Genomic DNA, 144,179 nt, shown 5'->3' on the forward strand with positions numbered 1-144,179 from the left:
AATCCCACACTCCCAGACCCTGATATTACTGGGTAATCCCACACTCCCCTAACCTGATATTACTGGGTAATCACACACTCCCACACCCTGATAGTACTGGGTAATCCCACACTCCCAAACCCTGATATTACTGGGTAATACCACACTCCCAGCCCCTGATATTACTGGGTAATCCCAAACTTCCAGACTGGGTAATCCCACACTCCCAGACCCTGATATTACTGGGTAATCCCACACTCCCAGACCCTGATATTACTGGGTAATCCCACACTCTCAGACCCTGATATTACTGGGTAATCCCATACTCCCTGACCCTGATATTACTGGGTAATCCCACACTCCCAGATCCTGATTTTACTGGGCAATCCCACATTGCCAGACCCTGAGCTTACTGGGTAATCCCACACTCCCAGACCCTAATATTACTGGGTAATCCCACACTCCCAGACCCTGATATTACTTGGTAATCCCACACTCCCAGACCCTCATATTACTGTGTAATCGCACACTCCGAGACCCTGATATTACTGGGTAATCCCACACTCCCAGACACTGATATTACTAGGTAATCCCACACTCCCAGCCCCTGATATTACTGGGTAATCCCACACTCTCAGACCCTGATATTACTGGGTAATCACACACTCCCAGACCCTGATATTAGTGGGTAATACCACACTCCCAGAGCCTGATATTACTGGGTAAGACCACACTCCCAGACCCTGATATTACTTGGTAATCTCACACTCCCAGACCCTGATATTACTGGGTAATCCCACACTCCCAGACCCTGATATTACTGGGTAATACCACACTCCCAGACCCTGATATTTCTGGTTAATCCCACACTCCCAGACTCTGATATTACTGGGTAATCCCACACTCCCAGACCCTGAAATTACTGGGTAATCCCACACTCCCTAACCCTGATATTACTGAGTAATCCCACACTCCCAGACCGTGATATTACTGGGTAATCTCACACTCCCAGACCGTGATATTACTGAGTAATCCCACACTCCCAGACCCTGATATTACTGGGTAATCCCACACTCCCAAAACCTGATATTACTGGGTAATCCCACACTCCCAAACCCTGATATTACTGGGTGATCCCACATTCCCAGACCCTGATATTACTGGGTAATCCCACACTCCCAGACCCTGATATTACTGGGTAATCCCACACTCCCAGACCCTGATATTACTGGGTAATCCCACACTCCCACACACTGATATTACTGGGTAATCTCACACTCCCAGAACCTGATATTACTGGGTAATCCCACACTCCCAGACCCTGATATTACTGGGTAATGCCACACTCGCACACCCTGATATTACTGGGTAATCTCACACTCCCAGAACCTGATATTACTGAGTAATCCCACACTCCCAGACCCTGATATTACTGGGTAATCCCACACTCCCAGACACTGATATTACTGGGTAGTCCCACACTCCCAGACCGTGATATTACTGGGTAATCCCACACTCACAGACCGTGATATTACTGGGTAATCCCACACTCCCAGACCCTGATATTACTGGGTAATCCCACACTCCCAGACCCTGATATTACTGGGTAATCCCACACTCCCAGACCCTGATATTACTGGGTAATTCCACACTCCCAGACCCTGATATTCATGGGTAATCCCACACTCCCAGACCCTGATATTACTGGGTACTCCCACACTCCCAGACCCTGATATTACTGGGTAATCCCACACTCCCAGACCCTGAGATTACTGGGTAATCCCACACTCCCAAACCCTGATATTACTGGGTAATCCCACACTCCCAGACCCTGATATTCATGGGTAATCCCACACTCCCAGACCCTGATATTACTGGGTACTCCCACACTCCCAGACCCTGATATTACTGGGTAATCCCACACTCCCAGACCCTGATATTACTGGGTAATGCCACACTCCCAGACACTGATATTACTGGGTAATCCCACACTCACAGACCCTGATATTACTGGGTAATCCCACACTCCCAGACCCTGATATTACTGGTTAATCCCACACTCCCAGACCCTGATATTACTGGGAAATCCCACACTCCCAGACCCTGATATTACTGGGTAATCACACACTCCCAGACCCTGATATTACTGGTTACTCCCACACTCCCAGACCCTGATATTACTGGGTAATCCCACACTCCCAGACCCTGATATTACTGGGTAATCACACACTCCCACACCCTGATAGTATTGGGTAATCCCACACTACCAAACCCTGATATTACTGGGTAATACCACACTCCCAGACCCTGATATTACTGGGTAATCCCAAACTCCCAGACTGGGTAATCCCACACTCCCAGACCGTGATATTACTGGGTAATCCCACACTCCCCGAACCTGATATTACTGGGTAATCAGACACTCCCACACCCTGATAGTACTGGGTAATCCCACACTCCCAAACCCTGATATTACTGGGTAATACCACACTCCCAGACCCTGATATTACTGGGTAATCCCAAACTCCCAGACTGGGTAATCCCACACTCCCAGATCCTGATTTTACTGGGCAATCCCACATTGCCAGACCCTGAGCTTACTGGGTAATCCCACACTCCCAGACCCTGATATTACTGGGTAATCCCACACTCCCAGACCCTGATATTACTGTGTAATCCCTCACTCCCAGACCCTGATATTACTGACTAATCCCACACTCCCAGACCCTGATATTACTGGGTAATCCCACACTCACAGACCCTGATATTACTGGGTATTCCCACACTCCCAGACCCTGATATTACTGGGTAATCCGACATTCCCAGACCCTGATATTACTGGGTAATCCCACACCCTGATATTACTGGGTAATCCCACACTCCCAGACACTGATATTACTGGGTAATCCCACACTCACAGACCCTGATATTACTGGGTAATCCCACACTCCCAGACCCTGATATTACTGGGTAATCACACACTCCCACACCCTGATATTACTGGGTAATCCCACACTCCCAAACCCTGATATTACTGGGTAATTCCACACTCCCAGACCCTGATATTCATGGGTAATCCCACACTCCCAGACCCTGATATTACTGGGTACTCCCACACTCCCAGACCCTGATATTACTGGGTAATCCCACACTCCCAGACCCTGATATTACTGGGTAATCACATACTCCCACACCCTGATATTACTGGGTAATCCCACACTCCCAAACCCTGATATTACTGGGTAATCCCACACTCCCAGACCCTGATATTCATGGGTAATCCCACACTCCCAGACCCTGATATTACTGGGTAATGCCACACTCCCAGACACTGATATTACTGGGTAATCCCACACTCACAGACCCTGATATTACTGGGTAATCCCACACTCCCAGACCCTGATATTACTGGTTAATCCCACACTCCCAGACCCTGATATTACTGGGAAATCCCACACTCCCAGACCCTGATATTACTGGGTAATCACACACTCCCAGACCCTGATATTACTGGTTACTCCCACACTCCCAGACCCTGATATTACTGGGTAATCCCACACTCCCAGACCCTGATATTACTGGGTAATCACACACTCCCACACCCTGATAGTATTGGGTAATCCCACACTACCAAACCCTGATATTACTGGGTAATACCACACTCCCAGACCCTGATATTACTGGGTAATCCCAAACTCCCAGACTGGGTAATCCCACACTCCCAGACCGTGATATTACTGGGTAATCCCACACTCCCCGAACCTGATATTACTGGGTAATCAGACACTCCCACACCCTGATAGTACTGGGTAATCCCACACTCCCAAACCCTGATATTACTGGGTAATACCACACTCCCAGACCCTGATATTACTGGGTAATCCCAAACTCCCAGACTGGGTAATCCCACACTCCCAGATCCTGATTTTACTGGGCAATCCCACATTGCCAGACCCTGAGCTTACTGGGTAATCCCACACTCCCAGACCCTGATATTACTGGGTAATCCCACACTCCCAGACCCTGATATTACTGTGTAATCCCTCACTCCCAGACCCTGATATTACTGACTAATCCCACACTCCCAGACCCTGATATTACTGGGTAATCCCACACTCACAGACCCTGATATTACTGGGTATTCCCACACTCCCAGACCCTGATATTACTGGGTAATCCGACATTCCCAGACCCTGATATTACTGGGTAATCCCACACCCTGATATTACTGGGTAATCCCACACTCCCAGACACTGATATTACTGGGTAATCCCACACTCACAGACCCTGATATTACTGGGTAATCCCACACTCCCAGACCCTGATATTACTGGGTAATCACACACTCCCACACCCTGATATTACTGGGTAATCCCACACTCCCAAACCCTGATATTACTGGGTAATTCCACACTCCCAGACCCTGATATTCATGGGTAATCCCACACTCCCAGACCCTGATATTACTGGGTACTCCCACACTCCCAGACCCTGATATTACTGGGTAATCCCACACTCCCAGACCCTGATATTACTGGGTAATCACATACTCCCACACCCTGATATTACTGGGTAATCCCACACTCCCAAACCCTGATATTACTGGGTAATCCCACACTCCCAGACCCTGATATTCATGGGTAATCCCACACTCCCAGACCCTGATATTACTGGGTAATGCCACACTCCCAGACACTGATATTACTGGGTAATCCCACACTCACAGACCCTGATATTACTGGGTAATCCCACACTCCCAGACCCTGATATTACTGGTTAATCCCACACTCCCAGACCCTGATATTACTGGGAAATCCCACACTCCCAGACCCTGATATTACTGGGTAATCACACACTTCCAGACCCTGATATTACTGGTTACTCCCACACTCCCAGACCCTGATATTACTGGGTAATCCCACACTCCCAGACCCTGATATTACTGGGTAATCACACACTCCCACACCCTGATAGTATTGGGTAATCCCACACTACCAAACCCTGATATTACTGGGTAATACCACACTCCCAGACCCTGATATTACTGGGTAATCCCAAACTCCCAGACTGGGTAATCCCACACTCCCAGACCGTGATATTACTGGGTAATCCCACACTCCCCGAACCTGATATTACTGGGTAATCAGACACTCCCACACCCTGATAGTACTGGGTAATCCCACACTCCCAAACCCTGATATTACTGGGTAATACCACACTCCCAGACCCTGATATTACTGGGTAATCCCAAACTCCCAGACTGGGTAATCCCACACTCCCAGATCCTGATTTTACTGGGCAATCCCACATTGCCAGACCCTGAGCTTACTGGGTAATCCCACACTCCCAGACCCTGATATTACTGGGTAATCCCACACTCCCAGACCCTGATATTACTGTGTAATCCCTCACTCCCAGACCCTGATATTACTGACTAATCCCACACTCCCAGACCCTGATATTACTGGGTAATCCCACACTCACAGACCCTGATATTACTGGGTATTCCCACACTCCCAGACCCTGATATTACTGGGTAATCCGACATTCCCAGACCCTGATATTACTGGGTAATCCCACACCCTGATATTACTGGGTAATCCCACACTCCCAGACACTGATATTACTGGGTAATCCCACACTCACAGACCCTGATATTACTGGGTAATCCCACACTCCCAGACCCTGATATTACTGGGTAATCACACACTCCCACACCCTGATATTACTGGGTAATCCCACACTCCCAAACCCTGATATTACTGGGTAATTCCACACTCCCAGACCCTGATATTCATGGGTAATCCCACACTCCCAGACCCTGATATTACTGGGTACTCCCACACTCCCAGACCCTGATATTACTGGGTAATCCCACACTCCCAGACCCTGATATTACTGGGTAATCACATACTCCCACACCCTGATATTACTGGGTAATCCCACACTCCCAAACCCTGATATTACTGGGTAATCCCACACTCCCAGACCCTGATATTCATGGGTAATCCCACACTCCCAGACCCTGATATTACTGGGTACTCCCACACTCCCAGACCCTGATATTACTGGGTAATCCCACACTCCCAGACCCTGATATTACTGGGTAAACACACACTCCCAGACCCTGATATTACTGGTTAATCCCACACTCCCAGACCCTGATATTACTGGGTAATCCCACACTCCCAGACCCTGATATTACTGGGTAATCACACACTCCCAGACCCTGATATTACTGGTTAATCCCACACTCCCAGACCCTGATATTACTGGGTAATCCCACACTCCCAGACCCTGATATTACTGGGTAATCACACACTCCCACACCCTGATAGTACTGGGTAATCCCACACTCCCAGACCCTGATATTACTGGGTAATCCCACACTCCCAGACCCTGATATTACTGGGTAATCCCACACTCCCAAACCCTGATATTACTGGGTAATTCCACACTCCCAGACCCTGATATTCATGGGTAATCCCACACTCCCAGACCCTGATATTACTGGGTACTCCCACACTCCCAGACCCTGATATTACTGGGTAATCCCACACTCACAGACCCTGATATTACTGGGTAATCCCACACTCCCAGACCCTGATATTACTGGTTAATCCCACACTCCCAGACCCTGATATTACTGGGTAATCCCACACTCCCAGACCCTGATATTACTGGGTAATCACACACTCCCAGACCCTGATATTACTGGTTAATCCCACACTCCCAGACCCTGATATTACTGGGTAATCCCACACTCCCAGACCCTGATATTACTGGGTAATCACACACTCCCACACCCTGATAGTACTGGGTAATCCCACACTCCCAGACCCTGATATTACTGGGTAATCCCACACTCCCAAACCCTGATATTACTGGGTAATTCCACACTCCCAGACCCTGATATTCATGGGTAATCCCACACTCCCAGACCCTGATATTACTGGGTACTCCCACACTCCCAGACCCTGATATTACTGGGTAATCCCACACTCCCAGACCCTGATATTACTGGGTAATCCCACACTCCCAAACCCTGATATTACTGGGTAATCCCACACTCCCAGACCCTGATATTCATGGGTAATCCCACACTCCCAGACCCTGATATTACTGGGTACTCCCACACTCCCAGACCCTGATATTACTGGGTAATCCCACACTCCCAGACCCTGATATTACTGGGTAATGCCACACTCCCAGACACTGATATTACTGGGTAATCCCACACTCACAGACCCTGATATTACTGGGTAATCCCACACTCCCAGACCCTGATATTACTGGTTAATCCCACACTCCCAGACCCTGATATTACTGGGTAATCCCACACTCCCAGACCCTGATATTACTGGGTAATCACACACTCCCAGACCCTGATATTACTGGTTACTCCCACACTCACAGACCCTGATATTACTGGGTAATCCCACACTCTCAGACCCTGATATTACTGGGTAATCACACACTCCCACACCCTGATAGTATTGGGTAATCCCACACTACCAAACCCTGATATTACTGGGTAATACCACACTCCCAGACCCTGATATTACTGGGTAATCCCAAACTCCCAGACTGGGTAATCCCACACTCCCAGACCCTGATATTACTGGGTAATCCCACACTCCCCTAACCTGATATTACTGGGTAATCACACACTCCCACACCCTGATAGTAATGGGTAATCCCACACTCCCAAACCCTGATATTACTGGGTAATACCACACTCCCAGCCCCTGATATTACTGGGTAATCCCAAACTTCCAGACTGGGTAATCCCACACTCCCAGACCCTGATATTACTGGGTAATCCCACACTCCCAGACCCTGATTTTACTGGGTAATCCCACACTCTCAGACCCTGATATTACTGGGTAATCCCATACTCCCTGACCCTGATATTACTGGGTAATCCCACACTCCCAGATCCTGATTTTACTGGGCAATCCCACATTGCCAGACCCTGAGCTTACTGGGTAATCCCACACTCCCAGACCCTAATATTACTGGGTAATCCCACACTCCCAGACCCTGATATTACTGGGTAATCCCACACTCCCAGACCCTCATATTACTGTGTAATCGCACACTCCGAGACCCTGATATTACTGGGTAATCCCACACTCCCAGACACTGATATTACTAGGTAATCCCACACTCCCAGCCCCTGATATTACTGGGTAATCCCACACTCTCAGACCCTGATATTACTGGGTAATCACACACTCCCAGACCCTGATATTAGTGGGTAATACCACACTCCCAGAGCCTGATATTACTGGGTAAGACCACACTCCCAGACCCTGATATTACTTGGTAATCTCACACTCCCAGACCCTGATATTACTGGGTAATCCCACACTCCCAGACCCTGATATTACTGGGTAATACCACACTCCCAGACCCTGATATTTCTGGGTAATCCCACACTCCCAGACTCTGATATTACTGGGTAATCCCACACTCCCAGACCCTGAAATTACTGGGTAATCCCACACTCCCTAACCCTGATATTACTGAGTAATCCCACACTCCCAGACCGTGATATTACTGGGTAATCTCACACTCCCAGACCGTGATATTACTGAGTAATCCCACACTCCCAGACCCTGATATTACTGGGTAATCCCACACTCCCAAAACCTGATATTACTGGGTAATCCCACACTCCCAAACCCTGATATTACTGGGTGATCCCACATTCCCAGACCCTGATATTACTGGGTAATCCCACACTCCCAGACCCTGATATTACTGGGTAATCCCACACTCCCAGACCCTGATATTACTGGGTAATCCCACACTCCCACACACTGATATTACTGGGTAATCTCACACTCCCAGAACCTGATATTACTGGGTAATCCCACACTCCCAGACCCTGATATTACTGGGTAATGCCACACTCGCACACCCTGATATTACTGGGTAATCTCACACTCCCAGAACCTGATATTACTGAGTAATCCCACACTCCCAGACCCTGATATTACTGGGTAATCCCACACTCCCAGACACTGATATTACTGGGTAGTCCCACACTCCCAAACCGTGATATTACTGGGTAATCCCACACTCACAGACCGTGATATTACTGGGTAATCCCACACTCCCAGACCCTGATATTACTGGGTAATCCCACACTCCCAGACCCTGATATTACTGGGTAATCCCACACTCCCAGACCCTGATATTACTGGGTAATCCCACACTCACAGACCGTGATATTACTGGGTAATCCCACACTCCCAGATCCTGTTATTACTGGGTAATCCCACACTCCCAGACCCTGATATTACTGGTTAATCCCACACTCCCAGACCCTGATATTACTGGGTAATCCCACACTCCCAGACCCTAATATTACTGTGTAATCCCACACTCCCAGACCCTGATATTACTGGGTAATCCCACACTCCCAGACCCTGATATTACTCGGTAATCCCACACTCCCAGACACTGATATTACTGGGTAATCACACACTCACAGACTCTGATATTACTGGATAATCCCACTCTCCCACAACCTGATATTACTGGGTAATCCCACACTCCCAGACCCTGATATTACTGGGTAATCCCACACTCCCAGACCCTGATATTACTGGGTAATCCCACACTGCCAGACCCTGATATTACTGGATAATCCCACACTCCCACACCCTGATTTTACTGGGTAATCCCATACTCACAGACCCTGATATTACTGGGTAATCCCACACTCCCAGACCCTGATATTACTGGGTAATCCCACACTCCCAGACCCTGATATTTCTGGATAATCCCACACTCCCGGACCCTGATATTACTGGGTAATCCCACACTCCCTGACCCTGATATTACTGGGTAATCCCACACTCCTAGACCCTGATATTACTGGGTAATCCCACACTCCCAGACCCTGATATTGCTGGGTGATCCCACACTCCCAGACCCTGATATTAGTGGGTAATCCCTCACTCCCAGACCCTGATATTACTGGGTAATCCCACACTCCCAGACCCTGATATTACTGGGTAATCCCACACTCCCACACCCTGATATTGCTGGGTAATCTCAAACTCCCAGACCCTGATATTACTGGGTAATCACACACTCCCAGACCCTGATATTACTGGGTAATCTCACACTCCCAGACCCTGATATTACTGGGTAATCCCACACTCCCAGACCCTGATATTACTGGGTAATCCCACACTCCCACACCCTGATATTGCTGGGTAATCTCAAACTCCCAGACCCTGATATTACTGGGTAATCACACACTCCCAGACCCTGATATTACTGGGTAATCCCACACTCACCCACCCTGATATTACTGGGTAATCCCACACTCCCAGACCCTGATATTACTCGTCAATCCCACACTCCCAGACCCTGATATTACTGGGAAATCCCACACTCCCAGACCGTGATATTACTGGGTAATCCCATACTCCCAGACCCTGATATTACTGTGTAATCCCACACTCCCAGACCCTGATATTACTGGGTAATCCCACAGTCCCAGACCCTGATATTACTGGGTAATCCCACACTCCCAGACCCGGATATTACTGGGTAATCCCACACTCACAGACCGTGATATTAGTGGGTAATCCCACACTCCCAGACCCTGACATTACTGGGTAATCCCACACTCCCTGACCCTGATATTACTGGGTAATCCCACACTCACAGACCCTGATATTACTGGGTAATCCCACACTCCCAGACCCTAATATTACTGGGTAATCCCACACTCCCAGACCCTGATATTACTGGGTAATCCCACACTCCCAGACCCTGATATTACTGGGTACTCCCACACTCCCAGACCCTGATATTACTGGGTAATCCCACACACCCAGACCCTGATATTACTGGGTAATCCCACACTCCCAGACACTGAAATTACTGGGTAATCCCACACTCACAGACCCTGATATTACTGGGTAATCCCACACTCCCAGACCCTGATATTACTAGGTAATCCCACACTCCCAGACACTGATATTACTGGGTAATCACACACTCACAGACTCTGATATTACTGGATAATCCCACTCTCCCACAACCTGATATTACTGGGTAATCCCACACTCCCAGACCCTGATATTACTGGGTAATCCCACACTCCCAGACCCTGATATTACTGGGTAATCCCACACTGCCAGACCCTGATATTACTGGATAATCCCACACTCCCACACCCTGATTTTACTGGGTAATCCCATACTCCCAGACCCTGATATTACTGGGTAATCCCACACTCCCAGACCCTGATATTACTGGGTAATCCCACACTCCCAGACCCTGATATTTCTGGATAATCCCACACTCCCGGACCCTGATATTACTGGGTAATCCCACACTCCCTGACCCTGATATTACTGGGTAATCCCACACTCCTAGACCCTGATATTACTGGGTAATCTCACACTCCCAGACCCTGATATTGCTGGGTGATCCCACACTCCCAGACCCTGATATTAGTGGGTAATCCCTCACTCCCAGACCCTGATATTACTGGGTAATCCCACACTCCCAGATCCTGATATTACTGGGTAATCCCACACTCCCACACCCTGATATTGCTGGGTAATCTCAAACTCCCAGACCCTGATATTACTGGGTAATCCCACACTCCCTGACCCTGATATTACTGGGTAATCTCACCCTCCCAGACCCTGATATTACTGGGTAATCCCACACTCCCAGACCCTGATATTACTGGGTAATCACACACTCCCAGACCCTGATATTACTGGGTAATCCCACACTCACCCACCCTGATATTACTGGGTAATCCCACACTCCCAGACCCTGATATTACTCGTCAATCCCACACTCCCAAACCCTGATATTACTGGGAAATCCCACACTCCCAGACCGTGATATTACTGGGTAATCCCATACTCCCAGACCCTGATATTACTGGGTAATCCCACACTCCCAGACCCTGATATTACTGGGTAATCCCACAGTTCCAGACCCTGATATTAATGGGTAATCCCACACTCCCAGACCCGGATATTACTGGGTAATCCCACACTCACAGACCGTGATATTAGTGGGTAATCCCACACTCCCAGACCCTGACATTACTGGGTAATCCCACACTCCCTGACCCTGATATTACTGGGTAATCCCACACTCACAGACCCTGATATTACTGTGTAATCCCTCACTCCCAGACCCTGATATTACTGACTTATCCCACACTCCCAGACCCTGATATTACTGGGTAATCCCACACTCCCAGACACTGATATTACTGGGTAATCCCACACTCCCAGACCCTGATATTACTGGGTAATCCCACATTCCCAGACCCTGATATTACTGGGTAATCTCACACTCCCAGACCCTGATATTACTGAGTAATCCCACACCCTGATATTGCTGGGTAATCTCACACTCCCAGACCCTGATATTACTAGGTAATCCCACACTCCCAGACCCTGAAATTACTGGGTAATCCAACACTCCCAGACCCTGATATTACTGAGTTATCCCACACTCCCAGACCCTGATATTACTGGGTAATCTCACACTCCCTGACCCTGATATTACTGGGTAATCCCACACTCCCAGACTGATATTGCTGGGTGATCCCACACTCCCAGACCCTGATATTACTGGGTAATCCCACACTCCCAGACCCTGATATTACTGGGTAATCCTACTCTCCCAGACCCTGATATTACTGGGTAATCCCACACTCCCACACCCTGATATTACTGGGTAATCCCACACTCCCAGAACCTGACATTACTGGGTAATCCCACACTCCCAGACCCTGATATTACTGGGTAATCCCACACTCCCAGACCCTGATATTACTGGATAATCCCACACTCCCAGACCCTGATATTACTGGGTAATCCCACACTCCCTGACCCTGATATTACTGGGTAATACCACACTCCCAGACCCTGATATTACTGGGTAATCCCAAACTCCCAGACTGGGTAATCCCACACTCCCAGACCCTTATACTACTGGGTAATCCCACACTCCCCTAACCTGATATTACTGGGTAATCACACACTCCCACACCCTGATAGTACTGGGTAATCCCACACTCCCAAACCCTGATATTACTGGGTAATACCACACTCCCAGACCCTGATATTACTGGGTAATCCCAAACTCCCAGACTGGGTAATCCCACACTCCCAGACCCTGATATTACTGGGTAATCCCACACTCCCAGACCCTGATATTACTGGGTAATGCCACACTCTCAGACCCTGATATTACTGGGTAATCCCATACTCCCTGACCCTGATATTACTTGATAATCCCACACTCCCAGATCCTGATATTACTGGGTAATCCCACATTGCCAGACCCTGAGCTTACTGGGTAATCCCACACTCCCAGACCCTGATATTACTGGGTAATCCCACACTCCCAGACCCTGATATTACTGGGTAATCCCACACTCCCAGACCCTGATATTACTGTGTAATCCCTCACTCCCAGACCCTGATATTACTGGGTAATCCCACACTCCCAGACACTGATATTACTGGGTAATCCCACACTCCCAGACCCTGATATTACTGGGTAATCCCACATTCCCAGACCCTGATATTACTGGGTAATCTCACACTCCCAGACCCTGATATTACTGGGTAATCCCACACCCTGATATTGCTGGGTAATCTCACACTCCCAGACCCTGATATTACTAGGTAATCCCACACTCCCAGACCCTGAAATTACTGGGTAATCCAACACTCCCAGACCCTGATATTACTGAGTTATCCCACACTCCCAGACCCTGATATTACTGGGTAATCTCACACTCCCTGACCCTGATATTACTGGGTAATCCCACACTCCCAGACTGATATTGCTGGGTGATCCCACACTCCCAGACCCTGATATTACTGGGTAATCCCACACTCCCAGACCCTGATATTACTGGGTAATCCTACTCTCCCAGACCCTGATATTACTGGGTAATCCCACACTCCCACACCCTGATATTACTGGGTAATCCCACACTCCCAGAACCTGACATTACTGGGTAATCCCACACTCCCAGACCCTGATATTACTGGGTAATCCCACACTCCCAGACCCTGATATTACTGGATAATCCCACACTCCCAGACCCTGATATTACTGGGTAATCCCACACTCCCTGACCCTGATATTACTGGGTAATCCCACACTCCTAGACCCTGATATTACTGGGTAATCCCACACTCCCAGACTGATATTGCTGGGTGATCCCACACTCCCAGACCCTGATATTACTGGGTAATCCCACACTCCCAGACCCTGATATTACTGAATAATCCCACCCTCCCAGAACTGATATTACTGGGTAATCCCACACTCCCATGCCCTGATATTACTGGGTAAACCCACACTCCCAGACCCTGATATTACGGGGTAATCCCACACCCTGATATTGCTGGGTAATCTCACACTCCCAGACCCTGATATTACTGGGTAATCCCACACTCCCAGACCCTGAAATTACTGGGTAATCCAACACTCCCAGACCCTGATATTACTGAGTAATCCCACACTCCCAGACCCTGATATTACTGGGTAATCACACACTCCCAGACAATGATATTACTGGGTAATCCCACACTCCCCTACCCTGATATTACTGGTTAATCCCACAATCCCAGACCCTGATATTACTGGGTAATCCCACACTCCCAGACCCTGATATTACTGGGTAATCCCACACTCACAGACCGTGATATTACTGGGTAATCCCACACTCCCAGACCCTGATATTACTGGGTAATCCCACACTCCCAGACCCTGATATTACTGGGTAATCCCACACTCCCAAACCCCGATATTACTGGGTAATCCCACACTCCCAGACCCTGATATTACTGGGTAATCCCACACTCACAGACCGTGATATTACTGGATAATCCCACACTCCCAGACCCTGACATTACTGGGTAATCCCACACTCCCAGACCCTGATATTACTGGGTAATCCCACACTCCCAGACCCTGATATTACTGGGTAATCCCACACTCCCAGACCCTGACATTACTGGGTAATCCCACACTCCCAGACCCTGATATTACTGGGTAATCCCACACTCCCAGAGCCTGATATTACTGACAGTCCCACACTCGCTGACCCTGAAATTACTGGGTAATCTCACACTCACCAACCCTGATATTATTGGCCAATCCCACACTCCCCGACCCTGAAAGCAAAATTCAGTGGAACAGATTCAGCATGGGTTTATGAAAGGGAAATCATGTTTGACAAATTTGCTGGAGTTCTTTGAGAATGTAATGAGCAGGGATAAGGTTCGGGTTACTATCTCAGTAAAACCATAACGGTAGCCCAGGCATTTATATCCACCAGCGACACCAAGCAGATTTCGCAGAATAAAGGTGTTTTGACCAGTACTATACATAAAGTAACGTTGGTTTTGAGCAGAAATGTGCATGGCAGAACGTACATGCCAGCTGCCGTGGCCCGGCCTTAATTGACCCAGAGTCTGCCATCAATCGTTAATGCGAGGCAGTTAACACCCTGTTGGTTCTGCAGAGGGGATCATCGGCCCCATCAATGCCGCTTTCAGCTCTATGCATGCAATAGTTGCAGAACAATGCAACATCTCCAACGAATGTGCAGGTGAGCTGCAAACCACCACGTTGCAGAGGAAGATCGATCTGCAGTGGATCAGACGGAATTGGAGACTACATTCACAATATAGAGCATCCTGGGATGTGAATAATGGGTCATGCCCAGTGGAAGAACCTATCCAGGAAGGTGTTTGCGTACCACTCGAGCTTGAAACAATGCGATAGATTAACAACTCCCAGAGAGGACATAATATGTTGGGATGGTCTTATTCATGAGGTTAGTGAAGCTCATAATTCAGCTGGATTGATTGATATCTCAGCTGGCCAGAGACCCGAGGGTGGGTCAGAGGGTTTGGCTTCATGTCCCACCCAGTAAGGACACACGATCGTCCGAGATCTGGGAAGGAATCGGCCAGAGGGACAGCTCTGTCTTTCACTGGAGCACCAGTTAGATTCAGGGAGAGGATACGTCATAAAAGTGTGTTTAGCCTACTGATAGCGTGCTGTGTTAGTTTCTGCTATGAGGACTCTGTCTGCCCTCTCACGTGGACATAAAAGTTCTCACGGGAGTATTTCAGAGATGAGTAGGGGACTTATTGGCCCCGGTGTCCTGGCCAATATTTATCCCTCAGTCAACATAACAAAAACAGATTATCTGGTGATTATCACAGCTAATGTTTGTGGGAGCTTGATGTGTGCAAAGTGGTTGCCATGTTTCCCACATTACAACAGTGACTGTACTCCTTGGCTGCAAAGTGCTTTGAGACGTCCGGTGGCCATGAAAGGCACTATATAAATGCAAGTCTTACTTTCTCTGAGGAGTTTTACAATGTAAGCAGACTCGCTAGAATAGTTGCTCTATTTGTTCACAGTTATATAAAAATAAACAAGCTTGTTGATACATAACTGTGTCACTGGAGTGTCAGTCTGTCTGCCTGTCAGACCACAGAAGATGGAGCATGTGCAAGGTGGCAGCGTCCAGCTCACACAACAAGAATTCATTGTTACACCCCCTGGGTCAGGCTGTGGCATGACCAGGAAAAGGTAAACTCATAATCATAGGGACACGGGCTGTGAAATACAATTGTTCCCAGGGTCACTACACCTCCTTCTCCCCACTCTCCCCGGAGTTACATCCCTCACCCACACGTGACACCTGACACACTGCATACATAGAAACACAGAAATTTACAGCACAGAAGGAGGCCATTCCGGCCCATCGTGTCCGTGCTGGCCGACAAAGAGCCGCACGGCCCTCGGTCAGCAGCTCCGAAGGTTACATATAAACCATGAACAATGACGGAAAGGCAAAGAGCACCCAGCCCAACCAGTCCGCCTCACACAACTGTGACACCCCTTACACTGAAACATTCTACACTCCACCCCAACCGGAGCCATGTGATCTCCTGGGAGAGGCAAAAAACAGATAAAAACTCAGGCCAATTTAGGAAGAGAAAATCTGGGAAAATTCCTCTCCGACCCATCCAGGCGATCGACACTAGTCCAGGAGATCACCCTGGCCGTATTCTATTCCCTGCAGTACTGACCATTATATCTGTTCCGTCCAGCAAAAGGTCATCCAGTCTAATCCCAATTACTAGCTCTAGGTCCGTAACCCTGCAGGTTACTGCACTTTAAGTGCTCATCCAACCATCTCTTAAAAGTGGTGAGGGTTTCTGCATCCACCACTCTTCCAGGCAGCGAGTTCCAGATCCCCACAACCCTCTGCCTAAAGAAGCCCCCCCCCTCAAATCCCCTCTAAACCTTCCACCAACCACCTTAAAACTATGCCCCCTTGTAATAGACTCCTCCACCAATGGAAATAGGCCCTTACTATCCACTGTGTTCAGGCCCCTCAATATTTTGTACACCTCAATGAGGTCTCCTCTCAGCCTCCTCTGTTCCAATGAGAACAAACCCAGCCTATCCACCATGACTGATGCTGCAATGTGGACGTGCCTCTTCCACCTTGGCAAGAGGAAGCCAGGCTCCCTGAAGGTGTCCCGTCCCTCTCCCACCCTCCCAAGCACCAGCTCAAAGACTGCCACCACGAGAGCTGCCCACCTCCCAACCTGCAGCCGCTGGAAACCTTGGGCTCGATTTTCCGCAAGGCCCCCGCCCGCCCGGTGGTCGCCGAGGTCCTTTGGGCGGGGTTTTCATCGCCGAGGTCCCTCGAAGGTCGGCAGGCGGTAAATGGACGACGTACACCGCCAACCTGGGTGGCAGCCGGCAGGAGGTCGCATTCTCGGCGGCAGAGGCGCTTGCCGCCCGAGTCTCGCCGAGGATGGATCGGGCCCACGGAGGGTCGAAGACCTGGAAATAGCAAATCAACACTGAAAAATAAAAGAAGCTATCGGAAGACCACCAGGGGACCCCATCCAGGTAAGTCGCTGTGGAAAATGTTTTTTTTTTTCAAATGTTCACTGAGCTTTTTTTTCAGGATGTTCAGACCCACCGTCGGGGACAGACTCCCGCCCGCAGGAATCTGGGAGCTCAGCGGGCGGGAGCTCACTTGTACCACTCGGCCGCCCTCTGACGTCAGTGGGTGGGTCCTGGCCACTCTCCCCCCCCCCCCCCCCCCACTCCAGGCCACGTCGGAAGTAGCACTGGACGGGTCTTGCAGAGGGATGTGGGCGGCAGTGGGCAGTGAGGTGATCAAATTCCGGCCCCTCAATGTCAGAGCACCGGGACAGGGGAAGGAGCATCCAGACATGTACTAATGGGCTTGCACCAGGCTGATTCATAATTATTGCAGTTAGCAAATTGATACGAATTGAACTGAGTCGCTGGATAAATGAGTTTCTTTGTCTGGGATTTCATATACGACACGTGAGAAACAAACTGAATTGCTGTGTCTAAACTCGAAACATGACTAGAATTGGAACTTTGTGTGGGATTTAACTCAAGTTGTTGCCCTTGAAGCAGAGGCCTTTACTCAGGGAAGTTTTGTAGTTTGTTGTGATGGGATGTACATGTACATTTGGGGCTGGCTCTCGTCCGCTCACTCATGGAATCCGACCTGAGCTTATTCCCCATCTTCAGAAGGCTGGGCTTTGGGGGGTCTCAGTGATGGAGGCAGGATGGGTGGGTGGGAGGGAGAGGGGGGGCGTTTGCATGTGTACCTCGAGGAGCAGGCTTGCTGCGACTAGGTATGTAGGTGATGGAGGTATCTGGTATCACAGGTCCACTGTCAGTCCTAGGCTGTGTGCCTGAACTACACTCTACCATGTGTGAGCTGTTAACTCCCAGTAAACCTGTAGCAGAGGAACTTGTTGGTATCTATTGAGGAGCTGAGCGATGAGGGGAAACTGTTTCACCATGTGCAGTTCCATACTGGCCTGTAGTTCCCACTTACATTTACCAGTACAGGAAAGGGAATGCCTTTTTATAGCAAGTCCCACTGTAAAATGCTGATCACTGCTTCCTATTTAACCACTGAGTTCAGTCAATGACCTGAAACTCAAAGGACAAGTTTAATTACTGGTTCAAAACCCAGTAATAGCTGCAATAGTACATTAGTCGCATTACCAGCTGGCCTGCTTTTATAGAAACATAGAAATTTACAGCGCAGAAGGAGGACATTCCGGCCCATCGTGTCCCACCAGCCGACAAAGAGCCACACGGCCCTCGGTCAGCAGCCCTGAAGGTTACATATAAACCTATGAACAATGACGGAAAGGCAAAGAGCACCCAGCCCCAACCAGTCCGCCTCACACAACTGCGACACCCCTTACACTGAAACATTCTACACTCCACCCCAACCGGAGCCATGTGATCTCCTGGGAGAGGCAAAAACCAGATAAAAACCCAGGCCAATTTCGGGAGAAAAAATCTGGGAAAATTCCTCTCCAACCCATCCAGGTGATTGAAACTAATCCAGGAGATCACCCTGGCTGTATTTGATTCCCTGCAGTACTTACCATTGTATCTGCGCCGGCCAACAAAAGGTCATCCAGTCTAATCCCAATTACCAGCTCTAGGTCCGTAACCCTGCAGGTTACGGTATTTTAAGTGTCCATCCAACCATCTCTTAAAAATGGCGAGGGTTTCTGCATCCACCACTCTTCCAGGCAGCGAGTTCCAGATCCCCACAACCCAGATCCCCGTACTTCAAAGCGTGACCTGGTTATCGAGTGCGGTCCCTCAGGGTCGGTGTTAACCCCCAGTGGGTTTCAGGCAGGTGCAGGTTGAGTGCAAAACACACCTGTTGGCTTAGATATGTATATTTTAACATCTAGCCTCCCTTTAAATGCACCTGCACTGTTCCTCGGCTACTCCTCGAGGTAGTGAGTTCCACATTCTCACCACTCTCTGGGTGATATAGGAATTACAGCAGCCCCTTGAGTGTGTCCGCCATTCAATGAGACCATGGCTGATCTACACCTTAACCCCATTTACGAGCCTTTGCTCCGTATCCCTTGATACCCTTGCCCAACAAAAATCTATCGATCTCCGTCTTGGAAGCTCCAATTGACCCTCAGGATCAACGGCCTTTTGGGGGAGAGAGTTATACCATTGCACTACCCATTGTGTGATATATTGCTTCCTGATTTCATTCCCTAACTAGCTCTCATTTTAAGTATCTGCCCTGTTGGTCTGGACTTTCCCAGTTAGAGGAAATAGTCTCTCTCTCTCTCTATCCTATCAGCCCCTTTAATTATCTTAAACACCTCGCTCAGATCACCCGAAACTTCTAAACTCGAGGTAATACAAACCCAGTCTGTGCAACCTCATAATTTAACCCTTTTAGCCCCCAGTGTCATTGTGGTGAATCCGCACTGCTCCCCGTCCGAGACCAATATATCCTTCCTGGGGTGGGGGGCCCAGAACTGAGCGCTGTGCACAGCTGGGGTCTGACCAGAGCTTTATATAACTGAACTTCCTGCTGAGTTCAATGTGGACCAGTGGAAAGTTATCCACTTTGTATCTGAGAAAGACAATTCACAATCTTGTCTTACCGGTAGAGAGACTTGTCCATCTCCAGAGTGGAGGAAAAGGACAAAAGAGCAACGGCTCATGAGACACTGAAAATAAATCAGGAACAGCAACTTACTCGGTTTAATAAGTATATAAAAATGAGACAAGAGCTCGCAGCAAGCTCAACAGAAAGGCTTACACACATGGAAGGAAGAGTGGGAATGTAGCGGACTGGGAGAGCGATAAATAGCAACAGAGGGATAGCAAGAAGCTGGTCAGAGGTGCAAAAAGAGATTGTGAAAAAGAATTTGCAACAGATATCAAAGCTCACAGCAAAAGTTTTTACAAATATATTGGCGGGGAATTTACGGCCAGCAGCGAAGCGAGGATGTTTTCCACAAACCCCCGAAGTACACTCCGCACTAGGGTCTCGCAATCCCTGTGTCGGGAACGTTGCGATTTCCGAAATTCAATTCAAATCAGCCGAGTATAGCGGGGATTCCTTTGTGTGAACTGCTCTGACGTCAACACACTGTCTCAGCGGCCAATCAACACGCAGTATTCTCACAAACAGCGAACAAGGTCTTAAAATTCTAACTTTTAAAAAACGTTAATGTGAGCAAAACAAAGATTCGGGCTCTCCATTGGGAAAAAGGGAAGGCTGAACTCAAGATGGACAAACTATCAAAGTTTCTTAAAAGTTATTAAAATGGACAAGTTTCACACTGCACAACATTAAAATGTTGTTTTCCGTGCCTGTAACCGTTGTTTAGCAGTAATAACGCTGTCAATGCCCCAGTTACACCTGGCCCCTTTGGGTCGAGCTTTGAGTGAGGAATTTACCGGAGTGCTTACTGCGGAAGACTTGGAGATTTTGTCAGTTCCCCTGATTACACAGATTGCCGGCAATGGGACAGGGGCACAGCGTAGCCTGTGTCAGAGCTGCCAATCACATCGCAACTTCTTTTTTCAAAAATATACTCATATAAAATGTTCACAATACATTGGAAAATAGCTCTGTACCTTGCGGTCAGCAATTCCAGACAATTGGTTTGGATGCTGACAGCAGTTCCAGACAATGCACTAGCGTGCATTTCATTTCAAGGTACAGTTTAAACAATCCGTAAATCACATTACATGTAGTGCTGTGCAAATGAGGGTGTTACATGGAGCAGATGGGAACAGGTTTACATTACGTTCCAGGATACATTTCAATACCGATCACCAATCACGTTACATGTAGCACTGTGCAGATGAAAGCAGTACACGGAACGGATGGGGATACATTTACATTTCTTTACAAGTTACTAAACAGTGCAGAGACTTTCATTATACATGGCACAAGACGGGTGTTTTTCAGTACATGGTGCTCGATGTATACAAGCAGATTAACAAGTGCAGGCCGAGGGGGGTCTGATTCCAGCCCCTGGGTTTCCCGTGGCGGAAGGGCCTTAAACTCTGGCCCTTACCCACCGTGCCTTTGGGGCAACTGCACCGACCTTTAGTGCGCCCCTCAGCACCTACCCCTGGACCGTGGATTGTGTCAGTCTGCAACACTCGGCCGTGGACATCTCCTTGCTCTGGAAGACCAGCAAGTTTCGGGAAGACCAAAGAGCGTCTTTGACCAAGTTGATGGCTCTCTAGCAGCAGGTGATGTCTGTCTGGGTGTGTGTCCCTGGGAACAGCCCGCAGAGCACAGGGTCCTGTGTTACGGAGCTGCTCGGGATGAACCGCAACAGCAACCACTGCATCACAGTGCAACTTCAGGAATTCCTGCGCCAAATCCCGAAGATGCGGTCAGTTTCGGAGGCAGAATGATGGCAAACCGCTGACACTTCACCATCAGCCCAACCCCCGATTCCTGGTCATTAAACGAAAGGGAGTGGCAAATGGGCATGGGGCACAGTAAAGTTAGATCCTGACGATACTTGTTACAAATGATTTATCCTTTAACCAGTAAGGCATCAGATATGCACAATGTAATTCGCACGGTACGTTTAACACAAATGCAGCGACAGTGTGCTGGCGTGTGTGGGCAGCGCCTTGCCCCCCCGCTCCCACCCCACCGGAGCAAGATCTGCGTCATTCCTTCCCATTTCCGAGCTGCACGTTCCCAGTGTCGCAAGGACAAAGAGGGAGGTGTGTGTGTTCAGTGAGCTGTCACAGTCCCACGTCTGGGAAAGCAGTGCGGGAGGCAGCAGTACTTAACGGGGAGGGGGCTGCCATCTGGCTGAAATAGTGGGGTACAGTGTGAAAGTGTGGGGTACCATGTGAAATGGTGGGGTACTGTGTGAAATAGTGGGGTACTGTGTGAAATGGGGGGGTACGGCGGGAAATGGTGGGGATCCGTGTGAAATGGGGGTACAGTGTGAAATGGTGGGATGCAACGTGAAATGGGGATACAGCGTGAAATGGGGGTACAGTGTGAAATGGGGGTAGAGTTGAAATGTTGGGGTTCAGTGTGAAATGGCAGGGTACAGTGTGAAATGCTGGGGTGTAGTGTACAATGGGGTACAGTGTGAAATGTTGGGGTTCAGTGTGGAACGGGGTGCATCGCGAATTTGGGGAACAGTGTGAAATGGTGGGGTTCGGTATGAAATGGGGGGTACAGTGTGAAATGGGGTACAGTGTGAAATGGGGGTTCAGTGTGAAATGGTGGGATTCAGTGTGAAATGGGATGCAACGTTAAATGGGGTACAGTGGGAAATGGTGAGGCTCAGTTCGAAATGATGGGGTACAGTGTGCAATGGGGTGCAGTGTGAAATGGCGGGGTTCAGTGTGAAATGGGGGATCAGTGTGAAATGGCGGGGTTCAGTGTGAAATGGTGGGGTTCAGTGTGAAATGGGGGATACAGTGTGAAATTGGGATACCGTGCGAAATGGCAGGGTTCAGTGTGAAATGGAGTAGAGTGTGAAATAGTGGGGTTCAGTGTGAAATGGGGGCACCGTGTGAAATGGTGGGGTTCAGATTGAAATGGCGGGGTTCGGTGTGAAATGGGGTACAGTGTGAAATGGTGGGGTTCAGTGCGAAATGGGGTACAGTGTGAAATGGGGGTACAGTGAGAAATTTCGGGGTTCAGTGTGAAATGGGGATCAGTGTGAAATGGGGGGTTCAGTGTGAAATTGTGGGGTTCAGTGTGAAATGGGGATACCGTATGAAATGGTGGGGTTCAGTGTGAAATGGTTGGGTTCAGTGTGAAATAGTGGGGATCAGTGTGAAATGGGGGCACAGTGTGAAATGATGGGGTTCAGCGTGAAATGGGGGGTTCATGATGAAATGGGGTACAATGTGAAACGGGACACCTAGTGATATGGTGGGGTTCAGTGTGAAATGGGGTACAGTGTGAAATGGGGGTACAGTGTGAAATGGTGGGGTACAGTGTGAAATGGGGGCACCTGGTGAAATGGTGGGGTACAGTGTAAAATGGTGGGGTGCAATGTGAAATGGTGGGGGACAGTGTGGAATGTTGGGTTCAGTGTAAAATGGGGGGTACAGTGTGAAATAGTGGGTACAGTGTGAAATGCTAGTGTTCAATATAAAATGGCAGCTACAGTGTGAAATGATGGGGTACAGTGTGAAACATAGAATCATAGCAAATAGGTGCAGGAGTAGGCCATTTGGCCCTTCGAGCCTGCACCACCGTTGAATAAGATCATGGCTGATCATTCCCTCAGTACCCCTTTCCTGCTTTCTCTCCATACCCTTGATCCCTTTAGCCGTAAGGGCCATATCTAACACCCTCTTGAATATATCCAACGAACTGGCATCAACAACTCTCTGTGGCAGGGAATTCCACAGGTTAACAACTCTCTGAGTGAAGAAGTTTCTCCTCATCTCAGTCCTCAATGGCCTACCCCTTATCCTAAGACTGTGTCCCCTGATTCTGGACCTCCCCAACATCGGGAACATTCTTCCCGCATCTAACCTGTCCAGTCCCGTCAGAATTTTATATGTTTCTATGAGATCCCTCTCATTCTTCTAAACTCCAGTGAATATAGGCCCACTCGATCCAATCTCTCCTCATATGTCAGACCAGCCATCCCGGGAAGCAGTCTGGTGAACCTTCGCTGCACTCCCTCAATAGCAAGAATGCCCTTCCTCAGATTAGGAGACCAAAACTGAACACAACACTCCAGGTGAGGCCTCACCAAGGCCCTGTACAACTGCAGTAAGACCTCCCTGCTCCTATACTCAAAACCCCTAGCTATGAAGGCCAAGATATCATTTGCCTTCTTCACCGCCTGCTGTACCTGCATGCCAACTTTCAGTGACTGATGAACCATGACATCCAGGTCTCGTTGCACATCCCCTTTTCCTAATCTGTTGCCATTCAGATAATATTCTGCCTTCATGTTTTTGCCTCCAAAGTGGATAACCTCACATTTATCCACATTACACTGCATCTGCCATGCATTTACCCACTCACCTAACCTGTCCAAGTCACCCTGCAGCCTCTTAGCATCCTCCTCACAGCTCACACCGCCACCCAGTTTAGTGTCATCCGCAAACTTGGAGATATTATACTCAATTCCTTCATCCAAATCATTAATATATATATTGTAAAGAGCCCTGCAGCACTCCAGTAGTCACTGCCTGCCATTCTGAAAAGGACCCGTTTATCCCGACTCTCTGTCCCAGTCTGCCAACCAGTTCTCTATCCACGTCAGTACATTACCCCCAATACCATGTGCTTTAATTTTGCACACCAATCTCTTGTGTGGGACCTTGTCAAAAGCCCTTGTCCACTCCATTAGTTACATCCTCAAAAGATTCCAGAAGATTTGTCAAGCATGATTTCCCTTTCATAAATCCATGCTGACTTGGACCGATCCTGTCACTGCTTTCCAAATGCGCTGTTATTTCATCTTTAATAATTGATTCCAACAGTTTCCCCACTACTGATGTCAGGCTAACCGGTCTATAATTAGTTGCCTTCTCTCTCTGTCCTTTTTTAAAAAGTGGTGTTACATTAGCCACCCTCCAGTCCATAGGAACTGATCCAGAGTCGATAGACTGTTGGAAAATGATCACCAATGCATCCACTATTTCTTGCGCCACTTCTTTAAATACTCTGGGATGCAGACTATGAGGCCCTGGGGATTTATCGGTCTTCAATCCCATCAATTTCCCGAACACAATTTCCCGCCTAATAAGGATATCCTTCAGTTCCTCCTTCTCACTAAACCCTCGGTCCCCTAGTATTTCAGGAAGGTTATTTGTATCTTCCTTTGTGAAGACAGAACCAAAGTATTTGTTCAATTGGTCTGACATTTCTTTGTTCCCCATTATAAATTCACCTGAATCTGACTGCAAGGGACCTAAGTTTGTCTTCACTAATCTTTTTCTCTTCACATATCTCTGGAAGCTTTTGCAGTCAGTGCCTCAATGCGAGGAGTATTTGGAATAAGGTGGATGAATTAACTGCACAGGCAGCAATTAAGGAATATGATGTAATTGGCATCACGGAGACAAGGTTCCAGGGTGACCAAAGCTGGGAACTCAACATCCAGGGGTATTCAACATTTAGGAAGGATAGACAGAAAGGAAAAGGAGGTGGGGTAGCGATGCTGGTTCAAGAGCAAAATAACGCAATTGTCAGGTAGGACATTAGCCTGGATGATGTGGAATCTGTATGGGTGGAGCTGCGGAATACCAAAGGGCAGAAAACGCTAGTGGGAGTTGTGTACAGACCACCACACAGTAGAAGTGAGGTTGGGGACAGCATCAAACAAGAAATTAAGGATGTGTGCAATAAAGGTACTGCAGTTATCATGGGCGTCTTTAATCTACATATTGATTGGACTAACCAAACTGGGAGCAATACGGTGGAGGAGGATTTCCTGGAGTGTATTAGGAATGGTGGGTTACAGTGTGAAATGGTGGAGTACAGTTTTGAATTGTGGGGTACAGTGTGAAATGGGGAGTACAGTGTGAAATGGTGGGGTACAGTGTGAAATGGAGGGGGGGTACAGTGTGAAATGGGGATGTACAATGTGAAATGGAGGGGGGAGTACAGTGTGAAATGGGGGGTACAGTGTGAAATAGGGGAGTACAGTGTGAAATGCTGGGGTACAGGCCAGCCCTCCATTTCTGCGACGGTCTAGCTGACCCCAAATGTTGCGTCTGAGCACAGCTAAGCTGGAAGAATGCAGGAGTCAAGTACCCAACGGGATCAGTATTGCAATCTGTCATTATCCGCCTCTCTGGTTATCCTGTTCCCCGGTGTATTTACAGGTGACCCTCTTCCCCGGGGTATCTACAGGGTGACCCTGTTCCCCAGGGTATTTACAGGTGACCCTGTTCCGTGGGGTATTTACAGGTGACCCTGTTCCCTGGGGTATTTACAGGTGACCCTCTTCCCCGGGGTATCGACAGGGTGACACTGTTCCCCAGGGTATTTACAAGTGACCCTGTTCCGTAAGGTATTTACAGATGGCCCTGTTCCCCGGGGTATTTACAGGTTGATCCTGTTGCCCGGGGCATTTACAGGTGATCCTGTTCCCCGGGGTATTTACAGGTGTCCCTGTTCCCCAGGGTATTTACAGGTGATCCTGTTCCACGGGGTATTTACAGGTGATCATGTTTCCCGGGGTATTTACAGGTGATCATGTTCGCGGGGGTATTTACAAGTGTCCCTTTTCCCCGGGGTATTTATAGGTTGACCCTGTTCCCCGGGGTATTTACAGGGTGATCCTGTTGCCCGGGGTATTTACAGGTGACCATGTTCCCCGGGGTATTTACAGGTAAGCCTGTTCCCCAGGGTATTTACAGGTGATCCTGTTCCCTGGGATATTTACAGGTGATCCTGTTCCCCGGGGTATTTACATGTAATCCTGTTCCCCGGGGTATTTAAAGGTGATCCTGTTCCCAAGGTTATTTACAGGTGATCCTTTTCCATGGGGTATTTACAGGTGATCATGTTCCTCGGGGTATTTACATGTAATCCTGTTCCCCGGGGTATTTACAGGTGATCCTGTTCCCCGGGGTATTTACAGGTGATCCTGATCCCCGGGGTATCTACAGGTGATCCTGTTCCCCGGGGTATTTACAGGTGATCCTATTACCCGGGGTATTTACAGGTGATCCTGTTCCCCGGGGTATTTACAGGTAATCCTGTTCCCCAGGGTATTTACAGGTGATCCTGTTCCCTGGGGTATTTACAGGTGATCCTGTTCCCCGGGGTATTTACATGTAATCCTGTTCCCCGGGGTATTTACAGGTGATCCTGTTCCCCGTGGTATTTACAGGTGACTCTGTTCCCCGGGGTATTTAAAGGTGACCCTGTTCCCTGGGGTATTTACAGGTGACGCTGTTCCCCGGGGTATTTACAGTTGACCCTGTTCCCCGGGGTATTTACAGGTTGATCCTGTTGCCCGGGGCATTTACAGGTGATCCTGTTCCCCGGGGTATTTACAGGTGTCCCTGTTCCCCAGGGTATTTACAGGTGATCCTGTTCCCCGGGGTATTTACAGGTGTCCCTGTTCCCCGGGGTATTTAAAGGTGATCCTGTTCCCCGGGGTATTTACATGTAATCCTGTTCCCCGGGGTATTTAAAGGTGATCCTGTTCCCAAGAGTATTTACAGGTGATCCTTTTCCATGGGGTATTTACAGGTGATCATGTTCCTCGGGGTATTTACATGTAATCCTGTTCCCCGGGGTATTTACAGGTGATCCTGTTCCCCGGGGTATTTACAGGTGATCCTGTTCCCCGGGGTATTTACAGGTGATCCTGTTCCCCGGGGTATTTACAGGTGATCCTGCTCCCCGGGGTATCTACAGGTGATCCTGTTCCCCGGGGTATTTACAGGTGATCCTATTACCCGGGGTATTTACAGGTGATCCTGTTCCCCGGGGTATTTACAGGTAATCCTGTTCCCCAGGGTATTTACAGGTGATCCTGTTCCCTGGGGTATTTACAGGTGATCCAGTTCCCCGGGGTATTTACATGTAATCCTGTTCCCCGGGGTATTTACAGGTGATCCTGTTCCCTGGGGTATTTACAGGTGATCCTGTTCCCCGGGGTATTTACATGCGATCTTGTTCCCCGGGGTATTTACAGGTGATTCTGTTCCCTGGGGTATTTACAGATAACCCTGTTCCCCGGGGTATTTACAGGTGACGCTGTTCCCTGGGGTATTTACAGGTGTCCCTGTTCCCCGGGGTATTTACAGGTGACCCTGTTCCCTGGGGTATTTACAGGTGACCCTGTTCCCTGGGGTATTTACAGGTGACGCTGTTCCCCGGGGTATTTACATGCGATCTTGTTCCCCGGGGTATTTACAGGTAACCCTGTTCCCCGGGGTATTTACAGGTGTCCCTGTTCCCTGGGGTATTTACAGGTGTCCCTGTTCCCCGGGGTATTTACAGGTGATCCTGTTCCCCGGGGTATTTACAGGTGTCCCTGTTCCCCGGGGTATTTACAGGTGACGCTGTTCCCCGGGGTATTTACAGTTGACCCTGTTCCCCGGGGTATTTACAGGTTGATCCTGTTGCCCGGGGCATTTATAGGTGATCCTGTTCCCCAGGGTATTTACAGGTGACCCTGTTCCGTGGGGTATTTACAGGTGATCCTGTTCCCCGGGGTATTTACAGGTTGATCCTGTTGCCCGGGGCATTTACAGGTGATCCTGTTCCCCGGGGTATTTACAGGTGTCCCTGTTCCCCAGGGTATTTACAGGTGATCCTGTTCCCCGTGGTATTTACAGTTGATCATGTTTCCCGAGGTATTTACAGGTGATCATGTTCGCGGGGGTATTTACAAGTGTCCCTTTTCCCCGGGGTATTTATAGGTGACCCTGTTCCCCGGGGTATTTACAGGGTGATCCTGTTGCCCGGGGTATTTACACGTGACCATGTTCCCCGGGGTATTTACAGGTAAGCCTGTTCCCCAGGGTATTTACATGTGATCCTGTTCCCTGGGGTATTTACAGGTGATCCTGTTCCCCGGGGTATTTACATGTAATCCTGTTCCCCGGGGTATTTACAGGGTGATCCTGTTCCCCAAGGTATTTACAGGTGATCCTTTTCCCTGGGGTATTCACAGGTGATCCTGTTCCTCGGGGTATTTACATGTAATCCTGTTCCACAGGGTATTTACAGGTGATCCTGTTCCCTGGGGTATTTACAGGTGATCCTGTTCCCCGGGGTATTTACAGGTGATCCTGTTCCCCGGGGTTTTTACAGGTGATCCTGCTCCCCGGGGTATTTACAGGTGATCCTGTTCCCCGGGGTATTTACAGGTGATCCTATTACCCGGGGTATTTACAGGTGATCCTGTTCCCCGGGGTATTTACAGGTAATCCTGTTCCCCAGGGTATTTACAGGTGATCCTGTTCCCTGAGGTATTTACAGGTGATCCTGTTCCCCGGGGTATTTACATGTAATCCTGTTCCCCGGGGTATTTACAGGTGATCCTGTTCCCTGGGGTATTTACAGGTGATCCTGTTCCCCGGGGTATTTACATGCGATCTTGTTCCCCGGGGTATTTACAGGTGACCCTGTTCCCCGCGGTATTTACAGGTGACGCTGTTCCCCGGGGTATTTACGGGTGTCCCTGTTCCATGGGGTATTTACAGGTGACGCTGTTCCCCGGGGTATTTACAGGTGACCCTGTTCCCCAGGGTATTTACAGTTGACCCTGTTCCGTGGGGTATTTACAGGTGACCCTGTTCCCCAGGGTATTTACAGGTGATCCTGTTCCCCGGGGTATTTACATGCGATCTTGTTCCCCGGGGTATTTACAGGTGATCCTGTTCCCCGGGGTATTTACAGGTGACCCTGTTCCCCGGGGTATTTACAGGTGACGCTGTTCCCCGGGGTATTTACAGGTGTCCCTGTTCCCCGGGGTATTTACAGGTGACGCTGTTTCCCGGGGTATTTACAGTTGACCCTGTTCCCCTGGGTATTTACAGGTGACCCTGTTCCGTGGGGTATTTACAGGTGGCCATGTTCCCCGGGGTATTTACAGGTTGATCCTGTTGCCCGGGGCATTTACAGGTGATCCTGTTCCCCGGGGTATTTACAGGTGTCCCTGTTCCCCAGGGTATTTACAGGTGATCCTGTTCCCCGGGGTATTTACAGGTTGATCCTGTTGCCCGGGGTATTTACAGGTGTCCCTGTTCCCCAGGGTATTTACAGGTGATCCTGTTCCCCGGGGTATTTACAGGTGATCATGTTTCCCGGGGTATTTACAGGTGATCATGTTCGCGGGGGTATTTACATGTAATCCTGTTCCCCCGGGTATTTACAAGTGATCCTGTTCCCTGGGGTATTTACAGGTGATCCTGTTCCCCGGGGTATTTACATGCGATCTTGTTACCCGGGGTATTTACAGGTGACCCTGTTCCCCGGGGTATTTACAGGTGACGCTGTTCCCCGGGGTATTTACAGGTGACCCTGTTCCGTGGGGTATTTACAGGTGACCCTGTTCCCTGGGGTATTTACAGGTGACCCTCTTCCCCGGGGTATCGACAGGGTGACCCTGTTCCCCAGGGTACTTACAGGTGACCCTGTTCCGTGGGGTATTTACAGGTGGCCCTGTTCCCTGGGGTATTTACAGGTGTCCCTGTTCCCCGGGGTATTTACAGGTGATCCTGTTCCCCGGGGTATTTACAGGTGTCCCTGTTCCCCGGGGTATTTACAGGTGACGCTGTTCCCCGGGGTATTTACAGTTGACCCTGTTCCCCGGGGTATTTACAGGTTGATCCTGTTGCCCGGGGCATTTATAGGTGATCCTGTTCCCCAGGGTATTTACAGGTGACCCTGTTCCGTGGGGTATTTACAGGTGATCCTGTTCCCCGGGGTATTTACAGGTTGATCCTGTTGCCCGGGGCATTTACAGGTGATCCTGTTCCCCGGGGTATTTACAGGTGTCCCTGTTCCCCAGGGTATTTACAGGTGATCCTGTTCCCCGTGGTATTTACAGTTGATCATGTTTCCCGAGGTATTTACAGGTGATCATGTTCGCGGGGGTATTTACAAGTGTCCCTTTTCCCCGGGGTATTTATAGGTGACCCTGTTCCCCGGGGTATTTACAGGGTGATCCTGTTGCCCGGGGTATTTACACGTGACCATGTTCCCCGGGGTATTTACAGGTAAGCCTGTTCCCCAGGGTATTTACATGTGATCCTGTTCCCTGGGGTATTTACAGGTGATCCTGTTCCCCGGGGTATTTACATGTAATCCTGTTCCCCGGGGTATTTACAGGGTGATCCTGTTCCCCAAGGTATTTACAGGTGATCCTTTTCCCTGGGGTATTCACAGGTGATCCTGTTCCTCGGGGTATTTACATGTAATCCTGTTCCACAGGGTATTTACAGGTGATCCTGTTCCCTGGGGTATTTACAGGTGATCCTGTTCCCCGGGGTATTTAGAGGTGATCCTGTTCCCCGGGGTTTTTACAGGTGATCCTGCTCCCCGGGGTATTTACAGGTGATCCTGTTCCCCGGGGTATTTACAGGTGATCCTATTACCCGGGGTATTTACAGGTGATCCTGTTCCCCGGGGTATTTACAGGTAATCCTGTTCCCCAGGGTATTTACAGGTGATCCTGTTCCCTGAGGTATTTACAGGTGATCCTGTTCCCCGGGGTATTTACATGTAATCCTGTTCCCCGGGGTATTTACAGGTGATCCTGTTCCCTGGGGTATTTACAGGTGATCCTGTTCCCCGGGGTATTTACATGCGATCTTGTTCCCCGGGGTATTTACAGGTGACCCTGTTCCCCGCGGTATTTACAGGTGACGCTGTTCCCCGGGGTATTTACGGGTGTCCCTGTTCCATGGGGTATTTACAGGTGACGCTGTTCCCCGGGGTATTTACAGGTGACCCTGTTCCCCAGGGTATTTACAGTTGACCCTGTTCCGTGGGGTATTTACAGGTGACCCTGTTCCCCAGGGTATTTACATGCGATCTTGTTCCCCGGGGTATTTACATGCGATCTTGTTCCCCGGGGTATTTACAGGTGATCCTGTTCCCCGGGGTATTTACAGGTGACCCTGTTCCCCGGGGTATTTACAGGTGACGCTGTTCCCCGGGGTATTTACAGGTGTCCCTGTTCCCCGGGGTATTTACAGGTGACGCTGTTTCCCGGGGTATTTACAGTTGACCCTGTTCCCCTGGGTATTTACAGGTGACCCTGTTCCGTGGGGTATTTACAGGTGGCCATGTTCCCCGGGGTATTTACAGGTTGATCCTGTTGCCCGGGGCATTTACAGGTGATCCTGTTCCCCGGGGTATTTACAGGTGTCCCTGTTCCCCAGGGTATTTACAGGTGATCCTGTTCCCCGGGGTATTTACAGGTTGATCCTGTTGCCCGGGGTATTTACAGGTGTCCCTGTTCCCCAGGGTATTTACAGGTGATCCTGTTCCCCGGGGTATTTACAGGTGATCATGTTTCCCGGGGTATTTACAGGTGATCATGTTCGCGGGGGTATTTACATGTAATCCTGTTCCCCCGGGTATTTACAAGTGATCCTGTTCCCTGGGGTATTTACAGGTGATCCTGTTCCCCGGGGTATTTACATGCGATCTTGTTACCCGGGGTATTTACAGGTGACCCTGTTCCCCGGGGTATTTACAGGTGACGCTGTTCCCCGGGGTATTTACAGGTGACCCTGTTCCGTGGGGTATTTACAGGTGACCCTGTTCCCTGGGGTATTTACAGGTGACCCTCTTCCCCGGGGTATCGACAGGGTGACCCTGTTCCCCAGGGTATTTACAGGTGACCCTGTTCCGTGGGGTATTTACAGGTGGCCCTGTTCCCCGGGGTATTTACAGGTTGATCCTGTTGCCCGGGGCATTTACAGGTGATCCTGTTCCCCGGGGTATTTACAGGTGTCCCTGTTCCCCAGGGAATTTACAGGTGATCCTGTTCCCCGGGGTATTTACAGGTGATCATCTTTCCCGGGGTATTTACAGGTGATCATGTTCGCAGGGGTATTTACAAGTGTCCCTTTTCCCCGGGGTATTTATAGTTTGACCCTGTTCCCCGGGGTATTTACAGGGTGATCCTGTTGCCCGGGGTATTCACAGGTGACCATGTTCCCCGGGGTATTTACAGGTAAGCCTGTTCCCCAGGGTATTTACAGGTGATCCTGTTCCCCAGGGTATTTACAGGTGATCCTTTTCCCTGGGGTATTTACAGGTGATCCTGTTCCTCAGGGTATTTACATGTAATCCTGTTCCCCAGGATATTTACAGGTGATCCTGTTCCCTGGGGTATTTACAGGTGATCCTGTTCCCCGGGGTATTTACAGGTGATCCTGTTCCCCGGGGTATTTACAGGTGATCCTGCTCCCCGGGGTATTTACAGGTGATCCTGTTCCCCGGAGTATTTACAGGTGATCCTATTACCCGGGGTATTTACAGGTGATCCTGTTCCCCGGGGTATTTACAGGTAATCCTGTTCCCCAGGGTATTTATAGGTGATCCTGTTCCCTGGGGTATTTACAGGTGATCCTGCTCCCCGGGGTATTTACATGTAATCCTGTTCCCCGGGGTATTTACAGGTGATCCTGTTCCCTGGGGTATTTACAGGTGATCCTGTTCCCCGGGGTATTTACATGCGATCTTGTTCCCCGGGGTACTTACAGGTGATCCTGTTCCCTGGGGTATTTACAGGTGACCCTGTTCCCCGGGGTATTTACAGGTGACGCTGTTCCCCGGTGTATTTACAGGTGTCCCTGTGCCCCGGGGTATTTACAGGGTGTTCCTGTTCCCCGGGGTATTTACAGTTGTCCCTGTTCCCCGGGGTATTTACAGGTGACCTTGTCCCCGGGGTATTTACAGGTGACCCTGTTCCACGTGTTATTTACAGGTGATCCTGTTCCCCGGGTTTTTACAGGGTGATCCTGTTTTCAGGGGTATTTACAATGTGTCCCTTTTCCCCGGGGTATTTACAGGTGATCCTGTTCCCCGGGGTATTTACAGGGTGACACTGTTCCCTGGGGTATTTACAGGGTTTCCCTCTTCCCCGGGGTATTTACAGGGTGACCCTGTTCCCCGGGGTATTTACAGGTGGTCCTGTTCCCCGGGGTATTTACAGGTGTCCCTTTTCCCTGGGGTATTTACATGTAATCCTGTTCCCCGGGGTATTTACAGGTGATCCTGTTCCCTGGGGTATTTACAGGTGATCCTGTTCCCCGGGGTATTTACATGCGATCTTGTTCCCCGGGGTACTTACAGGTGATCCTGTTCCCTGGGGTATTTACAGGTGACATTGTTCCCCGGGGTATTTACAGGTGACGCTGTTCCCCGGGGTATTTACAGGTGTCCCTGTTCCCCAGGGTATTTACAGGTGACGCTGATCCCCGGGGTTTTTACAGGTGACCCTGTTCCCTGGGGTATTTACAGGTGATGCTATTACCCGGGGTAATTACAGGTGATCATGTTCCCCGGGGTATTTACAGGTAATCCTGTTCCCCGGGGTATTAACAGGTGATCCTGTTCCCCGGGGTATTTACAGGTGATCCTGCTCCCCGGGGTATTTACAGGTGACCATGTTCCCCGGGGTATTTACAGGTGATCCTATTACCCGGGGTATTTACAGGTGATCCTGTTCCCCGGGGTATTTACAGGTAATCCAGTTCCCCAGGGTATTTACAGGTGATCCTGTTCCCTGGGGTATTTACAGGTGATCCTGTTCCCCGGGTTATTTACATGTAATCCTGTTCCCCGGGGTATTTACAGGTGGTTCTGTTCCCTGGGGTATTTACAGGTGATCCTGTTCCCCGGGGTATTTACATGCGATCTTGTTCCCCGGGGTATTTACAGGTGACCCTGTTCCCCGTGGTATTTACAGGTGATGCTGTTCCCCGGGGTATTTACAGGTGTCCCTGTTCCCCGGGGTATTTACAGGTGACGCTGTTCCCCGGGGTATTTACAGGTGACCATGTTCCGTGGGGTATTTACAGGTGGCCCTGTTCCCCGCGGTATTTACAGGCTGATCCTGTTGCCCGGGGCATTTACAGGTGATCCTGCTCCCCGGGGTATTTACAGGTGTCCCTGTACCCCAGGGTATTTACAGGTGATCCTGTTCCCCGGGGTATTTACAGGTGTCCCTGTTCCCCAGGTCATTTACAGGTAATCCTGTTCCCCGGCGTATTTACAGGTGATCATGTTTCCCGGGGTATTTACAGGTGATCATTTTCGCGGGGGTATTTACAAGTGTCCCTTTTCCCCGGGGTATTTATAGGTTGACCCTGTTCCCTGGGGTATTTACAGGATGATCCTGTTGCCCAGGGTATTTACAGGTGACCATGTTCCCCGGGGTATTTACAGTTAAGCCTGTTCCCCAGGGTATTTACATGTGATCCTGTTCCCTGGGGTATTTACAGGTGATCCTGTTCCCCGGGGTATTTACATGTAATCCTGTTCCCCGGGGTATTTACAGGTGATCCTGTTCCCTGGGGTATTTACTGGTGATCCTGTTCCCCGGGGTATTTACATGCGATCTTGTTCCCCGGTGTATTTACAGGTGATCCTGTTCCCCGGGGTATTTACAGGTGACTCTGTTCCACGGGGTATTTACAGGTGACGCTGTTCCCCGGGGTATTTACAGGTGTCCCTGTTCCCCGGGGTATTTACAGGTGATGCTGTTCCCCGGGGTATTTACAGGTGTCCCTGTGCCCCGGGGTATTTACAGGGTGTTCCTGTTCCCCGGGGTATTTACAGTTGTCCCTGTTCCCCGGGGTATTTACAGGTGACCTTGTCCCCGGGGTATTTACAGGTGACCCTGTTCCACGTGTTATTTACAGGTGATCCTGTTCCCCGGGTTTTTACAGGGTGATCCTGTTTTCAGGGGTATTTACAGGGTGTCCCTTTTCCCCGGGGTATTTACAGGTGATCCTGTTCCCCGGGGTATTTACAGGGTGACACTGTTCCCTGGGGTATTTACAGGGTGTCCCTCTTCCCAGGGGTATTTACAGGGTGACCCTGTTCCCCGGGGTATTTACAGGTGGTCCTGTTCCCCGGGGTATTTACAGGTGTCCCTTTTCCCCGGGGTATTTACAGGTGACCCTGTTCCCCGTGGTATTAACAGGTGACCCTTTTCCCTGGGGTATTTACAGGTGATCCTGTTCCCCGGAGTATTTACAGGTGATCCTGCTCCCCGGGGTATTTACAGGTGATCCTGTTCCCCGGGGTATTTACAGGTGATCCTATTACCCAGGGTATTTACAGGTGATCCTGTTCCCCGGGGTATTTACAGGTAATCCTGTTCCCCGGGTTATTTGCAGGTGCTCCTGTTCCCTGGGGTATTTACAGGTGATCCTGTTCCCCGGGGTATTTACAGGTAATCCTGTTCCCCGGGTTATTTGCAGGTGATCCTGTTCCCCGGGGTATTTACAGGTGATCCTGCTCCCCGGGATATTTATATGTAATCCTGTTCCCCGGGGTATTTACAGGTGATCCTGTTCCCTGGGGTATTTACAGGTGATCCTGTTCCCCGGGGTATTTACAGGTGTCCCTGTTCCCCAGGGTATATACAGGTGGACCTGTTCCCCGGGGTATTTACAGGTTGATCCTGTTGCCCGGGGCATTTACAGGTGATCCTGTTCCCCGGGGTATTTACAGGTGTCCCTGTTAACCAGGGTATTTACAGGTGATCCTGTTCCCCGGGGTATTTACAGGTGATCCTGTTCCCCGGGGTATTTACAGGTAATCCTGTTCCCCGGGTTATTTGCAGGTGCTCCTGTTCCCTGGGGTATTTACAGGTGATCCTGTTCCCCGGGGTATTTACATGTAATCCTGTTCCCCGGGGCATTTACAGGTGATCCTGTTCCCTGGGGTATTTACAGGTGATCCTGTTCCCCGGGGTAATTACATGCAATCTTGTTCCCCGGGGTATTTACAGGTGATCCTGTTCCCCGGGGTATTTACAGGTGACCCTGTTCCCCGGGGCATTTACAGGTGATCCTGTTCCCCGGGGTATTTACAGGTGTCCCTGTTCCCCAGGGAATTTACAGGTGATCCTGTTCCCCGGGGTATTTACAGGTGATCATGTTTCCCGGGGTATTTACAGGTGATCATGTTCGCGGGGGTATTTACTAGTGTCCCTTTTCCCCGAGGTATTTATAGGTTGACCCTGTTCCCCGGGGTATTTACAGGTGACCATGTTCCCCGGGGTATTGACAGGTAAGCCTGTTCCCCAGGGTATTTACAGGTGATCCTGTTCCCTGGGGTATTTACAGGTGATCCTGTTCCCCTGGGTATTTACATGTAATCCTGTTCCCCGGGATATTTACAGGTGATCCTGTTCCCCAGGGTATTTACAGGTGATCCTTTTCCCTGGGGTATTTACAGGTGATCCTGTTCCTCGTGGTATTTACATGTAATCCTGTTCCCCAGGGTATTTACAGGTGATCCTGTTCCCTGGGGTATTTACAGGTGATCCTGTTCCCCGGGGTATTTACAGGTGATTCTGTTCCCCGGGGTATTTACAGGTGAATCTGCTCCCCGGGGTATTTACAGGTGATCCTGTTCCCCGGGGTATTTACAGGTGATCCTATTACCCGGGGTATTTACAGGTGATCCTGTTCCCCGGGGTATTTACAGGTGATCCTGTTCCCCAGGGTATTTACAGGTGAACCTGTTCCCTGGGGTATTTACAGGTGATCCTGTTCCCCGGGGTATTTACATGTAATCCTGTTCCCCGGGGTATTTACAGGTGATCCTGTTCCCTGGGGTATTTACAGGTGATCCTGTTCCCCGGGGTATTTACATGCGATCTTGTTCCCCGGGGTATTTACAGGTGATCCTGTTCCCCGGGGTATTTACAGGTGACCCTGTTCCCCGGGGTATTTACAGGTGATGCTGTTCCCCGGGGTATTTACAGGTGTCCCTGTTCCCCGGGGTATTTACAGGTGACGCTGTTCCCCGGGGTATTTACAGGTGACCCTGTTCCCCGGGGTATTTACAGGTGATACTATTACCCGGGGTATTTACAGGTGATCCTGTTCCCCGGGGTATTTACAGGTAATCCTGTTCCCCGGGGTATTTACAGGTGATCCTTTTCCCCGGGGTATTTACAGGTGATCCTGCTCCCCGGGGTATTTACAGGTGACCATGTTCCCCGGGGTATTTACAGGTGATCCTATTACCCGGGGTATTTACAGGTGATCCTGTTCCCCGGGGTATTTACATGTGATCCTGTTCCCCGGGGTATTTACAGGTAATCCAGTTCCCCAGGGTATTTACAGGTGATCCTGTTCCCTGGGGTATTTACAGGTGATCCTGTTCCCCGGGGTATTTACATGCGATCTTGTTCCCCAGGGTATTTACAGGTGATCCTGTTCCCCGGGGTATTTACAGGTGACCCTGTTCCCCGGGGTATTTACAGGTGACGCTGTTCCCCGGGGTATTCACAGGTGTCCCTGTTCCCCGGGGTATTTACAGGTGACGCTGTTCCCCGGGGTATTTACAGGTGACCCTGTTCCGTGGGGTATTTACAGGTGGCCCTGTTCCCCGGGGTATTTACAGGTTGATCCTGTTGCCCAGGGCATTTACAGGTGGTCCTGTTCCCCGGGGTATTTACAGGTGTCCCTGTTCCCCGGGGTATTTACAGGTGACCCTGTTCCCCGTGGTATTAACAGGTGACCCTTTTCCCCGGGGTATTTACAGGTGATCCTGTTCCCCGATGTATTTACTGGTGATCCTGTTCCCCGGGGTATTTACAGGTGATCCTATTACCCGGGGTATTTACAAGAAATCCTGTTCCCCGGGGTATTTACAGGTGATGCTGTTCCGCAGGGTATTTACATGTAATCCTGTTCCCCGGGGTATTTACAGGTGATTCTGTTCCCCGGGGTATTTACAGGTGATCCTGCTCCCCGGGGTATTTACAGGTGATCCTGTTCCCCGGGGTATTTACAGGTGATCCTATTACCCAGGGTATTTACAGGTGATCCTGTTCCCCGGGGTATTTACAGGTAATCCTGTTCCCCGGGTTATTTGCAGGTGATCCTGTTCCCCGGGGTATTTACAGGTGATCCTGCTCCCCGGGATATTTATATGTAATCCTGTTCCCCGGGGTATTTACAGGTGATCCTGTTCCCTGGGGTATTTACAGGTGATCCTGTTCCCCGGGGTATTTACAGGTGTCCCTGTTCCCCAGGGTATATACAGGTGATCCTGTTCCCCGGGGTATTTACAGGGTGATCCTGTTGCCCAGGATATTTACAGGTGACCATGTTCCCCGGGGTATTTACAGTTAAGCCTGTTCCCCAGGGTATTTACATGTGATCCTGTTCCCTGGGGTATTTACAGGTGATCCTGTTCCCCGTGGTATTTACATGTAATCCTGTTCCCCGGCGTATTTACAGGTGATCCTGTTCCCTGGGTATTTACTGGTGATCCTGTTCCCGGGGGTATTTACATGCGATCTTGTTCCCCGGGGTATTTACAGGTGATCCTGTTCCCCGGGGTATTTACAGGTGACCCTGTTCCCCGGGGTATTTACAGGTGACGCTGTTCCCCGGGGTATTTACATGTGTCCCTGTTCCCCAGGGGTATTTACAGGTGACGCTGTTCCCCGGGGTATTTACAGGTGTCCCTGTGCCCCGGGGTATTTACAGGGTGTTCCTGTTCCCCGGGGTATTTACAGTTGTCCCTGTTCCCCGGGGTATTTACAGGTGACCTTGTTCCCCGGGGTATTTACAGGTGACCCTGTTCCACGTGTTATTTACAGATGATCCTGTTCCCCGTGTTTTTACAGGGTGATCCTGTTTTCAGGGGTATTTACAGGGTGTCCCTTTTCCCCGGGGTATTTACAGGTGATCCTGTTCCCCGGGGTATTTACAGGGTGACACTGTTCCCTGGGGTATTTACAGGGTGTCCCTCTTCCCCGGGGTATTTACAGGGTGACCCTGTTCCCCGGGGTATTTACAGGTGGTCCTGTTCCCCGGGGTATTTACAGGTGTCCCTGTTCCCCGGGGTATTTACAGGTGACCCTGTTCCCCGTGGTATTAACAGGTGACCCTTTTCCCCGGGGTATTTACAGGTGATCCTGTTCCCCGATGTATTTACTGGTGATCCTGTTCCCCGGGGTATTTACAGGTGATCCTATTACCCGGGGTATTTACAAGAAATCCTGTTCCCCGGGGTAATTACAGGTGATGCTGTTCCGCAGGGTATTTACATGTAATCCTGTTCCCCGGGGTATTTACAGGTGATTCTGTTCCCTTTGGTATTTACAGGTGATCCTGTTCCCCGGGGTATTTACAGGTGATCCTGCTCCCCGGGGTATTTACAGGTGATCCTGTTCCCCGGGGTATTTACAGGTGATCCTATTACCCAGGGTATTTACAGGTGTTCCTGTTCCCCGGGGTATTTACAGGTAATCCTGTTCCCCGGGTTATTTGCAGGTGATCCTGTTCCCTGGGGTATTTACAGGTGATCCTGTTCCCCGGGGTATTTACATGTAATCCTGTTCCCCGTGGTATTTACAGGTGATCCTGTTCCCTGGGGTATTTACAGGTGATCCTGTTCCCCGGGGTGATTACATGCAATCTTGTTCCCCGGGGTATTTACAGGTGATCCTGTTCCCCGGGGTATTTACAGGTGACCCTGTTCCCCGGGGCATTTACAGGTGATCCTGTTCCCCGGGGTATTTACAGGTGTCCCTGTTCCCCAGGGAATTTACAGGTGATCCTGTTCCCCGGGGTATTTACAGGTGATCATGTTTCCCAGGGTATTTACAGGTGATCATGTTCGCGGGGGTATTTACAAGTGTCCCTTTTCCCCGAGGTATTTATAGGTTGACCCTGTTCCCCGGGGTATTTACAGGGTGATCCTGTTGCCCGGGGTATTTACAGGTGACCATGTTCCCCGGGGTATTTACAGGTAAGCCTGTTCCCCAGGGTATTTACAGGTGATCCTGTTCCCCGGGGTATTTACAGGTGATCCTGTTCCCCAGGGTATTTACAGGTGATCCTTTTCCCTGGGGTATTTACAGGTGATCCTGTTCCTCGGGGTATTTACATGTAATCCTGTTCCCCAGGGTATTTACAGGTGATCCTGTTCCATGGGGTATTTACAGGTGATCCTGTTCCCCGGGGTATTTACAGGTGATCCTGTTCCCCGGGGTATTTACAGGTGATCCTGCTCCCCGGGGTATTTACAGGTGATCCTGTTCCCCGGGGTATTTACAGGTGATCCTGTTCCCTGGGGTATTTACAGGTGGTCCTATTCCCCGGGGTATTTACAGGTGTCCCTGTTCCCCGGGGTATTTACAGGTGACCCTGTTCCCCGTGGTATTAACAGGTGACCCTTTTCCCCGGGGTATTTACAGGTGATCCTGTTCCCCGATGTATTTACTGGTGATCCTGTTCCCCGGGGTATTTACAGGTGATCCTATTACTCGGGGTATTTACAAGAAATCCTGTTCCCTGGGGTATTTACAGGTGATGCTGTTCCGCAGGGTATTTACATGTAATCCTGTTCCCCGGGGTATTTACAGGTGATTCTGTTCCCTGGGGTATTTACCGGTGATCCTGTTCCCCGGGGTATTTACAGGTGATCCTGCTCCCCGGGGTATTTACAGGTGATCCTGTTCCCCAGGGTATTTACAGGTGATCCTATTACCCAGGGTATTTACAGGTGATCCTGTTCCCCGGGGTATTTACAGGTAATCCTGTTCCCCGGGTTATTTGCAGGTGATCCTGTTCCCTGGGGTATTTACAGGTGATCCTGTTCCCCGGGGTATTTACATGTAATCCTGTTCCCCGGGGTATTTACAGGTGATCCTGTTCCCTGGGGTATTTACAGGTGACCCTGCTCCCCGGGGTAATTACATGCAATCTTGTTCCCCGGGGTATTTACAGGTGATCCTGTTCCCCGGGGTATTTACAGGTGACCCTGTTCCCCGGGGCATTTACAGGTGATCCTGTTCCCCGGGGTATTTACAGGTGTCCCTGTTTCCCAGGGAATTTACAGGTGATCCTGTTCCCCGGGGTATTTACAGGTGATCATGTTTCCCGGGGTATTTACAGGTGATCATGTTCGCGGGTGTATTAACAAGTGTCCCTTTTCCCCGAGGTATTTATAGGTTGACCCTGTTCCCCGGGGTATTTACAGGGTGATCCTGTTGCCCGGGGTATTTACAGGTGACCATGTTCCCCGGGGTATTTACAGGTAAGCCTGTTCCCCAGGGTATTTACAGGTGATCCTGTTCCCCGGGGTATTTACAGGTGATCCTGTTCCCCAGGGTATTTACAGGTGATCCTTTTCCCTGGGGTATTTACAGGTGATCCTGTTCCTCGGGGTATTTACATGTAATCCTGTTCCCCAGGGTATTTACAGGTGATCCTGTTCCATGGGGTATTTACAGGTGATCCTGTTCCCCGGGGTATTTACAGGTGATCCTGTTCCCCGGGGTATTTACAGGTGATCCTGCTCCCCGGGGTATTTACAGGTGATCCTGTTCCCCGGGGTATTTACAGGTGATCCTGTTCCCTGGGGTATTTACAGGTGGTCCTATTCCCCGGGGTATTTACAGGTGTCCCTGTTCCCCGGGGTATTTACAGGTGACCCTGTTCCCCGTGGTATTAACAGGTGACCCTTTTCCCCGGGGTATTTACAGGTGATCCTGTTCCCCGATGTATTTACTGGTGATCCTGTTCCCCGGGGTATTTACAGGTGATCCTATTACTCGGGGTATTTACAAGAAATCCTGTTCCCTGGGGTATTTACAGGTGATGCTGTTCCGCAGGGTATTTACATGTAATCCTGTTCCCCGGGGTATTTACAGGTGATTCTGTTCCCTGGGGTATTTACCGGTGATCCTGTTCCCCGGGGTATTTACAGGTGATCCTGCTCCCCGGGGTATTTACAGGTGATCCTGTTCCCCAGGGTATTTACAGGTGATCCTATTACCCAGGGTATTTACAGGTGATCCTGTTCCCCGGGGTATTTACAGGTAATCCTGTTCCCCGGGTTATTTGCAGGTGATCCTGTTCCCTGGGGTATTTACAGGTGATCCTGTTCCCCGGGGTATTTACATGTAATCCTGTTCCCCGGGGTATTTACAGGTGATCCTGTTCCCTGGGGTATTTACAGGTGACCCTGCTCCCCGGGGTAATTACATGCAATCTTGTTCCCCGGGGTATTTACAGGTGATCCTGTTCCCCGGGGTATTTACAGGTGACCCTGTTCCCCGGGGCATTTACAGGTGATCCTGTTCCCCGGGGTATTTACAGGTGTCCCTGTTTCCCAGGGAATTTACAGGTGATCCTGTTCCCCGGGGTATTTACAGGTGATCATGTTTCCCGGGGTATTTACAGGTGATCATGTTCGCGGGTGTATTAACAAGTGTCCCTTTTCCCCGAGGTATTTATAGGTTGACCCTGTTCCCCGGGGTATTTACAGGGTGATCCTGTTGCCCGGGGTATTTACAGGTGACCATGTTCCCCGGGGTATTTACAGGTAAGCCTGTTCCCCAGGGTATTTACAGGTGATCCTGTTCCCTGGGGTATTTACAGGTGATCCTGTTCCCCGGGGTATTTACATGTAATCCTGTTCCCCGGGGTATTTACAGGTGATCCTGTTCCCCAGGGTATTTACAGGTGATCCTTTTCCCTGGGGTATTTACAGGTGATCCTGTTCCTCGTGGTATTTACATGTAATCCTGTTCCCCAGGGTATTTACAGGTGATCCTGTTCCCTGGGGTATTTACAGGTGATCCTGTTCCCCGGGGTATTTACAGGTGATCCTGTTCCCCGGGTTATTTACAGGTGATCCTGCTCCCCGGGGTATTTACAGGTGACGCTGTTCCCCGGGGTATTTACAGGTGTCCCTGTTCCCCGGGGTATTTACAGGTGACCCTGTTCCCCGGGGTATTTACAGGTGACGCTGTTCCCCGGGGTATTTACAGGTGACCCTGTTCCCCGGGGTATTTACAGGTGACCCTGTTCGATGGGGTATTTACAGGTGGTCCTGTTCCCCGGGGTATTTACAGGTGTCCCTGTTCCCCGGGGTATTTACAGGTGACCCTGTTACACGTGGTATTAACAGGTGACTCTTTTCCCCGGGGTATTTGCAGGTGATCCTGTTCCCCGATGTATTTACTGGTGATCCTGTTCCCCGGGGTATTTACAGGTGATCCTATTACCCGGGGTATTTACAAGAAATCCTGTTCCCCGGGGTATTTACAGGTGATGCTGTTCCGCAGGGTATTTACATGTAATCCTGTTCCCCGGGGTATTTACAGGTGATTCTCTTCCCTGGGGTATTTACAGGTGATCCCGTTTCCCGGGGTATTTACAGGTGATCCTGTTCCCCGGGGTATTTACAGGTGATCCTGTTCCCCGGGGTATTTACAGGTAATCCTGTTCCCCGGGGTATTTACAGGTGATCCTGTTCCCCGGGGCATTTACAGGTGAACCTGCTCCCCGGGGTATTTACAGGTGATCCTGCTCCCCGGGGTATTTACAGGTGATCCTGTTCCCCGGGGTATTTACAGGTGATCCTATTACCCGGGGTATTTACAGGTGATCCTGTTCCCCGGGGTATTTACAGGTAATCCTGTTCCCCAGGGTATTTACAGGTGATCCTGTTCCCTGTTGTATTTACAGGTGATCCTGTTCACCAGGGTATTTACATGTAATCCTGTTCCCCGGGGTATTTACAGGTGATCCTGTTCCCTGGGGTATTTACAGGTGACGCTGTTCCCCGGGGTATTTACAGGTGTCCCTGTTCCCCGGGGTATTTACAGGTGACGCTGTTCCCCGGGGTATTTACAGGTGACCCTGTTCCCCAGGGTATTTACAGGTGACCCTGTTCGGTGGGGTATTTACAGGTGGTCCTGTTCCCCGGGGTATTTACAGGTGTCCCTGTTCCCCGGGGTAATTACAGGTGACCCTGTTCCCCGTGGTATTAACAGGTGACCCTTTTCCCCGGGGTATTTGCAGGTGATCCTGTTCCCCGATGTATTTACTGGTGATCCTGTTCCCAGGGGTATTTACAGGTGATCCTAATACCCGGGGTATTTACAAGAAATCCTGTTCCCCGGGGTATTTACAGGTGATGCTGTTCCGCAGGGTATTTACATGTAATCCTGTTCCCCGGGGTATTTACAGGTGATTCTGTTCCCTGGGGTATTTACAGGTGATCCCGTTTCCCGGGGTATTTACAGGTGATCCTATTACCCGGGGTATTTACAGGTGATCCTGTTCCCCGGGGTATTTACAGGTAATCCTGTTCCCCGGGGTATTTACAGGTGATCCTGTTCCCCGGGGCATTTACATGTGATCCTGCTCCCCGGGGTATTTACAGGTGTCCATGTTCCCCGGGGTATTTACAGGTGATCCTATTACCCGGGGTATTTACAGGTGATCCTGTTCCCCAGGGTATTTACAGGTGATCCTGTTCCCTGGGGTATTTACAGGTGATCCTGTTCCCCGGGGTATTTACAGGTGATCCTGTTCCCCGGGGTATTTACATGTAATCCTGTTCCCCGGGATATTTACAGGTGATCCTGTTCCCCGCGGTATTTACAGGTGACCCTGTTCCCCGGGGTATTTACAGGTGACGCTGGTCCCCGGGGTATTTACAGGTGTCCCTGTTCCCCGGGGTATTTACAGGTGACGCTGTTCCCCGGGGTATTTACAGGTGACCCTGTTCCCCAGGATATTTACAGGTGACCCTGTTCCGTGGGGTATTTACAGGTGGCCCTGTTCCCCGGGGTATTTACAGGTTGATCCTGTTGCCCGGGGCATTTACAGGTGATCCTCTTCCCCGGGGTATTTACAGGTGTCCCTGTTCCCCAGGTTATTTACAGGTGATCCTGTTCCCCGGGGTATTTACAGGTTGATTCTGTTGCCCGGGGCATTTACAGGTGATCTTGTTCCCCGGGGTATTTACAGGTGTCCCTGTTCCCCGGGGTATTTACAGGTAATCCAGTTCCCCAGGGTATTTACAGGTGATCCTGTTCCCTGGGGTATTTACAGGTGATCCTGTTCCCCGGGGTATTTACATGTAATCCTGTTCCCCGGGGTATTTACAGGTGATCCTGTTCCCCGCGGTATTTACAGGTGACCCTGTTCCCCGGGGTATTTACAGGTGACGCTGGTCCCCGGGGTATTTACAGGTGTCCCTGTTCCCCGGGGTATTTACAGGTGACGCTGTTCCCCGGGGTATTTACAGGTGACCCTGTTCCCCAGGATATTTACAGGTGACCCTGTTCCGTGGGGTATTTACAGGTGGCCCTGTTCCCCGGGGTATTTACAGGTTGATCCTGTTGCCCGGGGCATTTACAGGTGATCCTCTTCCCCGGGGTATTTACAGGTGTCCCTGTTCCCCAGGTTATTTACAGGTGATCCTGTTCCCCGGGGTATTTACAGGTTGATCCTGTTGCCCGGGGCATTTACAGGTGATCTTGTTCCCCGGGGTATTTACAGGTGTCCCTGTTCCCCGGGGTATTTACAGGTAATCCAGTTCCCCAGGGTATTTACAGGTGATCCTGTTCCCTGGGGTATTTACAGGTGATCCTGTTCCCCGGGGTATTTACATGTAATCCTGTTCCCCGGGGTATTTACAGGTGATCCTGTTCCCCGCGGTATTTACAGGTGACCCTGTTCCCCGGGGTATTTACAGGTGACGCTGGTCCCCGGGGTATTTACAGGTGTCCCTGTTCCCCGGGGTATTTACAGGTGACGCTGTTCCCCGGGGTATTTACAGGTGACCCTGTTCCCCAGGATATTTACAGGTGACCCTGTTCCGTGGGGTATTTACAGGTGGCCCTGTTCCCCGGGGTATTTACAGGTTGATCCTGTTGCCCGGGGCATTTACAGGTGATCCTCTTCCCCGGGGTATTTACAGGTGTCCCTGTTCCCCGTGGTATTAACAGGTGACTCTTTTCCCCGGGGTATTTGCAGGTGATCCTGTTCCCCGATGTATTTACTGGTGATCCTGTTCCCGGGGTATTTACAGGTGATCCTATTACCCGGGGTATTTACAAGAAATCCTGTTCCCCGGGGTATTTACAGGTGATGCTGTTCCGCAGGGTATTTACATGTAATCCTGTTCCCCGGGGTATTTACAGGTGATTCTGTTCCCTGGGGTATTTACAGGTGATCCCGTTCCCCGGGGTATTTACAGGTAATCCAGTTCCCCAGGGTATTTACAGGTGATCCTGTTCCCTGGGGTATTTACAGGTGATCCTGTTCCCCGGGGTATTTACATGTAATCCTGTTCCCCGGGGTATTTACAGGTGATCCTGTTCCCCGCGGTATTTACAGGTGACCCTGTTCCCCGGGGTATTTACAGGTGACGCTGGTCCCCGGGGTATTTACAGGTGTCCCTGTTCCCCGGGGTATTTACAGGTGACGCTGTTCCCCGGGGTATTTACAGGTGACCCTGTTCCCCAGGATATTTACAGGTGACCCTGTTCCGTGGGGTATTTACAGGTGGCCCTGTTCCCCGGGGTATTTACAGGTTGATCCTGTTGCCCGGGGCATTTACAGGTGATCCTCTTCCCCGGGGTATTTACAGGTGTCCCTGTTCCCCAGGTTATTTACAGGTGATCCTGTTCCCCGGGGTATTTACAGGTTGATCCTGTTGCCCGGGGCATTTACAGGTGATCTTGTTCCCCGGGGTATTTACAGGTGACGCTGTTCCCCGGGGTATTTACAGGTAATCCTGTTCCCCGGGGTATTTACAGGTGACGCTGTTCCCCGGGGTATTTACAGGTGATGCTGCTCCCCGGGGTATTTACAGGTGTCACTGTTCCCCGGGGTATTTACAGGTGACGCTGTTCCCCGGGGTATTTACAGGTGATCATGTTTCCCGGGGTATTTACAGGTGATCATGTTCGCGGGTGTATTAACAAGTGTCCCTTTTCCCCGAGGTATTTATAGGTTGACCCTGTTCCCCGGGGTATTTACAGGGTGATCCTGTTGCCCGGGGTATTTACAGGTGACCATGTTCCCCGGGGTATTTACAGGTAAGCCTGTTCCCCAGGGTATTTACAGGTGATCCTGTTCCCTGGGGTATTTACAGGTGATCCTGTTCCCCGGGGTATTTACATGTAATCCTGTTCCGCGGGGTATTTACAGGTGATCCTGTTCCCCAGGGTATTTACAGGTGATCCTTTTCCCTGGGGTATTTACAGGTGATCCTGTTCCTCGTGGTATTTACATGTAATCCTGTTCCCCAGGGTATTTACAGGTGATCCTGTTCCCTGGGGTATTTACAGGTGATCCTGTTCCCCGGGGTATTTACAGGTGATCCTGTTCCCCGGGGTATTTACAGGTGATCCTGTTCCCCGGGGTATTTACAGGTGATCCTGCTCCCCGGGGTATTTACAGGTGACGCTGTTCCCCGGGGTATTTACAGGTGTCCCTGTTCCCCGGGGTATTTACAGGTGACCCTGTTCCCCGGGGTATTTACAGGTGACGCTGTTCCCCGGGGTATTTACAGGTGACCCTGTTCCCCAGGGTATTTACAGGTGACGCTGTTCGGTGGGGTATTTACAGGTGGTCCTGTTCCCCGGGGTATTTACAGGTGTCCCTGTTCCCCGGGGTATTTACAGGTGACCCTGTTCCCCGTGGTATTAACAGGTGACTCTTTTCCCCGGGGTATTTGCAGGTGATCCTGTTCCCCGATGTATTTACTGGTGATCCTGTTCCCCGGGGTATTTACAGGTGATCCTATTACCCGGGGTATTTACAAGAAATCCTGTTCCCCGGGGTATTTACAGGTGATGCTGTTCCGCAGGGTATTTACATGTAATCCTGTTCCCCGGGGTATTTACAGGTGATTCTGTTCCCTGGGGTATTTACAGGTGATCCCGTTCCCCGGGGTATTTACAGGTAATCCAGTTCCCCAGGGTATTTACAGGTGATCCTGTTCCCTGGGGTATTTACAGGTGATCCTGTTCCCCGGGGTATTTACATGTAATCCTGTTCCCCGGGGTATTTACAGGTGATCCTGTTCCCCGCGGTATTTACAGGTGACCCTGTTCCCCGGGGTATTTACAGGTGACGCTGGTCCCCGGGGTATTTACAGGTGTCCCTGTTCCCCGGGGTATTTACAGATGACGCTGTTCCCCGGGGTATTTACAGGTGACCCTGTTCCCCAGGATATTTACAGGTGACCCTGTTCCGTGGGGTATTTACAGGTGGCCCTGTTCCCCGGGGTATTTACAGGTTGATCCTGTTGCCCGGGGCATTTACAGGTGATCCTCTTCCCCGGAGTATTTACAGGTGTCCCTGTTCCCCAGGTTATTTACAGGTGATCCTGTTCCCCGGGGTATTTACAGGTTGATCCTGTTGCCCGGGGCATTTACAGGTGATCTTGTTCCCCGGGGTATTTACAGGTGACGCTGTTCCCCGGGGTATTTACAGGTAATCCTGTTCCCCGGGGTATTTACAGGTGACGCTGTTCCCCGGGGTATTTACAGGTGATGCTGCTCCCCGGGGTATTTACAGGTGTCACTGTTCCCCGGGGTATTTACAGGTGACGCTGTTCCCCGGGGTATTTACAGGTGATCATGTTTCCCGGGGTATTTACAGGTGATCATGTTCGCGGGTGTATTAACAAGTGTCCCTTTTCCCCGAGGTATTTATAGGTTGACCCTGTTCCCCGGGGTATTTACAGGGTGATCCTGTTGCCCGGGGTATTTACAGGTGACCATGTTCCCCGGGGTATTTACAGGTAAGCCTGTTCCCCAGGGTATTTACAGGTGATCCTGTTCCCTGGGGTATTTACAGGTGATCCTGTTCCCCGGGGTATTTACATGTAATCCTGTTCCCCGGGGTATTTACAGGTGATCCTGTTCCCCAGGGTATTTACAGGTGATCCTTTTCCCTGGGGTATTTACAGGTGATCCTGTTCCTCGTGGTATTTACATGTAATCCTGTTCCCCAGGGTATTTACAGGTGATCCTGTTCCCTGGGGTATTTACAGGTGATCCTGTTCCCCGGGGTATTTACAGGTGATCCTGTTCCCCGGGGTATTTACAGGTGATCCTGTTCCCCGGGGTATTTACAGGTGATCCTGCTCCCCGGGGTATTTACAGGTGACGCTGTTCCCCGGGGTATTTACAGGTGTCCCTGTTCCCCGGGGTATTTACAGGTGACCCTGTTCCCCGGGGTATTTACAGGTGACGCTGTTCCCCGGGGTATTTACAGGTGACCCTGTTCCCCGGGGTATTTACAGGTGACGCTGTTCGGTGGGGTATTTACAGGTGGTCCTGTTCCCCGGGGTATTTACAGGTGTCCCTGTTCCCCGGGGTATTTACAGGTGACCCTGTTCCCCGTGGTATTAACAGGTGACCCTTTTCCCCGGGGTATTTGCAGGTGATCCTGTTCCCCGATGTATTTACTGGTGATCCTGTTCCCCGGGGTATTTACAGGTGATCCTATTACCCGGGGTATTTACAAGAAATCCTGTTCCCCGGGGTATTTACAGGTGATGCTGTTCCGCAGGGTATTTACATGTAATCCTGTTCCCCGGGGTATTTACAGGTGATTCTGTTCCCTGGGGTATTTACAGGTGATCCCGTTTCCCGGGGTATTTACAGGTGATCCTGTTCCCCGGGGTATTTACAGGTGATCCTGTTCCCCGGGGTATTTACAGGTAATCCTGTTCCCCGGGGTATTTACAGGTGATCCTGTTCCCCGGGGCATTTACAGGTGAATCTGCTCCCCGGGGTATTTACAGGTGATCCTGCTCCCCGGGGTATTTACAGGTGATCCTGTTCCCCGGGGTATTTACAGGTGATCCTATTACCCGGGGTATTTACAGGTGATCCTGTTCCCCGGGGTATTTACAGGTAATCCTGTTCCCCAGGGTATTTACAGGTGATCCTGTTCTCTGTGGTATTTACAGGTGATCCTGTTCACCAGGGTATTTACATGTAATCCTGTTCCCCGGGGTATTTACAGGTGATCCTGTTCCCTGGGGTATTTACAGGTGACGCTGTTCCCCGGGGTATTTACAGGTGTCCCTGTTCCCCGGGGTATTTACAGGTGACGCTGTTCCCCGGGGTATTTACAGGTGACCCTGTTCCCCAGGGTATTTACAGGTGACCCTGTTCGGTGGGGTATTTACAGGTGGTCCTGTTCCCCGGGGTATTTACAGGTGTCCCTGTTCCCCGGGGTAATTACAGGTGACCCTGTTCCCCGTGGTATTAACAGGTGACCCTTTTCCCCGGGGTATTTGCAGGTGATCCTGTTCCCCGATGTATTTACTGGTGATCCTGTTCCCAGGGGTATTTACAGGTGATCCTAATACCCGGGGTATTTACAAGAAATCCTGTTCCCCGGGGTATTTACAGGTGATGCTGTTCCGCAGGGTATTTACATGTAATCCTGTTCCCCGGGGTATTTACAGGTGATTCTGTTCCCTGGGGTATTTACAGGTGATCCCGTTTCCCGGGGTATTTACAGGTGATCCTATTACCCGGGGTATATACAGGTGATCCTGTTCCCCGGGGTATTTACAGGTAATCCTGTTCCCCGGGGTATTTACAGGTGATCCTGTTCCCCGGGGCATTTACATGTGATCCTGCTCCCCGGGGTATTTACAGGTGTCCATGTTCCCCGGGGTATTTACAGGTGATCCTATTACCCGGGGTATTTACAGGTGATCCTGTTCCCCGGGGTATTTACAGGTAATCCAGTTCCCCAGGGTATTTACAGGTGATCCTGTTCCCTGGGGTATTTACAGGTGATCCTGTTCCCCGGGGTATTTACATGTAATCCTGTTCCCCGGGGTATTTACAGGTGATCCTGTTCCCCGCGGTATTTACAGGTGACCCTGTTCCCCGGGGTATTTACAGGTGACGCTGGTCCCCGGGGTATTTACAGGTGTCCCTGTTCCCCGGGGTATTTACAGGTGACGCTGTTCCCCGGGGTATTTACAGGTGACCCTGTTCCCCAGGATATTTACAGGTGACCCTGTTCCGTGGGGTATTTACAGGTGGCCCTGTTCCCCGGGGTATTTACAGGTTGATCCTGTTGCCCGGGGCATTTACAGGTGATCCTCTTCCCCGGTGTATTTACAGGTGTCCCTGTTCCCCAGGGTATTTACAGGTGATCCTGTTCCCCGGGGTATTTACAGGTTGATCCTGTTGCCCGGGGCATTTACAGGTGATCTTGTTCCCCGGGGTATTTACAGGTGACGCTGTTCCCCGGGGTATTTACAGGTAATCCTGTTCCCCGGGGTATTTACAGGTGACGCTGTTCCCCGGGGTATTTACAGGTGATCCTGCTCCCCGGGGTATTTACAGGTGTCACTGTTCCCCGGGGTATTTACAGGTGACGCTGTTCCCCGGGGTATTTACAGGTGATCCTGCTCCCCGAGGTATTTACAGGTGATCCTGTTCCCGGGGTATTTACAGGTGATCCTGTTCCCCAGGGTATTTACATGTAATCCTGTTCCCCGGGGTATTTACAGGTGATCCTTTTCCCTGGGGTATTTACAGGTGATCCTGTTCCCCGAGGTATTTACATGCGATCTTGTTCCCCGGGGTATTTACAGGTGATCCTGTTCCCCGGGGTATTTACAGGTGACCCTGTTCCCCGGGGTATTTACAGGTGACGCTGTTCCCCGGGGTATTTACAGGTGTCCCTGTTCCCTGGGGTAATTACAGGTGACGCTGTTCCCCGGGGTATTTACAGGTGACCCTGTTCCCCAGGGTATTTACAGGTGACCCTGTTCCGTGGGGTATTTACAGGTGGCCCTGTTCCCCAAGGTATTTACAGGTGATCCTGTTCCCCGGGGTATTTACAGGTTGATCCTGTTGCCCGGGGCAATTACAGGTGATCCTGTTCCCCGGGGTATTTACAGGTGATCCTGTTCCCCGGGGTATTTACAGGTGATCCTGTTCCCCGGGGTATTTACAGGTGATCCTGCTCCCCGGGGTATTTACAGGTGATACTGTTCCCCGGGGTATTTACAGGTGTCCCTGTTCCCCGGGGTATTTACAGGTGACCCTGTTCCCCGTGGTATTAACAGGTGACCCTTTTCCCCGGGGTATTTACAGGTGATCCTGTTCCCCGATGTATTTGCTGGTGATCCTGTTCCCCGGGGTATTTACAGGTGATCCTATTACCCGGGGTATTTACAAGAAATCCTGTTCCCCGGGGTATTTACAGGTGATTCTGTTCCCTGGGGTATTGACAGGTGATCCTGTTCTCCGGGGTATTTACAGGTGATCCTGCTCCCCGGGGTATTTACAGGTGATCCTGTTCCCCGGGGTATTTACAGGTGATCCTATTACCCGGGGTGTTTACAGGTGATCCTGTTCCCCGGGGTATTTACAGTTAATCCAGTTCCCCAGGGTATTTACAAGTGATCCTGTTCCCTGGGGTATTTACAGGTGATCCTGTTCCCCGGGGTATTTACATGTAATCCTGTTCCCCGGGGTATTTACAGGTGATCCTGTTCCCTGGGGTATTTACAGGTGATCCTGTTCCCCGGGGTATTTACATGTGATCTTGTTCCCCGGGGTATTTACAGGTGATCCTGTTCCCCGGGGTATTTACAGGTGACCCTGTTCCCCAGTGTATTTACAGGTGACGCTGTTCCCCGGGGTATTTACAGGTGACGCTGTTCCCCGGGGTATTGACAGGTGTCCCTGTTCCCCGGGGTATTTACAGGTGATCCTGTTCCCCGGGGTATTTACAGGGTGATCCTGTTCCCCGGGGTATTTACAGGTGACCCTTTTCCACGTGTTATTTACAGGTGATCCTGTTCCCCGGGGTATTTACAGGGTGACCCTGTTCCCTGGGGTATTTACAGGGTGTCCCACTTCCCCGGGGTATTTACAGGGTGACCCTGTTCCCCGGGTTATTTACAGGTGTCCCTGTTCCCCGAGGTATTTACAGGTGTCCCTGTTCACCGCGGTATTTACAGGTGACCCTCTATCCGGGGTATTTACAGGTGTCCCTGTTCCCCGTGGTATTTACAGGTGATCCTGTTCCCCAATGTATTTACAGGTGTCCATATTCCCCGGGGTATTTACAGGTGACCCTGTTCCCCGTGGTATTAACAGGTGATCCTGTTCCCCGGGGTATTTACAGGTAATCCTGTTCCTCGGGGTATTTACAGGTGATTCTGTTCCCTGGGGTATTTGCAGGTGATCCTGTTCCCCGGGGTATTTACATGTAATCCTGTTCCCCGGGGTATTTACAAGTGATCCTGTTCCCTGGGGTATTTACAGGTGATCCTGTTCCCCGGGGTATTTACATGCGATCTTGTTCCCCGGGGTATTTACAGGTGATCCTGTTCCCCGGGTTATTTACAGGTGACCCTGTTCCCCGGGGTATTTACAGGTTACGCTGTTCCCCGGGGTATTTATAGGTGTCCCTGTTCCCCGGGGTATTTACAGGTGACGCTGTTCCCCGGGGTATTTACAGGTAATCCTGTTCCCCGGGTTATTTGCAGGTGATCCTGTTCCCTGGGGTATTTACAGGTGATCCTGTTCCCCGGGGTATTTACATGTAATCCTGTTCCCCGGGGTATTTACAGGTGATCCTGTTCCCTGGGGTATTTACATGCAATCTTGTTCCCCGGGGTATTTACAGGTGACCCTGTTCCCCGGGGTATTTACAGGTGACGCTGTTCCCCGGGGTATTTACAGGTGTCCCTGTACGCTGGGGTATTTACAGGTGATCCAGTTCCCCGGGGTATTTACAGGGTGATTCTGTTCCCCGGGGTATTTACAGGTGACCCTTTTCCACGTGTTATTTACAGGTGATCCTGTTCCCCGGGGTATTTACAGTGTGACCCTGTTCCCCTGGGTATTTACAGGGTGTCCCTCTTCCCCGGGTATTTACAGGGTGACCCTGTTCCCCGGGTTATTTACAGGTGTCCCTGTTCCCCGAGGTATTTACAGGTGTCCCGGTTCCCCGGGGTATTTACAGGTGACCCTCTATCCGGTGTATTTACAGGTGTCCCTGTTCCCCGTTGTATTTACAGGTGATCCTGTTCCCCAATGTATTTAGAGGTGTCCATATTCCCCGGGGTATTTACATGTAATCCTGTTCCCCGGGGTATTTACAGGTGATCCTGTTCCCTGGGGTATTTACATGCAATCTTGTTCCCCGGGGTATTTACAGGTGACCCTGTTCCCCGGGGTATTTACAGGTGACGCTGTTCCCCGGGGTATTTACAGGTGTCCCTGTACGCTTGGGTATTTACAGGTGATCCAGTTCCCCAGGGTATTTACAGGGTGATTCTGTTCCCCGGGGTATTTACAGGTGACCCTTTTCCACGTGTTATTTACAGGTGATCCTGTTCCCCGGGGTATTTACAGGGTGACCCTGTTCCCCTGGGTATTTACAGGGTGTCCCTCTTCCCCGGGTATTTACAGGGTGACCCTGTTCCCCGGGTTATTTACAGGTGTCCCTGTTCCCCGAGGTATTTACAGGTGTCCCTGTTCCCCGGGGTATTTACAGGTGACCCTCTATCCGGGGTATTTACAGGTGTCCCTGTTCCCCGTTGTATTTACAGGTGATCCTGTTCCCCAATGTATTTAGAGGTGTCCATATTCCCCGGGGTATTTACAGGTGACCCTGTTCCCCGTGGTATTAACAGGTGATCCTGTTCACCGGGGTATTTACAGGTAATCCTGTTCCTCGGGGTATTTACAAGTGATCCTGTTCCCTGGGGTATTTACAGGTGATCCTGTTCCCCGGGGTATTTACATGCGATCTTGATCCCTGGGGTATTTACAGGTGATCCTGTTCCCCGGGGTATTTACATGTAATCCTGTTCCCCGGGGTATTTACAAGTGATCCTGTTCCCTGGGGTATTTACAGGTGATCCTGTTCCCCAGGGTATTTACATGTAATCCTGTTCCCCGGGGTATTTACAGGTGATCCTGTTCCCCGGGGTATTTACAGGTAATCCTGTTCCCCGGGGTATTTACAGGTGATCCTGTTCCCCGGGGCATTTACAGGTGAACCTGCTCCCCGGGGTATTTACAGGTGATCCTGCTCCCCGGGGTATTTACAGGTGATCCTGTTCCCCGGGGCATTTACAGGTGAACCTGCTCCCCGGGGTATTTACAGGTGATCCTGCTCCCCGGGGTATTTACAGGTGATCCTGTTCCCCGGGGTATTTACAGGTGATCCTATTACCCGGGGTATTTACAGGTGATCCTGTTCCCCGGGGTATTTACAGGTAATCCTGTTCCCCAGGGTATTTACAGGTGATCCTGTTCCCTGTGGTATTTACAGGTGATCCTGTTCACCAGGGTATTTACATGTAATCCTGTTCCCCGGGGTATTTACAGGTGATCCTGTTCCCTGGGGTATTTACAGGTGACGCTGTTCCCCGGGGTATTTACAGGTGTCCCTGTTCCCCGGGGTATTTACAGGTGACGCTGTTCCCCGGGGTATTTACAGGTGACCCTGTTCCCCAGGGTATTTACAGGTGACCCTGTTCGGTGGGGTATTTACAGGTGGTCCTGTTCCCCGGGGTATTTACAGGTGTCCCTGTTCCCCGGGGTAATTACAGGTGACCCTGTTCCCCGTGGTATTAACAGGTGACCCTTTTCCCCGGGGTATTTGCAGGTGATCCTGTTCCCCGATGTATTTACTGGTGATCCTGTTCCCAGGGGTATTTACAGGTGATCCTAATACCCGGGGTATTTACAAGAAATCCTGTTCCCCGGGGTATTTACAGGTGATGCTGTTCCGCAGGGTATTTACATGTAATCCTGTTCCCCGGGGTATTTACAGGTGATTCTGTTCCCTGGGGTATTTACAGGTGATCCCGTTTCCCGGGGTATTTACAGGTGATCCTATTACCCGGGGTATTTACAGGTGATCCTGTTCCCCGGGGTATTTACAGGTAATCCTGTTCCCCGGGGTATTTACAGGTGATCCTGTTCCCCGGGGCATTTACATGTGATCCTGCTCCCCGGGGTATTTACAGGTGTCCATGTTCCCCGGGGTATTTACAGGTGATCCTATTACCCGGGGTATTTACAGGTGATCCTGTTCCCCGGGGTATTTACAGGTAATCCAGTTCCCCAGGGTATTTACAGGTGATCCTGTTCCCTGGGGTATTTACAGGTGATCCTGTTCCCCGGGGTATTTACATGTAATCCTGTTCCCCGGGGTATTTACAGGTGATCCTGTTCCCCGCGGTATTTACAGGTGACCCTGTTCCCCGGGGTATTTACAGGTGACGCTGGTCCCCGGGGTATTTACAGGTGTCCCTGTTCCCCGGGGTATTTACAGGTGACGCTGTTCCCCGGGGTATTTACAGGTGACCCTGTTCCCCAGGATATTTACAGGTGACCCTGTTCCGTGGGGTATTTACAGGTGGCCCTGTTCCCCGGGGTATTTACAGGTTGATCCTGTTGCCCGGGGCATTTACAGGTGATCCTCTTCCCCGGGGTATTTACAGGTGTCCCTGTTCCCCAGGGTATTTACAGGTGATCCTGTTCCCCGGGGTATTTACAGGTTGATCCTGTTGCCCGGGGCATTTACAGGTGATCTTGTTCCCCGGGGTATTTACAGGTGACGCTGTTCCCCGGGGTATTTACAGGTAATCCTGTTCCCCGGGGTATTTACAGGTGACGCTGTTCCCCGGGGTATTTACAGGTGATCCTGCTCCCCGGGGTATTTACAGGTGTCACTGTTCCCCGGGGTATTTACAGGTGACGCTGTTCCCCGGGGTATTTACAGGTGATCCTGCTCCCCGAGGTATTTACAGGTGATCCTGTTCCCGGGGTATTTACAGGTGATCCTGTTCCCCAGGGTATTTACATGTAATCCTGTTCCCCGGGGTATTTACAGGTGATCCTTTTCCCTGAGGTATTTACAGGTGATCCTGTTCCCCGAGGTATTTACATGCGATCTTGTTCCCCGGGGTATTTACAGGTGATCCTGTTCCCCGGGGTATTTACAGGTGACCCTGTTCCCCGGGGTATTTACAGGTGACGCTGTTCCCCGGGGTATTTACAGGTGTCCCTGTTCCCTGGGGTAATTACAGGTGACGCTGTTCCCCGGGGTATTTACAGGTGACCCTGTTCCCCAGGGTATTTACAGGTGACCCTGTTCCGTGGGGTATTTACAGGTGGCCCTGTTCCCCTGGGTATTTACAGGTGATCCTGTTCCCCGGGGTATTTACAGTTTGATCCTGTTCCGTGGGGTATTTACAGGTGACCCTGTTCCGTGGGGTATTTACAGGTGGCCCTGTTCCCCTGGGTATTTACAGGTTGATCCTGTTGCCCGGGGCAATTACAGGTGATCCTGTTCCCCGGGGTATTTACAGGTGATCCTGTTCCCCGGGGTATTTACAGGTGATCCTGTTCCCCGGGGTATTTACAGGTGATCCTGCTCCCCGGGGTATTTACAGGTGATACTGTTCCCCGGGGTATTTACAGGTGTCCCTGTTCCCCGGGGTATTTACAGGTGACCCTGTTCCCCGTGGTATTAACAGGTGACCCTTTTCCCCGGGGTATTTACAGGTGATCCTGTTCCCCGATGTATTTGCTGGTGATCCTGTTCCCCGGGGTATTTACAGGTGATCCTATTACCCGGGGTATTTACAAGAAATCCTGTTCCCCGGGGTATTTACAGGTGATTCTGTTCCCTGGGGTATTGACAGGTGATCCTGTTCTCCGGGGTATTTACAGGTGATCCTGCTCCCCGGGGTATTTACAGGTGATCCTGTTCCCCGGGGTATTTACAGGTGATCCTATTACCCGGGGTGTTTACAGGTGATCCTGTTCCCCGGGGTATTTACAGTTAATCCAGTTCCCCAGGGTATTTACAGGTGATCCTGTTCCCTGGGGTATTTACAGGTGATCCTGTTCCCCGGGGTATTTACATGTAATCCTGTTCCCCGGGGTATTTACAGGTGATCCTGTTCCCTGGGGTATTTACAGGTGATCCTGTTCACCGGGGTATTTACATGTGATCTTGTTCCCCGGGGTATTTACAGGTGATCCTGTTCCCCGGGGTATTTACAGGTGACCCTGTTCCCCAGTGTATTTACAGGTGACGCTGTTCCCCGGGGTATTTACAGGTGACGCTGTTCCCCGGGGTATTGACAGGTGTCCCTGTTCCCCGGGGTATTTACAGGTGATCCTGTTCCCCGGGGTATTTACAGGGTGATCCTGTTCCCCGGGGTATTTACAGGTGACCCTTTTCCACGTGTTATTTACAGGTGATCCTGTTCCCCGGGGTATTTACAGGGTGACCCTGTTCCCTGGGGTATTTACAGGGTGTCCCTCTTCCCCGGGGTATTTACAGGGTGACCCTGTTCCCCGGGTTATTTACAGGTGTCCCTGTTCCCCGAGGTATTTACAGGTGTCCCTGTTCACCGCGGTATTTACAGGTGACCCTCTATCCGGGGTATTTACAGGTGTCCCTGTTCCCCGTGGTATTTACAGGTGATCCTGTTCCCCAATGTATTTACAGGTGTCCATATTCCCCGGGGTATTTACAGGTGACCCTGTTCCCCGTGGTATTAACAGGTGATCCTGTTCCCCGGGGTATTTACAGGTAATCCTGTTCCTCGGGGTATTTACAGGTGATTCTGTTCCCTGGGGTATTTGCAGGTGATCCTGTTCCCCGGGGTATTTACATGTAATCCTGTTCCCCGGGGTATTTACAAGTGATCCTGTTCCCTGGGGTATTTACAGGTGATCCTGTTCCCCGGGGTATTTACATGCGATCTTGTTCCCCGGGGTATTTACAGGTGATCCTGTTCCCCGGGTTATTTACAGGTGACCCTGTTCCCCGGGGTATTTACAGGTTACGCTGTTCCCCGGGGTATTTATAGGTGTCCCTGTTCCCCGGGGTATTTACAGGTGACGCTGTTCCCCGGGGTATTTACAGGTAATCCTGTTCCCCGGGTTATTTGCAGGTGATCCTGTTCCCTGGGGTATTTACAGGTGATCCTGTTCCCCGGGGTATTTACATGTAATCCTGTTCCCCGGGGTATTTACAGGTGATCCTGTTCCCTGGGGTATTTACATGCAATCTTGTTCCCCGGGGTATTTACAGGTGACCCTGTTCCCCGGGGTATTTACAGGTGACGCTGTTCCCCGGGGTATTTACAGGTGTCCCTGTACGCTGGGGTATTTACAGGTGATCCAGTTCCCCGGGGTATTTACAGGGTGATTCTGTTCCCCGTGGTATTTACAGGTGACCCTTTTCCACGTGTTATTTACAGGTGATCCTGTTCCCCGGGGTATTTACAGTGTGACCCTGTTCCCCTGGGTATTTACAGGGTGTCCCTCTTCCCCGGGTATTTACAGGGTGACCCTGTTCCCCGGGTTATTTACAGGTGTCCCTGTTCCCCGAGGTATTTACAGGTGTCCCGGTTCCCCGGGGTATTTACAGGTGACCCTCTATCCGGTGTATTTACAGGTGTCCCTGTTCCCCGTTGTATTTACAGGTGATCCTGTTCCCCAATGTATTTAGAGGTGTCCATATTCCCCGGGGTATTTACATGTAATCCTGTTCCCCGGGGTATTTACAGGTGATCCTGTTCCCTGGGGTATTTACATGCAATCTTGTTCCCCGGGGTATTTACAGGTGACCCTGTTCCCCGGGGTATTTACAGGTGACGCTGTTCCCCGGGGTATTTACAGGTGTCCCTGTACGCTTGGGTATTTACAGGTGATCCAGTTCCCCAGGGTATTTACAGGGTGATTCTGTTCCCCGGGGTATTTACAGGTGACCCTTTTCCACGTGTTATTTACAGGTGATCCTGTTCCCCGGGGTATTTACAGGGTGACCCTGTTCCCCTGGGTATTTACAGGGTGTCCCTCTTCCCCGGGTATTTACAGGGTGACCCTGTTCCCCGGGTTATTTACAGGTGTCCCTGTTCCCCGAGGTATTTACAGGTGTCCCTGTTCCCCGGGGTATTTACAGGTGACCCTCTATCCGGGGTATTTACAGGTGTCCCTGTTCCCCGTTGTATTTACAGGTGATCCTGTTCCCCAATGTATTTAGAGGTGTCCATATTCCCCGGGGTATTTACAGGTGACCCTGTTCCCCGTGGTATTAACAGGTGATCCTGTTCACCGGGGTATTTACAGGTAATCCTGTTCCTCGGGGTATTTACAAGTGATCCTGTTCCCTGGGGTATTTACAGGTGATCCTGTTCCCCGGGGTATTTACATGCGATCTTGATCCCTGGGGTATTTACAGGTGATCCTGTTCCCCGGGGTATTTACATGTAATCCTGTTCCCCGGGGTATTTACAAGTGATCCTGTTCCCTGGGGTATTTACAGGTGATCCTGTTCCCCGGGGTATTTACATGCGATCTTGATCCCTGGGGTATTTACAGGTGATCCTGTTCCCCGGGGTATTTACAGGTGATCCTGTTCCCCGGGGTATTTACAGGTGACCCTGTTCCCCGGGGTATTTACAGGTGACGCTGTTCCCCGGGGTATTTACAGGTGTCCCTGTTCCCCGGGGTATTTACAGGTGACGCTGTTCCCCGGGGTATTTACAGTTGTCCCTGTTCCCCGGGGTATTTACAGGTGACCTTGTTCCCCGGGGTATTTACAGGTGATCCTGTTCCCCGGGGTATTTACAGGTGATCCTTTTCCCTGGGGTATTTACAGTTGATCCTGTTCCTCGGGGTATTTACATGTAATCCTGTTCCCCGGGGTATTTACAGGTGATCCTGTTCCCCAGGGTATTTACAGGTGATCCTTTTCCCTGGGGTATTTACAGGTGATCCTGTTCCTCGGAGTATTTACATGTAATCCTGTTCCGCAGGGTATATACAGGTGATCCTGTTCCCTGGGGTATTTACAGGTGATCCTGTTCCCCGGGGTATTTACAGGTGATCCTGTTCCTCGGGGTATTTACATGTAATCCTGTTCCCCGGGGTATTTACAGGTGATCCTGTTCCCCAGGGTATTTACAGGTGATCCTTTTCCCAGGGGTATTTACAGGTGATCCTGTTCCTCGGGGTATTTACATGTAATCCTGTTCCCCAGGGTATTTACAGGTGATCCTGTTCCCTGGGGTATTTACAGGTGATCCTGTTCCCCGGGGTATTTGCAGGTGATCCTGATCCCCGGGGTATTTACAGGTGATCCTGCTCCCCGGGGTATTTACAGGTGATCCTGTTCCCCGGGGTATTTACAGGTGATCCTATTACCCGGGGTATTTACAGGTGATCCTGTTCCCCGGGGTATTTACAGGTAATCCTGTTCCCCAGGGTATTTACAGGTGATCCTGTTCCCTGGGGTATTTAAAGGAGATCCTGTTCCCCGGGGTATTTACATGTAATCCCGTTCCCCGGGGTATTTACAGGTGATCCTGTTCCCTGGGGTATTTACAGGTGATCCTTTTCCCCGGGGTATTTGCATGCGATCTTGTTCCCCGGGTTATTTACAGGTGATCCTGTTCCCCGAGGTATTTACAGGTGACCATGTTCCCCGGGGTATTTACAGGTGACGCTGTTCCCCGGGGAATTTACAGGTGACGCTGTACCCGGGGTATTTACAGGTGACCCTGTTCCCCGGGGTATTTACAGGTGACCATGTTCCCCGGGCTATTTACAGGTGACCCTGTTCCCCAGGGTATTTACAGGTGACCCTGTTCGGTGTGGTATTTACAGGTGGTCCTGTTCCCCAGAGTATTTACAGGTGTCCCTGTTCCCCGGGGTATTTACAGGTGACCCTGTACCCCGTGGTATTAACAGGTGACCCTTTTCCCCGGGGTATTTACAGGTGATCCTGTTCCCCGATGTATTTACTGGTGATCCTGTTCCCCGGGGTATTTACAGGTGATCCTATTACCCGGGGTATTTACAAGAAATCCTGTTCCCCGGGGTATTTACTGGTGATTCTGTTCCCTGGGGTATTTACAGGTGATCCTGTTCCCCGGGGTATTTAGAGGTGATCCTGCTCCCCGGGGTATTTACAGGTGATCCTGTTCCCCGGGGTATTTAAAGGTGATCCTATTACCCGGGGTATTTACAGGTGATCCTGTTCCCCGGGGTATTTACAGGTAATCCTGTTCCCCGGGGTATTTACAGGTGATCCTGTTCCCCGGGGTATTTACAGGTGATCCTGCTCCCCGGGGTATTTACAGGTGACCATGTTCCCCGGGGTATTTACAGGTGATCCTATTACCCGGGGTATTTACAGGTGATCCTGTTCCCCGGGGAATTTACAGGTAATCCAGTTCCCCAGGGCATTTACAGGTGATCCTGTTCCCTGGGGTATTTACAGGTGATCCTGTTCTCCGGGTTATTTACATGTAATCCTGTTCCCCGGGGTATTTACAGGTGATCCTGTTCCCTGGAGTATTTACAGGTGATCCTGTTCCCCGGGGTATTTACATGCGATCTTGTTCCCCGGGGTATTTACAGGTGATCCTGTTCCCCGGGGTATTTACAGGTGACCCTGTTCCCCGGGGTATTTACAGGTGATCCTGTTCCCCGGGGTATTTACAGGTGACCCTGTTCCCCGGGGTATTTACAGGTGATGCTGTTCCCCGGGGTATTTACAGTTGTCCCTGTTCCCCGGGGTATTTACAGGTGACGCTGTTCCCCGGGGTATTTACAGGTGACCCTGTTCCCCAGGGTATTTACAGGTGACCCTGTTCCGTGGGGTATTTACAGGTGGCCCTGTTCCCCGGGGTAATTACAGGTTGATGCTGTTCCCCGGGGCATTTACAGGTGATCCTGTTCCCGGGGTATTTACAGGTGTCCCTGTTCCCCAGGGTATTTACAGGTGATCCTGTTCCCCGGGGTATTTACGGGTGTCCCTGTTCCCCGGGGTATTTACAGGTGGCCCTGTTCCCCGGGGTATTTACAGGTTGATCCTGTTGCCCGGGGCATTTACAGGTGATCCTGTTCCCCGGGGTATTTACAGGTGTCCCTGTTCCCCAGGGTATTTACAGGTGATCCTGTTCCCCGGGGTATTTACAGGTGCTCATGTTTCCCGGGGTATTTACAGGTGATCATGTTTGCGGGGGTATTTACAAGTGTCCCTTTTCCCCGGGGTATTTATAGGTTGACCCTGTTCCCCGGGGTATTTACAGGGTGATCCTGTTGCCCAGGGTATTTACAAGAAATCCTGTTCCCCGGGGTATTTACAGGTGATTCTGTTCCCTGGGGTATTTACAGGTGATCCTGTTCCCCGGGGTATTTACAGGTGATCCTGCTCCCCGGGGTATTTACAGGTGATCCTGTTCCCCGGGGTATTTAAAGGTGATCCTATTACCCGGGGTATTTACAGTTAAGCCTGTTCCCCAGGGTATTTACATGTAATCCTGTTCCCCGGGGTATTTACAGGTGATCCTGTTCCCCGGGGTATTTACAGGTGACGCTGTTCCCCGGGGTGTTTACAGGTGACCCTGTTCCCCAGGGTATTTACAGGTGACCCTGTTCCCCAGGGTATTTACAGGTGGTTCTGTTCCCCGGGGTATTTACAGGTGTCCCTGTTCCCCGGGGTATTTACAGGTGACCCTGTTCCCCGTGGTATTAACAGGTGACCCTTTTCCCCGTGGTATTTACAGGTGACCCTGTACCCCGTGGTATTAACAGGTGACCATTTTCCCCGGGGTATTTACAGGTGATCCTGTTCCCCGATGTATTTACTGGTGATCCTGTTCCCCGGGGTATTTACAGGTGATCCTATTACCCGGGGTATTTACAAGAAATCCTTTTGCCCGGGGTATTTACAGGTGATTCTGTTCCCTGGGGTATTTACAGGTGATCCTGTTCCCCGGGGTATTTACAGGTGATCCTGCTCCCCGGGGTATTTACAGGTGATCCTGTTCCCCGGGGTATTTAAAGGTGATCCTATTACCCGGGGTATTTACAGGTGATCCTGTTCCCCGGGGTATTTACAGGTAATCCTGTTCCCCGGGGTATTTACAGGTGATCCTGTTCCCCGGGGTATTTACAGGTGATCCTGCTCCCCGGGGTATTTACAGGTGACCATGTTCCCCGGGGTATTTACAGGTGATCATATTACCCGGGGTATTTACAGGTGATCCTGTTCCCCGGGGTATTTACAGGTAATCCAGTTCCCCAGGGTATTTACAGGTGATCCTGTTCCCTGGGGTATTTACAGGTGATCCTGTTCCCCGGGATATTTACATGTAATCCTGTTCCCCGGGGTATTTACAGCCGATCCTGTTCCCTGGGATATTTACAGGTGATCCTGTTCCCCGGGGTATTTACATGCGATCTTGTTGCCCGGGGTATTTACAGGTGATCCTGTTCCCCGGGGTATTTACAGGTGACCCTGTTCCCCGGGGTATTTACAGGTGACGCTGTTCCCCGGGGTATTTACAGGTGACCCTGTTCCCCGGGGTATTTACAGGTGACGCTGTTCCCCGGGGTATTTACAGGTGTCCCTGTTCCGTGGGGTATTTACAGGTGGCCCTGTTCCCCGGGGTATTTACAGGTGATCCTGTTCCCCGGGGTATTTACAGGTTGATCCTGTTCCCCGGGGCATTTACAGGTGATCCTGTTCCCCGGGGTATTTACAGGTGTCCCTGTTCCCCAGGGTATTTACAGGTGATCCTGTTCCCCGGGGTATTTACAGGTGTCCCTGTTCCCCGGGGTATTTACAGGTGGCCCTGTTCCCCGGGGTATTTACAGGTTGATCCTGTTGCCCGGTGTATTTACAGGTGATCATGTTCGCGGGGGTATTTACAAGTTTCCCTTTTCCCCGGGGTATTTATAGGTTGACCCTGTTCCCCGGGGTAATTACAGGGTGATCCTGTTGCCCAGGGTATTTACAGGTGATCCTGTTCCCCGGGGTATTTACATGCGATCTTGTTCCCCGGGGTATTTACAGGTGATCCTGTTCCCCGGGGTATTTACAGGTGACGCTGTTCCCCGGGGTATTTACAGGTGTCCCTGTTCCCCGGGGTATTTACAGGTGACGCTGTTCCCCGGGGTATTTACAGGTGTCCCTGTGCCCCGGGGTATTTACAGGGTGTTCCTGTTCCCCGGGGTATTTACAGTTGTCCCTGTTCCCCGGGGTATTTACAGGTGACCTTGTTCCCCGGGGTATTTACAGGTGACCCTGTTCCACGTGTTATTTACAGGTGATCCTGTTCCCCGGGTTTTTACAGGGTGATCCTGTTTTCAGGGGTATTTACAGGGTGTCCCTTTTCCCCGGGGTATTTACAGGTGATCCTGTTCCCCGGGGTATTTACAGGGTGACACTGTTCCCTGGGGTATTTACACGGTTTCCCTCTTCCCCGGGGTATTTACAGGGTGACCCTGTTCCCCGGGGTATTTACAGGTGACCTTGTTCCCCGGGGTATTTACAGATGACCCTGTTCCCCGGGGTATTTACAGGTGATTCTGTTCCCTGGGGTATTTACAGGTGATCCTGTTCCCCGGGGTATTTACAGGTGATCCTGCTCCCCGGGGTATTTACAGGTGACCTTGTTCCCCGGGGTATTTACAGGTGACCCTGTTCCCGGGGTATTTACAGGTGATGCTGTTCCCCGGGGTATTTACAGTTGTCCCTGTTCCCCGGGGTATTTACAGGTGATCCTGTTCCCCGGGGTATTTACAGGTGATCCTGTTCCCCGGGGTATTTACAGGTGATCCTTTTCCCTGGGGTATTTACAGGTGATCCTGTTCCTCGGGGTATTTATATGTAATCATGTTCCCCGGGGTATTTACAGGTGATCCTGTTCCCCAGGGTATTTACAGGTGATCCTTTTCCCTGGGGTATTTACAGATGATCCTATTACCCGGGGTATTTACAGGTGATCCTGTTCCCCGGGGTATTTACAGGTAATCCTGTTCCCCGGGGTATTTACAGGTGATCCTGTTCCCCGGGGTATTTACAGGTGATCCTGCTCCCCTGGGTATTTACAGGTGACCATGTTCCCCGGGGTATTTACAGGTGATCCTATTACCCGGGGTATTTACAGGTGATCCTGTTCCCCGGGGTATTTACAGGTAATCCAGTTCCCCAGGGTATTTACAGGTGATCCTGTTCCCTGGGGTATTTACAGGTGATCCTGTTCCCCGGGTTATTTACATGTAATCCTGTTCCCTGGGGTATTTACAGGTGATCCTGTTCCCTGGGGTATTTACAGGTGATCCTGCTCCCCGGGGTATTTACATGCGATCTTGTTCCCCGGGGTATTTACAGGTGATCCTGTTCCCCGGGGTATTTACAGGTGACCCTGTTCCCCGGGGTATTTACAGGTGATCCTGTTCCCCGGGGTATTTACAGGTGACCCTGTTCCCCGGGGTATTTACAGGTGACGCTGTTCCCCGGGGTATTTACAGGTGTCCCTGTTCCGTGGGGTATTTACAGGTGGCCCTGTTCCCCGGGGTATTTACAGGTGATCCTGTTCCCCGGGGTATTTACAGGTTGATCCTGTTCCCCGGGGCATTTACAGGTGATCCTGTTCCCCGGGGTATTTACAGGTGTCCCTGTTCCCCAGGGTATTTACAGGTGATCCTGTTCCCCGGGGTATTTACAGGTGTCCCTGTTCCCCGGGGTATTTACAGGTGGCCCTGTTCCCCGGGGTATTTACAGGTTGATCCTGTTGCCCGGTGTATTTACAGGTGATCATGTTCGCGGGGGTATTTACAAGTTTCCCTTTTCCCCGGGGTATTTATAGGTTGACCCTGTTCCCCGGGGTAATTACAGGGTGATCCTGTTGCCCAGGGTATTTACAGGTGACCATGTTCCCCGGGGTATTTACAGTTAATCCTTTTCCACAGGGTATTTACATGTGATCCTGTTCCCTGGGGTATTTACAGGTGATTCTGTTCCCCGGGGTATTTACATGTAATCCTGTTCCCCGGGGTATTTACAGGTGATCCTGTTCCCTGGGGTATTTACTGGTGATCCTGTTCCCCGGGGTATTTACATGCGATCTTGTTCCCCGGGGTATTTACAGGTGATCCTGTTCCCCGGGGTATTTACAGGTGACGCTGTTCCCCGGGGTATTTACAGGTGTCCCTGTTCCCCGGGGTATTTACAGGTGACGCTGTTCCCCGGGGTATTTACAGGTGTCCCTGTGCCCCGGGGTATTTACAGGGTGTTCCTGTTCCCCGGGGTATTTACAGTTGTCCCTGTTCCCCGGGGTATTTACAGGTGACCTTGTTCCCCGGGGTATTTACAGGTGACCCTGTTCCACGTGTTATTTACAGGTGATCCTGTTCCCCGGGTTTTTACAGGGTGATCCTGTTTTCAGGGGTATTTACAGGGTGTCCCTTTTCCCCGGGGTATTTACAGGTGATCCTGTTCCCCGGGGTATTTACAGGGTGACACTGTTCCCTGGGGTATTTACACGGTTTCCCTCTTCCCCGGGGTATTTTCAGGGTGACCCTGTTCCCCGGGGTATTTACAGGTGACCTTGTTCCCCGGGGTATTTACAGATGACCCTGTTCCCCGGGGTATTTACAGGTGATTCTGTTCCCTGGGGTATTTACAGGTGATCCTGTTCCCCGGGGTATTTACAGGTGATCCTGCTCCCCGGGGTATTTACAGGTGACCTTGTTCCCCGGGGTATTTACAGGTGACCCTGTTCCCCGGGGTATTTACAGGTGATGCTGTTCCCCGGGGTATTTACAGTTGTCCCTGTTCCCCGGGGTATTTACAGGTGATCCTGTTCCCCGGGGTATTTACAGGTGATCCTGTTCCCCGGGGTATTTACAGGTGATCCTTTTCCCTGGGGTATTTACAGGTGATCCTGTTCCTCGGGGTATCTATATGTAATCATGTTCCCCGGGGTATTTACAGGTGATCCTGTTCCCCAGGGTATTTACAGGTGATCCTTTTCCCTGGGGTATTTACAGGTGATCCTATTACCCGGGGTATTTACAGGTGATCCTGTTCCCCGGGGTATTTACAGGTAATCCTGTTCCCCGGGGTATTTACAGGTGATCCTGTTCCCCGGGGTATTTACAGGTGATCCTGCTCCCCTGGGTATTTACAGGTGACCATGTTCCCCGGGGTATTTACAGGTGATCCTATTACCCGGGGTATTTACAGGTGATCCTGTTCCCCGGGGTATTTACAGGTAATCCAGTTCCCCAGGGTATTTACAGGTGATCCTGTTCCCTGGGGTATTTACAGGTGATCCTGTTCCCCGGGTTATTTACATGTAATCCTGTTCCCCGGGGTATTTACAGGTGATCCTGTTCCCTGGGGTATTTACAGGTGATCCTGTTCCCCGGGGTATTTACATGCGATCTTGTTCCCCGGGGTATTTACAGGTGATCCTGTTCCCCGGGGTATTTACAGGTGACCCTGTTCCCCGGGGTATTTACAGGTGATCCTGTTCCCCGGGGTATTTACAGGTGACCCTGTTCCCCGGGGTATTTACAGGTGACGCTGTTCCCCGGGGTATTTACAGGTGTCCCTGTTCCGTGGGGTATTTACAGGTGGCCCTGTTCCCCGGGGTATTTACATGTAATCCTGTTCCCCGGGGTATTTACAGGTGATCCTGTTCCCTGGGGTATTTACTGGTGATCCTGTTCCCCGGGGTATTTACATGCGATCTTGTTCCCCGGGATATTTACAGGTGATCCTGTTCCCCGGGGTATTTACAGGTGACGCTGTTCCCCGGGGTATTTACAGGTGTCCCTGTTCCCCGGGGTATTTACATGTGACGCTGTTCCCCGGGGTATTTACAGGTGTCCCTGTGCCCCGGGGTATTTACAGGGTGTTCCTGTTCCCCGGGGTATTTACAGTTGTCCCTGTTCCCCGGGGTATTTACAGGTGACCTTGTTCCCCGGGGTATTTACAGGTGACCCTGTTCCACGTGTTATTTACAGGTGGTCCTGTTCCCCGGGTTTTTACAGGGTGATCCTGTTTTCAGGGGTATTTACAGGGTGTCCCTTTTCCCCGGGGTATTTACAGGTGATCCTGTTCCCCGGGGTATTTACAGGGTGACACTGTTCCCTGGGGTATTTACACGGTTTCCCTCTTCCCCGGGGTATTTACAGGGTGACCCTGTTCCCCGGGGTATTTACAGGTGACCTTGTTCCCCGGGGTATTTACAGATGACCCTGTTCCCCGGGGTATTTACAGGTGATTCTGTTCCCTGGGGTATTTACAGGTGATCCTGTTCCCCGGGGTATTTACAGGTGATCCTGCTCCCCGGGGTATTTACAGGTGACCTTGTTCCCCGGGGTATTTACAGGTGACCCTGTTCCCCGGGGTATTTACAGGTGATGCTGTTCCCCGGGGTATTTACAGTTGTCCCTGTTCCCCGGGGTATTTACAGGTGATCCTGTTCCCCGGGGTATTTACAGGTGATCCTGTTCCCCGGGGTATTTACAGGTGATCCTTTTCCCTGGGGTATTTACAGGTGATCCTGTTCCTCGGGGTATTTATATGTAATCATGTTCCCCGGGGTATTTACAGGTGATCCTGTTCCCCAGGGTATTTACAGGTGATCCTTTTCCCTGGGGTATTTACAGGTGATCCTATTACCCGGGGTATTTACAGGTGATCCTGTTCCCCGGGGTATTTACAGGTAATCCTGTTCCCCGGGGTATTTACAGGTGATCCTGTTCCCCGGGGTATTTACAGGTGATCCTGCTCCCCTGGGTATTTACAGGTGACCATGTTCCCCGGGGTATTTACAGGTGATCCTATTACCCGGGGTATTTACAGGTGATCCTGTTCCCCGGGGTATTTACAGGTAATCCAGTTCCCCAGGGTATTTACAGGTGATCCTGTTCCCTGGGGTATTTACAGGTGATCCTGTTCCCCGGGTTATTTACATGTAATCCTGTTCCCCGGGGTATTTACAGGTGATCCTGTTCCCTGGGGTATTTACAGGTGATCCTGTTCCCCGGGGTATTTACATGCGATCTTGTTCCCCGGGGTATTTACAGGTGATCCTGTTCCCCGGGGTATTTACAGGTGACCCTGTTCCCCGGGGTATTTACAGGTGATCCTGTTCCCCGGGGTATTTACAGGTGACCCTGTTCCCCGGGGTATTTACAGGTGACGCTGTTCCCCGGGGTATTTACAGGTGTCCCTGTTCCGTGGGGTATTTACAGGTGGCCCTGTTCCCCGGGGTATTTACAGGTGATCCTGTTCCCCGGGGTATTTACAGGTTGATCCTGTTCCCCGGGGCATTTACAGGTGATCCTGTTCCCCGGGGTATTTACAGGTGTCCCTGTTCCACAGGGTATTTACAGGTGATCCTGTTCCCCGGGGTATTTACAGGTGTCCCTGTTCCCCGGGGTATTTAAAGGTGGCCCTGTTCCCCGGGGTATTTACAGGTTGATCCTGTTGCCCGGTGTATTTACAGGTGATCATGTTCGCGGGGGTATTTACAAGTTTCCCTTTTCCCCGGGGTATTTATAGGTTGACCCTGTTCCCCGGGGTAATTACAGGGTGATCCTGTTGCCCAGGGTATTTACAGGTGACCATGTTCCCCGGGGTATTTACAGTTAATCCTTTTCCACAGGGTATTTACATGTGATCCTGTTCCCTGGGGTATTTACAGGTGATTCTGTTCCCCGGGGTATTTACATGTAATCCTGTTCCCCGGGGTATTTACAGGTGATCCTGTTCCCTGGGGTATTTACTGGTGATCCTGTTCCCCGGGGTATTTACATGCGATCTTGTTCCCCGGGTATTTACAGGTGATCCTGTTCCCCGGGGTATTTACAGGTGACGCTGTTCCCCGGGGTATTTACAGGTGTCCCTGTTCCCCGGGGTATTTACAGGTGACGCTGTTCCCCGGGGTATTTACAGGTGTCCCTGTGCCCCGGGGTATTTACAGGGTGTTCCTGTTCCCCGGGGTATTTACAGTTGTCCCTGTTCCCCGGGGTATTTACAGCTGACCTTGTTCCCCGGGGTATTTACAGGTGACCCTGTTCCACGTGTTATTTACAGGTGATCCTGTTCCCCGGGTTTTTACAGGGTGATCCTGTTTTCAGGGGTATTTACAGGGTGTCCCTTTTCCCCGGGGTATTTACAGGTGATCCTGTTCCCCGGGGTATTTACAGGGTGACACTGTTCCCTGGGGTATTTACACGGTTTCCCTCTTCCCCGGGGTATTTACAGGGTGACCCTGTTCCCCGGGGTATTTACAGGTGACCTTGTTCCCCGGGGTATTTACAGGTGATCCTATTACCCGGGGTAATTACAGGTGATCCTGTTCCCCGGGGTATTTACAGGTGATCCTGTTCCCCGGGGTATTTACAGGTGATCCTGCTCCCCGGGGTATTTACAGGTGACCTTGTTCCCCGGGGTATTTACAGGTGACCCTGTTCCCCGGGGTATTTACAGGTGATGCTGTTCCCCGGGGTATTTACAGTTGTCCCTGTTCCCCGGGGTATTTACAGGTGATCCTGTTCCCCGGGGTATTTACAGGTGATCCTGTTCCCCGGGGTATTTACAGGTGATCCTTTTCCCTGGGGTATTTACAGGTGATCCTGTTCCTCGGGGTATTTATATGTAATCATGTTCCCCGGGGTATTTACAGGTGATCCTGTTCCCCAGGGTATTTACAGGTGATCCTTTTCCCTGGGGTATTTACAGGTGATCCTATTACCCGGGGTATTTACAGGTGATCCTGTTCCCCGGGGTATTTACAGGTAATCCTGTTCCCCGGGGTATTTACAGGTGATCCTGTTCCCCGGGGTATTTACAGGTGATCCTGCTCCCCTGGGTATTTACAGGTGACCATGTTCCCCGGGGTATTTACAGGTGATCCTATTACCCGGGGTATTTACAGGTGATCCTGTCCCCCGGGGTATTTACAGGTAATCCTGTTCCCCAGGGTATTTACAGGTGATCCTTTTCCCTGGGGTATTTACAGGTGATCCTATTACCCGGGGTATTTACAGGTGATCCTGTTCCCCGGGGTATTTACAGGTGATCCTGCTCCCCTGGGTATTTACAGGTGGCCCTGTTCCCCGGGGTATTTACAGGTTGATCCTGTTGCCCGGTGTATTTACAGGTGATCATGTTCGCGGGGGTATTTACAAGTTTCCCTTTTCCCCGGGGTATTTATAGGTTGACCCTGTTCCCCGGGGTAATTACAGGGTGATCCTGTTGCCCAGGGTATTTACAGGTGACCATGTTCCCTGGGGTATTTACTGGTGATCCTGTTCCCCGGGGTATTTACATGCGATCTTGTTCCCCGGGTATTTACAGGTGATCCTGTTCCCCGGGGTATTTACAGGTGACGCTGTTCCCCGGGGTATTTACATGTAATCCTGTTCCCCGGGGTATTTACAGGTGATCCTGTTCCCTGGGGTATTTACTGGTGATCCTGTTCCCCGGGGTATTTACATGCGATCTTGTTCCCCGGGTATTTACAGGTGATCCTGTTCCCCGGGGTATTTACAGGTGACGCTGTTCCCCGGGGTATTTACAGGTGTCCCTGTTCCCCGGGGTATTTACAGGTGACGCTGTTCCCCGGGGTATTTACAGGTGTCCCTGTGCCCCGGGGTATTTACAGGGTGTTCCTGTTCCCCGGGGTATTTACAGTTGTCCCTGTTCCCCGGGGTATTTACAGGTGACCTTGTTCCCCGGGGTATTTACAGGTGACCCTGTTCCACGTGTTATTTACAGGTGGTCCTGTTCCCCGGGTTTTTACAGGGTGATCCTGTTTTCAGGGGTATTTACAGGGTGTCCCTTTTCCCCGGGGTATTTACAGGTGATCCTGTTCCCCGGGGTATTTACAGGGTGACACTGTTCCCTGGGGTATTTACACGGTTTCCCTCTTCCCCGGGGTATTTACAGGGTGACCCTGTTCCCCGGGGTATTTACAGGTGACCTTGTTCCCCGGGGTATTTACAGGTGATCCTATTACCCGGGGTAATTACAGGTGATCCTGTTCCCCGGGGTATTTACAGGTGATCCTGTTCCCCGGGGTATTTACAGGTGATCCTGCTCCCCGGGGTATTTACAGGTGACCTTGTTCCCCGGGGTATTTACAGGTGACCCTGTTCCCCGGGGTATTTACAGGTGATGCTGTTCCCCGGGGTATTTACAGTTGTCCCTGTTCCCCGGGGTATTTACAGGTGATCCTGTTCCCCGGGGTATTTACAGGTGATCCTGTTCCCCGGGGTATTTACAGGTGATCCTTTTCCCTGGGGTATTTACAGGTGATCCTGTTCCTCGGGGTATTTATATGTAATCATGTTCCCCGGGGTATTTACAGGTGATCCTGTTCCCCAGGGTATTTACAGGTGATCCTTTTCCCTGGGGTATTTACAGGTGATCCTATTACCCGGGGTATTTACAGGTGATCCTGTTCCCCGGGGTATTTACAGGTAATCCTGTTCCCCGGGGTATTTACAGGTGATCCTGTTCCCCGGGGTATTTACAGGTGATCCTGCTCCCCTGGGTATTTACAGGTGACCATGTTCCCCGGGGTATTTACAGGTGATCCTATTACCCGGGGTATTTACAGGTGATCCTGTCCCCCGGGGTATTTACAGGTAATCCAGTTCCCCAGGGTATTTACAGGTGATCCTGTTCCCTGGGGTATTTACAGGTGATCCTGTTCCCCGGGTTATTTACATGTAATCCTGTTCCCCGGGGTATTTACAGGTGATCCTGTCCCCTGGGGTATTTACAGGTGATCCTGTTCCCCGGGGTATTTACATGCGATCTTGTTCCCCGGGGTATTTACAGGTGATCCTGTTCCCCGGGGTATTTACAGGTAATCCAGTTCCCCAGGGTATTTACAGGTGATCCTGTTCCCTGGGGTATTTACAGGTGATCCTGTTCCCCGGGTTATTTACATGTAATCCTGTTCCCCGGGGTATTTACAGCCGATCCTGTTCCCTGGGGTATTTACAGGTGATCCTGTTCCCCGGGGTATTTACATGCGATCTTGTTCCCCGGGGCATTTACAGGTGATCCTGTTCCCTGGGGTATTTACAGGTGACCCTGTTCCCCGGGGTATTTACAGATGACGCTGTTCCCCGGGGTATTTACAGGTGACCCTGTTCCCCGGGGTATTTACAGGTGACGCTGTTCCCCGGGGTATTTACAGGTGTCCCTGTTCCGTGGGGTATTTACAGGTGGCCCTGTTCCCCGGGGTATTTACAGGTGATCCTGTTCCCCGGGGTATTTACAGGTTGATCCTGTTCCCCGGGGCATTTACAGGTGATCCTGTTCCCCGGGGTATTTACAGGTGTCCCTGTTCCCCAGGGTATTTACAGGTGATCCTGTTCCCCGGGGTATTTACAGGTGTCCCTGTTCCCCGGGGTATTTACAGGTGGCCCTGTTCCCCGGGGTATTTACAGGTTGATCCTGTTGCCCGGTGTATTTACAGGTGATCATGTTCGCGGGGGTATTTACAAGTTTCCCTTTTCCCCGGGGTATTTATAGGTTGACCCTGTTCCCCGGGGTAATTACAGGGTGATCCTGTTGCCCAGGGTATTTACAGGTGACCATGTTCCCCGGGGTATTTACAGTTAATCCTTTTCCACAGGGTATTTACATGTGATCCTGTTCCCTGGGGTATTTACAGGTGATTCTGTTCCCCGGGGTATTTACATGTAATCCTGTTCCCCGGGGTATTTACAGGTGATCCTGTTCCCTGGGGTATTTACTGGTGATCCTGTTCCCCGGGGTATTTACATGCGATCTTGTTCCCCGGGGTATTTACAGGTGATCCTGTTCCCCGGGGTATTTACAGGTGACGCTGTTCCCCGGGGTATTTACAGGTGTCCCTGTTCCCCGGGGTATTTACAGGTGACGCTGTTCCCCGGGGTATTTACAGGTGTCCCTGTGCCCCGGGGTATTTACAGGGTGTTCCTGTTCCCCGGGGTATTTACAGTTGTCCCTGTTCCCCGGGGTATTTACAGGTGACCTTGTTCCCCGGGGTATTTACAGGTGACCCTGTTCCACGTGTTATTTACAGGTGATCCTGTTCCCCGGGTTTTTACAGGGTGATCCTGTTTTCAGGGGTATTTACAGGGTGTCCCTTTTCCCCGGGGTATTTACAGGTGATCCTGTTCCCCGGGGTATTTACAGGGTGACACTGTTCCCTGGGGTATTTACACGGTTTCCCTCTTCCCCGGGGTATTTACAGGGTGACCCTGTTCCCCGGGGTATTTTCAGGTGACCTTGTTCCCCGGGGTATTTACAGATGACCCTGTTCCCCGGGGTATTTACAGGAGATTCTGTTCCCTGGGGTATTTACAGGTGATCCTGTTCCCCGGGGTATTTACAGGTGATCCTGCTCCCCGGGGTATTTACAGGTGACCTTGTTCCCCGGGGTATTTACAGGTGACCCTGTTCCCCGGGGTATTTACAGGTGATGCTGTTCCCCGGGGTATTTACAGTTGTCCCTGTTCCCCGGGGTATTTACAGGTGATCCTGTTCCCCGGGGTATTTACAGGTGATCCTGTTCCCCGGGGTATTTACAGGTGATCCTTTTCCCTGGGGTATTTACAGGTGATCCTGTTCCTCGGGGTATTTATATGTAATCATGTTCCCCGGGGTATTTACAGGTGATCCTGTTCCCCAGGGTATTTACAGGTGATCCTTTTCCCTGGGGTATTTACAGGTGATCCTATTACCCGGGGTATTTACAGGTGATCCTGTTCCCCGGGGTATTTACAGGTAATCCTGTTCCCCGGGGTATTTACAGGTGATCCTGTTCCCCGGGGTATTTACAGGTGATCCTGCTCCCCTGGGTATTTACAGGTGACCATGTTCCCCGGGGTATTTACAGGTGATCCTATTACCCGGGGTATTTAAAGGTGATCCTGTTCCCCGGGGTATTTACAGGTAATCCAGTTCCCCAGGGTATTTACAGGTGATCCTGTTCCCTGGGGTATTTACAGGTGATCCTGTTCCCCGGGTTATTTACATGTAATCCTGTTCCCCGGGGTATTTACAGGTGATCCTGTTCCCTGGGGTATTTACAGGTGATCCTGTTCCCCGGGGTATTTACATGCGATCTTGTTCCCCGGGGTATTTACAGGTGATCCTGTTCCCCGGGGTATTTACAGGTGACCCTCTTCCCCGGGGTATTTACAGGTGATCCTGTTCCCCGGGGTATTTACAGGTGACCCTGTTCCCCGGGGTATTTACAGGTGATGCTGTTCCCCGGGGTATTTACAGGTGTCCCTGTTCCGTGGGGTATTTACAGGTGGCCCTGTTCCCCGGGGTATTTACAGGTGATCCTGTTCCCCGGGGTATTTACAGGTTGATCCTGTTCCCCGGGGCATTTACAGGTGATCCTGTTCCCCGGGGTATTTACAGGTGTCCCTGTTCCCCAGGTTATTTACAGGTGATCCTGTTCCCCGGGGTATTTACAGGTGTCCCTGTTCCCCGGGGTATTTACAGGTGGCCCTGTTCCCCGGGGTATTTACAGGTTGATCCTGTTGCCCGGTGTATTTACAGGTGATCATGTTCGCGGGGGTATTTACAAGTTTCCCTTTTCCCTGGGGTATTTATAGGTTGACCCTGTTCCCCAGGGTATTTACAGGTGATCCTGTTCCCCGGGGTATTTACAGGTGATCCTGTTCCCCGGGGTATTTACAGGTGTCCCTGTTCCCCAGGGTATTTACAGGTGATCCTGTTCCCCGGGGTATTTACAGGTGACGCTGTTCCCCGGGGTATTTACAGGTGTCCCTGTTCCCCGGGGTATTTACAGGTGACGCTGTTCCCCGGGGTATTTACAGGTGTCCCTGTGCCCCGGGGTATTTACAGGGTGTTCCTGTTCCCCGGGGTATTTACAGTTGTCCCTGTTCCCCGGGGTATTTACAGGTGACCTTGTTCCCCGGGGTATTTACAGGTGACCCTGTTCCACGTGTTATTTACAGGTGATCCTGTTCCCCGGGTTTTTACAGGGTGATCCTGTTTTCAGGGGTATTTACAGGGTGTCCCTTTTCCCCGGGGTATTTACAGGTGATCCTGTTCCCCGGGGTATTTACAGGGTGACACTGTTCCCTGGGGTATTTACACGGTTTCCCTCTTCCCCGGGGTATTTACAGGGTGACCCTGTTCCCCGGGGTATTTACAGGTGACCTTGTTCCCCGGGGTATTTACAGATGACCCTGTTCCCCGGGGTATTTACAGGTGATTCTGTTCCCTGGGGTATTTACAGGTGATCCTGTTCCCCGGGGTATTTACAGGTGATCCTGCTCCCCGGGGTAATTACAGGTGACCTTGTTCCCCGGGGTATTTACAGGTGACCCTGTTCCCCGGGGTATTTACAGGTGATGCTGTTCCCCGGGGTATTTACAGTTGTCCCTGTTCCCCGGGGTATTTACAGGTGATCCTGTTCCCCGGGGTATTTACAGGTGATCCTGTTCCCCGGGGTATTTACAGGTGATCCTTTTCCCTGGGGTATTTACAGGTGATCCTGTTCCTCGGGGTATTTATATGTAATCATGTTCCCCGGGGTATTTACAGGTGATCCTGTTCCCCAGGGTATTTACAGGTGATCCTTTTCCCTGGGGTATTTACAGGTGATCCTATTACCCGGGGTATTTACAGGTGATCCTGTTCCCCAGGGTATTTACAGGTAATCCTGTTCCCCGGGGTATTTACAGGTGATCCTGTTCCCCGGGGTATTTACAGGTGATCCTGCTCCCCTGGGTATTTACAGGTGACCATGTTCCCCGGGGTATTTACAGGTGATCCTATTACCCGGGGTATTTACAGGTGATCCTGTTCCCCGGGGTATTTACAGGTAATCCAGTTCCCCAGGGTATTTACAGGTGATCCTGTTCCCTGGGGTATTTACAGGTGATCCTGTTCCCCGGGTTATTTACATGTAATCCTGTTCCCCGGGGTATTTACAGGTGATCCTGTTCCATGGGGTATTTACAGGTGATCCTGTTCCCCGGGGTATTTACATGCGATCTTGTTCCCCGGGGTATTTACAGGTGATCCTGTTCCCCGGGGTATTTACAGGTGACCCTGTTCCCCGTGGTATTTACAGGTGATCCTGTTCCCCGGGGTATTTACAGGTGACCCTGTTCCCCGGGGTATTTACAGGTGACGCTGTTCCCCGGGGTATTTACAGTTGTCCCTGTTCCCCTGGGTATTTACAGGTGACGCTGTTCCCCGGGGTATTTACAGGTGATCATGTTTCCCGGGGTATTTACAGGTGATCATGTTCCCGGGGTATTTACAGGTGTCCCTGTTCCCCAGGGTATTTACAGGTGATCCTGTTCCCCGGGGTATTTACAGGTGTCCCTGTTCCCCGGGGTATTTACAGGTGGCCCTGTTCCCCGGGGTATTTACAGGTTGATCCTGTTGCCCGGGGCATTTACAGGTGATCCTGTTCCCCGGGGTATTTACAGGTGTCCCTGTTCCCCAGGGTATTTACAGGTGATCCTGTTCCCCGGGGTATTTACAGGTGATCATGTTTCCCGGGGTATTTACAGGTGATCATGTTCGCGGGGGTATTTACAAGTGTCCCTTTTCCCCGGGGTATTTATAGGTTGACCCTGTTCCCCGGGGTATTTACAGGGTGATCCTGTTGCCCAGGGTATTTACAGGTGACCGTGTTCCCCGGGGTATTTACAGTTAAGCCTGTTCCCCAGGGTATTTACATGTAATCCTGTTCCCCGGGGTATTTACAGGTGATCCTGTTCCCCGGGGTATTTACAGGTGACGCTGTTCCCCGGGGTATTTACTGGTGACCCTGTTCCCCAGGGTATTTACAGGTGACCCTGTTCGGTGGGGTATTTACAGGTGGTCCTGTTCCCCGGGGTATTTACAGGTGTCCCTATTCCCCGGGGTATTTACAGGTGACCCTGTTCCCCGTGGTATTAACAGGTGACCCTTTTCCCCGGGGTATTTACAGGTGACCCTGTACCCCGTGGTATTAACAGGTGACCATTTTCCCCGGGGTATTTACTGGTGATCCTGTTTCCCGATGTATTTACTGGTGATCCTGTTCCCCGGGGTATTTACAGGTGATCCTATTACCCGGGGTATTTACAAGAAATCCTGTTCCCCGGGGTATTTACAGGTGATTCTGTTCCCTGGGGTATTTACAGGTGATCTTGTTCCCCGGGGTATTTACAGGTGATCCTGCTCCCCGGGGTATTTACAGGTGATCCTGTTCCCCGGGGTATTTAAAGGTGATCCTATTACCCGGGGTATTTACAGGTGATCCTGTTCCCCGGGGTATTTACAGGTAATCCTGTTCCCCGGGGTATTTACAGGTGATCCTGTTCCCCGGGGTATTTACAGGTGATCCTGCTCCCCGGGGTATTTACAGGTGACCATGTTCCCCGGGGTATTTACAGGTGTCCCTGTTCCCCAGGGTATTTACAGGTGATCCTGTTCCCCGGGGTATTTACAGGTGTCCCTGTTCCCCGGGGTATTTACAGGTGGCCCTGTTCCCCGGGGTATTTACAGGTGATTCTGTTCCCTGGGGTATTTACAGGTGATCCTGTTCCCCGGGTTATTTACATGTAATCCTGTTCCCCGGGGTATTTACAGGTGATCCTGTTCCCTGGGGTATTTACAGGTGATCCTGTTCCCCGGGGTATTTACATGCGATCTTGTTCCCCGGGGTATTTACAGGTGATCCTGTTCCCCGGGGTATTTACAGGTGACCCTGTTCCCCGGGGTATTTACAGGTGACGCTGTTCCCCGGGGTATTTACAGGTGACCCTGTTCCCCGGGGTATTTACAGGTGATGCTGTTCCCCGGGGTATTTACAGGTGTCCCTGTTCCGTGGGGTATTTACAGGTGGCCCTGTTCCCCGGGGTATTTACAGGTGATCCTGTTCCCCGGGGTATTTACAGGTTGATCCTGTTCCCCGGGGCATTTACAGGTGATCCTGTTCCCCGGGGTATTTACAGGTGTCCCTGTTCCCCAGGGTATTTACAGGTGATCCTGTTCCCCGGGGTATTTACAGGTGTCCCTGTTCCCCGGGGTATTTACAGGTGGCCCTGTTCCCCGGGTTATTTACAGGTTGATCCTGTTGCCCGGGGCATTTACAGGTGATCCTGTTCCCCGGGGTATTTACAGGTGTCCCTGTTCCCCAGGGTATTTAAAGCTGATCCTGTTCCCCGGGGTATTTACAGGTGATCATGTTTCCCGGGGTATTTACAGTTGATCATGTTCGCGGGGGTATTTACAAGTTTCCCTTTTCCCCGGGGTATTTATAGGTTGACCCTGTTCCCCGGGGTAATTACAGGGTGATCCTGTTTCCCAGGGTATTTACAGGTGACCATGTTCCCCGGGGTATTTACAGTTAATCCTTTTCCCCAGGGTATTTACATGTGATCCTGTTCCCTGGGGTATTTACAGGTGATTCTGTTCCCCGGGGTATTTACATGTAATCCTGTTCCCCGGGGTATTTACAGGTGATCCTGTTCCCTGGGGTATTTACTGGTGATCCTGTTCCCCGGGGTATTTACATGCGATCTTGTTCCCCGGGGTATTTACAGGTGATCCTGTTCCCCGGGGTATTTACAGGTGACCCTGTTCCCCGGGGTATTTACAGGTGACGCTGTTCCCCGGGGTATTTACAGGTGTCCCTGTTCCCCGGGGTATTTACAGGTGACGCTGTTCCCCGGGGTATTTACAGGTGTCGCTGTGCCCCGGGGTATTTACAGGGTGTTCCTGTTCCCCGGGGTATTTACAGTTGTCCCTGTTCCCCGGGGTATTTACAGGTGACCTTGTTCCCCGGGGTATTTACAGGTGACCCTGTTCCACGTGTTATTTACAGGTGATCCTGTTCCCCGGGTTTTTACAGGGTGATCCTGTTTTCAGGGGTATTTACAGAGTGTCCCTTTTCCCCGGGGTATTTACAGGTGATCCTGTTCCCCGGGGTATTTACAGGGTGACACTGTTCCCTGGGGTATTTACACGGTTTCCCTCTTCCCCGGGGTATTTACAGGGTGACCCTGTTCCCCGGGGTATTTACAGGTGACCTTGTTCCCTGGGGTATTTACAGATGACCCTGTTCCCCGGGGTATTTACAGGTGATTCTGTTCCCTGGGGTATTTACAGGTGATCCTGTTCCCCGGGGTATTTACAGGTGATCCTGCTCCCCGGGGTATTTACAGGTGATCCTGTTCCCCGGGGTATTTACAGGTGATCCTGTTCCCCGGGGTATTTACAGGTGACGCTGTTCCCCGGGGTATTTACAGTTGTCCCTGTTTTCCGGGGTATTTACAGGTGACCTTGTTCCCCGGGGTATTTACAGGTGATCCTGTTCCCCGGGGTATTTACAGGTGATCCTTTTCCCTGGGGTATTTACAGGTGATCCTATTCCTCGGGGTATTTATATGTAATCATGTTCCCCGGGGTATTTACAGGTGATCCTGTTCCCCAGGGTATTTACAGGTGATCCTTTTCCCTGGGGTATTTACAGGTGATCCTGTTCCTCGGGGTATTTACATGTAATCCTGTTCCGCAGGGTATTTACAGGTGATCCTGTTCCCTGGGGTATTTACAGGTGATCCTGTTCCCCGGGGTATTTACAGGTGATCCTGTTCCTCGGGCTATTTACATGTAATCCTGTTCCCCGGGGTATTTACAGGTGATCCTGTTCCCCGGGGTATTTACAGGTGATCCTTTTCCCAGGGGTATTTACACGTGATCCTGTTCCTCGGGGTATTTACATGTAATCCTGTTCCCCAGGGTATTTACAGGTGATCCTGTTCCCTGGGGTATTTACAGGTGATCCTGTTCCCCGGGGTATTTACAGGAGATCCTGATCCCCGGGGTATTTACAGGTGATCCTGCTCCCCGGGGTATTTACAGGTGATCCTGTTCCCCAGGGTATTTACAGGTGATCCTGTTCCCTGGGGTATTTACAGGTGATCCTGTTCCCCGGGGTATTTACATGTAATCCTGTTCCCCGGGGTATTTACAGGTGATCCTGTTCCCTGGGGTATTTACAGGTGATCCTGTTCCCCGGGGTATTTGCATGCGATCTTGTTCCCCGGGGTATTTACAGGTGATCCTGTTCCCCGGGGTATTTACAGGTGACCCTGTTCCCCGGGGTATTTACAGGTGACGCTGTTCCCCGGGGTATTTACAGGTGTCCCTGTTCCCCGGGGTATTTACAGGTGACGCTGTTCCCCGGGCTATTTACAGGTGACCCTGTTCCCCAGGGTATTTACAGGTGACCCTGTTCCGTGGGGTATTTACAGGTGTCCCTGTTCCCCGGGGTATTTACAGGTGACCCTGTTCGGTGGGGTATTTACAGGTGGTCCTGTTCCCCAGGGTATTTACAGGTGTCCCTGTTCCCCGGGGTATTTACAGGTGACCCTGTACCCCATGGTATTAACAGGTGACCCTTTTCCCCGGGGTATTTACAGGTGATCCTGTTCCCCGATGTATTTACTGGTGATCCTGTTCCCCGGGGTATTTACAGGTGATCCTATTACCCGGGGTATTTACAGGTGATCCTGTTCCCCGGGGTATTTAAAGGTGATCCTATTACCCGGGGTATTTACAGGTGATCCTGTTCCCCGGGGTATTTACAGGTAATCCTGTTCCCCGGGGTATTTACAGGTGATCCTGTTCCCCGGGGTATTTACAGGTGATCCTGCTCCCCGGGGTATTTACAGCTGACCATGTTCCCCGGGGCATTTACAGGTGATTCTATTACCCGGGGTATTTACAGGTGATCCTGTTCCCCGGGGTATTTACAGGTAATCCAGTTCCCCAGGGTATTTACAGGTGATCCTGTTCCCTGGGGTATTTACAGGTGATCCTGTTCCCCGGGTTATTTAAATGTAATCCTGTTCCCCGGGGTATTTACAGGTGATCCTGTTCCCTGGGGTATTTACAGGTGATCCTATTCCCCGGGGTATTTACATGCGATCTTGTTCCCCGGGGTATTTACAGGTGATCCTGTTCCCCGGGGTATTTACAGGTGACCCTGTTCCCCGGGGTATTTACTGGTGACGCTGTTCCCCGGGGTATTTACAGGTGACCCTGTTCCCCAGGGTATTTACAGGTGACCCTGTTCCCCGGGGTATTTACAGGTGTCCCTGTTAACCAGGGTATTTACAGGTGATCCTGTTCCCCGGGGTATTTACAGGTGATCATGTTTCCCGGGGTATTTACAGGTGATCATGTTCGCGGGGGTATTTACAAGTGTCCCTTTTCCCCTGGGTATTTACAGGTGTCCCTGTTCCCCGGGGTATTTACAGGTTGATGCTGTTCCCCGGGCCATTTACAGGTGATCCTGTTCCCGGGGTATTTACAGGTGTCCCTGTTCCACAGGGTATTTACAGGTGATCCTGTTCCCCGGGGTATTTACAGGTGTCCCTGTTCCCCGGGGTATTTACAGGTGGCCCTGTTCCCCGGGGTATTTACAGGTTGATCCTGTTGCCCGGGGCATTTACAGGTGATCCTGTTCCCCGGGGTATTTACAGGTGTCCCTGTTAACCAGGGTATTTACAGGTGATCCTGTTCCCCGGGGTATTTACAGGTGATCATGTTTGCCGGGGTATTTACAGGTGATCATGTTCGCGGGGGTATTTACAAGTGTCCCTTTTCCCCGGGGTATTTATAGGTTGACCCTGTTCCCCGGGGTATTTACAGGGTGATCCTGTTGCCCAGGGTGTTTACAGGTGACCATGTTCCCCGGGGTATTTACAGTTAAGCCTGTTCCCCAGGGTATTTACAGGTGATCCTGTTCCCTGGGGTATTTTCAGGTGATCCTGTTCCCCGGGGTATTTACAGGTGATCCTGTTCCCCAGGGTATTTACAGGTGACCCTGTTTGGTGGGGTATTTACAGGTGGTCCTGTTCCCCGGGGTATTTACAGGTGTCCCTGTTCCCCGGGGTATTTACAGGTGTCCCTGTTCCCCGTGGTATTAACAGGTGACCCTTTTCCCCGGGGTATTTACAGGTGATCCTGTTCCCCGGGGTATTTACAGGTGACGCTGTTCCCCGGGGTATTTACAGGTGACCCTGTTCCCCAGGGTATTTACAGGTGACCCTGTTCGGTGGGGTATTTACAGGTGGTCCTGTTCCCCGGGGTATTTACAGGTGTCCCTGTTCCCCGGGGTATTTACAGGTGACCCTGTTCCCCGTGGTATTAACAGGTGACCCTTTTCCCCGGGGTATTTACAGGTGACCCTGTACCCCGTGGTATTAACAGGTGACCCTTTTCCCCGGGGTATTTACAGGTGATCCTGTACCCCGATGTATTTACTGGTGATCCTGTTCCCCGGGGTATTTACAGGTGACCCTGTTCCCCGTGGTATTAACAGGTGACCCTTTTCCCCGGGGTATTTACAGGTGACCCTGTACCCCGTGGTATTAACAGGTGACCCTTTTCCCCGGGGTATTTACAGGTGATCCTGTACCCCGATGTATTTACTGGTGATCCTGTTCCCCGGGGTATTTACAGGTGATCCTATTACCCGGGGTATTTACAAGAAATCCTGTTCCCCGGGGTATTTACAGGTGATTCTGTTCCCTGGGGTATTTACAGGTGATCCTGTTCCCCGGGGTATTTACAGGTGATCTTGCTCCCCGGGGTATTTACAGGTGATCCTGTTCCCCGGGGTATTTAAAGGTGATCCTATGACCCGGGGTATTTACAGGTGATCCTGTTCCCCGGGGTATTTACAGGTAATCCTGTTCCCCGGGGTATTTACAGGTGATCCTGTTCCCCGGGGTATTTACAGGTGATCCTGCTCCCCGGGGTATTTGCAGGTGACCATGTTCCCCGGGGTATTTACAGGTGATCCTATTACCCGGGGTATTTACAGGTGATCCTGTTCCCCGGGGTATTTACAGGTAATCCAGTTCCCCAGGGTATTTACAGGTGATCCTGTTCCCTGGGGTATTTACAGGTGATCCTGTTCCCCGGGTTATTTACATGTAATCCTGTTCCCCGGGGTATTTACAGGTGATCCTGTTCCCTGGGGTATTTACAGGTGATCCTTTTCCCCGGGGTATTTACATGCGATCTTGTTCTCCGGGGTATTTACAGGTGATCCTGTTCCCCGGGGTATTTACAGGTGACCCTGTTCCCCGGGGTATTTACAGGTGATCCTGTTCCCCGGGGTATTTACAGGTGACCCTGTTCCCCGGGGTATTTACAGGTGTCCCTGTTCCCCGGGGTATTTACAGGTGACGCTGTTCCCCGGGGTATTTACAGGTGACCCTATTCCCCAGGGTATTTACAGGTGACCCTGTTCCGTGGGGTATTTACAGGTGGCCCTGTTCCCCGGGGCATTTACAGGTGATCCTGTTCCCCGGGGCATTTACAGGTGATCCTGTTCCCCGGGGTATTTACAGGTGTCCCTGTTCCCCAGGGTATTTACAGGTGATCCTGTTCCCCGGGGTATTTACAGGTGTCCCTGTTCCCCGGGGTATTTACAGGTGGCCCTGTTCCCCGGGGTATTTACAGGTTGATCCTGTTGCCCAGGGCATTTACAGGTGATCCTGTTCCCCGGGGTATTTACAGGTGTCCCTGTTCCCCAAGGTATTTAAAGCTGATCCTGTTCCCTGGGGTATTTACAGGTGATCATGTTTCCCAGGGTATTTACAGGTGATCATGTTCGCGGGGGTATTTACAAGTGTCCCTTTTCCCCGGGGTATTTATAGGTTGACCCTGTTCCCCGGGGTAATTACAGGGTGATCCTGTTGCCCAGGGTATTTACAGGTGACCATGTTCCCCGGGGTATTTACAGTTAATCCTTTTCCCCAGGGTATTTACATGTGATCCTGTTCCCTGGGGTATTTACAGGTGATTCTGTTCCCCGGGGTATTTACATGTAATCCTGTTCCCCGGGGTATTTACAGGTGATCCTGTTCCCTGGGGTATTTACTGGTGATCCTGTTCCCCGGGGTATTTACATGCGATCTTGTTCCCCGGGGTATTTACAGGTGATCCTGTTCCCCGGGGTATTTACAGGTGACCCTGTTCCCCGGGGTATTTACAGGTGACGCTGTTCCCCGGGGTATTTACAGGTGTCCATGTTCCCCGGGGTATTTACAGGTGACGCTGTTCCCCGGGGTATTTACAGGTGTCCCTGTGCCCCGGGGTATTTACAGGGTGTTCCTGTCCCCCTGGGTATTTACAGTTGTCCCTGTTCCCCGGGGTATTTACAGGTGACCTTGTTCCCCGGGGTATTTACAGGTGACCCTGTTCCACGTGTTATTTACAGGTGATCCTGTTCCCCGGGTTTTTACAGGGTGATCCTGTTTTCAGGGGTATTTACAGGGTGTCCCTTTTCCCCGGAGTATTTACAGGTGATCCTGTTCCCCGGGGTATTTACAGGTGATCCTATTACCCGGGGTATTTACAGGTGATCCTGTTCCCCGGGGTATTTACAGGTAATCCAGTTCCCCAGGGTATTTACAGGTGATCCTGTTCCCTGGGGTATTTACAGGTGATCCTGTTCCCCGGGTTATTTACATGTAATCCTGTTCCCCGGGGTATTTACAGGTGATCCTGTTCCCTGGGGTATTTACAGGTGATCCTTTTCCCCGGGGTATTTACATGCGATCTTGTTCTCCGGGGTATTTACAGGTGATCCTGTTCCCCGGGGTATTTACAGGTGACCCTGTTCCCCGGGGTATTTACAGGTGATCCTGTTCCCCGGGGTATTTACAGGTGACCCTGTTCCCCGGGGTATTTACAGGTGTCCCTGTTCCCCGGGGTATTTACAGGTGACGCTGTTCCCCGGGGTATTTACAGGTGACCCTATTCCCCAGGGTATTTACAGGTGACCCTGTTCCGTGGGGTATTTACAGGTGGCCCTGTTCCCCGGGGCATTTACAGGTGATCCTGTTCCCCGGGGCATTTACAGGTGATCCTGTTCCCCGGGGTATTTACAGGTGTCCCTGTTCCCCAGGGTATTTACAGGTGATCCTGTTCCCCGGGGTATTTACAGGTGTCCCTGTTCCCCGGGGTATTTACAGGTGGCCCTGTTCCCCGGGGTATTTACAGGTTGATCCTGTTGCCCAGGGCATTTACAGGTGATCCTGTTCCCCGGGGTATTTACAGGTGTCCCTGTTCCCCAAGGTATTTAAAGCTGATCCTGTTCCCTGGGGTATTTACAGGTGATCATGTTTCCCAGGGTATTTACAGGTGATCATGTTCGCGGGGGTATTTACAAGTGTCCCTTTTCCCCGGGGTATTTATAGGTTGACCCTGTTCCCCGGGGTAATTACAGGGTGATCCTGTTGCCCAGGGTATTTACAGGTGACCATGTTCCCCGGGGTATTTACAGTTAATCCTTTTCCCCAGGGTATTTACATGTGATCCTGTTCCCTGGGGTATTTACAGGTGATTCTGTTCCCCGGGGTATTTACATGTAATCCTGTTCCCCGGGGTATTTACAGGTGATCCTGTTCCCTGGGGTATTTACTGGTGATCCTGTTCCCCGGGGTATTTACATGCGATCTTGTTCCCCGGGGTATTTACAGGTGATCCTGTTCCCCGGGGTATTTACAGGTGACCCTGTTCCCCGGGGTATTTACAGGTGACGCTGTTCCCCGGGGTATTTACAGGTGTCCATGTTCCCCGGGGTATTTACAGGTGACGCTGTTCCCCGGGGTATTTACAGGTGTCCCTGTGCCCCGGGGTATTTACAGGGTGTTCCTGTCCCCCTGGGTATTTACAGTTGTCCCTGTTCCCCGGGGTATTTACAGGTGACCTTGTTCCCCGGGGTATTTACAGGTGACCCTGTTCCACGTGTTATTTACAGGTGATCCTGTTCCCCGGGTTTTTACAGGGTGATCCTGTTTTCAGGGGTATTTACAGGGTGTCCCTTTTCCCCGGAGTATTTACAGGTGATCCTGTTCCCCGGGGTATTTACAGGTGATCCTGTTCCCCGGGGTATTTACAGGTGACCCTGTTCCCCGGGGTATTTACAGGTGACGCTGTTCCCCGTGGTATTTACAGGTGTCCATGTTCCCCGGGGTATTTACAGGTGACGCTGTTCCCCGGGGTATTTACAGGTGTCCCTGTGCCCCGGGGTATTTACAGGTGATTCTGTTCCCTGGGGTATTTACAGGTGACCCTGTACCCCGTGGTATTAACAGGTGACCATTTTCCCCGGGGTATTTACTGGTGATCCTGTTCCCCGATGTATTTACTGGTGATCCTGTTCCCCGGGGTATTTACAGGTGATCCTATTACCCGGGGTATTTACAAGAAATCCTGTTCCCCGGGGTATTTACAGGTGATTCTGTTCCCTGGGGTATTTACAGGTGATCCTGTTCCCCGGGGTATTTACAGGTGATCCTGCTCCCCGGGGTATTTACAGGTGATCCTGTTCCCCGGGGTATTTAAAGGTGATCCTATTACCCGGGGTATTTACAGGTGATCCTGTTCCCCGGGGTATTTACAGGTAATCCTGTTCCCCGGGGTATTTACAGGTGATCCTGTTCCCCGGGGTATTTACAGGTGATCCTGCTCCCCGGGGTATTTACAGGTGACCATGTTCCCCGGGGTATTTACAGGTGATCCTATTACCCGGGGTATTTACAGGTGATCCTGTTCCCCGGGGTATTTACAGGTAATCCAGTTCCCCAGGGTATTTACAGGTGATCCTGTTCCCTGGGGTATTTACAGGTGATCCTGTTCCCCGGGTTATTTACATGTAATCCTGTTCCCCGGGGTATTTACAGGTGATCCTGTTCCCTGGGGTATTTACAGGTGATCCTGTTCCCCGGGGTATTTACATGCGATATTGTTCCCCGGGGTATTTACAGGTGATCCTGTTCCCCGGGGTATTTACAGGTGACCCTGTTCCCCGGGGTATTTACAGGTGACGCTGTTCCCCGGGGTATTTACAGGTGACCCTGTTCCCCGGGGTATTTACAGGTGACGCTGTTCCCCGGGGTATTTACAGGTGTCCCTGTTCCGTGGGGTATTTACAGGTGGCCCTGTTCCCCGGGGTATTTACAGGTGATCCTGTTCCCCGGGGTATTTACAGGTTGATCCTGTTCCCCGGGGCATTTACAGGTGATCCTGTTCCCCGGGGTATTTACAGGTGTCCCTGTTCCCCAGGGTATTTTCAGGTGATCCTGTTCCCCGGGGTATTTACAGGTGTCCCTGTTCCCCGGGGTATTTACAGGTGGCCCTGTTCCCCGGGGTATTTACAGGTTGATCCTGTTCCCCGGGGTATTTACAGGTGATCATGTTTCCCGGGGTATTTACAGGTGATCATGTTCGCGAGGGTATTTACAAATTTCCCTTTTCCCCGGGGTATTTATAGGTTGACCCTGTTCCCCGGGGTAATTACAGGGTGATCCTGTTGCCCAGGGTATTTACAGGTGACCATGTTCCCCGGGGTATTTACAGTTAATCCTTTTCCTCAGGGTATTTACATGTGATTCTGTTCCCTGGGGTATTTACAGGTGATTCTGTTCCCCGGGGTATTTACATGTAATCCTGTTCCCCGGGGTATTTACAGGTGATCCTGTTCCCTGGGGTATTTACTGGTGATCCTGTTCCCCGGGGTATTTACATGCGATCTTGTTCCCCGGGGTATTTACAGGTGATCCTGTTCCCCGGGGTATTTACAGGGTGTTCCTGTTCCCCGGGGTATTTACAGTTGTCCTTGTTCCCCGGGGTATTTAAAGGTGACCTTGTTCCCCGGGGTATTTACAGGTGACCCTGTTCCACGTGTTATTTACAGGTGATCCTGTTCCCCGGGTTTTTACAGGGTGATCCTGTTTTCAGGGGTATTTACAGAGTGTCCCTTTTCCCCGGGGTATTTACAGGTGATCCTGTTCCCCGGGGTATTTACAGGGTGACACTGTTCCCTGGGGTATTTACACGGTTTCCCTCTTCCCCGGGGTATTTACAGGGTGACCCTGTTCCCCGGGGTATTTACAGGTGACCTTGTTCCCCGGGGTATTTACAGATGACCCTGTTCCCCGAGGTATTTACAGGTGATTCTGTTCCCTGGGGTATTTACAGGTGATCCTGTTCCCCGGGGTATTTACAGGTGATCCTTTTCCCTGGGGTATTTACAGGTGATCCTGTTCCTCGGGGTATTTATATGTAATCATGTTCCCCGGGGTATTTACAGGTGATCCTGTTCCCCAGGGTATTTACAGATGATCCTTTTCCCTGGGGTATTTACAGGTGATCCTGTTCCTCGGGGTATTTACATGTAATCCTGTTCCGCAGGGTATTTACAGGTGATCCTGTTCCCTGGGGTATTTACAGGTGATCCTGTTCCCCGGGGTATTTACAGGTGATCCTGTTCCTCGGGCTATTTACATGTAATCCTGTTCCCCGGGGTATTTACAGGTGATCCTGTTCCCCAGGGTATTTACAGGTGATCCTTTTCCCAGGGGTATTTACACGTGATCCTGTTCCTCGGTGTATTTACATGTAATCCTGTTCCCCAGGGTATTTACAGGTGATCCTGTTCCCTGGGGTATTTACAGGTGATCCTGTTCCCCGGGGTATTTACAGGTGATCCTGATCCCCGGGGTATTTACAGGTGATCCTGCTCCCCGGGGTATTTACAGGTGATCCTGTTCCCCAGGGTATTTACAGGTGATCCTGTTCCCTGGGGTATTTACAGGTGAGCCTGTTCCCCGGGGTATTTACATGTAATCCTGTTCCCCGGGGTATTTACAGGTGATCCTGTTCCCTGGGGTATTTACAGGTGATCCTGTTCCCCGGGGTATTTGCATGCGATCTTGTTCCCCGGGGTATTTACAGGTGATCCTGTTCCCCGGGGTATTTACAGGTGACCCTGTTCCCCGGGGTATTTACAGGTGACGCTGTTCCCCGGGGTATTTACAGGTGTCCCTGTTCCCCGGGGTATTTACAGGTGACGTTGTTCCCCGGGCTATTTACAGGTGACCCTGTTCCCCAGGGTATTTACAGGTGACCCTGTTCCGTGGGGTATTTACAGGTGTCCCTGTTCCCCGGGGTATTTACAGGTGACCCTGTTCGGCGGGGTATTTACAGGTGGTCCAGTTCCCCAGGGTATTTACAGGTGTCCCTGTTCCCCGGGGTATTTACAGGTGACCCTGTACCCCATGGTATTAACAGGTGACCCTTTTCCCCGGGGTATTTACAGGTGATCCTGTTCCCCGATGTATTTACTGGTGATCCTGTTCCCCGGGGTATTTACAGGTGATCCTATTACCCGTGGTATTTACAGGTGATCCTGTTCCCCGGGGTATTTAAAGGTGATCCTATTACCCGGGGTATTTACAGGTGATCCTGTTCCCCGGGGTATTTACAGGTGATCCTGCTCCCCGGGATATTTACAGGTGACCATGTTCCCCAGGGCATTTACAGGTGATTCTATTACCCGGGGTATTTACAGGTGATCCTGTTCCCCGGGGTATTTACAGGTAATCCAGTTCCCCAGGGTATTTACAGGTGATCCTGTTCCCTGGGGTATTTACAGGTGATCCTGTTCCCCGGGTTATTTACATGTGATCCTGTTCCCTGGGGTATTTACAGGTGATCCTATTCCCCGGGGTATTTACATGCGATCATGTTCCCCGGGGTATTTTCAGGTGATCCTGTTCCCCGGGGTATTTACAGGTGACCCTGTTCCCCGGGGTATTTACAGGTGACGCTGTTCCCCGGGGTATTTACAGGTGACCCTGTTCCCCAGGGTATTTACAGGTGACCCTGTTCCCCGGGGTATTTACAGGTTTCCCTGTTAACCAGGGTATTTACAGGTGATCCTGTTCCCCGGGGTATTTACAGGTGATCATGTTTCCCGGGGTATTTACAGGTGATCATGTTCGCGGGGGTATTTACAAGTGTCCCTTTTCCCCTGGGTATTTACAGGTGTCCCTGTTCCCCGGGGTATTTACAGGTTGATGCTGTTCCCCGGGCCATTTACAGGTGATCCTGTTCCCGGGGTATTTACAGGTGTCCCTGTTCCCCAGGGTATTTACAGGTGATCCTGTTCCCCGGGGTATTTACAGGTGTCCCTGTTCCCCGGGGTATTTACAGGTGGCCCTGTTCCCCGGGGTATTTACACGTGATCCTGTTCCTCGGTGTATTTACATGTAATCCTGTTCCCCAGGGTATTTACAGGTGATCCTGTTCCCTGGGGTATTTACAGGTGATCCTGTTCCCCGGGGTATTTACAGGTGATCCTGATCCCCGGGGTATTTACAGGTGATCCTGCTCCCCGGGGTATTTACAGGTGATCCTGTTCCCCAGGGTATTTACAGGTGATCCTGTTCCCTGGGGTATTTACAGGTGAGCCTGTTCCCCGGGGTATTTACATGTAATCCTGTTCCCCGGGGTATTTACAGGTGATCCTGTTCCCTGGGGTATTTACAGGTGATCCTGTTCCCCGGGGTATTTGCATGCGATCTTGTTCCCCGGGGTATTTACAGGTGATCCTGTTCCCCGGGGTATTTACAGGTGACCCTGTTCCCCGGGGTATTTACAGGTGACGCTGTTCCCCGGGGTATTTACAGGTGTCCCTGTTCCCCGGGGTATTTACAGGTGACGTTGTTCCCCGGGCTATTTACAGGTGACCCTGTTCCCCAGGGTATTTACAGGTGACCCTGTTCCGTGGGGTATTTACAGGTGTCCCTGTTCCCCGGGGTATTTACAGGTGACCCTGTTCGGCGGGGTATTTACAGGTGGTCCAGTTCCCCAGGGTATTTACAGGTGTCCCTGTTCCCCGGGGTATTTACAGGTGACCCTGTACCCCATGGTATTAACAGGTGACCCTTTTCCCCGGGGTATTTACAGGTGATCCTGTTCCCCGATGTATTTACTGGTGATCCTGTTCCCCGGGGTATTTACAGGTGATCCTATTACCCGTGGTATTTACAGGTGATCCTGTTCCCCGGGGTATTTAAAGGTGATCCTATTACCCGGGGTATTTACAGGTGATCCTGTTCCCCGGGGTATTTACAGGTGATCCTGCTCCCCGGGATATTTACAGGTGACCATGTTCCCCGGGGCATTTACAGGTGATTCTATTACCCGGGGTATTTACAGGTGATCCTGTTCCCCGGGGTATTTACAGGTAATCCAGTTCCCCAGGGTATTTACAGGTGATCCTGTTCCCTGGGGTATTTACAGGTGATCCTGTTCCCCGGGTTATTTACATGTGATCCTGTTCCCTGGGGTATTTACAGGTGATCCTATTCCCCGGGGTATTTACATGCGATCATGTTCCCCGGGGTATTTTCAGGTGATCCTGTTCCCCGGGGTATTTACAGGTGACCCTGTTCCCCGGGGTATTTACAGGTGACGCTGTTCCCCGGGGTATTTACAGGTGACCCTGTTCCCCAGGGTATTTACAGGTGACCCTGTTCCCCGGGGTATTTACAGGTTTCCCTGTTAACCAGGGTATTTACAGGTGATCCTGTTCCCCGGGGTATTTACAGGTGATCATGTTTCCCGGGGTATTTACAGGTGATCATGTTCGCGGGGGTATTTACAAGTGTCCCTTTTCCCCTGGGTATTTACAGGTGTCCCTGTTCCCCGGGGTATTTACAGGTTGATGCTGTTCCCCGGGCCATTTACAGGTGATCCTGTTCCCGGGGTATTTACAGGTGTCCCTGTTCCCCAGGGTATTTACAGGTGATCCTGTTCCCCGGGGTATTTACAGGTGTCCCTGTTCCCCGGGGTATTTACAGGTGGCCCTGTTCCCCGGGGTATTTACAGGTTGATCCTGTTGCCCGGGGCATTTACAGGTGATCCTGTTCCCCGGGGTATTTACAGGTGTCCCTGTTAACCAGGGTATTTACAGGTGATCCTGTTCCCCGGGGTATTTACAGGTGATCATGTTTGCCGGGGTATTTACAGGTGATCATGTTCGCGGGGGTATTTACAAGTGTCCCTTTTCCCCGGGGTATTTATAGGTTGACCCTGTTCCCCGGGGTATTTACAGGGTGATCCTGTTGCCCAGGGTATTTACAGGTGACCATGTTCCCCGGGGTATTTATAGTTAAGCCTGTTCCCCAGGGTATTTACAGGTGATCCTGTTCCCTGGGGTATTTTCAGGTGATCCTGTTCCCCGGGGTATTTACATGTAATCCTGTTCCCCGGGGTATTTACAGGTGATCCTGTTCCCCGGGGTATTTACAGGTGACGCTGTTCCGCGGGGTATTTACAGGTGACCCTGTTCCCCAGGGTATTTACAGGTGACCCTGTTCGGTGGGGTATTTACAGGTGGTCCTGTTCCCCGGGGTATTTACATGTGTCCCTGTTCCCCGGGGTATTTACAGGTGTCCCTGTTCCCCGTGGTATTAACAGGTGACCCTTTTCCCCGGGGTATTTACAGGTGATCCTGTTCCCCGGGGTATTTACAGGTGACGCTGTTCCCCGGGGTATTTACAGGTGACCCTGTTCCCCAGGGTATTTACAGGTGACCCTGTTCGGTGGGGTATTTACAGGTGGTCCTGTTCCCCGGGGTATTTACAGGTGTCCCTGTTCCCCGGGGTATTTACAGGTGACCCTGTTCCCCGTGGTATTAACAGGTGACCCTTTTCCCCGGGGTATTTACAGGTGACCCTGTAACCCGTGGTATTAACAGGTGACCCTTTTCCCCGGGGTATTTACAGGTGATCCTGTACCCCGATGTATTTACTGGTGATCCTGTTCCCCGGGGTATTTACAGGTGATCCTATTACCCGGGGTATTTACAAGAAATCCTGTTCCCCGGGGTATTTACAGGTGATTCTGTTCCCTGGGGTATTTACAGGTGATCCTGTTCCCCGGGGTATTTACAGGTGATCTTGCTCCCCGGGGTATTTACAGGTGATCCTGTTCCCCGGGGTATTTAAAGGTGATCCTATTACCCGGGGTATTTACAGGTGATCCTGTTCCCCGGGGTATTTACAGGTAATCCTGTTCCCCGGGGTATTTACAGGTGATCCTGTTCCCCGGGGTATTTACAGGTGATCCTGCTCCCCGGGGTATTTACAGGTGACCATGTTCCCCGGGGTATTTACAGGTGATCCTATTACCCGGGGTATTTACAGGTGATCCTGTTCCCCGGGGTATTTACAGGTAATCCAGTTCCCCAGGGTATTTACAGGTGATCCTGTTCCCTGGGGTATTTACAGGTGATCCTGTTCCCCGGGTTATTTACATGTAATCCTGTTCCCCGGGGTATTTACAGGTGATCCTGTTCCCTGGAGTATTTACAGGTGATCCTTTTCCCCGGGGTATTTACATGCGATCTTGTTCCCCGGGGTATTTACAGGTGATCCTGTTCCCCGGGGTATTTACAGGTGACCCTGTTCCCCGGGGTATTTACAGGTGATCCTGTTCCCCGGGGTATTTACAGGTGACCCTGTTCCCCGGGGTATTTACAGGTGTCCCTGTTCCCCGGGGTATTTACAGGTGACGCTGTTCCCCGGGGTATTTACAGGTGATCATATTCCCCAGGGTATTTATAGGTGACCCTGTTCCGTGGGGTATTTACAGGTGGCCCAGTTCCCCGGGGTATTTACAGGATGATCCTGTTCCCCGGGGCATTTACAGGTGATCCTGTTCCCCGGGGTATTTACAGGTGTCCCTGTTCCCCAGGGTATTTACAGGTGATCCTGTTCCCCGGGGTATTTACAGGTGTCCCTGTTCCCCGGGGTATTTACAGGTGGCCCTGTTCCCCGGGGTATTTACAGGTTGATCCTGTTGCCCAGGGCATTTACAGGTGATCCTGTTCCCCGGGGTATTTACAGGTGTCCCTGTTCCCCAAGGTATTTAAAGCTGATCCTGTTCCGCGGGGTATTTACAGGTGATCATGTTTCCCAGGGTATTTACAGGTGATTATGTTCGCGGGGGTATTTACAAGTGTCCCTTTTCCCCGGGGTATTTATAGGTTGACCCTGTTCCCCGGGGTAATTACAGGGTGATCCTGTTGCCCAGGGTATTTACAGGTGACCATGTTCCCCGGGGTATTTACAGGTAATCCTTTTCCCCAGGGTATTTACATGTAATCCTGTTCCCCGGGGTATTTACAGGTGATCCTGTTCCCTGGGGTATTTACTGGTGATCCTGTTCCCCGGGGTATTTACATGCGATCTTGTTCCCCGGGGTATTTACAGGTGATCCTGTTCCCCGGGGTATTTACAGGTGACCCTGTTCCCCGGGGTATTTACAGGTGACGCTGTTCCCCGGGGTATTTACAGGTGTCCATGTTCCCCGGGGTATTTACAGGTGACGCTGTTCCCCGGGGTATTTACAGGTGTCCCTGTGCCCCGGGGTATTTACAGGGTGTTCCTGTTCCCCGGGGTATTTACAGTTGTCCCTGTTCCCCGGGGTATTTACAGGTGACCTTGTTCCCCGGGGTATTTACAGGTGACCCTGTTCCACGTGTTATTTACAGGTGATCCTGTTCCCCGGGTTTTTACAGGGTGATCCTGTTTTCAGGGGTATTTACAGGGTGTCCCTTTTCCCCGGAGTATTTACAGGTGATCCTGTTCCCCGGGGTATTTACAGGTGATCCTGTTCCCCGGGGTATTTACAGGTGATTCTGTTCCCTGGGGTATTTACAGGTGATCCTGTTCCCCGGGGTATTTACAGGTGATCCTGCTCCCCGGGGTATTTACAGGTGATCCTGTTCCCCGGGGTATTTACAGGTGAAGCTGTTCCCCGGGGTATTTACAGTTGTCCCTGTTCCCCGGGGTATTTACAGGTGACCTTGTTCCCCGGGGTATTTACAGGTGATCCTGTTCCCCGGGGTATTTACAGGGTGACACTGTTCCCTGGGGTATTTACACGGTTTCCCTCTTCCCCGGGGTTTTTACAGGGTGACCCTGTTCCCTGGGGTATTTACAGGTGACCTTGTTCCCCGGGGTATTTACAGATGACCATGTTCCCCGGGGTATTTACAGGTGATTCTGTTCCCTGGGGTATTTACAGGTGATCCTGTTCCCCGGGGTATTTACAGGTGATCCTGCTCCCCGGGGTATTTACAGGTGATCCTGTTCCCCGGGGTATATACAGGTGAAGCTGTTCCCCGGGGTATTTACAGTTGTCCCTGTTCCCCGGGGTATTTACAGGTGACCTTGTTCCCCGGGGTATTTACAGGTGATCCTGTTCCCCGGGGTATTTACAGGTGATCCTTTTCCCTGGGGTATTTACAGGTGATCCTGTTCCTCGGGGTATTTACATGTAATCCTGTTCCCCGGGGTATTTACAGGTGATCCTGTTCCCCAGGGTATTTACAGGTGATCCTTTTCCCTGGGGTATTTACAGGTGATCCTGTTCCTCGGGGTATTTACATGTAATCCTGTTCTGCAGGGTATTTACAGGTGATCCTGTTCCCTGGGTTATTTACAGGTGATCCTGTTCCCTGGGGTATTTGCAGGTGATCCTGTTCCTCGGGCTATTTACATGTAATCCTGTTCCCCGGGGTATTTACAGGTGATCCTGTTCCCCAGGGTATTTACAGGTGATCCTTTTCCCAGGGGTATTTACAGGTGATCCTGTTCCTCGGGGTATTTACATGTAATCCTGTTCCCCAGGGTATTTACAGGTGATCCTGTTCCCTGGGGTATTTACAGGTGATCCTATTCCCCGCGGTATTTACAGGTGATCCTGATCCCCGGGGTATTTACAGGTGATCCTGCTCCCCGGGGTATTTACAGGTGATCATGTTCCCCAGGGTATTTACAGGTGATGCTGTTCCCTGGGGTATTTACAGATGATCCTGTTCCCCGGGGTATTTACATGTAATCCTGTTCCCCGGGGTATTTACAGGTGATCCTGTTCCCTGGGGTATTTACAGGTGATCCTGTTCCCCGGGGTATTTGCATGCGATCTTGTTCCCCGGGGTATTTACAGGTGATCCTGTTCCCCGGGGTATTTACAGGTGACGCTGTTCCCCGGGGTATTTACAGGTGTCCCTGTTCCCCGGGGTATTTACAGGTGACGCTGTTCCCTGGGCTATTTACAGGTGACCCTGTTTGGTGGGGTACTTACAGGTGGTCCTGTTCCCCAGGGTATTTACAGGTGTCCCTGTTCCCCGGGGTATTTACAGGTGACCCTGTACCCCGTGGTATTAACAGGTGACCCTTTTCCCCGGGGTATTTACAGGTGATCCTGTTCCCCGATGTATTTACTGGTGATCCTGTTCCCCGGGGTATTTACAGGTGATCCTATTACCCGGGGTATTTACAGGTGATCCTGTTCCCCAGGGTATTTAAAGGTGAACCTATTACCCGGGGTATTTACAGGTGATCCTGTTCCCCGGGGTATTTACAGGTAATCCTGTTCCCCGGGGTATTTACAGGTGATCCTGTTCCCCGGGGTATTTACAGGTGATCCTGCTCCCCGGGGTATTTACAGGTGACCATGTTCCCCGGGGTATTTACAGGTGATCCTATTACCCGGGGTATTTACAGGTGATCCTGTTCCCCGGGGTATTTACAGGTAATCCAGTTCCCCAGGGTATTTACAGGTGATCCTGTTCCCTGGGGTATTTACAGGTGATCCTGTTCCCCGGGTTATTTACATGTAATCCTGTTCCCCGGGGTATTTACAGGTGATCCTGTTCCCTGGGGTATTTACAGGTGATCCTGTTCCCCGGGGTATTTACATGCGATCTTGTTCCCCGGGGTATTTACAGGTGATCCTGTTCCCCGGGGTATTTACAGGTGACCCTGTTCCCCGGGGTATTTACAGGTGACGCTGTTCCCCGGGGTATTTACAGGTGACCCTGTTCCCCAGGGTATTTACAGGTGACCCTGTTCCCCGGGGTATTTACAGGTGACCATGTTCCCCGGGGTATTTACAGGTGTCCCTGTTAACCAGGGTATTTACAGGTGATCCTGTTCCCCGGGGTATTTACAGGTGATCATGTTTCCCGGGGTATTTACAGGTGATCATGTTCGCGGGGGTATTTACAAGTGTCCCTTTTCCCCGGGGTATTTACAGGTGTCCCTGTTCCCCGGGGTATTTACAGGTTGATGCTGTTCCCCGGGCCATTTACAGGTGATCCTGTTCCCGGGGTATTTACAGGTGTCCCTGTTCCCCAGGGTATTTACAGGTGATCCTGTTCCCCGCGGTATTTACAGGTGTCCCTGTTCCCCGGGGTATTTACAGGTGGCTCTGTTCCCCGGGGTATTTACAGGTTGATCCTGTTGCCCGGGGCATTTACAGGTGATCCTGTTCCCCGGGGTATTTACAGGTGTCCCTGTTAACCAGGGTATTTACAGGTGATCCTGTTCCCCGGGGTATTTACAGGTGATCATGTTTCCCGGGGTATTTACAGGTGATCATGTTCGCGGGGGTATTTACAAGTGTCCCTTTTCCCCGGGGTATTTATAGGTTGACCCTGTTCCCCGGGGTATTTACAGGGTGATCCAGTTGCCCAGGGTATTTACAGGTGACCATGTTCCCCTGGGTATTTACAGTTAAGCCTGTTCCCCAGGGTATATACAGGTGATCCTGTTCCCTGGGGTATTTACAGGTGATCCTGTTCCCCGGGGTATTTACATGTAATCCTGTTCCCCGGGGTATTTACAGGTGATCCTATTCCCCGGGGTATTTACAGGTGACCCTGTTCCCCAGGGTATTTACAGGTGACCCTGTTCGGTGGGGTATTTACAGGTGGTCCTGTTCCCCGGGGTATTTACAGGTGTCCCTGTTCCCCGGGGTATTTACAGGTGACCCTGTTCCCCGTGGTATTAACAGGTGACCCTTTTCCCCGGGGTATTTACAGGTGATCCTGTTCCCCGATGTATTTACTGGTGATCGTGTTCCCCGGGGTATTTACAGGTGATCCTATTACCCGGGGTATTTACAAGAAATCCTGTTCCCCGTGGTATTTACAGGTGATTCTGTTCCCCGGGTTATTTACATGTAATCCTGTTCCCCGGGGTATTTACAGGTGATCCTGTTCCCTGGGGTATTTACAGGTGATCCTGTTCCCCGGGGTATTTACATGCGATCTTGTTCCCCGGGGTATTTACAGGTGATCCTGTTCCCCGGGGTATTTACAGGTGACCCTGTTCCCCGGGGTATTTACAGGTGACGCTGTTCCCCAGGGTATTTACAGGTGACCCTGTTCCCCAGGGTATTTACAGGTGACCCTGTTCCCCGGGGTATTTACAGGTGTCCCTGTTAACCAGGGTATTTACAGGTGATCCTGTTCCCCGGGGTATTTACAGGTGATCATGTTTCCCGGGGTATTTACAGGTGATCATGTTCGCGGGGGTATTTACAAGTATCCCTTTTCCCCGGGGTATTTACAGGTGTCCCTGTTCCCCGGGGTATTTACAGGTTGATGCTGTTCCCCGGGCCATTTACAGGTGATCCTGTTCCCGGGGTATTTACAGGTGTTCCTGTTCCCCAGGGTATTTACAGGTGATCCTGTTCCCCGGTGTATTTACAGGTGTCCCTGTTCCCCGGGGTATTTACAGGTGGCCCTGTTCCCCGGGGTATTTACAGGTTGATCCTGTTGCCCGGGGCATTTACAGGTGATCCTGTTCCCCGGGGTATTTACAGGTGTCCCTGTTAACCAGGGTATTTACAGGTGATCCTGTTCCCCGGGGTATTTACAGGTGATCATGTTTCCCGGGGTATTTACAGGTGATCATGTTCGCGGGGGTATTTACAAGTGTCCCTTTTCCCCGGGGTATTTATAGGTTGACCCTGTTCCCCGGGGTATTTACAGGGTGATCCAGTTGCCCAGGGTATTTACAGGGGACCATGTTCCCCGGGGTATTTACAGTTAAGCCTGTTCCCCAGGGTATTTACAGGTGATCCTGTTCCCTGGGGTATTTACAGGTGATCCTGTTCCCCGGGGTATTTACAGGTGATCCTGTTCCCCGGGGTATTTACAGGTGACGCTGTTCCGCGGGGTATTTACAGGTGACCCTGTTCCCCAGGGTATTTACAGGTGACCCTGGTCGGTGAGGTATTTACAGGTGGTCCTGTTCCCCGGGGTATTTACAGGTGTCCCTGTTCCCCGGGGTATTTACAGGTGACCCTGTTCCCAGTGGTATTAACAGGTGACCCTTTTCCCTGGGGTATTTACAGGTGATCCTGTTCCCCAATGTATTTACTGGTGATCCTGTTCCCCGGGGTATTTACAGGTGATCCTATTACCCGGGGTATTTACAAGAAATCCTGTTCCCCGTGGTATTTACAGGTGATTCTGTTCCCTGGGGTATTTACAGGTGATCCTGTTCCCCGGGGTATTTACAGGTGATCCTGCTCCTCGGGGTATTTACAGGTGATCCTGTTCCCCGGGGTATTCAAAGGTGATCATATTACCCGGGGTATTTACATGTGATCCTGTTCCCCGGGGTATTTACAGGTAACCCTGTTCCCCGGGGTATTTAGAGGTGATCCTGTTCCCCGGGGTATTTACAGGTGATCCTGCTCCCCGGGGTATTTACAGGTGACCATGTTCCCCGGGGTATTTACAGGTGATCCTATTACCCGGGGTATTTACAGGTGATCCTGTTCCCCGGGGTATTTACAGGTGATCCTGCTCCTCGGGGTATTTACAGGTGATCCTGTTCCCCGGGGTATTCAAAGGTGATCCTATTACCCGGGGTATTTACATGTGATCCTGTTCCCCGGGGTATTTACAGGTGATCCTATTACCCGGGGTATTTACAGGTGATCCTGTTCCCCGGGGTATTTACAGGTAATCCTGTTCCCCGGGGTATTTACAGGTGATCCTGTTCCCCGGGGTATTTACATGCGATCTTGTTCCCCGGGGTATTTACAGGTGATCCTGTTCCCCGGGGTATTTACAGGTGACCCTGTTCCCCGGGGTATTTACAGGTGACGCTGTTCCCCGGGGTATTTACAGGTGACCCTGTTCCCCAGGGTATTTACAGGTTGATCCTGTTCTCCGGGGCATTTACAGGTGATCCTGTTCCCCGGGGTATTTACAGGTGTCCCTGTTGCCCAGGGTATTTACAGGTGATCCTGTTCCCCGGGGTATTTACAGGTGACGCTGTTCCCCGGGGTATTTACAGGTGATCCTGTTCCCTGGGGTGTTTACAGATGATCCTGTTCCCCGGGGTATTTACATGCAATCTTGTTCCCCGGGGTATTTACAGGTGATCCTGTTCCCCGGGGTATTTACAGGTGATCCTGTTCCCCGGGATATTTACAGGTGTCCCTGTTCCCCAGGGAATTTACAGGTGATCCTTTTCCCCGGGGTATTTACAGGTGATCATGTTTCCCGGGGTATTTACAGGTGATCATGTTCGCGGGGGTATTTACAAGTGTCCCTTTCCCCCGGGTTATTTACAGTTGTCCCTGTTCCCCGGGGTATTTACAGGTGTCCCTGTTCCCCGGGCTATTTACAGGTGACCCTGTTCCCCAGGGTATTTACAGGTGACCCTGTTCGGTGGGGTATTTACAGGTGGTCCTGTTCCCCAGGGTATTTACAGGTGTCCCTGTTCCCCGGGGTATTTACAGGTGACCCTGTACCCCGTGGTATTAACAGGTGACCCTTTTCCCCAGGGTATTTACAGGTGATCCTGTTCCCCGATGTATTTACTGGTGATCCTGTTCCCCGGGGTATTTACAGGTGATCCTATTACCCGGGGTATTTACAGGTGATCCTGTTCCCCGGGGTATTTAAAGGTGATCCTATTACCCGGGGTATTTACAGGTGAACCTGTTCCCCGGGGTATTTACAGGTAATCCTGTTCCCCGGGGTATTTACAGGTGATCCTGTTCCCCGGGGTATTTACAGGTGATCCTGCTCCCCGGGGTATTTACAGGTGACCATGTTCCCCGGGGTATTTACAGGTGATCCTATTACCCGGGGTATTTACAGGTGATCCTGTTCCCCGGGGTATTTACAGGTAATCCAGTTCCCCAGGGTATTTACAGGTGATCCTGTTCCCTGGGGTATTTACAGGTGATCCTGTTCCCCGGGTTATTTACATGTAATCCTGTTCCCCGGGGTATTTACAGGTGATCCTGTTCCCTGGGGTATTTACAGGTGATCCTGTTCCCCGGGGTATTTACATGCGATCTTGTTCCCCGGGGTATTTACAGATGATCCTGTCCCCCGCGGTATTTACAGGTGACCCTGTTCCCCGGGGTATTTACAGGTGACGCTGTTCCCCGGGGTATTTACAGGTGACCCTGTTCCCCAGGGTATTTACAGGTGACCCTGTTCCCCGGGGTATTTACAGGTGTCCCTGTTAACCAGGGTATTTGCAGGTGATCCTGTTCCCCGGGGTATTTACAGGTGATCATGTTTCCCGGGGTATTTACAGGTGATCATGTTCGCGGGGGTATTTACAAGTGTCCCTTTTCCCCGGGGTATTTACAGGTGTCCCTGTTCCCCGGGGTATTTACAGGTTGATGCTGTTCCCCGGGCCATTTACAGGTGATCCTGTTCCCGGGGTATTTACAGGTGTCCCTGTTCCCCAGGGTATTTACAGGTGATCCTGTTCCCCGGGGTATTTACAGGTGTCCCTGTTCCCCGGGGTATTTACAGGTGGCCCTGTTCCCCGGGGTATTTACAGGTTGATCCTGTTGCCCGGGGCATTTACAGGTGATCCTGTTCCCCGGGGTATTAAACAGGTGTCCCTGTTAACCAGGGTATTTACAGGTGATCCTGTTCCCCGGAAAATTTACAGGTGATCATGTTTCCCGGGGTATTTACAGGTGATCATGTTCGCGGGGGTATTTACAAGTGTCCTTTTTCCCCGGGGTATTTACAGTTAAGCCTGTTCCCCAGGGTATTTACAGGTGATCCTGTTCCCTGGGGTATTTACAGGTGATCCTGTTCCCCGGGGTATTTACATGTAATCCTGTTCCAGGGGTATTTACAGGTGACCCTGTTCCCCGGGGTATTTACAGGTGATCCTGTTCCCCGGGGTATTTACAGGTGACGCTGTTCCGCGGGGTATTTACAGGTGACCCTGTTCCCCAGGGTATTTACAGGTGACCCTGTTCGCTGGGGTATTTACAGGTGGTCCTGTTCCCCGGGGTATTTACAGGTGTCCCTGTTCCCCGGGGTATTTACAGGTGACCCTGTTCCCCGTGGTATTAACAGGTGACCCTTTTCCCCGGGGTATTTACAGGTGATCCTGTTCCCCGATGTATTTACTGGTGATCCTGTTCCCCGGGATATTTACAGGTGATCCTATTACCCGGGGTATTTACAAGAAATCCTGTTCCCCGGGGTATTTACAGGTGATTCTGTTCCCTGGGGTATTTACAGGTGATCCTGTTCCCCGGGGTATTTACAGGTGATCCTGCTCCCCGGGGTATTTACAGGTGATCCTGTTCCCCGGGGTATTTAAAGGTGATCCTATTACCCGGGGTATTTACAGGTGATCCTGTTCCCCGGGGTATTTACAGGTAATCCTGTTCCCCGGGGTATTTACAGGTGATCCTGTTCCCCGGGGTATTTACAGGTGATCTTGCTCCCCGGGGTATTTACAGGTGACCATGTTCCCCGGGGTATTTACAGGTGATCCTATTACCCGGGGTATTTACAGGTGATCCTGTTCCCCGGGGTATTTACAGGTAATCCAGTTCCCCAGGTTATTTAAAGGTGATCCTGTTCCCTGGGGTATTTACAGGTGATCCTGTTCCCCGGGTTATTTACATGTAATCCTGTTCCCCGGAGTATTTACAGGTGATCCTGTTCCCAGGGGTATTTACAGGTGATCCTGTTCCCCGGGGTATTTACATGCGATCTTGTTCCCCGGGGTATTTACAGGTAACCCTGTTCCCCGGGGTATTTACAGGTGACGCTGTTCCCCGGGGTATTTGCAGGTGTCCCTGTTCCCCGGGGTATTTACAGATGACGCTGTTCCCCGGGGTATTTGCAGGTGTCCCTGTTCCCCAGGGTATTTACAGGTGACCCTGTTCCGTGGGTATTTACAGGTTGATCCTGTCCCCCGGGGCATTTACAGGTGATCCTGTTCCCCGGGGTATTTACAGGTGTCCCTGTTCCCCAGGGTATTTACAGGTGATCCTGTTCCCCGGGGTATTTACAGGTGACGCTGTTCCCCGGTGTATTTACAGGTGATCCTGTTCCCTGGGGTGTTTACAGGTGATCCTGTTCCCCGGGGTATTTACATGCAATCTTGTTCCCCGGGGTATTTACAGGTGATCCTGTTCCCCGGGGTATTTACAGGTGATCCTGTTCCCCGGGGTATTTACAGGTGTCCCTGTTCCCCAGGGAATTTACAGGTGATCCTGTTCCCCGGGGTATTTTCAGGTGATCATGTTTCCCGGGGTATTTACAGGTGATCATGTTCGCGGGGGTATTTACTAGTGTCCCTTTTCCCCGGGGTATTTATAGGTTGACCCTGTTCCCCAGGGTATTTACAGGTGATCCTGTTCCCTGGGTTAATTACAGGTGATCCTGTTCCCCGGGGTATTTAAAGGTGACCCTGTTCCCCGGGGCATTTACAGGTGCCGCTGTTCCCCGGGGTATTTACAGGTGTCCCTGTTCCCCGGGGTATTTACAGGTGACGCTGTTCCCCGGGGTATTTACAGGTGATCCTGTTCCCCGATGTATTTACTGGTGATCCTGTTCCCCGGGGTATTTACAGGTGATCCTATTACCCGGGGTATTTACAAGAAATCCTGTTCCCCGGGGTATTTACAGGTGATGCTGTTCTGCAGGGTATTTACATGTAATCCTGTTCCCCGGGGTATTTACAGGTGATTCTGTTCCCTGGGGTATATACAGGTGATCCTGCTCCCCGGGGTATTTACAGGTGATCCTGTTCCCCGGGGTATTTACAGGTGATCCTATTACCCGGGGTATTTACAGGTGATCCTGTTCCCCGGGGTATTTACAGGTGATCCTGTTCCCCGGGGCATTTACAGGTGATCCTGCTCCCCGGGGTATTTACAAGTGACCATGTTCCCCGGGGTATTTACAGGTGATCCTATTACCCGGGGTATTTACAGGTGATCCTGTTTCCCGGGGTATTTACAGGTGACCCTGCTCCCCGGGGTATTTACAGGTGATCCTGTTCCCTTGGGTATTTACAGGTGATCCTGTTCCCCGGGGTATTTACATGTAATCCTGTTCCCCGGGGTATTAACAGGTGATCCTGTTCCCTGGGGTATTTACAGGTGATCCTGTTCCCCGGGGTATCTACAGGTGACCCTGTTCCCCAGGGTATTTACAGGTGACCCTGTTCCCCGGGGTATTTACAGGTGTCCCTGTTAACCAGGGTATTTGCAGGTGATCCTGTTCCCCGGGGTATTTACAGGTGATCATGTTTCCCGGGGTATTTACAGGTGATCATGTTCGCGGGGGTATTTACAAGTGTCCCTTTTCCCCGGGGTATTTACAGGTGTCCCTGTTCCCCGGGGTATTTACAGGTTGATGCTGTTCCCCGGGCCATTTACAGGTGATCCTGTTCCCGGGGTATTTACAGGTGTCCCTGTTCCCCAGGGTATTTACAGGTGATCCTGTTCCCCGGGGTATTTACAGGTGTCCCTGTTCCCCGGGGTATTTACAGGTGGCCCTGTTCCCCGGGGTATTTACAGGTTGATCCTGTTGCCCGGGGCATTTACAGGTGATCCTGTTCCCCGGGGTATTAAACAGGTGTCCCTGTTAACCAGGGTATTTACAGGTGATCCTGTTCCCCGGGGTATTTACAGGTGATCATGTTTCCCGGGGTATTTACAGGTGATCATGTTCGCGGGGGTATTTACAAGTGTCCTTTTTCCCCGGGGTATTTACAGTTAAGCCTGTTCCCCAGGGTATTTACAGGTGATCCTGTTCCCTGGGGTATTTACAGGTGATCCTGTTCCCCGGGGTATTTACATGTAATCCTGTTCCCGGGGTATTTACAGGTGACCCTGTTCCCCGGGGTATTTACAGGTGATCCTGTTCCCCGGGGTATTTACAGGTGACGCTGTTCCGCGGGGTATTCACAGGTGACCCTGTTCCCCAGGGTATTTACAGGTGACCCTGTTCGCTGGGGTATTTACAGGTGGTCCTGTTCCGCGGGGTATTTACAGGTGTCCCTGTTCCCCGGGGTATTTACAGGTGACCCTGTTCCCCGTGGTATTAACAGGTGACCCTTTTCCCCGGGGTATTTACAGGTGATCCTGTTCCCCGATGTATTTACTGGTGATCCTGTTCCCCGGGATATTTACAGGTTATCCTATTACCCGGGGTATTTACAAGAAATCCTGTTCCCCGGGGTATTTACAGGTGATTCTGTTCCCTGGGGTATTTACAGGTGATCCTGTTCCCCGGGGTATTTACAGGTGATCCTGCTCCCCGGGGTATTTACAGGTGATCCTGTTCCCCGGGGTATTTAAAGGTGATCCTATTACCCGGGGTATTTACAGGTGATCCTGTTCCCCGGGGTATTTACAGGTAATCCTGTTCCCCGGGGTATTTACAGGTGATCCTGTTCCCCGGGGTATTTACAGGTGATCTTGCTCCCCGGGGTATTTACAGGTGACCATGTTCCCCGGGGTATTTACAGGTGATCCTATTACCCGGGGTATTTACAGGTGATCCTGTTCCCCGGGGTATTTACAGGTAATCCAGTTCCCCAGGTTATTTAAAGGTGATCCTGTTCCCTGGGGTATTTACAGGTGATCCTGTTCCCCGGGTTATTTACATGTAATCCTGTTCCCCGGAGTATTTACAGGTGATCCTGTTCCCAGGGGTATTTACAGGTGATCCTGTTCCCCGGGGTATTTACATGCGATCTTGTTCCCCGGGGTATTTACAGGTAACCCTGTTCCCCGGGGTATTTACAGGTGACGCTGTTCCCCGGGGTATTTGCAGGTGTCCCTGTTCCCCGGGGTATTTACAGGTGACGCTGTTCCCCGGGGTATTTGCAGGTGTCCCTGTTCCCCAGGGTATTTACAGGTGACCCTGTTCCGTGGGGTATTTACAGGTTGATCCTGTTCCCCGGGGCATTTACAGGTGATCCTGTTCCCCGGGGTATTTACAGGTGTCCCTGTTCCCCAGGGTATTTACAGGTGATCCTGTTCCCCGGGGTATTTACAGGTGACGCTGTTCCCCGGGGTATTTACAGGTGATCCTGTTCCCTGGGGTGTTTACAGGTGATCCTGTTCCCCGGGGTATTTACAGGTGATCCTGTTCCCCGGGGTATTTACAGGTGATCCTGTTCCCCGGGGTATTTACAGGTGATCCTGTTCCCCGGGGTATTTACAGGTGTCCCTGTTCCCCAGGGAATTTACAGGTGATCCTGTTCCCCGGGGTATTTTCAGGTGATCATGTTTCCCGGGGTATTTACAGGTGATCATGTTCGCGGGGGTATTTACAAGTGTCCCTTTTCCCCGGGGTATTTATAGGTTGACCCTGTTCCCCGGGGTATTTACAGGTGATCCTGTTCCCTGGGTTATTTACAGGTGATCCTGTTCCCCGGGGTATTTACAGGTGACCCTGTTCCCCGGGGCATTTACAGGTGCCGCTGTTCCCCGGGGTATTTACAGGTGTCCCTGTTCCCCGGGGTATTTACAGGTGACGCTGTTCCCCGGGGTATTTACAGATGACCCTGTTCCCCAGGGTATTTACAGGTGACCCTGTTCGGTGGGGTATTTACAGGTGGTCCTGTTCCCCGGGGTATTTACAGGTGTCCCTGTTCCCCGGGCTATTTTCAGGTGACCCTGTTCCCCGTGGTTTTAACAGGTGACCCTTTTCCCCGGGGTATTTACAGGTGATCCTGTTCCCCGATGTATTTACTGGTGATCCTGTTCCCCGGGGTATTTACAGGTGATCCTATTACCCGGGGTATTTACAAGAAATCCTGTTCCCCGGGGTATTTACAGGTGATGCTGTTCTGCAGGGTATTTACATGTAATCCTGTTCCCCGGGGTATTTACAGGTGATTCTGTTCCCTGGGGTATATACAGGTGACCCTGTTCCCCGGGGTATTTACAGGTGATCCTGTTCCCCGGGGTATTTACAGGTGACGCTGTTCCGCGGGGTATTCACAGGTGACCCTGTTCCCCAGGGTATTTACAGGTGACCCTGTTCGCTGGGGTATTTACAGGTGGTCCTGTTCCGCGGGGTATTTACAGGTGTCCCTGTTCCCCGGGGTATTTACAGGTGACCCTGTTCCCCGTGGTATTAACAGGTGACCCTTTTCCCCGGGGTATTTACAGGTGATCCTGTTCCCCGATGTATTTACTGGTGATCCTGTTCCCCGGGATATTTACAGGTGATCCTATTACCCGGGGTATTTACAAGAAATCCTGTTCCCCGGGGTATTTACAGGTGATTCTGTTCCCTGGGGTATTTACAGGTGATCCTGTTCCCCGGGGTATTTACAGGTGATCCTGCTCCCCGGGGTATTTACAGGTGATCCTGTTCCCCGGGGTATTTAAAGGTGATCCTATTACCCGGGGTATTTACAGGTGATCCTGTTCCCCGGGGTATTTACAGGTAATCCTGTTCCCCGGGGTATTTACAGGTGATCCTGTTCCCCGGGGTATTTACAGGTGATCTTGCTCCCCGGGGTATTTACAGGTGACCATGTTCCCCGGGGTATTTACAGGTGATCCTATTACCCGGGGTATTTACAGGTGATCCTGTTCCCCGGGGTATTTACAGGTAATCCAGTTCCCCAGGTTATTTAAAGGTGATCCTGTTCCCTGGGGTATTTACAGGTGATCCTGTTCCCCGGGTTATTTACATGTAATCCTGTTCCCCGGAGTATTTACAGGTGATCCTGTTCCCAGGGGTATTTACAGGTGATCCTGTTCCCCGGGGTATTTACATGCGATCTTGTTCCCCGGGGTATTTACAGGTAACCCTGTTCCCCGGGGTATTTACAGGTGACGCTGTTCCCCGGGGTATTTGCAGGTGTCCCTGTTCCCCGGGGTATTTACAGGTGACGCTGTTCCCCGGGGTATTTGCAGGTGTCCCTGTTCCCCAGGGTATTTACAGGTGACCATGTTCCGTGGGGTATTTACAGGTTGATCCTGTTCCCCGGGGCATTTACAGGTGATCCTGTTCCCCGGGGTATTTACAGGTGTCCCTGTTCCCCAGGGTATTTACAGGTGATCCTGTTCCCCGGGGTATTTACAGGTGACGCTGTTCCCCGGGGTATTTACAGGTGATCCTGTTCCCTGGGGTGTTTACAGGTGATCCTGTTCCCCGGGGTATTTACATGCAATCTTGTTCCCCGGGGTATTTACAGGTGATCCTGTTCCCCGGGGTATTTACAGGTGATCCTGTTCCCCGGGGTATTTACAGGTGTCCCTGTTCCCCAGGGAATTTACAGGTGATCCTGTTCCCCGGGGTATTTTCAGGTGATCATGTTTCCCGGGGTATTTACAGGTGATCATGTTCGCGGGGGTATTTACAAGTGTCCCTTTTCCCCGGGGTATTTATAGGTTGACCCTGTTCCCCGGGGTATTTACAGGTGATCCTGTTCCCTGGGTTATTTACAGGTGATCCTGTTCCCCGGGGTATTTACAGGTGACCCTGTTCCCCGGGGCATTTACAGGTGCCGCTGTTCCCCGGGGTATTTACAGGTGTCCCTGTTCCCCGGGGTATTTACAGGTGACGCTGTTCCCCGGGGTATTTACAGGTGACCCTGTTCCCCAGGGTATTTACAGGTGACCCTGTTCGGTGGGGTATTTACAGGTGGTCCTGTTCCCCGGGGTATTTACAGGTGTCCCTGTTCCCCGGGCTATTTACAGGTGACCCTGTTCCCCGTGTTATTAACAGGTGACCCTTTTCCCCGGGGTATTTACAGGTGATCCTGTTCCCCGATGTATTTACTGGTGATCCTGTTCCCCGGGGTATTTACAGGTGATCCTATTACCCGGGGTATTTACAAGAAATCCTGTTCCCCGGGGTATTTACAGGTGATGCTGTTCTGCAGGGTATTTACATGTAATCCTGTTCCCCGGGGTATTTACAGGTGATTCTGTTCCCTGGGGTATATACAGGTGATCCTGTTCCCCGGGGTATTTACAGGTGATCCTGCTCCCCGGGGTATTTACAGGTGATACTGTTCCCCGGGGTATTTACAGGTGATCCTATTACCCGGGGTATTTACAGGTGATCCTGTTCCCCGGGGTATTTACAGGTGATCCTGTTCCCCGGGGCATTTACAGGTGATCCTGCTCCCCGGGGTATTTACAAGTGACCATGTTCCCCGGGGTATTTACAGGTGATCCGATTACCCGGGGTATTTACAGGTGATCCTGTTTCCCGGGGTATTTACAGGTGACCCTGCTCCCCGGGGTATTTACAGGTGATCCTGTTCCCTGGGGTATTTACAGGTGATCCTGTTCCCCGGGGTATTTACATGTAATCCTGTTCCCCGGGGTATTTACAGGTGATCCTGTTCCCTGGGGTATTTACAGGTGATCCTGTTCCCCGGGGTATTTACAGGTGACCCTGTTCCCCAGGGTATTTACAGGTGACCCTGTTCCCCGGGGTATTTACAGGTGTCCCTGTTAACCAGGGTATTTGCAGGTGATCCTGTTCCCCGGGGTATTTACAGGTGATCATGTTTCCCGGGGTATTTACAGGTGATCATGTTCGCGGGGGTACTTACAAGTGTCCCTTTTCCCCGGGGTATTTACAGGTGTCCCTGTTCCCCGGGGTATTTACAGGTTGATGCTGTTCCCCGGGCCATTTACAGGAGATCCTGTTCCCGGGGTATTTACAGGTGTCCCTGTTCCCCAGGGTATTTACAGGTGATCCTGTTCCCCGGGGTATTTACAGGTGGCCCTGTTCCCCGGGGTATTTACAGGTTGATCCTGTTGCCCGGGGCATTTACAGGTGATCCTGTTCCCCGGGGTATTAAACAGGTGTACCTGTTAACCAGGATATTTACAGGTGATCCTGTTCCCCGGGGTATTTACAGGTGATCATGTTTCCCGGGGTATTTACAGGTGATCATGTTCGCGGGGGTATTTACAAGTGTCCTTTTTCCCCGGGGTATTTACAGTTAAGCCTGTTCCCCAGGGTATTTACAGGTGATCCTGTTCCCTGGGGTATTTACAGGTGATCCTGTTCCCCGGGGTATTTACATGTAATCCTGTTCCCGGGGTATTTACAGGTGACCCTGTTCCCCGGGGTATTTACAGGTGATCCTGTTCCCCGGGGTATTTACATGCGATCTTGTTCCCCGGGGTATTTACAGGTAACCCTGTTCCCCGGGGTATTTACAGGTGACGCTGTTCCCCGGGGTATTTGCAGGTGTCCCTGTTCCCCGGGGTATTTACAGGTGACGCTGTTCCCCGGGGTATTTGCAGGTGTCCCTGTTCCCCAGGGTATTTACAGGTGACCCTGTTCCGTGGGGTATTTACAGGTTGATCCTGTTCCCCGGGGCATTTACAGGTGATCCTGTTCCCCGGGGTATTTACAGGTGTCCCTGTTCCCCAGGGTATTTACAGGTGATCCTGTTCCCCGGGGTATTTACAGGTGACGCTGTTCCCCGGGGTATTTACAGGTGATCCTGTTCCCTGGGGTGTTTACAGGTGATCCTGTTCCCCGGGGTATTTACATGCAATCTTGTTCCCCGGGGTATTTACAGGTGATCCTGTTCCCCGGGGTATTTACAGGTGATCCTGTTCCCCGGGGTATTTACAGGTGTCCCTGTTCCCCAGGGAATTTACAGGTGATCCTGTTCCCCGGGGTATTTTCAGGTGATCATGTTTCCCGGGGTATTTACAGGTGATCATGTTCGCGGGGGTATTTACAAGTGTCCCTTTTCCCCGGGGTATTTATAGGTTGACCCTGTTCCCCGGGGTATTTACAGGTGATCCTGTTCCCTGGGTTATTTACAGGTGATCCTGTTCCCCGGGGTATTTACAGGTGACCCTGTTCCCCGGGGCATTTACAGGTGCCGCTGTTCCCCGGGGTATTTACAGGTGTCCCTGTTCCCCGGGGTATTTACAGGTGACGCTGTTCCCCGGGGTATTTACAGATGACCCTGTTCCCCAGGGTATTTACAGGTGACCCTGTTCGGTGGGGTATTTACAGGTGGTCCTGTTCCCCGGGGTATTTACAGGTGTCCCTGTTCCCCGGGCTATTTACAGGTGACCCTGTTCCCCGTGGTTTTAACAGGTGACCCTTTTCCCCGGGGTATTTACAGGTGATCCTGTTCCCCGATGTATTTACTGGTGATTCTGTTCCCCGGGGTATTTACAGGTGATCCTATTACCCGGGGTATTTACAAGAAATCCTGTTCCCCGGGGTATTTACAGGTGATGCTGTTCTGCAGGGTATTTACATGTAATCCTGTTCCCCGGGGTATTTACAGGTGATTCTGTTCCCTGGGGTATATACAGGTGACCCTGTTCCCCGGGGTATTTACAGGTGATCCTGTTCCCCGGGGTATTTACAGGTGACGCTGTTCCGCGGGGTATTCACAGGTGACCCTGTTCCCCAGGGTATTTACAGGTGACCCTGTTCGCTGGGGTATTTACAGGTGGTCCTGTTCCGCGGGGTATTTACAGGTGTCCCTGTTCCCCGGGGTATTTACAGGTGACCCTGTTCCCCGTGGTATTAACAGGTGACCCTTTTCCCCGGGGTATTTACAGGTGATCCTGTTCCCCGATGTATTTACTGGTGATCCTGTTCCCCGGGATATTTACAGGTGATCCTATTACCCGGGGTATTTACAAGAAATCCTGTTCCCCGGGGTATTTACAGGTGATTCTGTTCCCTGGGGTATTTACAGGTGATCCTGTTCCCCGGGGTATTTACAGGTGATCCTGCTCCCCGGGGTATTTACAGGTGATCCTGTTCCCCGGGGTATTTAAAGGTGATCCTATTACCCGGGGTATTTACAGGTGATCCTGTTCCCCGGGGTATTTACAGGTAATCCTGTTCCCCGGGGTATTTACAGGTGATCCTGTTCCCCGGGGTATTTACAGGTGATCTTGCTCCCCGGGGTATTTACAGGTGACCATGTTCCCCGGGGTATTTACAGGTGATCCTATTACCCGGGGTATTTACAGGTGATCCTGTTCCCCGGGGTATTTACAGGTAATCCAGTTCCCCAGGTTATTTAAAGGTGATCCTGTTCCCTGGGGTATTTACAGGTGATCCTGTTCCCCGGGTTATTTACATGTAATCCTGTTCCCCGGAGTATTTACAGGTGATCCTGTTCCCAGGGGTATTTACAGGTGATCCTGTTCCCCGGGGTATTTACATGCGATCTTGTTCCCCGGGGTATTTACAGGTAACCCTGTTCCCCGGGGTATTTACAGGTGACGCTGTTCCCCGGGGTATTTGCAGGTGTCCCTGTTCCCCGGGGTATTTACAGGTGACGCTGTTCCCCGGGGTATTTGCAGGTGTCCCTGTTCCCCAGGGTATTTACAGGTGACCATGTTCCGTGGGGTATTTACAGGTTGATCCTGTTCCCCGGGGCATTTACAGGTGATCCTGTTCCCCGGGGTATTTACAGGTGTCCCTGTTCCCCAGGGTATTTACAGGTGATCCTGTTCCCCGGGGTATTTACAGGTGACGCTGTTCCCCGGGGTATTTACAGGTGATCCTGTTCCCTGGGGTGTTTACAGGTGATCCTGTTCCCCGGGGTATTTACATGCAATCTTGTTCCCCGGGGTATTTACAGGTGATCCTGTTCCCCGGGGTATTTACAGGTGATCCTGTTCCCCGGGGTATTTACAGGTGTCCCTGTTCCCCAGGGAATTTACAGGTGATCCTGTTCCCCGGGGTATTTTCAGGTGATCATGTTTCCCGGGGTATTTACAGGTGATCATGTTCGCGGGGGTATTTACAAGTGTCCCTTTTCCCCGGGGTATTTATAGGTTGACCCTGTTCCCCGGGGTATTTACAGGTGATCCTGTTCCCTGGGTTATTTACAGGTGATCCTGTTCCCCGGGGTATTTACAGGTGACCCTGTTCCCCGGGGCATTTACAGGTGCCGCTGTTCCCCGGGGTATTTACAGGTGTCCCTGTTCCCCGGGGTATTTACAGGTGACGCTGTTCCCCGGGGTATTTACAGGTGACCCTGTTCCCCAGGGTATTTACAGGTGACCCTGTTCGGTGGGGTATTTACAGGTGGTCCTGTTCCCCGGGGTATTTACAGGTGTCCCTGTTCCCCGGGCTATTTACAGGTGACCCTGTTCCCCGTGTTATTAACAGGTGACCCTTTTCCCCGGGGTATTTACAGGTGATCCTGTTCCCCGATGTATTTACTGGTGATCCTGTTCCCCGGGGTATTTACAGGTGATCCTATTACCCGGGGTATTTACAAGAAATCCTGTTCCCCGGGGTATTTACAGGTGATGCTGTTCTGCAGGGTATTTACATGTAATCCTGTTCCCCGGGGTATTTACAGGTGATTCTGTTCCCTGGGGTATATACAGGTGATCCTGTTCCCCGGGGTATTTACAGGTGATCCTGCTCCCCGGGGTATTTACAGGTGATACTGTTCCCCGGGGTATTTACAGGTGATCCTATTACCCGGGGTATTTACAGGTGATCCTGTTCCCCGGGGTATTTACAGGTGATCCTGTTCCCTGGGGCATTTACAGGTGATCCTGCTCCCCGGGGTATTTACAAGTGACCATGTTCCCCGGGGTATTTACAGGTGATCCGATTACCCGGGGTATTTACAGGTGATCCTGTTTCCCGGGGTATTTACAGGTGACCCTGCTCCCCGGGGTATTTACAGGTGATCCTGTTCCCTGGGGTATTTACAGGTGATCCTGTTCCCCGGGGTATTTACATGTAATCCTGTTCCCCGGGGTATTTACAGGTGATCCTGTTCCCTGGGGTATTTACAGGTGATCCTGTTCCCCGGGGTATTTACAGGTGACCCTGTTCCCCAGGGTATTTACAGGTGACCCTGTTCCCCGGGGTATTTACAGGTGTCCCTGTTAACCAGGGTATTTGCAGGTGATCCTGTTCCCCGGGGTATTTACAGGTGATCATGTTTCCCGGGGTATTTACAGGTGATCATGTTCGCGGGGGTACTTACAAGTGTCCCTTTTCCCCGGGGTATTTACAGGTGTCCCTGTTCCCCGGGGTATTTACAGGTTGATGCTGTTCCCCGGGCCATTTACAGGAGATCCTGTTCCCGGGGTATTTACAGGTGTCCCTGTTCCCCAGGGTATTTACAGGTGATCCTGTTCCCCGGGGTATTTACAGGTGGCCCTGTTCCCCGGGGTATTTACAGGTTGATCCTGTTGCCCGGGGCATTTACAGGTGATCCTGTTCCCCGGGGTATTAAACAGGTGTACCTGTTAACCAGGATATTTACAGGTGATCCTGTTCCCCGGGGTATTTACAGGTGATCATGTTTCCCGGGGTATTTACAGGTGATCATGTTCGCGGGGGTATTTACAACTGTCCTTTTTCCCCGGGGTATTTACAGTTAAGCCTGTTCCCCAGGGTATTTACAGGTGATCCTGTTCCCTGGGGTATTTACAGGTGATCCTGTTCCCCGGGGTATTTACATGTAATCCTGTTCCCGGGGTATTTACAGGTGACCCTGTTCCCCGGGGTATTTACAGGTGATCCTGTTCCCCGGGGTATTTACAGGTGACGCTGTTCCGCGGGGTATTTACAGGTGACCCTGTTCCCCAGGGTATTTACAGGTGACCCTGTTCGCTGGGGTATTTACAGGTGGTCCTGTTCCCCGGGGTATTTACAGGTGTCCCTGTTCCCCGGGGTATTTACAGGTGACCCTGTTCCCCGTGGTATTAACAGGTGACCCTTTTCCCCGGGGTATTTACAGGTGATCCTGTTCCCCGATGTATTTACTGGTGATCCTGTTCCCTGGGATATTTACAGGTGATCCTATTACCCGGGGTATTTACAAGAAATCCTGTTCCCCGGGGTATTTACAGGTGATTCTGTTCCCTGGGGTATTTACAGGTGATCCTGTTCCCCGGGGTATTTACAGGTGATCCTGCTCCCCGGGGTATTTACAGGTGATCCTGTTCCCCGGGGTATTTAAAGGTGATCCTATTACCCGGGGTATTTACAGGTGATCCTGTTCCCCGGGGTATTTACAGGTAATCCTGTTCCCCGGGGTATTTACAGGTGATCCTGTTCCCCGGGGTATTTACAGGTGATCTTGCTCCCCGGGGTATTTACAGGTGACCATGTTCCCCGGGGTATTTACAGGTGATCCTATTACCCGGGGTATTTACAGGTGATCCTGTTCCCCGGGGTATTTACAGGTAATCCAGTTCCCCAGGGTATTTAAAGGTGATCCTGTTCCCTGGGGTATTTACAGGTGATCCTGTTCCCCGGGTTATTTACATGTAATCCTGTTCACCGGGGTATTTACAGGTGATCCTGTTCCCAGGGGTATTTACAGGTGATCCTGTTCCCCGGGGTATTTACATGCGATCTTGTTCCCCGGGGTATTTACAGGTAACCCTGTTCCCCGGGGTATTTACAGGTGACGCTGTTCCCCGGGGTATTTGCAGGTGTCCCTGTTCCCCGGGGTATTTACAGGTGACGCTGTTCCCCGGGGTATTTGCAGGTGTCCCTGTTCCCCAGGGTATTTACAGGTGACCCTGTTCCGTGGGGTATTTACAGGTGGCCCCGTTCCCCGGGGTATTTACAGGTTGATCCTGTTCCCCGGGGCATTTACAGGTGATCCTGTTCCCCGGGGTATTTACAGGTGTCCCTGTTCCCCAGGGTATTTACAGGTGATCCTGTTCCCCGGGGTATTTACAGGTGACGCTGTTCCCCGGGGTATTTACAGGTCATCCTGTTCCCTGGGGTGTTTACAGGTGATCCTGTTCCCCGGGGTATTTACATGCAATCTTGTTCCCCGGGGTATTTACAGGTGATCCTGTTCCCCGGGGTATTTACAGGTGATCCTGTTCCCTTGGGTATTTACAGGTGTCCCTGTTCCCCAGGGAATTTACAGGTGATCCTGTTCCCCGGGGTATTTACAGGTGATCATGTTTCCCGGGGTATTTACAGGTGATCATGTTCGCGGGGGTATTTACAAGTGTCCCTTTTCCCCGGGGTATTTATAGGTTGACCCTGTTCCCCGGGGTATTTACGGGTGATCCTGTTCCCTGGGTTATTTACAGGTGATCCTGTTCCCCGGGGTGTTTACAGGTGACCCTGTTCCCCGGGGCATTTACAGGTGCCGCTGTTCCCCGGGGTATTTACAGGTGTCCCTGTTCCCCGGGGTATTTACAGGTGACGCTGTTCCCCGGGGTATTTAGAGGTGACCCTGTTCCCCAGGGTATTTACAGGTGACCCTGTTCGGTGGGGTATTTACAGGTGGTCCTGTTCCCCGGGGTCTTTACAGGTGTCCCTGTTCCCCGGGGTATTTACAGGTGACCCTGTTCCCCGTGGTATTAACAGGTGACCCTTTTCCCCGGGGTATTTACAGGTGATCCTGTTCCCCGATGTATTTACTGGTGATCCTGTTCCCCGGGGTATTTACAGGTGATCCTATTACCCGGGGTATTTACAAGAAATCCTGTTCCCCGGGGTATTTACAGGTGATGCTGTTCTGCAGGGTATTTACATGTAATCCTGTTCCCCGGGGTATTTACAGGTGATTCTGTTCCCTGGGGTATATACAGGTGATCCTGTTCCCCGGGGTATTTACAGGTGATCCTGCTCCCCGGGGTATTTACAGGTGATCCTGTTCCCCGGGGTATTTACAGGTGATCCTATTACCCGGGGTATTTACAGGTGATCCTGTTCCCCGGGGTATTTACAGGTGATCCTGTTCCCCGGGGCATTTACAGGTGATCCTGCTCCCCGGGGTATTTACAAGTGACCATGTTCCCCGGGGTATTTACAGGTGATCCTATTACCCGGGGTATTTACAGGTGATCCTGTTTCCCGGGGTATTTACAGGTGACCCTGCTCCCCGGGGTATTTACAGGTGATCCTGTTCCCTGGAGTATTTACAGGTGATCCTGTTCCCCGGGGTATTTACATGTAATCCTGTTCCCCGGGGTATTTACAGGTGATCCTGTTCCCTGGGGTATTTACAGGTGATCCTGTTCCCCGGGGTATTTACAGGTGATCCTGTTCCCCGGGGTATTTACAGGTGACCCTGTTCCCCGGGGTATTTACAGGTGACGCTGTTCCCCGGGGTATTTACAGGTGTCCCTGTTCCCCGGGGTATTTACAGGTAATGCTGTTCCCCGGGGTATTTACAGGTGACCCTGTTCCCCAGGGTATTTACAGGTGACCCTGTTCCGTGGGGTATTTACAGGTGGCCCTGTTCCCCGGGGTATTTAAAGGTTGATCCTGTTGCCCGGGGCATTTACAGGTGATCCTCTTCCCCGGGGTATTTACAGGTGTCCCTGTTCCCCAGGGTATTTACAGGTGATCCTGTTCCCCGGGGTATTTACAGGTTGATCCTGTTGCCCGGGGCATTTACAGGTGATCCTGTTCCCCGGGGTATTTACAGGTGTCCCTGTTCCCCAGGGTATTTACAGGTGATCCTGTTCCCCGGGGTATTTACAGGTGATCATGTTTCCCGGGGTATTTACAGGTGATCATGTTCGCGGGGTTATTTACAAGTGTCCCTTTTCCCCGGGGTATTTATATGTTGACCCTGTTCCCCGGGGTATTTACAGGGTGATCCTGTTGCCCAGGGTATTTACAGGTGACCATGTTCCCCGGGGTATTTACAGTTAAGCCTGTTCCCCAGGGTATTTACTTGTGATCCTGTTCCCTGGGGTATTTACAGGTGATCCTGTTCCCCGGGGTATTTACAGGTAATCCTGTTCCCCAGGGTATTTACAGGTGATCCTGTTCCCTGGGGTATTTACAGGTGATCCTATTACCCGTAGGTATTTACATGTAATCCTGTTCCCCGGGGTATTTACAGGTGATCCTGATCCCTGGGGTATTTACAGGTGATCCTGTTCCCCGGGGTATTTACATGCGATCTTGTTCCCCGGGGTATTTACAGGTGATCCTGTTCCCCGGGGTATTTACAGGTGACCCTGTTCGCCGGGGCATTTACAGGTGACGCTGTTCCCCAGGGTATTTACAGGTGTCCTTGTTCCCCGGGGTATTTACAGGTGACGCTGTTCCCCGGGGTATTTACAGGTGTCCCTGTGCCCCGGGGTATTTACGGGGTGTTCCTGTTCCCCGGGGTATTTACAGTTGTCCCTGTTCCCCGGGGTATTTACAGGTGACCTTGTTCCCCGGGGTATTTACAGGTGACCCTGTTCCCCGGGTTTTTACAGGGTGATCCTGTTATCAGGGGTATTTACAGGGTGTCCCTTTTCCCCGGGGTATTTACAGGTGATCCTGTTCCCCGGGGTATTTACAGGGTGACACTGTTCCCTGGGGTATTTACAGGGTGTCCCTCTTCCCCGGGGTATGTACAGGGTGACCCTGTTCCCCGGGGTATTTACAGGTGGTCCTGTTCCCCGGGGTATTTACAGGTGTCCCTGTTCCCCGGGGTATTTACAGGTGACCCTGTTCCCCTTGGTATTAACAGGTGACCATTTTCCCCGGGGTATTTACAGGTGATCCTGTTCCCCGATGTATTTACTGGTGATCCTGTTCCCCGGGGTATTTACAGGTGATCCTATTACCCTGGGTATATACAAGAAATCCTTTTCCCCGGGGTATTTACAGGTGATGCTGTTCCGCAGGGTATTTACATGTAATCCTGTTCCCCGGGGTATTTACAGGTGATTCTGTTCCCTGGGGTATTTACAGGTGATCCTGTTCCCCGGGGTATTTACAGGTGATCCTGCTCCCCTGGGTATTTACAGGTGATCCTGTTCCCCGGGGTATTTACAGGTGATCCTATTACCCGGGGTATTTGCAGGTGATCCTGTTCCCTGGGGTATTTACAGGTGATCCTGTTCCCCGGGGTATTTACATGTAATCCTGTTCCCCGGGGTATTTACAGGTGATCCTGTTCCCTGGGGTATTTACAGGTGATCCTGTTCCCCGGGGTATTTACATGCAATCTTGTTCCCCGGGGTATTTACAGGTGATCCTGTTCCCCGGGGTATTTACAGGTGGCCCTGTTCCCCGGGGTATTTACAGGTGACGCTGTTCCCCGGGTTATTTACAGGTGTCCCTGTTCCCCGGGGTATTTACAGGTGATCCTGTTCCCCGGGGTATTTACAGGGTGATCCTGTTCCCCGGGGTATTTACAGGTGACCCTTTTCCACGTGTTATTTACAGGTGACCCTGTTCCCCGGGGTATTTACAGGGTGACCCTGCTCCCCGGGTTATTTACAGGTGTCCCTGTTCCCCGAGGTATTTACAGGTGTCCCTGTTCCCCGGGGTATTTACAGGTGACCCTCTAGCCGGGGTATTTACAGGTGTCCCTGTTCCCCGTGGCATTTACAGGTGATCCTGTTCCCCAATGTATTTACAGGTGTCCATATTCCCCGGGGTTTTTACAGGTGACCCTGTTCCCCGGGGTATTTACAGGTAATCCAGTTCCCCAGGGTATTTACAGATGATCCTGTTCCCTGGGGTATTTACAGGTGATCCTGTTCCCCGGGGTATTTACAGGTAATCCTGTTCCTCGGGGTATTTACAGGTGATTCTGTTCCCTGGGGTATTTACAGGTGATCCTGTTCCCTGGGGTATTTACAGGTGATCCTGTTCCCTGGGGTATTAACAGGTGATCCTGTTCCCCGGGGTATTTACAGGTAATCCTGTTCCTCGGGGTATTTACCGGTGATTCTGTTCCCTGGGGTATTTACAGGTGATCCTGTTCCCCGGGGTATTTACATGTAATCCTGTTCCCCGGGGTATTTACAACTGATCCTGTTCCCTGGGGTATTTACAGGTGATCCTGTTCCCCGGGGTATTTACAGGTGATCCTATTACCCGGGGTATTTACAGGTGATCCTGTTCCCCGGGGTATTTACAGGTAATCCAGTTCCCCAGGGTATTTACAGATGATCCTGTTCCCTGGGGTATTTACAGGTGATCCTGTTCCCCGGGTTATTTACATGTAATCCTGTTCCCCGGGGTATTTACAGGTGATCCTGTTCCCCGGGGTATTTACAGGTGACCCTGTTCCCCGGGGTATTTACAGGTGATCCTATTACCCGGGGTATTTACAGGTGATCCTGTTCCCCGGGGTATTTACAGGTAATCCTGTTCCCCGGGGTATTTACAGGTGATCCTGTTCCCCAGGGTATTTACAGGTGATCTTGCTCCCCGGGGTATTTACAGGTGACCATGTTCCCCGGGGTATTTACAGGTGATCCTATTACCCGGGGTATTTACAGGTGATCCTGTTCCCCGGGGTATTTACAGGTAATCCAGTTCCCCAGGGTATTTAAAGGTGATCCTGTTCCCTGGGGTATTTACAGGTGATCCTGTTCCCCGGGTTATTTACATGTAATCCTGTTCACCGGGGTATTTACAGGTGATCCTGTTCCCAGGGGTATTTACAGGTGATCCTGTTCCCCGGGGTATTTACATGCGATCTTGTTCCCCGGGGTATTTACAGGTAACCCTGTTCCCCGGGGTATTTACAGGTGACGCTGTTCCCCGGGGTATTTGCAGGTGTCCCTGTTCCCCGGGGTATTTACAGGTGACGCTGTTCCCCGGGGTATTTGCAGGTGTCCCTGTTCCCCAGGGTATTTACAGGTGACCCTGTTCCGTGGGGTATTTACAGGTGGCCCCGTTCCCCGGGGTATTTACAGGTTGATCCTGTTCCCCGGGGCATTTACAGGTGATCCTGTTCCCCGGGGTATTTACAGGTGTCCCTGTTCCCCAGGGTATTTACAGGTGATCCTGTTCCCCGGGGTATTTACAGGTGACGCTGTTCCCCGGGGTATTTACAGGTCATCCTGTTCCCTGGGGTGTTTACAGGTGATCCTGTTCCCCGGGGTATTTACATGCAATCTTGTTCCCCGGGGTATTTACAGGTGATCCTGTTCCCCGGGGTATTTACAGGTGATCCTGTTCCCTTGGGTATTTACAGGTGTCCCTGTTCCCCAGGGAATTTACAGGTGATCCTGTTCCCCGGGGTATTTACAGGTGATCATGTTTCCCGGGGTATTTACAGGTGATCATGTTCGCGGGGGTATTTACAAGTGTCCCTTTTCCCCGGGGTATTTATAGGTTGACCCTGTTCCCCGGGGTATTTACGGGTGATCCTGTTCCCTGGGTTATTTACAGGTGATCCTGTTCCCCGGGGTGTTTACAGGTGACCCTGTTCCCCGGGGCATTTACAGGTGCCGCTGTTCCCCGGGGTATTTACAGGTGTCCCTGTTCCCCGGGGTATTTACAGGTGACGCTGTTCCCCGGGGTATTTAGAGGTGACCCTGTTCCCCAGGGTATTTACAGGTGACCCTGTTCGGTGGGGTATTTACAGGTGGTCCTGTTCCCCGGGGTCTTTACAGGTGTCCCTGTTCCCCGGGGTATTTACAGGTGACCCTGTTCCCCGTGGTATTAACAGGTGACCCTTTTCCCCGGGGTATTTACAGGTGATCCTGTTCCCCGATGTATTTACTGGTGATCCTGTTCCCCGGGGTATTTACAGGTGATCCTATTACCCGGGGTATTTACAAGAAATCCTGTTCCCCGGGGTATTTACAGGTGATGCTGTTCTGCAGGGTATTTACATGTAATCCTGTTCCCCGGGGTATTTACAGGTGATTCTGTTCCCTGGGGTATATACAGGTGATCCTGTTCCCCGGGGTATTTACAGGTGATCCTGCTCCCCGGGGTATTTACAGGTGATCCTGTTCCCCGGGGTATTTACAGGTGATCCTATTACCCGGGGTATTTACAGGTGATCCTGTTCCCCGGGGTATTTACAGGTGATCCTGTTCCCCGGGGCATTTACAGGTGATCCTGCTCCCCGGGGTATTTACAAGTGACCATGTTCCCCGGGGTATTTACAGGTGATCCTATTACCCGGGGTATTTACAGGTGATCCTGTTTCCCGGGGTATTTACAGGTGACCCTGCTCCCCGGGGTATTTACAGGTGATCCTGTTCCCTGGAGTATTTACAGGTGATCCTGTTCCCCGGGGTATTTACATGTAATCCTGTTCCCCGGGGTATTTACAGGTGATCCTGTTCCCTGGGGTATTTACAGGTGATCCTGTTCCCCGGGGTATTTACAGGTGATCCTGTTCCCCGGGGTATTTACAGGTGACCCTGTTCCCCGGGGTATTTACAGGTGACGCTGTTCCCCGGGGTATTTACAGGTGTCCCTGTTCCCCGGGGTATTTACAGGTAATGCTGTTCCCCGGGGTATTTACAGGTGACCCTGTTCCCCAGGGTATTTACAGGTGACCCTGTTCCGTGGGGTATTTACAGGTGGCCCTGTTCCCCGGGGTATTTAAAGGTTGATCCTGTTGCCCGGGGCATTTACAGGTGATCCTCTTCCCCGGGGTATTTACAGGTGTCCCTGTTCCCCAGGGTATTTACAGGTGATCCTGTTCCCCGGGGTATTTACAGGTTGATCCTGTTGCCCGGGGCATTTACAGGTGATCCTGTTCCCCGGGGTATTTACAGGTGTCCCTGTTCCCCAGGGTATTTACAGGTGATCCTGTTCCCCGGGGTATTTACAGGTGATCATGTTTCCCGGGGTATTTACAGGTGATCATGTTCGCGGGGTTATTTACAAGTGTCCCTTTTCCCCGGGGTATTTATATGTTGACCCTGTTCCCCGGGGTATTTACAGGGTGATCCTGTTGCCCAGGGTATTTACAGGTGACCATGTTCCCCGGGGTATTTACAGTTAAGCCTGTTCCCCAGGGTATTTACTTGTGATCCTGTTCCCTGGGGTATTTACAGGTGATCCTGTTCCCCGGGGTATTTACAGGTAATCCTGTTCCCCAGGGTATTTACAGGTGATCCTGTTCCCTGGGGTATTTACAGGTGATCCTATTACCCGTAGGTATTTACATGTAATCCTGTTCCCCGGGGTATTTACAGGTGATCCTGATCCCTGGGGTATTTACAGGTGATCCTGTTCCCCGGGGTATTTACATGCGATCTTGTTCCCCGGGGTATTTACAGGTGATCCTGTTCCCCGGGGTATTTACAGGTGACCCTGTTCGCCGGGGCATTTACAGGTGACGCTGTTCCCCAGGGTATTTACAGGTGTCCTTGTTCCCCGGGGTATTTACAGGTGACGCTGTTCCCCGGGGTATTTACAGGTGTCCCTGTGCCCCGGGGTATTTACGGGGTGTTCCTGTTCCCCGGGGTATTTACAGTTGTCCCTGTTCCCCGGGGTATTTACAGGTGACCTTGTTCCCCGGGGTATTTACAGGTGACCCTGTTCCCCGGGTTTTTACAGGGTGATCCTGTTATCAGGGGTATTTACAGGGTGTCCCTTTTCCCCGGGGTATTTACAGGTGATCCTGTTCCCCGGGGTATTTACAGGGTGACACTGTTCCCTGGGGTATTTACAGGGTGTCCCTCTTCCCCGGGGTATGTACAGGGTGACCCTGTTCCCCGGGGTATTTACAGGTGGTCCTGTTCCCCGGGGTATTTACAGGTGTCCCTGTTCCCCGGGGTATTTACAGGTGACCCTGTTCCCCTTGGTATTAACAGGTGACCATTTTCCCCGGGGTATTTACAGGTGATCCTGTTCCCCGATGTATTTACTGGTGATCCTGTTCCCCGGGGTATTTACAGGTGATCCTATTACCCTGGGTATATACAAGAAATCCTTTTCCCCGGGGTATTTACAGGTGATGCTGTTCCGCAGGGTATTTACATGTAATCCTGTTCCCCGGGGTATTTACAGGTGATTCTGTTCCCTGGGGTATTTACAGGTGATCCTGTTCCCCGGGGTATTTACAGGTGATCCTGCTCCCCTGGGTATTTACAGGTGATCCTGTTCCCCGGGGTATTTACAGGTGATCCTATTACCCGGGGTATTTGCAGGTGATCCTGTTCCCTGGGGTATTTACAGGTGATCCTGTTCCCCGGGGTATTTACATGTAATCCTGTTCCCCGGGGTATTTACAGGTGATCCTGTTCCCTGGGGTATTTACAGGTGATCCTGTTCCCCGGGGTATTTACATGCAATCTTGTTCCCCGGGGTATTTACAGGTGATCCTGTTCCCCGGGGTATTTACAGGTGGCCCTGTTCCCCGGGGTATTTACAGGTGACGCTGTTCCCCGGGTTATTTACAGGTGTCCCTGTTCCCCGGGGTATTTACAGGTGATCCTGTTCCCCGGGGTATTTACAGGGTGATCCTGTTCCCCGGGGTATTTACAGGTGACCCTTTTCCACGTGTTATTTACAGGTGACCCTGTTCCCCGGGGTATTTACAGGGTGACCCTGCTCCCCGGGTTATTTACAGGTGTCCCTGTTCCCCGAGGTATTTACAGGTGTCCCTGTTCCCCGGGGTATTTACAGGTGACCCTCTAGCCGGGGTATTTACAGGTGTCCCTGTTCCCCGTGGCATTTACAGGTGATCCTGTTCCCCAATGTATTTACAGGTGTCCATATTCCCCGGGGTTTTTACAGGTGACCCTGTTCCCCGGGGTATTTACAGGTAATCCAGTTCCCCAGGGTATTTACAGATGATCCTGTTCCCTGGGGTATTTACAGGTGATCCTGTTCCCCGGGGTATTTACAGGTAATCCTGTTCCTCGGGGTATTTACAGGTGATTCTGTTCCCTGGGGTATTTACAGGTGATCCTGTTCCCTGGGGTATTTACAGGTGATCCTGTTCCCTGGGGTATTAACAGGTGATCCTGTTCCCCGGGGTATTTACAGGTAATCCTGTTCCTCGGGGTATTTACCGGTGATTCTGTTCCCTGGGGTATTTACAGGTGATCCTGTTCCCCGGGGTATTTACATGTAATCCTGTTCCCCGGGGTATTTACAACTGATCCTGTTCCCTGGGGTATTTACAGGTGATCCTGTTCCCCGGGGTATTTACAGGTGATCCTATTACCCGGGGTATTTACAGGTGATCCTGTTCCCCGGGGTATTTACAGGTAATCCAGTTCCCCAGGGTATTTACAGATGATCCTGTTCCCTGGGGTATTTACAGGTGATCCTGTTCCCCGGGTTATTTACATGTAATCCTGTTCCCCGGGGTATTTACAGGTGATCCTGTTCCCCGGGGTATTTACAGGTGACCCTGTTCCCCGGGGTATTTACAGGTGACGCTGTTCCCCGGGGTATTTACAGGTGATCCTGTTCCCCAGGGTATTTACAGGTGATCCTGTTCCCTGGGGTATTTACAGATGATCCTGTTCCCCGGGGTATTTACATGTAATCCTGTTCCCCGGGGTATTTACAGGTGATCCTGTTCCCTGGGGTATTTACAGGCGATCCTGTTCCCCGGGGTATTTGCATGCGATCTTGTTCCCCGGGGTATTTAGAGGTGATCCTGTTCCCCGGGGTATTTACAGGTGACGCTGTTCCCCGGGGTATTTACAGGTGTCCCTGTTCCCCGGGGTATTTACAGGTGACGCTGTTCCCCGGGGTATTTACAGGTGATCCTGTTCCCCAGGGTATTTACAGGTGATCCTTTTCCCAAGGGTATTTACAGGTGATCCTGTTCCTCGGGGTATTTACATGTAATCCTGTTCCCCAGGGTATTTACAGGTGATCCTGTTCCCTGGGGTATTTACAGGTGATCCTGTTCCCCGCGGTATTTACAGGTGATCCTGATCCCCGGGGTATTTACAGGTGATCCTGCTCCCCGGGGTATTTACAGGTGATCCTGTTCCGCAGGGTATTTACAGGTGATCCTGTTCCCTGGGGTATTTACAGATGATCCTGTTCCCCGGGGTATTTACATGTAATCCTGTTCCCCGGGGTATTTACAGGTGATCCTGTTCCCTGGGGTATTTACAGGTGATCCTGTTCCCCGGGGTATTTGCATGCGATCTTGTTCCCCGGGGTATTTACAGGTGATCCTGTTCCCCGGGGTATTTACAGGTGACGCTGTTCCCCGGGGTATTTACAGGTGTCCCTGTTCCCCGGGGTATTTACAGGTGACGCTGTTCCCTGGGCTATTTACAGGTGACCCTGTTTGGTGGGGTACTTACAGGTGGTCCTGTTCCCCAGGGTATTTACAGGTGTCCCTGTTCCCCGGGGTATTTACAGGTGACCCTGTACCCCGTGGTATTAACAGGTGACCCTTTTCCCCGGGGTATTTACAGGTGATCCTGTTCCCCGATGTATTTACTGGTGATCCTGTTCCCCGGGGTATTTACAGGTGATCCTATTACCCGGGGTATTTACGGGTGATCCTGTTCCCCAGGGTATTTAAAGGTGAACCTATTACCCGGGGTATTTACAGGTGATCCTGTTCCCCGGGGTATTTACAGGTAATCCTGTTCCCCGGGGTATTTACAGGTGATCCTGTTCCCCGGGGTATTTACAGGTGATCCTGCTCCCCGGGGTATTTACAGGTGACCATGTTCCCCGGGGTATTTACAGGTGATCCTATTACCCGGGGTATTTACAGGTGATCCTGTTCCCCGGGGTATTTACAGGTAATCCAGTTCCCCAGGGTATTTAGAGGTGATCCTGTTCCCTGGGGTATTTACAGGTGATCCTGTTCCCCGGGTTATTTACATGTAATCCTGTTCCCCGGGGTATTTACAGGTGATCCTGTTCCCTGGGGTATTTACAGGTGATCCTGTTCCCCGGGGTATTTACATGCGATCTTGTTCCCCGGGGTATTTACAGGTGATCCTGTTCCCCGGGGTATTTACAGGTGACCCTGTTCCCCGGGGTATTTACAGGTGACGCTGTTCCCCGGGGTATTTACAGGTGACCCTGTTCCCCAGGGTATTTACAGGTGACCCTGTTCCCCGGGGTATTTACAGGTGACCATGTTCCCCGGGGTATTTACAGGTGTCCCTGTTAACCAGGGTATTTACAGGTGATCCTGTTCCCCGGGGTATTTACAGGTGATCATGTTTCCCGGGGTATTTACAGGTGATCATGTTCGCGGGGGTATTTACAAGTGTCCCTTTTCCCCGGGGTATTTACAGGTGTCCCTGTTCCCCGGGGTATTTACAGGTTGATGCTGTTCCCCGGGCCATTTACAGGTGATCCTGTTCCCGGGGTATTTACAGGTGTCCCTGTTCCCCAGGGTATTTACAGGTGATCCTGTTCCCCGGGGTATTTACAGGTGTCCCTGTTCCCCGGGGTATTTACAGGTGGCTCTGTTCCCCGGGGTATTTACAGGTTGATCCTGTTGCCCGGGGCATTTACAGGTGATCCTGTTCCCCGGGGTATTTACAGGTGTCCCTGTTAACCAGGGTATTTACAGGTGATCCTGTTCCCCGGGGTATTTACAGGTGATCATGTTTCCCGGGGTATTTACAGGTGATCATGTTCGCGGGGGTATTTACAAGTGTCCCTTTTCCCCGGGGTATTTATAGGTTGACCCTGTTCCCTGGGGTATTTACAGGGTGATCCAGTTGCCCAGGGTATTTACAGGTGACCATGTTCCCCGGGGTATTTACAGTTAAGCCTGTTCCCCAGGGTATTTACAGGTGATCCTGTTCCCTGGGGTATTTACAGGTGATCCTGTTCCCCGGGGTATTTACATGTAATCCTGTTCCCCGGGGTATTTACAGGTGATCCTGTTCCCCGGGGTATTTACAGGTGACCCTGTTCCCCAGGGTATTTACAGGTGACCCTGTTCGGTGGGGTATTTACAGGTGGTCCTGTTCCCCGGGGTATTTACAGGTGATCCTTTTACCCAGGGTATTTACAAGAAATCCTGTTCCCCGGGGTATTTACAGGTGATTCTGTTCCCCGGGTTATTTACATGTAATCCTGTTCCCCGGGGTATTTACAGGTGATCCTGTTCCCTGGGGTATTTACAAGTGATCCTGTTCCCCGGGGTATTTACATGCGATCTTGTTCCCCGGGGTATTTACAGGTGATCCTGTTCTCCGGGGTATTTACAGGTGACCCTGTTCCCCGGGGTATTTACAGGTGACGCTGTTCCCCAGGGTATTTACAGGTGACCCTGTTCCCCAGGGTATTTACAGGTGACCCTGTTCCCCGGGGTATTTACAGGTGTCCCTGTTAACCAGGGTATTTACAGGTGATCCTGTTCCCCGGGGTATTTACAGGTGATCATGTTTCCCGGGGTATTTACAGGTGATCATGTTCGCGGGGGTATTTACAAGTATCCCTTTTCCCCAGGGTATTTACAGGTGTCCCTGTTCCCCGGGGTATTTACAGGTTGATGCTGTTCCCCGGGCCATTTACAGGTGATCCTGTTCCCGGGGTATTTACAGGTGTCCCTGTTCCCCAGGGTATTTACAGGTGATCCTGTTCCCCGGGGTATTTACAGGTGTCCCTGTTCCCCGAGGTATTTACAGGTGGCCCTGTTCCCCGGGGTATTTACAGGTTGATCCTGTTGCCGGGGGCATTTACAGGTGATCCTGTTCCCCGGGGTATTTACAGGTGTCCCTGTTAACCAGGGTATTTACAGGTGATCCTGTTCCCCGGGGTATTTACAGGTGATCATGTTTCCCGGGGTATTTACAGGTGATCATGTTCGCGGGGGTATTTACAAGTGTCCCTTTTCCCCGGGGTATTTATAGGTTGACCCTGCTCCCCGGGGTATTTACAGGGTGATCCAGTTGCCCAGGGTATTTACAGGGGACCATGTTCCCCGGGGTATTTACAGTTAAGCCTGTTCCCCAGGGTATTTACAGTTGATCCTGTTCCCTGGGGTATTTACAGGTGATCCTGTTCCCCGGGGTATTTACATGTAATCCTGTTCCCCGGGGTATTTACAGGTGATCCTGTTCCCCGGGGTATTTACAGGTGACGCTGTTCCGCGGGGTATTTACAGGTGACCCTGTTCCCCAGGGTATTTACAGGTGACCCTGGTCGGTGAGGTATTTACAGGTGGTCCTGTTCCCCGGGGTATTTACAGGTGTCCCTGTTCCCCGGGGTATTTACAGGTGACCCTGTTCCCCGTGGTATTAACAGGTGACCCTTTTCCCCGGGGTATTTACAGGTGATCCTGTTCCCCGATGTATTTACTGGTGATCCTGTTCCCCGGGGTATTTACAGGTGATCCTATTACCCGGGGTATTTACAAGAAATCCTGTTCCCCGTGGTATTTACAGGTGATTCTGTTCCCTGGGGTATTTACAGGTGATCCTGTTCCCCGGGGTATTTACAGGTGATCCTGCTCCCCGGGGTATTTACAGGTGATCCTGTTCCCCGGGGTATTTAAAGGTGATCCTATTACCCGGGGTATTTACAGGTGATCCTGTTCCCCGGGGTATTTACAGGTAATCCTGTTCCCCGGGGTATTTAGAGGTGATCCTTTTCCCCGGGGTATTTACAGGTGATCCTGCTCCCCGGGGTATTTACAGGTGACCATGTTCCCCGGGGTATTTACAGGTGATCCTATTACCCGGGGTATTTACAGGTGATCCTGTTCCCCGGGGTATTTACAGGTAATCCAGTTCCCCAGGGTATTTACAGGTGATCCTGTTCCCTGGGGTATTTACAGGTGATCCTGTTCCCCGGGTTATTTACATGTAATCCTGTTCCCCGGGGTATTTACAGGTGATCCTGTTCCCTGGGGTATTTACAGGTGATCCTGTTCCCCGGGGTATTTACATGCGATCTTGTTCCCCGGGGTATTTACAGGTGATCCTGTTCCCCGGGGTATTTACAGGTGACCCTGTTCCCCGGGGTATTTACAGGTGACGCTGTTCTCTGGGGTATTTACAGGTGACCCTGTTCCCCAGGGTATTTACAGGTTGATCCTGTTCTCCGGGGCATTTACAGGTGATCCTGTTCCCCGGGGTATTTACAGGTGTCCCTGTTGCCCAGGGTATTTACAGGTGATCCTGTTCCCCGGGGTATTGACAGGTGACGCTGTTCCCCGGGGTATTTTCAGGTGATCCTGTTCCCTGGGGTGTTTACAGGTGATCCTGTTCCCCGGGGTATTTACATGCAATCTTGTTCCCCGGGGTATTTATAGGTGATCCTGTTCCCCGGGGTATTTACAGGTGATCCTGTTCCCCGGGATATTTACAGGTGTCCCTGTTCCCCAGGGAATTTACAGGTGATCCTTTTCCCCGGGGTATTTACAGGTGATCATGTTTCCCGGGGTATTTACAGGTGATCATGTTCGCGGGGGTATTTACAAGTGTCCCTTTTCCCCGGGGTATTTACAGTTGTCCCTGTTCCCCGGGGTATTTACAGGTGTCCCTGTTCCCCGGGCTATTTACAGGTGACCCTGTTCCCCAGGGTATTTACAGGTGACCCTGTTCGGTGGGGTATTTACAGGTGGTCCTGTTCCCCAGGGTATTTACAGGTGTCCCTGTTCCCCGGGGTATTTACAGGTGACCCTGTACCCCGTGGTATTAACAGGTGACCCTTTTCCCCGGGATATTTACAGGTGATCCTGTTCCCCGATGTATTTACTGGTGATCCTGTTCCCCGGGGTATTTACAGGTGATCCTATTACCCGGGGTATTTACAGGTGATCCTGTTCCCCGGGGTATTTAAAGGTGATCCTATTACCCGGGGTATTTACAGGTGATCCTGTTCCCCGGGGTATTTACAGGTAATCCTGGTCCCCGGGGTATTTACAGGTGATCCTGTTCCCCGGGGTATTTACAGGTGATCCTGCTCCCCGGGGTATTTACAGGTGACCATGTTCCCCGGGGTATTTACAGGTGATCCTATTACCCGGGATATTTACAGGTGATCCTGTTCCCCGGGGTATTTACAGGTAATCCAGTTCCCCAGGGTATTTACAGGTGATCCTGTTCCCTGGGGTATTTACAGGTGATCCTGTTCCCCGGGTTATTTACATGTAATCCTGTTCCCCGGGGTATTTACAGGTGATCCTGTTCCCTGGGGTATTTACAGGTGATCCTGTTCCCCGGGGTATTTACATGCGATCTTGTTCCCCGGGGAATTTACAGATGATCCTGTCCCCCGGGGTATTTACAGGTGACCCTGTTCCCCGTGGTATTTACAGGTGACGCTGTTCCCCGGGGTATTTACAGGTGACCCTGTTCCCCAGGGTATTTACAGGTGACCCTGTTCCCCGGGGTATTTACAGGTGTCCCTGTTAACCAGGGTATTTGCAGGTGATCCTGTTCCCCGGGGTATTTACAGGTGATCATGTTTCCCGGGGTATTTACAGGTGATCATGTTCGCGGGGGTATTTACAAGTGTCCCTTTTCCCCGGGGTATTTACAGGTTGATCCTGTTGCCCGGGGCATTTACAGGTGATCCTGTTCCCCGGGGTATTAAACAGGTGTCCCTGTTAACCAGGGTATTTACAGGTGATCCTGTTCCCCGGGGTATTTACAGGTGTCCCTGTTCCCCGGGGTATTTACAGGTGGCCCTGTTCCCCGGGGTATTTACAGGTTGATCCTGTTGCCCGGGGCATTTACAGGTGATCCTGTTCCCCGGGGTATTAAACAGGTGTCCCTGTTAACCAGGGTATTTACAGGTGATCCTGTTCCCCGGGGTATTTACAGGTGATCATGTTTCCCGGGGTATTTACAGGTGATCATGTTCGCGGGGGTATTTACAAGTGTCCTTTTTCCCCGGGGTATTTACAGTTAAGCCTGTTCCCCAGTGTATTTACAGGTGATCCTGTTCCCTGGGGTATTTACAGGTGATCCTGTTCCTCGGGGTATTTACATGTAATCCTGTTCCCGGGGTATTTACAGGTGACCCTGTTCCCCGGGGTATTTACAGGTGATCCTGTTCCCCGGGGTATTTACAGGTGACGCTGTTCCGCGGGGTATTTACAGGTGACCCTGTTCCCCAGGGTATTTACAGGTGACCCTGTTCGTTGGGGTATTTACAGGTGGTCCTGTTCCCCGGGGTATTTACAGGTGTCCCTGTTCCCCGGGGTATTTGCAGGTGACCCTTTTCCCCGTGGTATTAACAGGTGACCCTTTTCCCCGGGGTATTTACAGGTGATCCTGTTCCCCGATGTATTTACTGGTGATCCTGTGCCCCGGGATATTTACAGGTGATCCTATTACCCGGGGTATTTACAAGAAATCCTGTTCCCCGGGGTATTTACAGGTGATTCTGTTCCCTGGGGTATTTACAGGTGATCCTGTTCCCCGGGGTATTTACAGGTGATCCTGCTCCCCGGGCTATTTACAGGTGATCCTGTTCCCCGGGGTATTTAAAGGTGATCCTATTACCCGGGGTATTTACAGGTGATCCTGTTCCCCGGGTATTTACAGGTAATCCTGTTCCCCGGGGTATTTACAGGTGATCCTGTTCCCCGGGGTATTTACAGGTGATCTTGCTCCCCGGGGTATTTACAGGTGACCATGTTCCCCGGGGTATTTACAGGTGATCCTATTACCCGGGGTATTTACAGGTGATCCTGTTCCCCGGGGTATTTACAGGTAATCCAGTTCCCCAGGGTATTTAAAGGTGATCCTGTTCCCTGGGGTATTTACAGGTGATCCTGTTCCCCGGGTTATTTACATGTAATCCTGTTCCCCGGGGTATTTACAGGTGATCCTTTTCCCAGGGGTATTTACAGGTGATCCTGTTCCCCGGGGTATTTACATGCGATCTTGTTCCCCGGGGTATTTACAGGTAACCCTGTTCCCCGGGGTATTTACAGGTGACGCTGTTCCCCGGGGTATTTGCAGGTGTCCCTGTTCCCCGGGGTATTTACAGGTGACGCTGTTCCCCGCGGTATTTGCAGGTGTCCCTGTTCCCCAGGGTAATTACAGGTGACCCTGTTCCGTGGGGTATTTACAGGTGGCCCCGTTCCCCGGGGTATTTACAGGTTGATCCTGTTCCCCGGGGCATTTACAGGTGATCCTGTTTCCCGGGGTATTTACAGGTGTCCCTGTTCCCCGGGGTATTTACAGGTGATCCTGTTCCCTGGGGTGTTTACAGGTGATCCTGTTCCCCGGGGTATTTACATGCAATCTTGTTCCCCGGGGTATTTACAGGTGATCCTGTTCCCCGGGGTATTTACAGGTGATCCTGTTCCCCGGGGTATTTACAGGTGTCCCTGTTCCCCAGGGAATTTACAGGTGATCCTGTTCCCCGGGGTATTTACAGGTGATCATGTTTCCCGGGGTATTTACAGGTGATCATGTTCGCGGGGGTATTTACAAGTGTCCCTTTTCCCCGGGGTATTTATAGGTTGACCCTGTTCCCCGGGGTATTTTCAGGTGATCCTGTTCCCTGGGTTATTTACAGGTGATCCTGTTCCCCGGGGTATTTACAGGTGACCCTGTTCCCCGGGGCATTTACAGGTGCCGCTGTTCCCCGGGGTATTTACAGGTGTACCTGTTCCCCGGGGTATTTACAGGTGACGCTGTTCCCCGGGGTATTTACAGGTGACCCTGTTCCCCAGGGTATTTACAGGTGACCCTGTTCGGTGGGGTATTTACAGGTGGTCCTGTTCCCCGGGGTATTTACAGGTGTCCCTGTTCCCCGGGGTATTTACAGGTGACCCTGTTCCCCGTGGTATTAACAGGTGACCCTTTTCCCCGGGTTATTTACAGGTGATCCTGTTCCCCGATGTATTTACTGGTGATCCTGTTCCCCGGGGTATTTACAGGTGATCCTATTACCCGGGGTATTTACAAGAAATCCTGTTCCCCGGGGTATTTACAGGTGATGCTGTTCTGCAGGGTATTTACATGTAATCCTGTTCCCCGGGGTATTTACAGGTGATTCTGTTCCCTGGGGTATATACAGGTGATCCTGTTCCCCGGGGTATTTACAGGTGATCCTGCTCCCCGGGGTATTTACAGGTGATCCTGTTCCCCGGGGTATTTACAGGTGATCCTATTACCCGGGGTATTTACAGGTGATCCTGTTCCCCGGGGTATTTACAGGTGATCCTGTTCCCCGGGGCATTTACAGGTGATCCTGCTCCCCGGGGTATTTACAAGTGACCATGTTCCCCGGGGTATTTACAGGTGACCCTATTACCCGGGGTATTTACAGGTGATCCTGTTTCCCGGGGTATTTACAGGTGACCCTGCTCCCCGGGGTATTTACAGGTGATCCTGTTCCCTGGGGTATTTACAGGTGATCCTGTTCCCCGGGGTATTTACATGTAATCCTGTTCCCCGGGGTATTTACAGGTGATCCTGTTCCCTGGGGTATTTACAGGTGATCCTGTTCCCTGGGGTATTTACAGGTGATCCTGTTCCCCGGGGTATTTACAGGTGACCCTGTTCCCCGGGGTATTTACAGGTGACGCTGTTCCCCGGGGTATTTACAGGTGTCCCTGTTCCCCGGGGTATTTACAGGTGATGCTGTTCCCCGGGGTATTTACAGGTGACCCTTTTCCCCAGGGTATTTACAGGTGACCCTGTTCCGTGGGGTATTTACAGGTGGCCCTGTTCCCCGGGGTATTTAAAGGTTGATCCTGTTGCCCGGGGCATTTACAGGTGATCCTCTTCCCCGGGGTATTTACAGGTGTCCCTGTTCCCCAGGGTATTTACAGGTGATCCTGTTCCCCGGGGTATTTACATGTTGATCCTGTTGCCCGGGGCATTTACAGGTGATCCTGTTCCCCGGGGTATTTACAGGTGTCCCTGTTCCCCAGGGTATTTACAGGTGATCCTGTTCCTCGGGGTATTTACAGGTGATCATGTTTCCCGGGGTATTTACAGGTGATCATGTTCGCGGGGGTATTTACAAGTGTCCCTTTTCCCCGGGGTATTTATATGTTGACCCTGTTCCCCGGGGTATTTACAGGGTGATCCTGTTGCCCAGGGTATTTACAGGTGACCATGTTCCCCGGGGTATTTACAGTTAAGCCTGTTCCCCAGGGTATTTACTTGTGATCCTGTTCCCTGGGGTATTTACAGGTGATCCTGTTCCCCGGGGTATTTACAGGTAATCCTGTTCCCCAGGGTATTTACAGGTGATCCTGTTCCCTGGGGTATTTACAGGTGATCCTATTACCCGTAGGTATTTACATGTAATCCTGTTCCCCGGGGTATTTACAGGTGATCCTGATCCCTGGGGTATTTACAGGTGATCCTGTTCCCCGGGGTATTTACATGCGATCTTGTTCCCCGGGGTATTTACAGGTGATCCTGTTCCCCGGGGTATTTACAGGTGACCCTGTTCGCCGGGGCATTTACAGGTGACGCTGTTCCCCAGGGTATTTACAGGTGTCCTTGTTCCCCGGGGTATTTACAGGTGACGCTGTTCCCCGGGGTATTTACAGGTGTCCCTGTGCCCCGGGGTATTTACGGGGTGTTCCTGTTCCCCGGGGTATTTACAGTTGTCCCTGTTCCCCGGGGTATTTACAGGTGACCTTGTTCCCCGGGGTATTTACAGGTGACCCTGTTCCCCGGGTTTTTACAGGGTGATCCTGTTATCAGGGGTATTTACAGGGTGTCCCTTTTCCCCGGGGTATTTACAGGTGATCCTGTTCCCCGGGGTATTTACAGGGTGATACTGTTCCCTGGGGTATTTACAGGGTGTCCCTCTTCCCCGGGGTATGTACAGGGTGACCCTGTTCCCCGGGGTATTTACAGGTGGTCCTGTTCCCCGGGGTATTTACAGGTGTCCCTGTTCCCCGGGGTATTTACAGGTGACCCTGTTCCCCTTGGTATTAACAGGTGACCCTTTTCCCCGGGGTATTTACAGGTGATCCTGTTCCCCGATGTATTTACTGGTGATCCTGTTCCCCGGGGTATTTACAGGTGATCCTATTACCCTGGGTATATACAAGAAATCCTTTTCCCCGGGGTATTTACAGGTGATGCTGTTCCGCAGGGTATTTACATGTAATCCTGTTCCCCGGGGTATTTACAGGTGATTCTGTTCCCTGGGGTATTTACAGGTGATCCTGTTCCCCGGGGTATTTACAGGTGATCCTGCTCCCCTGGGTATCTACAGGTGATCCTGTTCCCCGGGGTATTTACAGGTGATCCTATTACCCGGGGTATTTGCAGGTGATCCTGTTCCCTGGGGTATTTACAGGTGATCCTGTTCCCCGGGGTATTTACATGTAATCCTGTTCCCCGGGGTATTTACAGGTGATCCTGTTCCCTGGGGTATTTACAGGTGATCCTGTTCCCCGGGGTATTTACATGCAATCTTGTTCCCCGGGGTATTTACAGGTGATCCTGTTCCCCGGGGTATTTACAGGTGGCCCTGTTCCCCGGGGTATTTACAGGTGACGCTGTTCCCCGGGTTATTTACAGGTGTCCCTGTTCCCCGGGGTATTTACAGGTGATCCTGTTCCCCGGGGTATTTACAGGGTGATCCTGTTCCCCGGGGTATTTACAGGTGACCCTTTTCCACGTGTTATTTACAGGTGACCCTGTTCCCCGGGGTATTTACAGGGTGACCCTGTTCCCTGGGGTATTTACAGGGTGTCCCTGTTCCCCGAGGTATTTACAGGTGTCCCTGTTCCCCGGGGTATTTACAGGTGACCCTCTAGCCGGGGTATTTACAGGTGTCCCTGTTCCCCGTGGCATTTACAGGTGATCCTGTTCCCCAATGTATTTACAGGTGTCCATATTCCCCGGGGTTTTTACAGGTGACCCTGTTCCCCGGGGTATTTACAGGTAATCCAGTTCCCCAGGGTATTTACAGATGATCCTGTTCCCTGGGGTATTTACAGGTGATCCTGTTCCCCGGGGTATTTACAGGTAATCCTGTTCCTCGGGGTATTTACAGGTGATTCTGTTCCCTGGGGTATTTACAGGTGATCCTGTTCCCTGGGGTATTTACAGGTGATCCTGTTCCCTGGGGTATTAACAGGTGATCCTGTTCCCCGGGGTATTTACAGGTAATCCTGTTCCTCGGGGTATTTACAGGTGATTCTGTTCCCTGGGGTATTTACAGGTGATCCTGTTCCCCGGGGTATTTACATGTAATCCTGTTCCCCGGGGTATTTACAACTGATCCTGTTCCCTGGGGTATTTACAGGTGATCCTGTTCCCCGGGGTATTTACAGGTGATCCTATTACCCGGGGTATTTACAGGTGATCCTGTTCCCCGGGGTATTTACAGGTAATCCAGTTCCCCAGGGTATTTACAGATGATCCTGTTCCCTGGGGTATTTACAGGTGATCCTGTTCCCCGGGTTATTTACATGTAATCCTGTTCCCCGGGGTATTTACAGGTGATCCTGTTCCCCGGGGTATTTACAGGTGACCCTGTTCCCCGGGGTATTTACAGGTGACGCTGTTCCCCGGGGTATTTACAGGTGTCCCTGTTCCCCAGGGTATTTACAGGTGACGCTGTTCCCCGGGGTATTTACAGGTGACCCTGTTCCCCGGGGTATTTACAGGTGATCCTGTTCCCCGGGGTATTTAAAGATGATCCTGTTCCCTGGGGTATTTACAGGTGATCCTGTTCCCCGTGGTATTTACAGGTGATCCTGTTCCCCGGGGTATTTACAGGTGACCATGTTCCCCGGGGTATTTACAGGTGACCCTGTTCCGTGGGGTATTTACAGGTGGCCCTGTTCCCCGGGGTATTTACAGGTTGATCCTGTTCCCCGGGGCATTTACAGGTGATCCTGTTCCCCGGGGTATTTAAAGGTGTCCCTGTTCCCCAGGGTATTTACAGGTGATCCTGTTCCCCGGGGTATTTACAGGTGTCCCTGTTCCCCGGGGTATTTACAGGTGGCCCTGTTCCCCGGGGTATTTACAGGTTGATCCTGTTGCCCGGGGCATTTACAGGTGATCCTGTTCCCCGGGGTATTTACAGGTGTCCCTGTTCCCCAGGGTATTTACAGGTGATCCTGTTCCCCGGGGTATTTACAGGTGATCATGTTTCCCGGGGTATTTACAGATGATCATGTTCGCGGGGGTATTTACAAGTGTCCCTTTTCCCCGGGGTATTTATAGGTTGACCCTGTTCCCCGGGGTATTTACAGGGTGATCCTGTTGCCCAGGGTATTTACAGGTGATCCTGTTCCCTGGGGTATTTACAGGTGATCCTGTTCCCCGGGGTATTTACATGTAATCCTGTTCCCCGGGGTATTTACAGGTGATCCTGTTCCCTGGGGTATTTACTGGTGATCCTGTTCCCCGGGGTATTTACATGCGATCTCGTTCCCCGGGGTATTTACAGGTGATCCTGTTCCCCGGGGTATTTACAGGTGAACCTGTTCCCCGGGGTATTTACAGGTGATGCTGTTCCCCGGGGTATTTACAGGTGTCCCTGTTCCCCGGGGTATTTACAGGTGACGCTGTTCCCCGGGGTATTTACAGGTGTCCCTGTGCCCCGGGGTATTTACAGGGTGTTCCTGTTCCCCGGGGTATTTACAGTTGTCCCTGTTCCCCGGGGTATTTACAGGTGACGCTGTTCCACGTGTTATTTACAGGTGATCCTGTTCCCCAGGTTTTTACAGGGTGATCCTGTTTTCAGGGGTATTTACAGGGTGTCCTTTTTCCCCGGGGTATTTACAGGTGATCCTGTTCCCCGGGGTATTTACAGGGTGACACTGTACCCTGGGGTATTTACACGGTTTCCCTCTTCCCCGGGCTATTTACAGTTGGTCCTGTTCCCCGGGGTATTTAAAGGTGTCCCTGAACCCCGGGGTATTTACAGGTGACCCTGTTCCCCTTGGTATTAACAGGTGACCCTTTTCCCCGGGGTATTTACAGGTGATCCTGTTCCCCGATGTATTTACTGGTGATCCTGTTCCCCGGGGTATTTCCAGGTGATCCTATTACCCGGGGTATTTACAAGAAATCCTGTTCCCCGGGGTATTTACAGGTGATGCTGTTCCGCAGGGTATTTACATGTAATCCTGTTCCCCGGGGTATTTACAGGTGATTCTGTTCCCTGGGGTATTTACAGGTGATCCTGCTCCCCCGGGGTATTTACAGGTGATCCTGTTCCCCGGTGTATTTACAGGTGATCCTATTACCCAGGGTATTTACAGGTGATCCTGTTCCCCGGGGTATTTACAGGCAATCCTGTTCCCCGGGTTATTTGCAGGTGATCCTGTTCCCTGGGGTATTTACAGGTGATCCTGTTCCCCGGGGTATTTACATGTAATCCTGTTCCCCAGGGTATTTACCGGTGATCCTGTTCCCTGGGTTATTTACAGGTGATCCTGTTCCCCGGGGTATTTATATGCAATCTTGTTCCTCGGGGTATTTACAGGTGATCCTGTTCCCCGGGGTATTTACAGTTGACCCTGTTCCCCGGGGCATTTACAGGTGATCCTGTTCCCCGGGGTATTTACAGGTGATCATGTTTCCCGGGGTATTTACAGGTGATCATGTTCGCGGGGGTATTTACAAGTGTCCCTTTTCCCAGGGGTATTTATAGGTTGACCCTGTTCCCCGGGGTATTTACAGGGTGATCCTGTTGCCCGGGGTATTGACAGGTGACCATGTTCCCCGGGGTATTTACAGTTAAGCCTGTTCCCCAGGGTATTTACAGGTGAACCTGTTCCCTGGGGTATTTACAGGTGATCTTGTTCCCCCGGGTATTTACATGTAATCCTGTTCCCCGGGGTATTTACAGTTAAGCCTGTTCCCCAGTGTATTTACTGGTGATCCTGTTCCCTGGGGTATTTACAGGTGATCTTGTTCCCCGGGGTATTTACATGTAATCCTGTTCCCCGGGGTATTTACAGGTGATTCTGTTCCCCGGGGTATTTACAGGTGATCCTTTTCCCTGGGGTATTTACAGGTGATCCTGTTCCTCGGGGTATTTACATGTAATCCTGTTCCCCAGGATATTTACAGGTGATCCTGTTCCCTGGGGTATTTACAGGTGATCCTGTTCCCCGGGGTATTTACAGGTGATCCTGTTCCCCGGGGTATTCACAGGTAATCCTGTTCCCCAGGGTATTTACAGGTGATCCTGTTCCCTGTGGTATTTACAGGTGACCCTGTTCCCCGGGGTATTTACATGTAGTCCTGTTCCCCGGGGTATTTACAGGTGATCCTGTTCCCTGGGGTATTTACAGGTGATCCTGTTCCCCGGGGTATTTACAGGTGACCCTGTTCCCCGGGGTATTTACAGGTGACGCTGTTCCCCGGGGTATTTACAGGTGTCCCTGTTCCCCGGGGTATTTACAGGTGACCCTGTTCCACGTGGTATTAACAGGTGACCCTTTTCCCCGGGGTATTTACAGGTGATCCTATTACCCGGGGTATTTACAGGTGATCCTGTTCCCCGGGGTATTTACAGGTGATCCTGTTCCCTGGGGCATTTACAGGTGATCCTGCACCCCGGGGTATTTACAGGTGACCATGTTCCCCGGGATATTTACAGGTGATCGTATTACCCGGGGTATTTACAGATGATCCTGTTCCCCGGGGTATTTACAGGTGACCCTGTTCCCCGGGGTATTTACAGGTGACGCTGTTCCCCGGGGTATTTACAGGTGACCCTGTTCCCCAGGGTATTAACAGGTGACCCTGTTCGGTGGGGTATTTACAGGTGGTCCTATTCCCCGGGGTATTTACAGGTGTCCCTGTTCCCCGGGGTATTTACAGGTGACCCTGTTCCCCGTGGTATTAACAGGTGACCCTTTTCCCCGGGGTATTTACAGGTGATCCTGTTCCCCGATGTATTTACTGGTGATCCTGTTCCCCGGGGTATTTACAGGTGATCCTATTACCCGGGGTATTTACAAGAAATCCTGTTCCCCGGGGTATTTACAGGTGATGCTGTTCCGCAGGGTATTTACATGTAATCCTGTTCCCCGGGGTATTTACAGGTGATCCTGTTCCCCGGGGTATTTACAGGTGATCCTGCTCCCCGGGGTATTTACAGGTGATCCTGTTCCCCGGGGTATTTACAGGTGATCCTATTACCCGGGGTATTTACAGGTGATCCTGTTCCCCGGGGTATTTACAGGTGATCCTGTTCCTCGGGGCATTTACAGGTGATCCTGCTCCCCGGGGTATTTACAGGTGACCATGTTCCCCGGAGTATTTACAGGTGATCCTATTACCCGGGGTATTTACAGATGATCCTGTTCCCCGGGGTATTTACAGGTGACACTGCTCCCCGGGGTATTTACAGGTGATCCTGTTCCCTGGGGTATTTACAGGTGATCCTGTTCCCCGGGGTATTTACATGTAATGCTGTTCCCCGGGGTATTTACAGGTGATCCTGTTCCCTGGGGTATTTACAGGTGATCCTGTTCCCCGGGGTATTT

This window comes from Pristiophorus japonicus, chromosome 9, assembly GCF_044704955.1.
Source record: "Pristiophorus japonicus isolate sPriJap1 chromosome 9, sPriJap1.hap1, whole genome shotgun sequence".
NCBI classification, from domain to species: Eukaryota; Metazoa; Chordata; class Chondrichthyes; family Pristiophoridae; genus Pristiophorus; species Pristiophorus japonicus.